The sequence below is a fragment of the Furipterus horrens genome, unplaced genomic scaffold, assembly GCF_987537825.1.
Source record: "Furipterus horrens unplaced genomic scaffold, mFurHor1.1.pri manual_scaffold_7, whole genome shotgun sequence".
Lineage (NCBI taxonomy): Eukaryota > Metazoa > Chordata > Mammalia > Chiroptera > Furipteridae > Furipterus > Furipterus horrens.
In genome coordinates, this window is record NW_028327177.1 from 32,992,335 (window position 1) to 33,136,513 (window position 144,179).

A 144,179-nucleotide genomic window follows, 5' to 3' on the forward strand; every position below is an offset into this window, starting at 1 on the left:
ATCTAAAAATCAATAATGAGTATCAGTGAAATATCCACCAAAATGCCAATAAGATTTTCATGGAACTTAAAAACATTGATTGAAAAATATATATGAAAGTCCAAAGTCCAACATTTAGTGTGAATAGTGAGTTTAAATATCCAAATTAATCTTTAAAATTCTTTATGTTAATTGCTTCATGCTGAAAACAACAAAAAATACTGGAGATATCTATATCTATCTCTCTATATCATCTTTATATATATCTTTCTATATCATCTATCTAATCTATATCTTTATCTAGACATTCAAAGAACTAGTAAGATGAAAGCATTTTTCAACCACTAATATAAGAGGTATGGCAAATTATATTTTCCAAAGATAGCTACAACAATTTGTTCCATCCCAAGATCTTCTGCAATGTGACCTTATGCTATGAGAATTCCAAGCCACACTGATAGGCTATGTATAGATTCTGCTGTCAACAGTCCCAGTTGAAGTGCAATCCAGCTATGGAAACCTCCTAACCCAGGTACCAGACATCTGTGCAGAGAAGCTTAGAGATGATTCCAATTGCCAGCCACTTAAGTCATTCCCTGGCAGTTCAGGCTTCCCAGCTGAGACCTCAGACATCATGCAACAGACAAGAACTTCCTGTTGAATACTGTCCAAATTCCTGACCCATAAGCTTTTTGACCGTAATAAAATTGTTGTTTTATACCACTAGATTTGTGGTGGTACATTATGCAATAAGTTAATCAAAACAGCTGTATTTCAGCAAGCAGTAGAAATACTGAAACTGCTTTTGCTCTAAGAGTTTATGTCAAAGCTAGAAACTTCAGTGGTTTTCACAGACTTTAGGAGTCAGGGCCCACCCAAGATGGAAAATCTAACAACAGACTCAAACACTGAATTGGAAACCTCAGTGTAAGGAGGAACCAAAATAAATACACTCATGCTTTTATTCTCAAAGGACTATGATTGCCCTAACTCTGAGCAAAGAAAGCAAAGAAAGGGGAAAAAAAAATCCCTGAGAAGCTGTACACACAAACTAGACTTTGCATATATTTGCAGTCAAAATTTGATGTTCTTACACTTCAATTAAGTTTTAAATTATTCTGCTTCTTACTGCCATAATGTGTTTATAGGGCAATACATATCAGCTCTTGAACATTGCAGCTTCCTCCTACACCCCTCAAAATGTGATAATTTTAAAATAAAATTGAGCAGTTCAAAACTTCTGTTCCCAGCAAGGCATGATTAAGTAACAGACATCAGAGTTAAACTTTCACCTGAAACAACTGAAACACTGGACATCTCAAACAATGATTTTTCAAACACTAGACATTAGGCAGCACAGGACAGTGATTCCTGAGAGAGAGAGAGAGAGAGAGAGAGAGAGAGTGAGAATGAAGTGAGGTCTATGCCTCAATCCCCAGTTAAGACAATGAAGTTGGGAACTGGCAAGGCCAAGGCTAGCTACAGTTCACAGGGATGAATACCAGCCAGGAGAGTACTGCAGAGTGAGAGCTCTGCATAGATACAGAAGTTACATTGAATTTCAATTGAATACTCATCAGCGAATGTGTGTGAGGAGACAACCTTAGTTTGAGAGCAGAGCTACCTAGTAGAAGCAGAGAAAACAATCCACACGGCTAACAGAGGATCAGGAATGGTTTGTGTTCTCACCAGCCAAATTGGAAATACATCATAATTCTAAGGGCATTGGTTAGAATAAACACTAGTGTATTCAGTCAGTGTGGGGAGAGATTAAAAGATGAAAGGTTAATTTGCTCCTGCCTCACAAAGCTTAAAACAAGCCTGAAAAGTGCTGGAAATAGCATAAGTGCCCATCAGTAGATGAGCAGATTAAAAAACTGCGGTACATTTACACAATGGAATACTATGTGTCAGAAAGAAAGAAGGAACTCCTGCCATTTGCAACAACATGGATGAAACTAGAGAATTATGCTTAGTGAACTAAGCCAGGCAGCGAAAGACAAATACCATATGTATCACCTAATACAGCACACTAATGAACAACACAAACAAACTAGCAAAATAGAACCAGAGGCAAGCAAACAAGGAGCATACTGATAGTGATCAGGGGAGAGGAGGGAGGGGAGATGGGGAGGAAGAAGGCAAAGGGTCTAGTCAAGGAACAAGCATGAATGACCCACGGACATGGACAATGGGGTAGGGAATGACTATGGCAGAAGGGGTGGGTGGGATAATGTGGGAGCAATAGGGGAAAAAGTGGAACAACTGTAATAGAAAAAACAATAAGTAAATTAAAAAAAAAGCCTGAAAAGGATTAAATTGTTTCTAAGTAACAACTGCATTCCAAGAACAAAGCTCAATTATATTTAGAAACAACAACAACAACAAAAGAAAACTAGTATCTAACAAGGTAAACTTCAAAACGTGACATTCAATTAAAAAAAAACTGCCAGGTATGCAAAGAAATCAGAAAATATGACCCATAAAATGAAAAAATTCAATCAATAGTTACAGACCCAGAAAGTGGCATAGATGACAGAATTAATAGACAAAGATAATAAAACAGCTATTATAATTATATTCCAAATGCCCAAGAAGATAAAGGAATGAAGATATTAAGAAAAGGCATGGATCATACAGAAAATGTGTCCAATTGAGCTTCTAGACATAGAAAAACTACCTGATGAAAACCTGGATGGGATTCACAGCAGAAAATAGAAATGAATTTGAAATAGAAAACAATGGAGCAATAAAAATTATCCAAAATTATCCAAAGAGAGAAAAAATATAGAAAAATATAAACATATCAAGTAGCCAAATGTATTTTTTTGATTCCTTTAAGGAGATGAAAGAATTGGGAGATAGGAAACATTTGAAGCAATAATGACTGAAACATTTACAAATTTGATGTAAATTACAAACTCAAGAAGCTCCTAGAAGCTTAATAAACTCAAAACACACACACACAAAAAGAAAAAAATTACATCAAGATACACAATAAAATCATTTAAAATGACTGCTAAAGGGAAAATCTTAGAAGCAGACAGAGAAGGAAAGAGTCATTACTTACAGAAGAACAAATATGAGATAATAGCAGATAGCAGATGTTTTGTTGGAAGAAAGTGAGTAGCATCTTTCAAATACTAAAATGAAAACTGCCAATTTGACATTCTATAGCCAGCAACAATATCTTTCAAAAATACAGAAAAAAATAAAGACTTATTCATGCATATAAAAGGTGAAGAATTCATCACTAGCAGGTATACACCATAAGAAATGTTCAAGAAAATTCTTCGAGCAGAAAAAAAAACCCAAAAACCAAATGAAAATATGTTTCTACGTGAAGAAATTTAGAACATTGCAAATGATACATATGTGGGTGAATATTTAAAAAACTTATCATTTTTAAAGTATTTCTAAATAAAAATTGAATTAAGAGAAAAATAATAATATGTATTGTCGAGTTCATTACATCGTCGTCGGCAGCCGTCCGTCTCGAGAGACGATGGTGTAGCTTCTTAAGAGTCTATCTGCACCGCCGAGAATGGTTGTGCAGTCCGACTCGGGAGTGACACGGTATCTGTCTCCTCCCGTGTTGAATCGACATCTTGCGACGACGCTGGAGTGTCCTCTCCAGTGAAGCTGAAGCTACAGAGCCTGGGCAGGGTGATATGGAGGGTCTGCTGTTGCCCATGCAGCAGACCCCCCCTCTCTTCACAGCTGAAGGGTCCAAGGGAAAGACGGAGTCAATACAGCTTGGCTTCAGGTGCGCCGCAGGAGTTGCCGGTGTTGACTACAACGTCAAACCGCCTTAGGGACTCCGGCTCCGGATTTTCTGTCGGGGTTTACTCCCTTAGCCTTTCCCCTGAAGAGGTATGCCACAAGGCAGCGGAGGTTTTTTGGAATCAGAGTTTTCCTTCTCTGATGTGCCCTGACTGGAAGATCGAACCAGCGACACTTAGCTCGCAGGCCGACGCTCAATCCACTGAGCCAAACCAGCCAGGGTTCATTACATATATAGAAATAAAATGCATGACAACAATAATAAAAGGCTTCAGAAATAGAAGTATACTGCTTTAAGCTTCTTCACTCTGTGAAATGATAAAATATCACTTATTTCCTACCAGCAGAAATTGAAAAGACCATAAGAACAGGCTACTTGGAATAATACCTCTTATACAACTAGTTTTCTTTGGTTGTGGGAGTTTCTTTCATGGTCACTGTTGCTGATTGGGGAAGGGGATGTGCAGGGAAGGTGGCCAGGTTTGCCAGAAATTGTACAGTAGAGGTAGGTTCAAAGGAAGATAGAGTCCACCTCCCCCCATACCCCTAAAAAATAAGCAGTCTTTCGGTTTCCATCCGTAGGAAGAACTAGTACCTTCAGTCTCTCTTAACCTCTTTTTTTTTTTTTTTTTTGTCAAAATCCAAGTCCTGGCACTAGAGACAAGGCACTGAAGAAGACACAGGCTTAAAATAGTAAGGTGCCCATGGGTGCTATCACACCTTCATAAGAGCTAGTTGATATCTTCAGCTTCATTATTATGTTTCAAGTGAATGAATGAGTCATATATAGTCTACAACCAGCATCAAAGGAAGGTCCAGGATTGACTGAGGGCAAGCCTGAATCTACTAAGAATGCCAGATGTGATGAAGCTCCTTCAAGTTTTCTATTTCATAATGCAATTTTTGAGATCTCTGTCTGGATACTCTCCATTAACTAAAAGCCCTATCGAAAATATCTCCCACAATAATCAATGTGGAGACTTCATACACCACCTAGAAAGTAATGAACTTTTTCTCCCAAGGTTTATAGTCAAGATATTTCTCCTTAAAGTAGAATATCACAGGTGGTGATTGTATGTTGGTCTGGTCCTTTTGGAACAGAAAGAACTCATTGTAAAAATGGCCCGAGGCTGAAGAGCTTGGTCTTTACCTTCTGTTGGATTTGCTTGGAGTAGGAATTGCATTCTGTGACACAAGGCCCACTCCAAATGATCTTGCACTAAAATAGTTAGATGGCATATAGATTCTTAGCCTTGCAGCTGGATATTAAACCCACAGTATGGGTGTCTAGCAGCTGGTGCATGTATATGTGCCGCCTGTCACTGGACATGTCCTTGGGGTCACTGAAGTGTCTTGTTTTTGGCTTTTCTGGTCTAAGAAGTCCAACTGCTCCTGTGTGGCCTCCAGCTAGCTGTGTAAGAGCTGACAACCACATGGCTTGCTGCTTCTGATGGCATCGGGATGTCAACTGGTACTGGAACTTGGTCTTCTGGCATCATGTAGAGCTCATGAGCAGATCAGGCAGGAGCTGATTGTCTGCAGAGGGCAATTTGGCAGCCAGCAGCCCATGCTACAAGTTTAGCTAGATAAAGGACTGCTGAACAAGATTAAGTAATTTGATGTTATATTTCTTATTTTAATATATTCAATGAATTTTATATATCTTTGATAGAATCATAATTATATGCAAATAATCCCAATTGGTTCCCCCAGATTTCAATGCATATTGACATTGTTTAGACCAAAGAAGTTAACACATATGAATGTTAGGTTCTAGTTTATATTTCAACTTACCATGAATTTAACTTAATGACATATCTGTCACAATATAGTAAAGAAAGAAGCTATTCATAACATACATCAAAAAGTTTTAATTTTAAATTGTTCAATGTCCTTAAGATATATTTTATTTTTTTATTTGGTTTGTTTGTTCTTTATAATTTCTTCTAATATACATTTGTGTCTATGGGGAAATTTCAAATTATACATTTCCATGTATTAAAACAAAAGCATAAGTTAAAAAATAAATAATTGAGGCATGTAGAACATGAGATTCTCCTACTCCAAAAGTGGAGAGTATTACAAATTAATTGAAACGTTATTTTTTGGAGTTTGATTATTTTGAAAAGCACTCAAAGACTACTTTGTAATAGTCATATTTATATGACTTGTTGGCCAGTGCCTATTTTTTAGATCAGTAAGCCATTTGCAGAACAACTTGCTGGGATAAACTATTTCATAAAAATCTTTTCAAGATAGAAAATTAAGTTATAGAGATTCATTATTCACTGTTCTCACCTTATTTCGTCACTCTGGATAGAATTTTAAAATGTATTCCTGTGCATATGTAGTACAGTATTTTCTACTGGTTGATTAACCAGATACCAAGGTGTAGAGTTCTGGAATTCTGAATGTATGCTTCAAACATCTGGAGCTATACATATGGGGAATATACAGCTGTGTTTATTTCAATGATTACACATGTACATGACTATAATACATTTATTTAAATGTATCATCTCATATATGTGAGAATATTCAAACATGCATTTGCTGTAGTTATTTAAATATGCAGTTGAAAAAAATTTGAATAAACAATTTATTCCTTTTATTTAATCTTATAGTATTTATTTAAATAATGTACTTATTAATATATGATTATAGCATTTTCTTTTTAGTCTAAAGCCAAATATTTTAGAAGATTAAAGAAATAATGGGAATCGGTAGACAGACATGCTGCGTCTCCCTCCACAACTAAGAAGGAATACAACTACCTCAAAACTAGAAACAACCAGAAGTCCCAGAAAATCAAAGTGCATGGAAGTCCAGCAAACAAAGATATAAAGAAGAAATACTCATCCAGACAGGTAGGAGGGGCGGAGTCCGGGCAGAGAGGACATGGTGTGGTGGTGGCAGCAGTGGCAACAGCAGCAGGCCAGCAGAAAGTGCAGTTACGTTTTAAGAAAGTCAGTAGAGACACATGGGGAGCGTTCCCAGCTCCTCATCAGACTGTGCAGCTCACTGTCCTAGCACTGGGAAAAATGAAGCCTCATACTTTTGACTGTGCAAACCAGTGGGGGTTGGGGCGGAGGCAGAAACTGCTAGTCTCTCAGCAGAGTCTGCTTGTTTAAAGGGTCCCCACAGTCCTAGAACATCCACCCACCCACTCTGGGAATGACAGCCAGGGCAGCAGCTAGAGAGGCACCAGTCCGGTGCAGAAGTGGTAGAGGTGCCTGGAAAAGGGGCGAATGCTGGGCAAGTGGCATTGTTTCCTCTTAGACCCCTTCCCCGCATACAGCGCCACAACGTGGTGAAATAGGTTGCCCGTTACTGATGAATCCCTAAGGCTCCGCCTCTTACAACATAGTAGGAGTGACAGCTCTACCTGGGACACGGAAGCAAACAAACACAGGAGACTTCCGGCCAAGATGGAGGCCTAGACTGACACGCTCCATCTCCCTCCACAACTAAGAAGGAATACAAGTACAACAAAACCAGAAATAACCAGGAGTTCCAGAAAATAAATGGAAGTCCAACGTATGAAGTTATAAAGAAGTGGTGCTTGTCTGGATAGGTAGGAGGGGCGAAGCTGGGATTGAGAGTTCAAGCTGTGCTGTCTGTGGCAGCAGCAGTGACAGAGGCAAGACAGCGGTAAGCACAGACACCCGTATTTAGGGGGAGAAATGCCTGGGGAGCACCTCTGGCTACAGACCAGACCCGTCAGCTTGTGATTCCAAAGCCGGGAAAGGCAGACCTCCATTGCCTTGGACTGTGAGGCCCGGAGTGGGTGGGGATGGAGGAGGAGGCTCCTGGTCTCTCAGCAGAGCAGAGAGGGAATGGCAGGAATCCATCTTGTACCCCCACCCCTGCAAAAAATATTACAGCGTGGTGAGAAGGGTCACCCGGTTGTGACGAGGGCACAGGGCTCCGGCCCCTATAGCATAGGAGGTGTGACAGCCCTGCTCAGGAAGCAAAGGTAAACACAAAACAGTTAGGATGGCACAGATTGTGATAGAGATCCTGGTGACACACCTGACCAGACAGCAAATATCTAATCTAACGGCTCAGCAGATAGGAAATCTTTCTGAGGCTCAGTTCAGAGCTTTGGTTATAATAATGCTTACAGACATAACAGCACATCTTAAACAAGACGGGGAAGGAATGAAGGCTAGTCCTGCTGAAATGAACAAAAACACATATGAAACTAGTGGTGAGGGAAAGAAAACCAGGAATCAAATCAACAAATCGGAACATAGGGAAGGAACAAACAGTCCACCAGTGTAGAAAGAGGAAACGAGAAGTGAGGAAAATGAGGAGAGGCTCAGAAATGTATGGACACTATAAACGGGCCAACATATGAATCATAGGGCTGCCAGAAGGTGAAGAAGAAGAACTAGAAATTGAAAATTTATGTGAAAAAATAATGAAGCAGAACTTCCCTAACTCGGGGGAGGAAATAGACTTACAGTTCCAGGAAGCACAGAGAATTCCTAAAAAACTGGACCCAGGAAAAATCACACAAAGACACATTATAATCAAAATGTCAAAAATCAAGGATAAAGAGAGAATCTTAAAAGCAGCAAGAGAGAAGAGAATTATGTACAAGGGGGTCCTAATAAGACTATCAGCTGATTTCTCAAAGGAGACCCTGCAGGCAAGAAGGGACTGGCAAGAAATATTCAAAGTAATGAAAAGCAAAAACCAACAACCATGATTACTCTATCCAGCAAAGCTGTCATTCAGAATAGAATGGCAGAGAAAGTGCTTCCAGGACAAAGTAAAACAGAAGGAATTAATCAGATTCAAACCACTGTTATATGAAATGTTAAAGGGACTTATTTAGGAGAAAGAGGATCAAAACTATGAACATTAAAATGAAAACTGTATCACAACAACCAACAACAGAAACTAGGGAACTGAAACAAAGGCAGACTAAGTAAGCAAAGAGAGTGGGAAAAGAATTATAGGTATGGGGAACATTTTGGGGTAGGTCAATGCGGAGGGGGAAGGGTGAAGGGAGGGAGATGGTACAGAAATTAAGAAGCATAGTAGGAGGGAGTGGAGTAGACAGGAAGATGTTGAGAAGAATTATATGCACAACCAATGGGCATGGATTAATGGGGGGCAACTGCAGGGAAGGGGGTCACTGGGTGGAGGGGAACAAAGGGAAAAGAAATTGGGACAACTGTAATAGTATAAACAATAAAGCATATTAAAAAAAGAAATAATGGGGATCATGAGTCATACAAATAAGAAGAATTTGTACAGAGGTATTCATAGTTAGCACACTTTCAGAAGTGGAAATTCAGCAGGAAAAAGAATAAAATTATTTGCATTTGGAATGTTCTTTTATTCCAACAATTTTATAGTATGGTGAACATTTTAATTAAATCTCAAAGCATTTCTCCAAAGGTATTTTATTTTAGTTTTTCTTTCTTCCTACTACTGTATCTGACAAGATAAACTCTTCTGGGTTGGTTTCATATAGTCAGGAAAGGGTTTCACTATTTTAACCTCTCACCCCTAATCTTGGTTAAGAGTATTAAAATAATCTCATTTAACTATATCTTTATTCTGGGAGAGGAACTGGAGACCAGCAAATAATTTGGGAGGAGAGAAAATAAAATTATATCTTGGATTCAATTCCTGGCTCTGATATTCTGGGAGATTTCAGAGAACCTTCTAGATAGTCTATTTAGTTTTTCTCAGTTCTTTTGTAAGGTATTTCCTTTCTAAAGGGCATTTTAAAGCTAGGCTGGACTGGCCTAGAGCACCAGTTTTCAACCTTTTAAATCTCATGGTACACATAAATTATTAAAATTCTGCAGTACATCAAAAAATGTTATATATTTTGCTGATCTGACAGAAATAATAGGTATAGTTTTGATTCATTCCCACCAGACAGCTATTGTTTTGTTGGCTGTTGTAATTTTTAAATTTGACAGTCTAAGGCAGCGGTTCTCAACCTGTGAGTCGTGAACCCTTTGGAGGTTGAACGACTCTTTCACAGGGGTTGCCTAAGACCATCGGAAAACATATATAATTACATATTGTTTTTGTGATTAATCACTATGCTTTAATTATGTTCAATTTGTAACAATGAAAATACATCTTGCATACCAGATATTTACATTACTATTCATAACAGTAGCAAAATTACAGTTATGAAGTAACAACGAAAATAATTTTATGGTTGGGGGTCATCACAACATGAGGAACTGTATTAAAGGGTTGCAGCGTTAGGAAGGTTGAGAACCACTGATCTAAGGGAAAAGAGGTCAGTAGCCCTGACTAGTCAGGTATTGCATGTTTTAAAAATTCTCGAGGCACACTGGTTGAAATTCACTGGCCTAGAGGAAAATTACGTACTTGAGCAAAAGAAAAATTAAATGGGAAATTGCATAATTTTTAAAAGACTTTTAATTTACGACAAGTATAAAAAGTGACTATGGGTATTTTTTTCATTAGATATTGTATAAATGTAACCTCTCTGAGCTTCACTTTCATCATTTGTAGGCTGTGGATAATATCTCTCATTGCGTATTGTGAGGATTACATAAGTATAAATTATTCAATTGTCAAATGTTTTTGAAGTTATAACTAATAATACTTCCCATTTTGTAGATGTGAAAACTTGATTTCTGGACATACCTCCAGGCCTTAGCCGGTGGTCATATTTCAGGAATCATCTTTCCTGTGTTCATTAATCTTTTTAAAACCTTGAATTGGCAAACAACTTTGTTTTCTGAGACAGTTAATTATATCCAGGATGATCACTGTGTTAGGTGGGAAGAGCTCAATAATCAAAAGAACGTATTTCGTGTTTTAAATTTATAAAACAAGTTTCAGTCCCGGTTTTGAATTTTTACAGTCTCATTTCTAGGCAGGTATTTGAGCCTAGGATTCGCGTCCAAAGGATGTAAAGGCCACAGGGAAACGCTTTTGTGTCCAGGACCAGAGTAGAGGCGGGAGAAAGACCGGCCAATCGAACCTCAGATTGAGGACTGGTCCTGCCCCCTGCGATCGAGTACTGCCTCTTTTCCGTTAAGCTCTCTGGGAGTGGAGGTGTGCGGCAGGCTCGTCCAGCCCCTGCCTCTAAGTGACAGGACCCTGTACAGCAACACTTCTAGCCGGGCACGAAGTTTGTTGGTGCTTGCCTTGGCTGAGCTGAGGTGTGAGTGTGTGTGTGTGTGTGTGTGCGTGTGTCCGGCGAGGGTTACTTCTGGGAGGCGGGGGAGGCCCTGCCCGGGAAGCTGGGGATCCGGGATTGAAGGCGGAGTCACTTCCTTGGCGTGTCCCCAAAGCGTTTTGGAAACGACCTTTCCGCTCCTGGGAACGGCACTTGGGTGGGCTGGGCTGACGGAGGCTCTGAAAGAGGAGGAGCCCGGGCCCTGGGAAACCCAGTAGGGATGGTAATGATTTAAATGACTCCCTTCCCGCGAACAGGGCGCTCACCGTGGGGGTGGGGAATAACCGGCTAGAAGATTCGGTCTGTGGGTGCGCGTCACCACCACGGTTGCTAAGGAACGCGTGGTTTCCGCTTTGCCAACGTGTCGGGCGGAGGCGGCTGGGCCCTGGCAACCTAGCCCCGCCCACCTCGGAGGCTTTAATCTAGGGATTGGCCCCTTTGTGCTGTCAATTAATTTGCGTCCGTTGATTTCATTCTTAAGTTCAATGGGTTCTCTAGTTCTCGTTCAGCCCTTCATTTACCATTACCTCTCCACATGTTCTACCTTACTTTCTTAATCAACAAGTATCTGCAGCGTGAGGTGATTTTATTAGGGGCGGATGGCTGGGGCCTCTTTTCCCAGTGCTTGATGAATCAGGGAACCCACAAGGTTTTTTTTTGTTTTTTGTTTTAAGTATATTTTATTGATTTTGTTGTTACAGTAGTTGCAATTTTTTTCCCCTTTGCTCTCCTCTGCCCAGTATCCCCCTTCCCTCTAGCAATCCCACACCCCTTAGTTCGTGTCTGTCGGTTGTGCGTGTAAGTTTTTTGGCTTCACCCTTTCCTATTATTATTCTTAACACCCCCCTGTCTATTTTGTACTAACTGATTATGCTTCTTAGTCGCTGCACCATTTCCCCATTTCTCCCCCTCCCCACTCCCAGTCGATAACCCTCCAAATGATCCCCATACCTATGATTCTGTTCCTATTCTGGTTTGCTAGTTGGGTTTTGTCTATATTTTTTAGATTTATTTGTTGATAGTTGTGAGTTTTTTGTCATTTTAGTGTTCATAGTTTTGATCTTCTTTTTCTTAAGTAAGTCCCTTTGACATTTCATATAATAATGTCCTGGTGATGAAGAACTCCTTTAGCTTCACTTTATCTGGGAAGCACTTCATCTGCCCTTCTATTCCAAATGATAGGTTTACTGGATAGAGTAATCTTGGTTGTAGGTTGCTTTTCATCACATTGAATACTGCTTGCCAGTCCCTTCCTGCCTGCAAAGTGTCCTCTGAGAAATCAGCTGATAGTCCTATAGGCACCCCCCTGTCGGCAACTCTCTGCCTCTCTCTTGCTGTCCTCAGGACTCTGTCTTTATCTTTCACCTTTCACATCTCAGTCATAATGTGTCCTGGTGTGGTCCCCTCTGGGTCGAGCTCACCTGGGACACTGTGCTTCCTGGACCTGTATGTCCATCTCCTTTGCAAAATTTGGAAAGTTTTCCTCATTTTTTTCAATTCTTGCTTAGTCATTCTGCACTGGTTGACTGTTTTTTTCTTCCTTATGTTCCAAATTATTGATTTGAACCCTGGTTTCCTTCCCTTCACCATTGGTTTTGTGTGGATTTTCCTTCGTTTCATTTAGCATAGCCTTCACTTCTCTTATGCATTTGCCATACTCAAGCATATCTGTCAAGCCTGTGAGCATCTTTATCACCAGTGTTTTGAATTCTGCATCTGTTAGGTTGGCTATCTCCTCTTCTGTGAGGTTGGCTATCTCCTCGTCACTTGGTTCTCCCACTGGAACCTTGATCCATTCCCTCTTTTGGGCCATACTTCTCTGTCTCCTCATGTTGACAGGCTCCTGTGTTTGTTTGCCTCTGTGTCTTAGGTAGAGCTGTTGCTCCTGTTACGTTATAAGGGGCAGAGCTTTCGGGATTCGTCAGTGCAGGGCGACCTGTCTCACGATGTTGTGGTGCTGTGTGGTGGGGAGGAGTTCGAGAGGAAACAATGCCGCCTGCCCAGCACTCGCCCCTTTTCCAGGCACCTCTCCCACTTTGGCACTGGACTGGTGCCTCTCTAGCTGCTGCCTGGGTTGTTGTTCCCAGAGCGGATGTTCTAGGACCATGGGGGCCCTTTAAACAAGTGGATTCTGCTGAGATTGGCAGTTTCTGCCTCCACCCAAACCCCGCTGGTCTGCACAGTCAGAAGCAATGAGTTGATTTTCCCCGGTGCTGGGACTGTGAGCTGCAAGGTCTGGTAAAGAGCTGGAAACACTCCCCAGGTGTACCTCCTGACTTTAAAATGTGTGTCTGCGCTTTCTGCCAGCCTGCTGCTGCTGCTGCCACCACCACACCATGTCCTCTCTGCCCTGGCTCCGCCCCGGCTCTGCCCCTTCTACCTGTCTGGATGAGTATTTCTTCTTTATATCTTTGTTTGCTGGACTTCCATGCACATTGATTTTCTGGAACTTCTCTGGTTGTTTCTAGTTTTGAGGTAGTTATATTCTTTCTTAGTTGTGGAGGGAGATGCAGCGTGTCTGTCTCCACAAGGTTTTGATGTCCATGTGGATGACTACGAATAGGGACATAGGATATCTGGTTTCTTCTATGTGGAAATCTTTTTCTTGCTGTTGCCCATTTTATCTCAAGGATTTTCTCAGGAAGTTGGGACAATTCAATTTTGGACAATATATGTATGATCTCCCTTTCAGACCCTATGTGAAGAGAGATGATACTAGCATATAAATCCCCCTTTTGCTTCATTGATCCTTGTTAAATACTTAAGTATGAGATGGTAACCACAAATAACCATTTTAAATTTCTTTGCTCATATAAGCAGTTCCCTAATGATTCAGCAGAATAAACATTCCAGACAGAAAACAAAGGAGCTTAAAGTCTGCTTTTACTTCCCTTCTTGCTAGGTGTACTGTATAAATCTCTTAAGAAGGAAGATTTTACAGCTTGTCAACACTGGGAAGAACCTTGGCCTAGAAATCAAGAAACTGGCAGGGTTAGGGAATATTTGTCCATAGGCAAACCTCATAACTGTTATCTATAAAGTGGGGATATTTTTGTGCCCTTTGTTCCTAAAAAGTAAGGAGGGTAAATGATTGTGAAAGTATTTTCAAAGTAATGATATACACAGATGTAAAGTGTTATTGATTACACTTTTCATCTCTCCTTTTGTCTATATGATCTGAATTTGTAAACACATCATTATGATCAATCAGCTTAAAATATTTTCAGACTTCCTTGTAATTTCTTTTTTTATCTTTGGGTTATGTAGAAATAGGGAAGAAACCCATTCTTTTCTGCATTATTGATTAGTTTTGGTTAGGTGCACCAGGAATGTCATGCATGGCACTGTTTCCCCCCTGACATCACTAGGTTTTTTCAAGATTATATATATCCTGATAGGATTGGGAAAGATCACCTTGTAATCCAATGATGAATATCTTTTTGGTAACATATACCACTCTGAGAAGCCACGGAAAGCTATTGACTCTCATCTCAGAAAAAGACAAATTTGAAGCATAAGTGGATGCTAGATTAAGAACATGTGGTTTTGATCAACTTCTTAAGGAGAAAGGAAATTACTCTTTCCCTTTGCCTCATCCCACAGAGACTGGGTAACTTACTTCCAAAGCTACATAGCTGGGAGCAGAATTGGATATTCTTTCTTCCACAGTGCATCTTACCATAGCTTACCTTAGTTCAGTGTCTTCAACCAGTCCTCAATCCTTTTTCTTTTTCTTTTTTTATCATTTAACAAACAGGCACGACCATTGCTCAATAAATTGTTGCTCTCTTTCAACACCATGTCAGCTGTATTTTATTCCAAGTGTATTTGAAGAAGTGAAGGGAGATTTTATCAAATATTTTGGGTAAATATTCAATTGTATTTTTGAAGTAAACATTAAATATGTAAATTTTCTCTTTGATTGGGATCCATTCTGGACAAAGAAAATATGCCACTGGAATATGATTACCTGACTCCTAAAACTCTTTCCTTAAACTTAAGGGAACAATCTTTTATAACACTTTAATTTCCTGTGGCTAAAAAATATTGTGGTTTGTTCTACTCTGGTTGTTTTCCTGATTTCTGTATTAAAATAGAAGACTATAGATAGAGGTTTGTTCCCCTCCAAGTTCTTTTATCTAGTTTTATCAATGAAAGTGGGCATCAGTAGTGGATTTGGTCATCAGATATGGAAGACAATGAACAGGAAAAAGTATATGACTTTTGTAATAAACACAAGAGTATATAGGAGCACATGTTATTTCTTTACTACTTACAATTTTATTCAAATTGTTTAGTATGTTAAAAGATAAACTGAGAAATATTAAAATGTTTGAGAGTTTATTTGAGCAAAAATTGATTTGAATTGGGCAGCATTCAGTTTAGCAGATAGAAAGGAGCTAAATTTTTAGGCAGAAGGGAGTGGGAACAAGCAATTTATACTGGCAAAAACAACAACAACAACAACAGCAAACAACAGGTTGATTATTGTGAGGTTACTTTCCTTTAGGGCAGTGGTTTTCAACCTTCCTAATGCTGCGACCCTTTAATATAGTTCCTCATGTTGTGGTGACCCCCAACCATAAAATTATTTTTGTTGCTACTTCATAACTGTAATTTTGCTACTGTTATAAATCATAATGTAAATATCTGGTATGCAGGATGTATTTTCATTGTTACAAACTGAACATAATTAAAGCATAGTGATTAATCACAAGAACAATATATGATTATATATGTGTTTTCCGATGGTCTTAGGGGGTTGTTCGACCCTTACAGGTTGAGAACCACTTCTTTAGAGGTTGGCAGGGGTCTATCAGGCAGATTACCTAACTGGATAGTGCTGATCAGGTAATTTCTGATAGACTGGTTTAAGATTTCATTTCTGAAACAGTTGAAATTGTAATTAAGTCTTGGTTTGGTGATGTGGGGCTTAGCATAAGGAACTCCATTTGGGGCTGTTTATCTTGTTTTTAACAAGTATTTATTCCTTTCTTTACTTCATTTCTGACAGAGAACTGGAATAAGGACAAATAGAGAATTACAGTTTTGAGGGGATTAGTATATAATAGTTCTTTACTTCTCTTGGGCTTGTAAACAGACAGGTGGAGTTTGCAATATCAGTTTTGTTACTAAAGAGCTGATTGGATGTAGTGTTTTAGATAGGAGACCAGAAATGAGTACTAATACCTCCTGCCCACTATTACTTCCACTCCTCTTCTCAGAATCTAAATTTTAGTTCAGGCGAGAGAAAATTTTGTGTGCAGAATAGACACACGTACCCAGAGTTACTGCTCTGCATGGTCTAGAACAGAGAGAGTAAAAGAAGACAAACCTTTACTGTTTACAGGTTTATAATAGGTTATCTGTACCCATTGGAATAATATGGACCAATCGATTTCTTCTACTGATCAGGTAATTTCTCTTTTGTGAAGCTGTGAACAAGGAGTAAGAAACTAAGACTGTTAATCTAGTACTCCAGTTTTCCATCCTGGATGATACCTCTGGGCCATTTGAAATATGTGGAGGTGATTTTAAGTTATTACAATGTCTTTAAAAAAACTCTGCTGGTTTGGGGATGCTAAATGTTGTATAATGTAGAGGTCTACTAGCTCAAAGATTTTCCTTTTCCTACTTTAAGACCAAAAACATCTCTATTTATGACCACAGTTCTGGTGGAAGTTCCTTCATGGAGAAACAGGAGGCTAGTCTTTCCCCCTGGTCTTTGTTCATATGTATCCATGTTTTTGATATCAATAGATATAGCTGTAAGTGTGACAGTCTTATTGAAAGTTATGCTTAGAATATAGTTATTTTTTGGTATTCTTTCAGAATGACTAAAATGATATTAATGGAAAATAGTATTACATATTTTATCATATGTGATATTCTCAGGATATTTCTTACTTGACAGATAAGGATCATAGAGTCTTAGAGCCAAATCTTTTTCTACAATACATATTATATACATTTAATCCTTTCTTATATGGTAGAAGTCTTAAGTCTCTTTGCAGCAGTAGAGTGAGATAAATGTATGTTTTTGGGGAAAAGAAAAGGTGATTTCTTAGCTTACCTCTTACTTTCAAAATGTTAAACAATAATAGAAGGGTAATACTCTACTAGGAGGTTTAACAAACACTGTTTTCTTGAATTAAAGTTGGAGACAATTCCATAAATGAGAAGATCTTGTCATTTTCATGGTTTTCATGCCACTGAACATGGAAATAAAAATGTTTAGTTCTTTATAGTAGTATTATGTAGTGACATAGTTGCAAAAATAACAGACCAATTAGATTGAACAACTTAAAATTTAGGCAAAGACAGAAGGAAGATGGTTTAATCCAAAGGACATTTTTTACATAATATTAAACATATTTATATACCACAGGATGTAGAATAATTAATTATATGGATACTTGTGGTGAAATCTGTATTGTGTATTACAGTTTATTACCTATACCAGGTAGAAGGTATACCAGACTGAAAGGTTTAGACTTGGCTCCAGCAAAGATACACCATTTGTTGGTTTTTATAATATTTCTAGGCATCAAGTTTTTTTCTTATCCATGAAGAGAGTTGATTTGTGACTCACTACCATTTTTCTTCTGAAGAGTGTGCTTACATATTAAAATACAGTCTCACTGTTCACAGTGATTCAATAAAGCTCTGAGTCTCTTTGGACAGCACATATATTTTTTTCAGACAGGAAGTTATTTTTTTGAAAAGAACTTCCCAATTTCTGATTCGATTTCATCTATTTCCTAGAGGTCCATTCTGTTTCTTCTCACCTCCCCATGCATACACACATTTGGTAAAAACTGGACTATGTAGAAATGATATATAGAGTCTCTTTCAATGCCAAAATTTTCTGGACAAAAAAGGAATCCCATAAAACCAAGGGAAATGAAATCAACAGAAGACTAAGAGACATACCTATGAAAATCTAAGAAGTTTAAGCTAAAAGAACATTTAAGAAAATGCTGCGACATCTAACACATACAGGCCTACATGGCTTCTGTGTATAGGAGAACTGCATATAAAAAGAAGAGACAATGATTAAGTGACTAGGAGGATAGTAAGGTAAAGCAAAAAGATGACAAAAAAACTAAAAATATGAGAACTGGATTAGTTTTATATTCCTGATGTAACAAATTACAACAAACTTAGTGACTTAAAACAACACAGATTCATTATCTTATAGTTCTGTACTTCAGAAACCTGACATAGGTCTCACGGGATTGAAAAAAAACCAAAAACATAGTATAGGCAGGACCGCATTCCTTTCTCGAGGTTCTATGTCCTTTTTCAACTCTGGAGGCTGCCCATATTCCTTGGTCTATGGTTCCTGCCTTCCATCTCAAAAGCCACCAGTGCTACATCTCTCTGACTCTTCTTCTGAAGACAAATCCTCTTCAGATAACAGCTAGAAAAAGTTATCTGCTTTTAAAGACCCACCTGGATAAGCCAGGATGATCTCTCCATTTTAAGGTTTTTCATTTAATTACTTTTGCAAAGCCGCTGTTGCCATGTAAGGTTACATATTCACAGGTTCTGGGGATTAGGACTTTGACATCTTTGGGGGAGTAGTGTTATTCTGCCTACTGCAATATCATATTATAAATCCACATTTGACGTGGTAAAGAGCAGAATTGATACCATTATAGAAAATTTAATCAGTGTGGAGAATAGACTCGAAAAGTTCTTCTAGCTAAACTACTGAATTCTTGATATATGGAGGAAAAAGAATGAAGTTCACAATATGAATATTTTGAATTTCTGTGGAAGAGACTAATATAAATAATTGTCCCTAAGAATAAAACAGCATTTGAAAAAAAAGAAGGAATAAACAAGGAGGTAACATGAAATAAAACTTTCTAGGCTGAAAAGACCTATGAGTGCAGAAAGGACTTATCTTATATAAGATGTGACAGCCCAAAGAGACCCAATATCAAAAAATTTTCAAATTATAAAAAAAATCCTTTAAAAACCTAGAAAGAGAAAACTGGCACATTACAGTCAGGAAACAAAAATTAGTCTGGTCTCAGATTTCTTTTCTGTAGAATTAAATACCAGAAGACAACAGAGCATAAAAAAAAAATTTTCATGCAGTTCGTATTTCTGGTGTGATGGCAATAGAAAACGACTCCTAAGACTGTACAGGAACAAATGACATCCTGTTTGCTTTTGGGGAAAAAACAAAGAAGGCATACAACAATTGATTAAAAGAAGATACAATATAAACACAAAGTCATGATTTATTGATATATAAAACTAATGGTATATCCTAGAATTCTAGAATACAGAAGTAACTAAGTATTTGTTAAATCTAGTTAAAAATTGACTGCAAATGTAATAAACTGCTTGCAAAAAATGTATAATATGAAAATTCAGTAACAGTACTCTAGATTTAAGTAAACTTTTGTGATCTTCTGATTTATTTATGCCAAAGATGAAACCTGGTAATTCAAGAGTAAGAACAGATTCAAAAATGTACCTAAAGCATTGATTGGCAAATTGTGATCCATGGCCCAGCTGAATCTAGCTCACTGCCTGTTTTTGTATGATTTGCATTTTAAATAGTTGGAAAAACTAAAATAATATTTTGTGATGTGAAAATTGTGTGAAATTCAAATTTTATTGTTTATAAGTAAAGTTTTATTGGAACACATATGCAATCATTTGTTTATATATTTGGCTACTTGTGAACTAAAACAGCTGTGTGAATACTTGCAACAAAAATGCAGTTTGGGTGCTCTGATGCTTTTCATTGCTTCTCAGAGCACGCAAATTGCAATGGCTCAGTTATATCTTGATTTTGCCTTTTAACTCAGAAAGCCTAAAATATTTATATTTTGTCCCTTTATAGAAAAATTTTACATCTCATGATCTGAACTATAAATTTTAGTGTGTAACACTGAACTTTTTAATTCAAAGGACCCAAATTTACTCGGTTATTGCCCTTCAGTGTTCAGCTTACTTCAGCATCTCTTTGGTCTTAATATGGACGGGAGTTAAAAACAAGAATCTATTATTTACATTTAAAATCCATTTTCCCTCTTTACCTTTAAATGAAACAATATATGTAAAGATTTTAGAATTTTATTTCCAAAGGCAAAAATCAGTCAGTACTGTAATATTGTAAGAAATAATGACTATTTTATCATTGTACACCAAAACTCCATGTGCTTGTAGAGATAAACATGTACAGTATGTAATAAATGAATTATATGTCAATCAGTTAATCAGTAAAGATTTGTTTGGCAGGTATAGATGATTTAAAAGAGGGAGTGGCGTTGAAATGAGGTCTTGAAGGATGCCTATGAATTCAAGCTCTTCGGACAAGGAGAACAAGATTTGTAAAGACACTAAATTGCATGTAGGATCATGTGACTGGGAAATGAAATTTCAGTGGCTAGAACATAATTTGGAGAAAAGTGGCTGGAGTTGAGGAAATAAAGACATGCTGAACTAGACTGAGAAGACTATTTATTATATGTCATAGAAAGGCATTTTCATCTTGTGAACAATGAGGATCCATTTTAGATTTTTTTAGTTGTAGAACAACATGATCAGATTTATATTTTACAATAATGGTTCTTTTCTTTTTAAATTGTTAGAATAATGGTTCTTATACTGCTTTTTAAATATAGCAAAGAATCAAATTCTTTAATGCTATGACTATACTTTAACAGAATAAAAGTTGCCTTGGGTTACACCCACTTAGGACCTATTTATAACAAATGTTAGGTGAGCAAGCTGTTAAGTAAACTGAAATCATTTAAAATTTTCAAAAGATTAAGAAGTTATTGAAACATAATTCAAACCATAAAATAAAATAAAGTGTACAAGTCAGTGGTTTTTAGCATATTCACAGAATTGTGCAGTTATCACCTGTACTTAATTTTAGAATATGTTTATCACCTCAGAAAGAAACTCCGCACCCCTTATTAGCCACTCCCTATCTCTTCTACCCCCACCCTTAGCCTTAAGCAACCATTAATCTATTTTCTGTCTCTATAGATCTTCCCATTTTGGACATTTCATATAAAGAGAACTGTAAAAATGATGCATTAATTGGGCTTTTGTGACTGGCTTCTTTCACTTAGCAAAATGTTTTCAGGGTTCATTCATGTTGTAATATGTACTGGTGTTTTATTTCTTTTCGTGGCTGAATGACATTTTATTATAAGGGTACACTGCATTTATCTATTCATCATGGATTTCCTCCCACCCCCACTTTTGGGCTATAAGAAAAATGCTGTTGTGAACATTTGTGTCCAAGTCTTTTTATGGACATATGTTTCCATTTTTCCTTAGCATATATCTGGGTCATATGGTCATTCTTCTGTTTGCATTTTTTGAGGAGCTGCCAAAGTGTTTTCTAAAATGGCTGTACCATTATACTTTCCCACCAGCCATGTATGAAGATTTCAGTTTCTCCATGTTCTAGCAACCACAGCTTTTTGTCTGTCTTTTGGTCCAGCTGCCCTGGTAGATGTGAATTGGTTTCTTCTGGTGGTTTTGATTTGAACTCCCTAATGACTGATGATATTGATCATCTTTTCATGTGCTTATTGGCAATTTGTATTTTTTTTTTGAAGAAATGTCTGTTTAGATCCTTTGCCCATTTTGTTCATTGGGTTCTTTGTATTTTTACTATTGAGTTGTAAGAGTTCTTTTTTAAATTTACTTATTTATTTTTTTATTTTATTTTTAGAGAGAGGGGAAAGGAGAAAGAGAGGGAGAGAAACATCACTGTGTGGTTGCCTCTCACTCGCGCCCCCCAACTGGGGACCTGACTTGCAACCTATTAATGTGCCCTGACTGGGAATCAAACCAGCGGCACTTGGCTCGCAGGCCGATGCTCAATCCACTGAGCCATAGCAGCCAGGGCCGTAAGAGTTCTTTATATATTCTGGGTATCCTTATCAGTCTGTGATTTGCAAATATTTTCTCCCATTCTGTGGTTTGTCTTTTCCTTCCTTTATCATGTATCTTAGAGCACACATGCTTTTTCTCTCATTTTGCGAAGTTCGTTTTTTTTAAGTTTGTTGCTTGTGCTTTTGATGTTGTATCTAATGATTGCTTAACCTAAGGTTGTGAAGTTTTACCCCTGTATTTACTTTTAAGCATTTTATTGTTTCAGCCTTTGCATCTAGGTCTTTGATTTTTTTGAGTTAATTTTTGTCGATGGTGTGAAGTAGTATTGCAACCTTATTCTTTTGCGGCAGCATTTTAAAAAGAAGACTATGCTTTCATATTATGATGCTTGACCTGGATTATTATCACTATTTAAAATTAGCCAACAAATTATATGCTCTTTTTTAATGGTATGATTAGAATTAGTAAAACTTGTGTTTTCAGGTATTTAGGGTTAAGTTTTGAGTTGGTATTATTATTATTAGATAGTGTTTGGAACCATTTAAATTTGATACTCTTATCTATCTGAGAGCAGTGGTAATGTAAAACAAGTTAAGTTCAGTGGCTGTCACATTATAGTTATTTAGTAAACATTCATTGCACAAAAATGAGTAAATCATACATTATTTATTTTCCTTGTTACTTTTTAAATGACATTTAGTTTAAAAATTAACATATACTGAAAAGTTGGATAAATATAGTTATCTTTATACATCAACTCTGTACAAGTTGCAATACAGAAAATAAATTTGTATTGTCTCTTTACATTCGTATTCAACTTTGAAATACAGTGGAAGCATCTTTTACTGCTTTTCAGATATTTGCTATACTTATACCATTCTTAACATGTAATCTGCAAAAATAACATTACTGTTCCTTGCAGTGGAAAGGGAGTCTTCATTTAAATAAATTTGGGACACAGTAGGTTGTGTAAATTTAAACAGGGTTTTCTATTATAGAGCTTCTCAAAGCCTTTTTACGAAAGTGTGTCTTGTGAAAATGGGCATAGTATGCAACATTTTCCAAGTATATTTGGTCACAGAACTTAAATCAATTGAACATAACAGAGAATTAGCAAAACTAAAAATACCTTTTGGAAAATGCTACCCGGTGATTTTATTTTGTGGACAATCAGGGAACTGCAGAGTATCAATTTAATATTTATATTAAATTTTGAATTCCAGTAAGAAAAAGCAACTAAGAATATTATTATTGGTATCTGGAATTGAATTTGCCAGGAATGCGAGCACAGCTTCCTCAGTAAAAATCCTGCCTTTGGAAACACCCCCTGGCAGCTGTCCACTTGGCAGCTTTCCACAGTTCAGACCTGGCAGCGTCAAGGATACAACGCAAGGTGTGTTTATTTGATTTAACATTTGGCAAAAGGTTTCTTGACTTGTGGTTTGTTTTCTTTCACTTTGTTTTTCTTGTTTTGGTTGGTTTGCTTCTGGCAATGAACTTGGGTTCAAAATGTTGTTCTTTCTTATGGAAAGAAGTATAACAATGTGAAAATGATTGTACTTGTATTATTTTTTGGTCTTTTGACAAATCCAAGTAAATGAAACAATATCCATAGAGCTATAAATCTTTATCTATTTGTTAAATTGTTTAGTATTACTAATTGTCTGCTAGGATTCATTGCTGCATTAATTACTTGATCTCTCTTGATGTTTGATACACCATTATCCTTTGGTACGTTTCTGTATTTTGATAAATATATATTGGTTATAATCAATATATATTGGTTATAATCAATGTCCCTGCATAGTAACTAATAAACAGATCAAGATCTTCATCTAACATCAGTTATTCAACATTATGTTTAATCTTTCTTGACTAATTAGTACATCTGTTTTTCACAAATATTGTGGGGAGAGGAAATATAATATGAAAGAATATGGGGCCCCATTTTATGTCTGACCTTATCTTCTACAGTCCCCTTCCATCCCTCACTCCACTCAGAATTCTTCAGTAGTTCCCTGTTTCACTCCAGATAAAAAGACAAAACTCTTCAACTGGCCCGTCTGTGAGACCTGACCTCTTCTTGTTACCTCTTCAACCTCATTTCTGAGCACTCACTTGCTCATCTGTACTGGCTCTCCTGTTGTTCTCTGAACATACCAAGCGTGTTCCCATCTCACAGTTTCCAGTGTTCTCTTTACAGAGTTGCTCTTGTTGGATACTTACATGGACAATTTACGTACAGTACTTCACTTTGAGGTTTTATTACAAAGGTCACCTTCTGAAAGAGGTCTCATCTTGTATCCTGATTCTGTATTTTCTACTTAGCATTTATCACTATCTTACAAACTACATTTGTTATACTTCTTTGTCTTGTTTATTGCCATTGTTCACCAGGATATTAGTTCCTATGAGTGCAAGCAGAGGTTTTTGTTTGCTCTGGTTTTACTTTATCGCTAGCAACTAGAGTAGTTCCTGGTCCTTGATGAGTGAATGGATGAATGAATGAATGAATGAATGAAGTTAATTAAGCACTTACTGTGAGCTAGGCACCATGCTAAGTGATGAGGATTCAGGGATGAAATACCAGGTCCTTCCCTCAGAAGTGAAATTTGAAGGAAGATGGGTAATTATAGCAGCTGTCTTACTGCAGTGTTGTGTTATGATAAGAGGATGAATAGAATGCTGTCATCACTCGGAGAAGCAGCATTTGAATCAGACTGTGTTGGGCTTCTACAAAGCTTCCTTAAAATGGTAACCCTTTGTATCAGTCAGAAGAGCCTAGGTTGTGCTCTAGGAACAAAGGAGTCCAAATCTCAGTGTCTCAACACAGCAAATGTTTATTTCTGACACAGACTACACGTCCAAAATGGGCTGGGTAGGGAAGCTCAGTGACCCAACCCATCAAAGGCTTCATCTGGATGTACTTCCATTACCACTGCAGCAGTGGGAAGAGAGAGTGGCTAATGGAGCACTGGCATTTCAAGTTTCATTGGTCAAAGCAAATTGTTTCACATGGGGGACTGGAAAGTACAATATTGCTTTCTACTCAGAGGAGAAGGAAAATTCAAAGATACATAAGTAGAATGAATGACTGACATGCCTTTCTGCTCTTTTAAAGGAGTATAAGATATCCAGGTAAAGAAATATTTGAAAGCGTCTTCAGAGAAAGGAAGAACATGGGCAGTCAATAAGTTGTTAAAAAGTATGATTTTAGGGAACTGTGTGTGATTCAAAGTCGTTGGAGCACAGTGTATGTGGGAGTTGAAGACAGGTGAAGAAATTGGAGGGAAAAGGGTTAGACTATACCAAACTATGAAATTGGGACTCTCTCCTAAAGGACATAGAGAAATATTAAAAGATATTCTTCTGGGGAATTTCTTGATTAAATTTTGTGAGAGATTATTCTGCAAGCAGGTGGGGGATGAATTTGAGGGGAAGAAGATTGAACACAGTAACCAATTATAATGCTAATACAGTAAGGCTGGTGAGACCCTCAGAGAAGGGCAAAGGCTAGGAAATAAAGGAGGGGAGCAAAAGGTAGGAAAAGTATATATAGATGGGGTGGGCTCCAGGGCAGAGTAGAAGGCTTAGCAGGAGATAGGACACTTCTTAACACTGAGATCAAATTAGAGGTACTGCCATGGACAGTATTTGCGGTTGAGCATGTGTGTGTCGATTTGTGTGTGCAAATGTATGTGTTGGTATGTGCGGTGAGTTAGAACAAGCTTGTAGTGTAAGCGATTCTTACATAATGATTTCTATTCTCTTTGTGACTTGGTAGACCAGCTGAGGTGCCCAAACTAAAATGAAGGTGGATTGGGGACTTCAGCAGAGCCCTGCAAGTTGAAATAACTACTGAGTCAAATGGGAGGTACAGCTGACTTGGAGGAGAGAGGTTGCTGGGCAGTGTTACGTATTTGTAAAAAATTAGGTTACACATTTTACTGTAAAAATTGCATTGGTAAGCTCATTATTTTTTCTTAAATTGTTTAGAGTTCAGCAATAATTCAAAAATATACACTTAGAAAAATTTTATGTATGTTGTTTGCATTAGAGAGACTCATCAGCTATAATCTAATCCCTGCCCCCAAATTTGGATTAACGTTATAATGAAGACCTATTTATTTCATAACAAAGGAAAATTTCTTAAAATTAGTAAAATAGTTACCCAGAGCTTTTATAAAGTCATTTTTTATGATAGACTCTTAGATAAAGTAGTATAATATTATAGTCACATTTAATTTTCAAAAAGAAAATAGAAAAGTCATTGGAATATTTATGATACTTTTCTTAAAGGTTTTGGAAGACGTTGTTAGGACTGTAGTATAATTTAAAGGATATTTTAAAATTGTGTTTCTTGTTTTCCATTGTATGTGTTAGGCCCAAGGTTATTTTAAACATTTGGGATTTTAAATTATTGCAAATTAAGAATTTGAAGCCTCAAAAGAACCAATTTTATTTAATGTCAGACTCCTGCTGCTCTAGTAGGAACTGTACTGACCTGCTCAATACATGTGGTGGATACGTAGGAGAAATGGTGACATATAGACTTAATTGAAATAATATCAAGAGCTTACAACTCCTGAGGAGATAATAACAAAAAATTGGTGGAAGTGTTGACCTAACGAGATTCTTTTCTTAGAGGATGATTTGGGACTTCTGGTAAAGATTAGACATTCAAATGTCAAATTTGAAAATGAGGACTAGTGCTTAAGCTTTTGTTTTGTTGTTGTTGTTCAGAAGCCTTCCATTTTAGATGGTAAATACTTTTGAGTACTCATTATGGATTTGTGTGTGCCAATACTTACTGACAATAAGACAGCATATGTAATTTGGCATCTGAAAAGTTACCCAAAACCACTTTTGTTCAGTTAGTTAGGTGATGATTGAAGATGGTTAGAAGACCAACTAATAACAGAAACTATACATTTTATATGTAATTAAGTGATTTAAGCTTTGTATAAGACCATTTACTAAGGGAGTTCATTAACTTTCTTAATGAGTATGAGGCCATCAAGTTCAGGTTATTTTTGTCTAAAAAACTATTTGGATTAAATATTGTATCAACAGTAACTGACTAAGCCAGCCTGATGTGACGATACTAAAAACATATAGTATTTACTATTTGGAAATACCATGTTAAGTAGTTTATATGAGTTAACTATTTAATTTAACCTTTAAATTCTTCTTACTGTACTCATTTAAAAAATGAAAAATAGCTTAGCTTGATCAACTAATAAGTGACATTACTGAAAGTTTGTTCTCTAACAAAAAAAAACATAGTACTAGAAGTCCTAGCCAGAGCAATCAGGCAAGAGAAAAAAACCAAAAGGCATCCAAATTGGGAATGAAGAAGTAAAAGTGTCACATTTTACAGATGACAAAATTCTCTATAGAGAAAACTCTAAAGAATTCTCACATATACCCCCCCCAAAAAACTATTCAATATTAGAAAAAATAAACAAGTAAAATGGCAGAATACAAATCAATGTGCAAAAATCCACTACAGTCCTATATATTAACAATGAAATTTCAGAAAAAGAAATGAGAAAATTTCTTTTCCAGTTGCAAAAAAAAAAAAAAAAAAAAAAAAAAATACCTGGGAATAAACTTAAAGCATGTGAAAGACCTATATTCTGAAAACTACAAAGCACTACTAAAAGAGATTGGAAGAGACACAATGAAATGGATAGATATTTCATGTTCATGGATTGGAAGAATCAACAGTTAAAATGTCCATGTTACTCAAAACAATATACAAATTTAATGCAATCCCCATCAAAATCCTACTGTCATTTTTTAAGTAACTAGAACAAAAAATCATCAGATTTGTTAGGAACCACAAAAGACCCCATTTAGCCAAAGCAATCTTGAGAAAAAGGAACAAAGCTGACAGTATCTCACTCCCTGACTTCAAATTATACTACAAAGTAACATTAATTGAAACAACGCAGTATTGGCAGTAAAACAGGCATACATACCAATGAAACAGAATTATGAGCCCAGAAATCCACACGTATGTGGGAAAATAACTGTTGAGGAGTCAAAAACACAATAGAGGGAAAAAAAGCCTCTTTAGTAAATGGTACTTGGTAGAATTGGAAAGCCACATGCAAAAGATTGAAACTAGTCTATAGTTTGTCCCCATATACAAAAATTAACTCAAAAAGGACCAAAGGCCTAAATATAAAACCTGAAAGAAGTAAATTACATAGAAGAAAACATAGGTACTAAACTTATGGACCTTGATCTTAGAGATCATTTTATGAATTTGAAAGGAAAGGGAAGTAAAGGCAAAAATAAATGAATGGGACTATATCAAACTAAAAAGCCTCTGCATGGCAAAAGAAAACATCCATAAAAACAAAAAGTAAATCAACTGAATGGGAGAAGATATTTCCAAACAACAGCTCCAACAAGAGGTTAATATCCAAAATATATAAAGAACTCATATAACTCAACACCAAATAAACGATCCAATTAAAAAATAGGCACAGGATCTGAACAGACACTTCTCCCAAGAAGACATACAAATGGCCAACAGATGTATGAAAAGATGTTCAACTTCACTAGCTATTAGGGAAATGCAAATTAAAACTACAGTGAAATACTGCCTCAGACCTCTTAGAATGGCTATTATCAACAAGACAAGTAATGACAATGTTGGGAGAGGTTGTTGAGGAAAGGGAACCCTCATTCACTGCTGGTGGGAATGCAGACTGGCACAGCCCCTATGGAAAACAGTATGGAGGTCCCTTAAGAAATCAAGAATAGAGTTACTATATTATGCAGCAAACCCTCTTCTTGGTCTCTACCCCCAAAATTTGGGAACATTTATTTGCAAATATATATGCATCCCTATATATTAATTACAGCATTATTCATGGTGACCAAGACATGAAATGACCGAAACATGTCCTTTGATAGATGATTGGATAAAGATGTGGTACATATATATAATGGAATGCTACTCAGTCATAAGAAAAGATGAAATACTGCCATTTGTGACAACGTGGATAGATATTGAAAGTATCATGCTAATAAGCAAAATAGGCCGGACAGAAGAAGTTAACAACCATATAATTTTACTCATATTGGATAGAAAACTGAAAGCAGGAAATGAATAAACAAGAAAAGCAAGCAAAAACTCAGAGACATAGAAAACAATATGGTGGTTATTAGAAGGAAGGGGCTGGGGTTAGTAAAGGGTAGTAGGCAGCCGTCCGTCTCGAGAGACGATGGTGTAGCTTCTTAAGAGTCTATCTGCACTGCCGAGAATGGCTGTGCAGTCCGACTCGGGAGTGACACGGTATCTGTCTCCTCCCGTGTTGAATCGACATCTTACGATGACGCTGGAGTGTCCTCTCCAGTGGAGCTGAAGCTACAGAGCCTGGGCAGGGTGATATGGAGGGTCTGCTGTTGCCCATGCAGCAGACCCCACCTCTTCGCAGCTGAAGGATCCAAGGGAAAGACGGAGTCAATACAGCTTGGCTTCAGGTGCGCTGCAGGAGTTGCCGGTGTTGACTACAACGTCAAACCGCCTTAGGGACTCCGGCTCCGGATTTTCTGTCGGGGTTTACTCCCTTAGCCTTTCCCCTGAAGAGGTATGCCGCAAGGCAGCGGAGGTTTTTTGGAATCAGAGTTTTCCTTCTCTGATGTGCCCTGACTGGAAGATCGAACCAGCGACAATTAGCTCGCAGGCCGACGCTCAATCCACTGAGCCAAACCAGCCAGGGTTTTAGTAAAGGGTAAAGGGAGATAAATATATGATAATGGAAGATGATTTGACTTTGGAGGGCACATAGTGCAATATACAAATTGTGTATTATAGAAATGTACACCTGAAATCTATATACTCGTATTAACCAATGTCACCCCAATAAATTAATAAAAAATAAAAAGTGACAAAACCAGAAAGGAAACAAGTTAAAGTAGGGAAGTTAACCCACCCTTTATCAGGCTCATATTCTTATAAAAGATAGCTTATGGTAATATTTTAAAACTCAAATTATTTTTATTTAAGTTTATATAATTAAGCAGAATGTGGATGTTTTAAGTTAAAACTGTTAACTTATGGAGAATGTTTACTTAAAAATGAGTATTGAGTATCTACTATATGCCACATTGTTTTGTTTGCATTCTTCAGTGAAGAGAAAAGATTCCCGCTCTTGTGTGTTACTACATTCTAGTCAGAAAATAAGCATTAGACTAAATTTAATATGAAGAAAGCTTTTTACTTTTAAAGTAACAGTTGACAGGTCTGAGATAAAAAAAGATTTCTACTATAACACTGGTAATCTAATTCAGTCATTTTGTAGTGCCTGCATCAGATCATGAAAAAATGAAATATTGATTGATGTAAAATGGTTATTTATTTTAAATAATTAATTTGAGATTAAATATTATTGACCATTACTTTGAAGAAGTCTCCTTTCCTCCCTCACACACTGAAGATCCAGCATTCCAAGAAAGCAATTTAATGTCATTTATTATTTGTAATAAAACTTAAAAAACAAATTACAGGCCTAGCTGGTCCATAGTTAAAACAGAATGAAAGTGAATCAAAAAATGTCTTAGGACATATTTTTCTTATGAAAGACATATTTAAATGCAGTCTTAGCCCTTTAAAATACCTGCAAATGTTCATTAGTAAAGATTTAATTTTGTTTGTTTTGTTTGCGGTATATAGGTGTGTGTGTGAGAGTGAGAGAGGAGGGGGAGAATAAAAATGAGAATGAGGATGAAATATACCAGGGCTCCTTAGGTACCATTATTTCAGTAGCTTTTCAGAGTCCTGCCTGTGTAATTGAGGGGATGGACTAAACATTTACATATATTGTTAAAATAGAGTATGTCATTTTTCTCTGTCTTAAATTTTTTCTACTTTCTCTAAGCTATCTAAGTGTTACCATATTGATATTCATTTTTGTAGGTGTCTCTCATATACTAGTCTGAGCACTATATGGTAAACCCTTTTGAATTAATCCTTTTTGTGTGTGAATGCTTTTAGGAGTTAAATAATGGATATGAATAATGGACATAATTATTGAAGTTATAATAATATAGTACAGTAAAAAATTAAAATGTTCAATCACAAGTCATAACAAAGAGCAAAAAATATTTAAGGGCAAACAGAGAAAGACGGTTTTAAGATAAAATCCAAAGCTGAGTATAAAAAACATCACCATGTTGAGTGAGGCATAGGAATGATTTTTGCAGAGGGTAAAATCTCTATTAACAGAAGAGTCCAGTTCTGTTAATAACTAGATTTTGGTACTTAAATAACATGAAAGTCTTTGAATGGCCTCTAAAAAAGTTTTGGATAAAGTAAGGTAACAAAAATGGCACATGTAAGCCCTGGCTGCTGTGACTCAGTGGATTGAGCGTTGGCCTGTGAGCCAAGTGTCGCTTGTTCAATTCCCAGTCAGGGCACATGACTAGGTTGCACGTCAGGTCCCCAGTTGTGGGTGCGAGTGAGAGGCAACCACACAGTGATGTTTCTCTCCTTCTCTTTCTCCTTTCCCCTCTCTCTAAAAATAAAACAAACAAACAAATAAATAATTTAAAATAATAAAAAGTCACATGTAGTTAAAAAATAAACAGTTGTGTGTATGACACTAAGGAAGAATTGTTGGATCAGGTTTTGTGACTATGGCCAGCAATGTGAAAAAGTTGGAAAACAACATTCTTTTTGTTCTTTTTAGATTACTTCAGACAGGTTTTTCATGGAATAAGAGATCTTTACTTTCATAAAATCCCATTTTTTTTTTTATCTGAGCTAAACAGGACAAGTTTAAAGGCAGAGACTAGGGTCATTCATAGCCTTTTTACTACATTCATTTTTAAAAGCCTTATTTGAAACAATGTTTTGGTTTATGATTTTCATATTTTTTTCCCTTTTAGAAAGAGACAGATGGTATGAAAACTGGACTCCCTTATTTAAAGGGAATGTTGATATTTATAACCAAGCTTATCTCCAGCAAGATTTGTTTTTTGCAGCTGTTTTAGGTTGGAAAAAATATTATATTAAAGCTATGGCTTATTATTGGGGGAGGTGGGGATTTTAGGAATGTGAAAAGTGATGATTGATTTTAAATGTGAATACAACGTAAACTGTGATTTTTTCTTTTGCTTCTATATGTGAATTTTTCTTTTTGTATGCTATGGTTTCACTGATCTATTTCCTGAATATATCACACTTGAGAAATAATTTATTCATCATTTTCATATTGTTAGGTATTCTAGGTATTGTAGTAGATTTCCATTACGAGTTATCCTGTTATTAAATAAACCACTTTCTAATTTTTCATTTTGATACTTCAGTCATTTTTATTCTGCCCAGAACATCCTTTTCACTGGGAAATTAACTTTTTCTGTTCTTTTTTATAATTACTTACTATAAGATGTGTTTTCTTTTTATTTTCTATTCTTTGCCTTTATTTTCAATTACAAATAATACTGTTTTTGTCTGAACATATTTTAGAAACTTTCTTTTATTATTTAATTGGAAATTAATTATATTTTATGCTCTACACTTAATGCGTGGTACTCTGTCTTTGGACACAAGATAACACTAGAATGAATGTTGCCTTAATATACATATAACCTTTGTGCATATGTATTCTATATATGCACCAACACATACAAATTTTTCATAGAGTATTTTTATAATAAATATATTGATTTATGTAGAATGAATGCGATAACTGTTTTATGTAGAGATAAACTTATATGAGGTTGGTCCAGAAAAAGTCCAGTCATTATCAATATAACAAAATCAGTTAGCACGACATCACTGTACCCTGGCACCCAAGGAGAGTGGACTAGAAGTGCATTTATGAACAATGACAACTTCACTGTACTGGTCAGTGGGGACAGTAGTTGCCTTTGAGTGAGCATGTGTACTGTGTAGCTATAGCACTCAAAATTATTGAGCAAGTAGAGCAACGAATTTACATCAAATTTTGTGTTAAGCTTATACATTCCTCCACAGAAATTATTCAGATGATTCAGAAGGCCACAGCTATGGGCAACCGGTGACTGGCAGCATCATCATGACTGTGTGCCCACTCATGCATCAGGTCTGGTGCAGAGTTTTTTTGTAAAACATCAAATCACCCAATTGATTCAGCCCCTCTGCAGCCCAGAGTTGGCACCTTGTGACTTCTGGCTTTTCCCTAAACTCAAATCACATTTGAAAGGGAAGAGATTTCAGACCATTGATGAGATTCAGGGAAATATGATGGGGCAGCTGATGGTGATTGGGAGAACTGTGTGAGGTGCCAAGGTGCCTCCTTTGAAGGGGACTGAGATGTCTTTGTCTTATGTACAATGTTTCTTATATCTTGTATCTTCAATAAATGTCTCTGTTTTTCATATTACATGACTGGATACTTTTGTACAGCTTGTCTGTCAAATTAAATAAAGCTTCACTATACAGGAATTACCTTCCTGAACATGAAATATACAAATATGATTATGTCAGACTTGTATATTTTTCCTCTTTAATAATTGAAACCAAAACTTTTATTTAAAAGTTTTTATTTCCTCTTAGCACTCATATTTAAATTATTTACTTTATTATCATGAAGACTAGAATATTGCTTAAAACTATGAAACCAACTATTGCTAGTAGCAAACAAATTAATTATCTTGAGACTTTATAGCTGATTTCTGAATAAATCTTTTAAACTTCAACCTTCATTACACAAAATAATGACTATCTCTTAAATCAGAGAATATGAGTGCCTTTGTAGGTTTATTCCCTGAAAACACAATAATGCAAAATCTATGGGACACATTGAAAGCATTCCTAAGAAGTTTATAGCTTTATAGGCCTATCTCAGGAAAGAACAAAAATCTCAAACAATCAAACTATATACTTAAAGGAACTTGAAAAATAACAAGCACAGCCCAAAGTGAGTGTAAGGAAGGAAATAATATCAGAGCAGAAATAAATGACACAGAATCAAAACAAAACAAACAAACAAACAAACAAAACCCAATACAAGAGATCAGTGAAACCAAGAGCTGGTTCTTTGAAAAGATAGACAAGACTGATAATCCTTTGACCAGGCAATGCATATAGTTAGTACAAAAATCCATATGGCAAGACGTAGCTTTGAGAGGGCATTTTAAATTGAGCAATTATGAGAGCTTACACAGAATGGGGATATATTAGAGCTTTAGCCAGTCATAATTGTGTGAACTCATGATCAACCAGGGCATTTAGTGGAGACTATAAAGTGGATAATTCTTATAAGCAGGGCTGACCTATCTCTGGCATGAAGATTGTGCCAGATCCAGTCTAGAAAAGCTGAAATAAACCCTGATCAAACTGATATTCAAGTAATTTAGTTGGCTCTCCATCCTTCCAACAAAATCCCAAAATGTTTCAAAGGAAGAAAATAATATCCAGACCCTCAACAATATAACATTTATAATATCCATCACCCAATTAAAAAATATATATGTTTCAGGGAGCAGGAACATTTGATACATAACCAGGAGGAAAACAGTCAATTGAAACAGACTCACAACTGACAGAATTGGTGTAACTACTAGCAAGAAAGCTAATCAGTTATTATAAATATATTTTAAAGAAAATATGTATGTAGTATAGAAATGGAAGGTATTGGAATCAAAAGAACTTCTAGTTATGAAAAATACAGTTTCTGAATTTAAAATGCCACTGGATATTAATAGTAGATTAGACACTGCAGAAGATAAAGGTCATGAGCCTGAAGATATTGTAATAAAATTAATCCAAAATGAAAGAGCCTCATTGACTTATAAGAAATATGAAGTGGTCTAATATATATGTAACTAAAGTTCTAGAAACGGAGGACAGAAAAATATTTGAAGAAATCATGGCAGAAAATTTTCTAAATTTGATGAAAACTTGAAATTTATAGATTTAAGAACTCAAGGACTCCGAACCAGGATAAAAATAAACAGACACCAAAACATGTCAAAATTAATTTGATGAAAGCAGGGATTTTTTAAAAAAGTATCTAGAGCATGGGAGGAATGTTAACTGAAAAAAAAATTAAACAGTGTTCATCAAATTATGCCAGCCAGAAGAGGAAGTTGTGACATCTCTCAAGTACTGAAAAAATAGTTGTGCCCCTAATTTCTATACCTAGCAAAAATTTTCTTCGAAATAAAAGACAAAATAAATACTTTTGTATCTAATAATAGGCTGAGAGAGTTTGTTGCCAAAAGACTGGCACTACAAGGATTGTTAAAGGTAGTGTTTTATGAAAAAAAAAAATGAGTCATTGATCTATACAAGAAGTAGAGAGTACTAGAAATAGTAAATATAAATGACATTTTTCTCATTCAAAAATTAAATAAAAATTATTTGCTTAAACCAAACATATTAGCTATGGCTTATTCTGTCTCCCTTAGTTCTTGTTCACTGCTAAGTACTGTCTAGAGGCTAATCTGAGCAAAGTTTTTTTTGTTGTTGTTTTCTTTTTGTTTTTGTTTAAATGGAAGGTAGGAGGATTCATTTGACTATGTAGAACACAGTTGTAAAATGTATGGCAACAATAACCTAAAGGATAGGTCAGGTGGATAGAAATTTACATGGTGAATAGTCACAAAATGAACACTCATGTAACCAGAACCCTGATAATTGCTAGATATTTTGCAGTTGAAGTGTTTTAATTTCTGTAGTCCATAACATTGATGAAATTTGAAGTTTTTTATTGCTTTTTCACTGTATCAAATCTACATTTTCTATTTATCATTTCTCTTTATGAAACAACGTTCTTTAAAAAGGCCAGTGACGAAGCAGTACTTTGGCATCTTTTTGACTGAAATGCCTTATAAAGGCGTTACACATTTGATGAAATAGGGATTAGGGAATAGAAGATGGGAGATAGAATTTGCTACAAACTAGGATTTTTTGGTTTTCTTATTTGTGGTTTGGTTTATATCTGTTACATTCTTTTCTCTACCAGCCTGTTGTTTTAGAAACAAATGCTTTTTAGGATTGTACTTTCTTCTGTATTTTTGTTTACTATGTTTCCATATTGTAAAATTATATTAGTTAATAACCCAGTGCTTTTTCCCATTAACCTTTTTCCATATTGTTTTCTCATATTATTAAATTCAGTACTCTTTATTGTTATACCATTGGTAGTATAATTTGGTGGTGTTATAATAATGTGATTTGCATCAATGTAAATGTAAGTTTTAATAACACAATCTGTTTGAAAACTACCAGCCTGAAATATTCTTTTATTAGTAAAGTGGTGATGATATCACATGAGATTTCAGTATAATGAATGCATTTTTGTATTTGTATGAATTGGATGTCTACTATTCATTTTTTATATCTATTTACTAATAAAGCTATTTTTAGTCAGTCATACAGAGTTTTGAAACTACCTTGAAACAAAATTACCATAAAGGGCATTCTGATGGTTGCCTTGAGTTGTTTATTTTGCCTTACATACTCAAATTAAGCTTACCTCATGAACATGTCTTTCATTGGTTTTAAAAGATGTTTAAAAAGTATGTGGCATTATTATTTGTCCTATCCGAATATACAAGGCTATGTTTTTAGGCATGAAATAATTACCCTTAACCTGAAACATATGCTCATGTATACTAGGTTTATACATCTGAAGGAAATTTAGGAATTGTGTAAAAAGGGAAACAGCTTGACTTTGTCAAGGTCATTCAATCTTTTATTGAAAAGACATGGTGAAACTAAGGTTTTATGTCTTCTGGTCTGTTTGTTTTCCTTCTATGCGCATATTAATACCAAAGGGCAAACGTTGACTGTTTCTTGAAAACCATCTATTTGGCAAACTAGAACTTTCTTTTTTAGTTCATTATTCCTGAAGTAATTAGCTAGAGAGAGAGAGATAAATCTAGGTTACTTTTTGCTCTCTTTAAATAGATTTAAGTGACTTTTCCCAGTATGTTTTTGTTAAATACGGAAACCTAAGTACTTGAAATAGGTACACATTGAAATGACTAATAATTAGCATAAGTAATGCTTGCCATTAAACTGGATCAAGGAAGTTCAGTGAATTATGAGCAAAATTTGAAAAGTTGGACAAGTAACACTGTAAATGTGCCATTTTCTAGTCTTCTCTTAGAAATTGGTAGGGTACATGTAGAGACTCCAAAAAGCTTTTCACTGGACTTCCCAAACTTACTACTGTATTGTCCTAAAACTAATATGTGTTGGAAACTTTGTTCATGTTTGCTTCCATGTAAAGTAAATGTAAATTAAGAAAAAATAAAAAAATTTTACTTCAAGCCAAACTTGATTATAAATAGTGATTTTAATAGATTTAGAGTATATCAGAGCATTTTATCTACACTGAACACAGATATATTTGCATTTAACATTTGGGCTAAACATTAAATATATACTTTTTTCTAGTAAACCTTTGTCTCAAGTAACTTATTGAAAGATCTAAATCATAAGAATTTTTTAATATTATTTTATCACTAAGAAGAGGGAATGCATATTGAGGAATTATGATAAAATAGGTATATATGTTTTTACTTAGGAATTACAGAGATAAAAGTGGATGCCAGCTGAGATATTTGCATCTAGAGCTTATTATTTTCCTCATCAGTTAGCCACCAGTTTTTGGTACCATGTAGATGGAGTTAAGTTTATTATTGTCTATATGATAATTGAAATAATCTTGGGTTTCACATAATTTCCTTAAAATAACTCCATTTAAAGAATTATAAGTATTGAAAAACTAATTTTATGACCTTTAGATCTATAATTCTGTTTTTGATAACTGTCTATTCATGAAAAACAGTCTGAAGGTGGATTGGTTAATGTTCAGAGTATATATGAAACTGCCCTTTCTTCACCTCAAAATCCCAGAAGTCAATGTACACTTGCTTCTCATTCCTCTTGGCTTGTTAAGCTTTTAGCATTCAGTGGTGCAATCAGCCTGCTCTTCTGGTTTTGTGCTAGAATTGTAGATGTTTTTGCTCTTTTAACTTGATTGGCTTTGTATCTTTTCTTGTTTCAGTACTTTGTAATAGTAAAAACAGCATCTGCAGTTTTATTTATTTGGTTCCGTATTGTTGTAACCTTTAGAAATCTTTTGAAAGTAGTATAGTTTATATAAAATATAACCTTTATTTGAAAGAAAGTGTAATTTATGTCATTAATAACTTTTTAAATCAACTATTAAACATTATATCATAGGCCAATTGTAGTTTAACCTATCTCCTTTTACAAATATAATACAAGAAATTACTGCAGTTCATTTCCCATTTTGCTGGATTTAAACCCTGGTAAATAGTAATGGTCATTTCTTTTGCTTAGGAAAATGGTCAGTTACTTGATAAAAATTTCCTCCCTCCCAGACTTGAAATGCCCATTCCTTTGTTATTCATGCAAAGTACAAAATTAAAATAATAATAATTTCATGTGTCCAAGATAAGGCAGAAAGCCTGCAGTGATGAGCATTATTGATGGTATGCAAGGCAGCTTTTTGTCTAGTCTGGGCAGCACAAATTTAATGTGTTTTCAGGTGTGTCATGTGTCCAGATGCCACAACAATCTGTGTATTAAAAAGGCATTAGAATAAAAGTAAATAAAATATTTGTGAGTGCTTCTTGGAAGCAACCAGGGAATTGTGATATAATTATGTTTGGATCAACTAATTTTATTAGGTTTTAAGACAGGTGTATTGCTTTCTTGTTGCAATTGTAAACATTTTTTATGATACAGATTTATAACACTCCTGTACCCTTACCACCTACCTCATATCTATTTCTCCTCTATGTTACCCATTTTTGTTAATGACATTAGTAACTGTCTCACTATTTTGCCCAACATGGTCCATGAAACAGCTGAACTTGAAAACCCTGGCAGGGAGTTGGTGCTTGTTAAAAATGCAGCTTCCTTGACCACTCCCCAGACTTACTGACTGGGTATCTTTGAAGAGTGAGGCCTGGGAAACTGTATTTAATTATTCAATTTTAAAAGCACTGTTATCTTCAGTTCTTCCTCTGCCTCATACCCCCATGTGGGCTGTTCCCAAATTCTAAAAAAGTCAAACACCAAATACCACTTTCTTTCTATTTGCTGCTTTGCTCCCTTAGTGGATTGCCTCATTGATTATTTTTCCTCATCAGTTTTCTTTCTAATCTATTAAAAGGTGTCTGATTTGGTTATCTCACCACGCAATACCCTTTTATGATTTTCTGTTGAGTTCAGAAAAAGTCTAAAGGTCAGACAATTACTGAAAGCTTCCACAATTTAGTCATACTACCTCATTCAGCCTCCACCAAAGGTTCTCACAGCCCCTGCTCAGGCCTTGGTTTTTCTCAAATGCTGGCACACAGAAGAATTTCCCATGAATGTTTTTTTAAAAACTATTGGTTCTCAAACATTAGTGCTCCCCCTCCCCCCACCAAAAGCCAGAAAAACATAAAGAAACGGAAGATTCCTAGACCTTAGCCCTTTATACTGAGTCAGTGGGACTGTGCTGGGGCCCAGGAATGTGCATTTTAAAGAACATCCGAGGGGATGGATGGATCATGTTTTGACAAGGGCTGATCTAGAGCCTCTAGTTGCTGCTTGAGAATGTGTGCCTAATTAAACTCTTGAGGCCTGAGTTTTTCCTCTGAGATGCTTGGTTCCAGCCAGCTGACCCTTTCCAGAGGGACTGAGATTTCCCCATTTTACCTGGGCCACAGATGACTGCTGAGAGGTCTCAGTACTCCGTGCAGTTTTCAGTACCTTTGAGATAAGATATTTCAGGACACTACACATTTCCGTTGCCTTCATTCATTGTCCAGGATGACCTGTTCGGCCATTCGTCTTCCACTGAACTCTTATGCCCATTTTATTCTGTGTTTTATTTAATGAATGAATTAATTAATTCCGTGAACCAATATCTTGATATTCCCATCCCTCTTTATATTTTTCATGCCCCTCTTGAATCCCATCCGTCCTCAAGCAATTTGGTGATTATTCCTTTTACCTCTTGAAATTAATTGAAATCTAATTCTCTCAGAGACACAATTTCCCTGAAGCCGTCTTACGTGGAAGCTGTTCTCCATATACCTGTGGATCAAGAGTCTGGCTGTTGCTTTTTTACTCCCTTATTGCCACCTTCAGATCAGTTACTTTCCCATGCATATAAAAACAAACAAGAGAAGTGAAACGAACAAAAAATCCCAGCTCCTTTGTGGTCCGTTCCATTTGACTATAGTGCCCTCTGCCTCTTTTTACTGTTATCTGTGGACATTCAGGTCACTCTTCAGTAGCTTACAGTCTTCTTTTACCCTCGTCCAAATCCTGCCGCCATTCTGTATGATGCAGTGTTGTTCTGGTCTCTCATTTCCTTAACTTACCTGCCATAATGTTTTCCTGTCACTTTGGTCACCCTGGATCATAACCTGCTCCATCTTAGTGACATTAATCACCTTACACTTTCTGTTAACCTTGGTTCTTCTCTGATACAGTTTCTTTTACTCCCAATACTTTTGTTATTGGGCCTCATCCAAATCTTTTAAGTCCAAAAATTGATTTACCTTTTGTCTAACTTGAAACCCCCTGCTCTCTTCACTTTCTTCCCTAGCTTTAGACTCCATGATACATCATTTCACCCACTTTTTATAGTACCCTAAACTTCTTTGCTCTGACACGCCTGTGTGGGAAAACCTAAACTTTGCTTGCTCCAGTGGTCTATCCCTTCCCTATGCTAGCAGTGAGCAGTTGAGCACTCAGAAAGAAATATATTATTTGCAGTTATGCAGTTTGCTGCTACCAAGATTCATGGTTACCAAATTAATTTGGTCTCTTAGTGCTTCTCATTAATCCTGTTTTCCATAGACAACTTTCTCTGTTCCTTCGCACTCTAAATTCTAGCCTCTGTGCTCTCAGATCTTCAAATTTTCCACCTTCCATTTCACTCTTAGGAGATAATCTTGTTTTCTACTTCATAGTGAAAGTAGTTAACAGACAGAGCTCCCTCTGTGGACTACCCAACCTCGAACCTTACACGTATTTTTAACCATCCATTTTCCTCTTTCCCGTTAAAGTGAAAGATGTAGTCTGATATGATTATTCTTTCAAGTGTGCACTGAATTCTATCCCTTTTTATCTACTTAGAAACCTCAATCGTGTTTTACTTTCCTTTTTGTATCTTCATCCCTCACTTTTTACTGCCTCCTTCCTCTTATTCTGATCAACTCAAATTTCTATCTGTATTCAAAAACAAAAGTCCTCAAGAGTAAAACAAAACAAAGCATAACAAATCACCCTCAACCTCAGTTTGAACTTCTTTACATACTGTCCTTTCTCCTTCCTTTTGTTTATTTTGTAATAGATTTGTTTAGACTTTTCATCTCTGCTTTCTCACCTCTTACTTATTCCTTAGCCCATAGAGGGTCAGTGTTTCAATATGTGTGTCAGGGAAGGAGCAGGGATGATCACCATTGTTAAATGATGTTACGAGGACCTGTAAAACTGATGAATGCCCATTTAATTTAGGTCCAGATGAGCCATTGCTTCTCTCAGCATAGTATTTTTCACATTAATCTCCATTGTTATGTGTTATCAGTTATTTTGCTGAGTAGTATATTACACTGTGTGAATAAACCACTGCTCTTATGTCAGTCAGTATTGGGCTATTTCAACTTCTGGCTTATTTATGAATCAAGATGCTATGAACATCCTGTATAAAGCTTTTTTTTTTGTGGGCATATATATTTATCTCTCTTAGATAAATACTTAGGGGTGTAATTGCTGGTAGCTAACTTTGTAATAAATTGCAAAACAATTTTCCAAAGTGGCTATATGATTTCACACTCCCTCCCATCAGCAATGTATGAGAGTTTCAGTTGCTTCACATCCTCCCAGTATTTTGTATGGTAAATCTTTACTTGAACTATTCTAGTGTGTGTGTAGTGATATCTAAATTTAATTTTAATTTTGCTGATTATGATGGTATTGAGAACTTTTTTATATGCTTATTTCTCATTTGAGTATCTTTGGTGGAATTTCTGTTCCAGGCTTTTAGTCATTTTTATTGGGTTGTATTTTATTTATTTTTTTACACATTCTGGATGCAAGTTCTTTTGTCAGATACAGGTATTCTGAATATTTATTTCCTGTCCATAACTCACCTATTTATTTTGTCATTGTATTTTCTGATGAGCAGAAGCTAATTTTGATGAGGTCCAGTCCATCCTTTTATTGCTTTTATGGTCTATACTATCTGTGTTTCCTCTAAGAAGTATTTGTGTACTCCAAGTTCATGAAAATAATCTCTTTTTCCTAGTAGCTTTATTGTTTTAACTCTTTTTTTAGGTCTGTGATCTATCCTGAATTGATTTTTGTGGATGGTGTGAGATAGGGGTGCAGGTCTTTGTTTTCTCCATAAGGATATAAAGTTGTTCCAGCACTGTTTGTTGATACTGTATTCATTTTAGTCCCATGATATGGCTGAAGGGTTAGTCCCAATGACTAAGATTCTTCTCCTGGAACATGAGTTTTGGGGGTTACACAGATAACCGTCCTGTAGTTTCTTATTAAAAAGGCATTAAAACAAAAGTGAATAAAATATTTGTGGGTGCTTCTTATAAAGGGCCAGGGAATTTTTATATCAGCATTGGCAAGTGATCAGATTTTAGAAAACATCTTTTCACATGTTTTAAGTTTTTACATACTCTTTCTGCAGCTGTAAAGGAAATTAATTTGGCAAGGAAAAGATGAGGTGGTCACTTTGATCCCTGAAAACATTAGGAAGACCACTGTTTAGGCTCATTGAGAGTAGGCTGACAGCTGTAAGAGTTGGGGTGGGTGGGTATGGGGGTGGAGGGATTAATCAGAAAAACAGAAGAAAAACTCATGGACATTGATGACTGGTGGTTTGGGAGTTAAGGGTGGAGGGTGGTGGAGGAAGGTATGGGGGTTGACAAAGACCTGACTTGGAGTGGTGAACATTGTACAGATGAAGTTTTGTAGAGGTTTGCACCTAAATTCTATATAATTTTGTTAACTAGTGTCACCTCAATAAATTCAATAAAAAGGAAAAACTAAAATGCTAACATACAAAGAGTGGTTTCACTTTTAATCATGTTCTGAGAAAGTTATTTTATTGATCATTTATACCTTTCTTATGAAATCTAGAAAGAACAAGTAAAGAAATAAGAAACCTGAAACATTCACACATGTCTCTGCTTCCAAAAAAATGTACTCAATTTGGACTATGACATTAAATACAGATCAAAACACAGGTTATTAAAAAACCCAGCTTAGGACTCCAGAAAATAATCATTTCAGTTTTTAAGGCTAAAAGTTGACAGACCCTTACTTAAGAAAACTCTTCCTTAGGTAAGAAATTATAAATAGGCATAAAATATGGTTGGTTATTACTGGATTACAGTTGAGAACCAACCATGAAAATACAATCTCATGCTAGATGCAGGGATGAAGAAAGTAGTAAATAAAGAAGACACAAGTACCTGATCTTTGTAAACATTACATTTTTTGCAAAATAATATTTAAAAAATTTTCACTGATCATGTAATTAATACGGTGGCCTATTTCCTAGATAAAGCAAGAATCCTTAGTATAAAGAACCATTAATGTCCAAGTTTGCCATTTGTTCTCTACTCATGTCCCAATGCACTGTCAAATCCAGTCTTTAGTTCCATGATCTTGGCAAGCTCACTCACATTTTCATGAATTTACTCATGCTCTTAAATGTACTTTAAATGTCACTTCCATATGCCCCCACTTGTGAAATCTATATTTTAATTTTCAAGCAAGTGTACATAATTCAGATCTCCAGAGATAATTGTACATACATATAGAAATGAAGAAAATAGTCAACTTAAAACAAAATAGTCAGTTTAAAAGACTATCAAAGTGTATATACCTTTGCATCCAAGTAGAAAATGTGTATCTTGTAAATATAGAGATGTCATATGGATGAACTATATATATATATATATATATATATATATATATATTGGTGTTGAGTTGTATAAGTTCTTTATGAATTTGGGGTATTAATTCCTCATCAAATGTATTAGTGAATATATTTTCCCTTTTAATGGCTTGTCTTTTTATTCTATGGATGGTGTCCTTTGCTGTGAAAGAATCTTTTTCATTTGTTGTAGTCCCATTTATTTAATTGTTCTTTTATTTCCCTTGCCTGAGGATATATATCAAAAATAATATTGCTAAGAGAATGTCAGAGATTTTATTGCCTATGCTTTCTTCTATGATTTTTATGGTTTTGAGCCTAACATTTAAGTGTTTAATCCATTTTGAGTTTATTCTTCTGTATGGTATAAGTTGGTCTAATATTACTTTTTTTTGCATGTAACTGTCCAGTTTTTCCAACATCATTTATTGAATAGACTGTCTTTTCCCTTTGTATTTTTTGCCTCCTTTGTCAAATATCACTTGACCATAAAGGTCTGGGTTTATTTCTGGGCTCTCTATTCTGTTACATTGATCTGTATGTCTGTTTTTATGCCATTATCATGCTGTTTTGATTACTGTGGCCTTGTAGCGTAGTGTTATATCAGGTAATGCGATTCCTCCAAATTCGTTCTTCTTTCTCAAGATTTTTGTCTGTCTCTATTTGGTGTCTTTTGTAGTTTTATATAAGTTTTTAGAATATTTGTTCTAGTTCTATGAAATACACCGTTGGTATCTTCATAGGAATTGCATTGACTCTATAGACTGCTTTGGGTAATATGGACAATTAAATAATATTAATTCTTCCTACCTGTGAACATGGTATATCCTTCCACTTGTTTGTATGCTCTTCAATTTCTTTCTTCAGTATCTTATAATTTTTTGAACTCAGGTCTTTCACATCCTTGGCTAAATTTATTCCTTTTTTTTTTTTGAAGCAATTGTGAATGGGATTATTTCTTAGTTTATCTATCTGTTAGTTCATTATTGGTGTATAAAATGCAATTGGTTTCTGGATATTTATTTTGTATCCTGCTACTTTACTGAATTCATTTATCAGTTTTAGGAGGTTTTTGGTGGAATCTTTAGGGTTCTTTATGTATAGTATTATGTCATTTGCAAATAATGACTGTATTAGTTCTTCCTTTTCAATTTAGATGCCTTTTATTTCTTCTTCTTCTCTGATTGCTATGGCTAGGACTTCCGATACGCTGTTGAATGAGAGTGGTTAAAGTGGATGTGCCTTTCTTGTTCCCAGTCTTTAGGGAAATGAATGTAGTTTTCCCCATTGAGTATGATGTTGGCTGTGAGTTTGTCATATATTGCCTTTACTACATTGAATTATGGTCCTTCACTTTGCTGAGAGTTTTTATCATAAATGGGTGCTGGATTTTATCAAATGCTTTTCCTGCATCTATTGATGTGATCATGTGGTTTTCATCTTTCATTTTGTTTATGTGCTGTATCACGTTTATTGATTTGCAGATATTTAACCAACCTTGCATCCCTAAATAAATCCCACTTAATCATGATATATGATCTTTTTAATGTATTGCTAGATTCAGTTTGTTAATTTTTGCTTGAGGATTTCAGCATATATGTTCATTAGGGATATTGGCCTATGATTCTATTTTATTTTGTAGTGTTTTTATTTGGCATTGGAATTAGGATAATGATAGCCTTTTAAAATGAGCTTAGGAGTCTTCCCTTCTCTTCAATTTTTGGAATAGTTTGAGAAGTATAAGTGTTAGTTTTTCTTTGACTGTTTGGTAAAATTCACCTGTGAAGCCATCCAATCTAAGACTTTCCTTTGGTGGTTTTTTTTTTTTTTTAATTGCTTCAGTTTCACTAGTTGTAATCTGTCTATTGCAGTTCTCTAATTCTTTATGATTCAGTGGTGGAAGATTGTGTTTTTTCTAGGAATTTCTTCATTTCAGCCAGATTGTCCAAATGTTGGCATATAGTTGCTCATAATATTTTCTTGCAATCCTTTGTATTTCTTTTGTGTTGTTACTTCTTTTTCATTTGTGATTTTATATATTTAGATTCTCTGCTTCATCCAACCTACTTTTTATTCCTTCTATTAAGTTCTTCATTTCAGGTGTTGTATTCTTTTCTGACTGGCCCCTTTTTATGGTGTCTATGTCCTGTATCATGCAGTTAGCATCCTAAAACCATTATTTTAAATTCTATTTGTGATAACTTGTTTGCTTCTATTTCATTTAGTTCTTTTTCTGGAGATTTCTTATGTTCTTTCATTTGGGGCCTTTTCTTTGTCTCCCCATTTGGCTGCCTCTTTATGTTTGTTTCTATGTATTAGATAGTCTTGTTATGACTCCCAATCTTGGTAGGGTGGCCTTATATAGTAGGTGTGCTGTAGGGCCCAGTGGTTGTCTCCTTGATTACTGGAGCTGAGTGTTCCAGGAGTGTCTCCTGTGTGGGTTATCTGGGCACTCCTGTTATAATTAAATCTTGATTGCTAGTGGCCTGTTTGTGTGTGGGATCGCCCCTATGGCTGGCTGACTGTGAGGTACAACATCAATCTCAGTGTGCAAATTGTTGTCCAGGTGGTGATCACATGAAGTAGAAGTCACCTCAGCAGTGTTTGGTCTCTCCCAAGATTTCTCTTTGGATATACTGCATGTGAAGCTTATTAGATCCAGCTCTGATGTTGTCTGAAGCCGGCCACTGGCTGCATTGGTTCTGCATTTTGAGAGAGACTGGTGCAGGCCAGTGTATGACACTACCTATAACTGACTTTTGGAAACCTGTTTGGAGCTACAAGTGACCCACAGTTTGAGGCTACCACTGCAGGGCCTGGATCTCACAGGAAGGATCAGGGATGCATCAAGGCCATATTTTACCAGCACTGAGCCATGGGGCATGTCAGCAAAAGTCTCAAGGCATGCTGAGGTCTGCTCAGCCTGCCTCTGCCAGCTGGCTGCCTGTTAGGCTTATTTCCTGAATGAGCTTCTGGCTGTACTCCTCAGCACGGCTTATGCTCCACAGTGGTGGGTGAGAAGGTGTCCAGGGTGTGGGGTTTTGATTTCCCCCAGTCTGATGCTGCATGGAGTGGAATGCTTCTCCCCAGAAAATTGGTGTCTCAGATATGGGAGAATGACTTCACATAGGTATCCTGGCAGCTGTTGCTTCAGTTTCCTAGAACTGCAAATGCCAGGCTTTCCTCATGCGACTCTAGTCCACTCCATCCTGGGTGAGTGCCATGAATGAGATTTTGTGTGTTGGCCCTTTAAGAGGGTGCCTGTGTCTCTATCAGACTCCCATCTGTCCCTGGTGTACAGCAGCCCTCCTACTTTCCACAGCCAGATATCATGTGGATGCCTCTTCCTGGCTCTGGTGTTCTAGACTGGGGATCCCCGCTGGGGTTTAGATTTCACACTTCTCAGGGGGGGCCCCTATGCAACTGAGATATTGCTCTAGAACCTCAGCTGCCACCCAAGGCAGCAGGTCCAGTCTTTTCTGTGTCTCTGCCCTTCCTATTATTCTCTATGTGGCTTCTTCTGTGAATCCTTGGTTCTAAGATTTCAGCTAGTCTTCAGTTGCTTATTCAGGATGATTGTTCTATAGTTTAGTTATATTTCCAGTTTGGTCTTTTGATGAAGTGATATAGCTTCCACCTACTCCACCTCTCTGTGGGATCTCCTACTTTTCTTTATTTTCAAAGGTCACATATTAAGCTTACAAATACATGTGGCAAATTGCTGTGCAAAACAAGTTTAAGAAATTATATTAAAAACTAGAACACCCTTTAATCTTAAAAGTTCTAAAGAGTATAAAGTTTTAATTAAATAACAAAGTAATTATAAACTATTTAAATATGCTATTTACATATTAAATAAGCTAATAATTTTTTCCTTTAATATGTGTTATCGAGTTTCAAGAATATTATAAACTGATAATTTAATCAAATTATTCCTACAGCAAGATTTATAAATAATAAATATTATCTTATTAATCCATAATTTAGTTTTTTTAGGTCTCAGAGCAAGTTAGTTTCTCAGAGAATATAGTGTGCCTATAAAAAAGGTGATGAGATGTTCTCTCCAAGGAATTAAACTGTGACAACAATTTTGATATTGTACATGCTAATATAAATCTATTTTTCCCTTTTCACATATATCAGAGCATATTTAAATAGTGAATGATCCTGTGTGGAAATAGCTGTCTGAGTAGACATTGTGGCTATATGTGCTAACTTCTCCCTGGATTTCTTGAGTTTGCTATCTAACCATTAATGCAATAGAAATGAATGATTACTGCAAGGCTTTGAAGAACAAAGGAAAGTCAGACTATTTTAGAGGTTCCTGATGTCTAAGGCATTGACAATTTGTACCATACACATGAATAGATATATCTTTAGATCATTTAAAATAGCCTCAGTTTTTTTATTAGGAAAGTAAAATATTTTCTAACTTCTTGTGTCTGTTATAGCTAATAAAATGTGAGTCACTTGTACATGTGTGCATTTTCTAAGCATGTTTGTTTCAACACTTGGCAGAAATGTCATTTTGCTTAAAGAATAAAAAATAAACACAAGAATAAAGTTTACATTTTTGATATTTTGATTAGGGATTACAAATCATTAAAAAAACATAGGAACCACCTATGAAGATGGAGGCATAGGTAAACATGCTTCACCTCTTTGCACAACTACAGAAAAAATTACAACTAGACCTTAAAACAAATATCATCCAGAACCGTCAGAAAATCGAGCTGTATGGAAGTCCGATAACCAAGGATTTAAGGAAGCCACATTTACCCAGATGGGTAGAGAAGGTGGAGATGTGGAAATGGGTGGAGAGATATGGTATGGTGTGAAGAGGCAGTGCAAGGGGTGATCCCACATTCATGTGTGGTGGGTAAAATCAGAAGGGATACCTTGGGAGTGAATGATCCCAGCCCCAGGCCCGGCCACACAGTCCAGGAAGATAAAGCCCCCTAAGTTCTGGTTGTAAAAACCAGTGGGGGTTGGGGAGGTGGAAGAAACTCCTCTTAAAGGGCTTGCAAGGACTCAGAACTTACACAGACCCACCCCCTTTGGAATTCAGCACCTGTGCAACAGCTGGAAGGGCAGCAGATGCATATGGGGAGAAAGTGAAGTGACTGGAAACAGCGTGAGTGCTGGGCAAATCTCTAGAAGCCAGGCAACAGCATTGTCCCCTCTCCAACCTCTTTCCCCACACAGAGCCACAAAGCAGTGAAGTGGTTGCCCTGCCCTGGTGATTACCTAAGGCTCCATCCCACACATTTTACAGGTGCCTTTTCTACAATAGGCCATGCTACTAAGACAGTTCTACTTAATACACAGAAACAAATACAGGGAGGCTCCCAAACTGAGACAAAGAAATATGGCCCAAATGAAAGAACAGAACAAACCCACAGAAAAAGAACTAAATGAAATGGAGATAACCAGCCTATCAGATACAGAGTTCAAAACACTGTTTATCAGGATGTTCAAAGAACTCATTGAGTACAGCAACACCATAAAAAAAGACCCAAGCAGAAATGAAGGTTACGTTAAGTGAAATAAAGAAAAATCTACAGGGAACTAACAGGGGAGGAGATGAAGCTGAGATTCAAGTAAAAAATTTGGAACATAAGGAAGAAATATACATTCAACCAGAACAGCAAGGAAAAAAAAATTGAAAAAAACAAGGATAGTATAAGGAGACTCTGGGACATATCCAAATGTACCCATATCCAAATCATAAGGAGGTCAGAAGATGAAGAGCAAGAAATTGAAAACTTATTTGAAAAAAAAGAAGGAAAACTTTCCTAATTTGGATAAGGAAATAGACATACAAGTCCAGGAAGCACAGAGAGTCCCAAACAAGTTGGACCCAAAGAGGACCACACCAAGACATCATAATTAAAATGCCAAAGGTTAAAGATAAATAGAGAATCTTAAAAACAGCAAGAGAAAAGCAGAGAGTTACCTCCAAAGGAGTTTCCGAAAGGCTATCAGCTGATTTCTCAAAAGAAACTTTGCAGGTAAGAAGGGACTGGCAAGAAGTATTCAAAGTGATGAAAAACAAGGACCTACAACCAAGAATACTCTATCCAGCAAAGCTATCATTTTGAATGGAAGGGCAGATGAAGTGCTTCCCAGTCAAGGTAAAGCTAAAGGGGTTCATCATTGCCAAGCCATTATTATATGAAATGTTAAAGGGACTTATTTAAGAAAAAGAAGATCAAAACTATAAACATTAAAATGGCAACAAAGTCATAACTATCAACAACTGAGTCTAGAAAACAAACTAAGCAAACAACTAGAACAGGAACAGAATTATAGAGATGGAGATCATTTGGAGAGTTATTGGCTGGGAGGGGAAGGAGAATAATGGGGGAAAAGGTGCAAGGATTAAGAAGCATAAGTTGGTAGGTACAAAATAGGGGGGTGTTAAGGATAGTATAGGAAATGGAGAAACCAAAGAACTTATATGCATGATCAATGGACATGAACTAAGGGTGGGGATTGCAGGAGGGAATGGGGGTACTGGGCAGAGGGGTGCAAAGGGGGGAAAATTGGGACAACTGTAATAGCATAATCAATAAAATGTACTTTAAAAAACACAGGAACAAAAATTTAAACTTGTTTTTTTAATTTCTTAGGTTGAAATTTTTAAAAAGTTTTTATATTCACAGGTTATTATCCATATAATATGTGTCTGTTCATAGAGTATAAAGTCCTTTTAAAAATTTAGGTTCTTTAGGTTTTTGGCTTAATTTTTTATTTAAAGTTTATTTGAAAATAAATAAATTTCACACTACTGTGGTGAAAAGACATTGTGTGTCTTTTTTTATTACTATTACAGGTAATGAGTGAATAAAATACTGTTCTTTAAAGTGTTATCTCTGTTGGGACGTTGGTTTAAATGACAAGGAAGGAATTGGAGGGATAAAAGTGAATGACAATTAAGTAGATATTATGAGTAATTTGCTTTTTAAAAATTTTAGGTGTTCCGTAAAGCAAAAGACAAAACTAAATTTAAGAGGAAATACTGTTTCTTGTATGTATTCATTTAAACTAACTTCTCTCCTAAACTTAAGTGATATATTTTTAGCTCCATACAGTCAAGAAATCAAGGTTAAAATAACTTGACTCTTTTTTACAATTAATAAATAGAAAAGACTATGCAAATGGTTCCTATATTATTAAAGTATATTTTGACACATATCACTTCCATTCATACGCTGTTGACAACAACTCAATTACATGTTTGAATTGAAGTTAGGAAATACAGTCTAACTCTCTATGAGGAAGAAAAGGAGATTATGGATTTTGGTGAGTAGGTTATCTCAACCACAATATTTAAACTCAAATACTCTAGGATTTGAAAGGTATGTAGTATAAATGTAGTAAGAATGAGAATGTAATAAATGGTAGAAGTTTAAGCTGTTTTACAGACAGAAGGGCAGAACTGGAGCTCAAATTCCTGCACTTTTATTACCTATGTCATGTTTTGTAAAACAAAACTCAAAGCACCTGAGATTCAAACTTTAACCATGTTGGGTAGCAAAGTAGATAATTGGAAAGAAACACTCTCAAGAACATGCCTACAGCCTCAAACCAACTGCATGAATACTACATTATTTTCACATTTACAGATAATCCTTTCTGTAGTAGTGTGTTAATGGAGCATTGATAGTACTTGATAAAATAAATGTTACCAAGAACATGTGATTAGAAAATTTATTTACCAGCAACTGTATCCTTGATAATTTAATGAAAGAATTTTGTGTTCTTTACTGATATCTAATGGGAATAAGTCAAAGGCACTTTTACCCATTGCTTTAAAAATGAACTTTATGGAATAAATTATTCCTGAATTGTATAGAGAGCGCTTTTGATTTTTTAGGACTTCATCATAATTTTTTTTCTTTGCAGCAGGCATTTTGGAGATCAAAGATGGGTAAAAAAGATGCCTCCACTATAAAACTTCCTATTGATCAGTACAGAAAGCAAATTGGTAAGCAGTGACTTTCCTTTGATACATTTCTGCAAATTAAGATAAAGAGAAAAAGTAATTATATGTGGTATTAAGAAAATAACTTTTCCCTAATACATTTAATATACAGAATATGAATAGTAAGAGACTATAGAGTTTTTAAAGAGCAAAGTGCAGACCTGTGTACTTGTGATTTTTCAAAGTTCTTATAATTTTTATTAATTTAGTAAAAGCAAAAAATAATTTTATTCTTAAGGCTAGATGGTTTTATATAGTTAGTATTTTTAATATTATTATGAATTAAATCTTTTTATTCATGTAAAACTTTTAATTCTGCTGTCTATTAATGGTGATTATTTGATAACCTCAAAATTCTTCATTGAAGTTTTACGTTGGTAAAATGTTGGACTGGAGGAAAGTCCACTTTTCATCATAGAAAGATGACAAGAAACTTATCTGTTTTACACTATGCTCTAGATGATGTAGGATTTTCTACCCATTCTTTTCAAGAATGGATGGCATATTTATAAAAAGTTACCCACATACTAGTCACAAACCAAGTCCCGCAATTTTAAAGAATCACTGTCCTACCACCACAAATCTGAACAAAGTGTAGCAAATTAGAGATCAGAAGCAAAAAAGGTGACTTACCCTTACCAACCCCCCACCCTCTTTTTTCACATGTTCCTCCCTATTTCACCCATTCTCATTTGTTTGGAAATTAAATATATTAAATAACTGAAAAATAAATGAAGTTAGAGATAGAAATCAGAAAATAAGTAGAAATAATGGATACCAAGTTAATATATACCTGTTTCATAAAAATGATACTTAAGTTGCTCTCCATAAAGGAAAGATATTTCTGCAAAATAAAAGAAATGCAAACAAAGTGAAAAAATATTTAGATTACATATAACCAATTAAAAGTTATATGTAGAAAAATAAAATCGTACTACAAGTAAATTAAATAGTCTAGAAACCCTTAGTAAAATGGGCAAAAAATAGAGACAGTTATAAAAAAGGAAATTTAAGTAGACAAATAAACAACTAAACAAACAACTATTACAATAAAAAATGAATTTAAAGAGTCTTATGTAAATATCTAACTCACCTAACTGGTAGTCAGATAAATGCAATTTACAAAACAATATTTCTAACAGAGTGATTTCTACAGGGGAGGTTTATGATGTTTGATTTATTTTGTATTATCCTTTCTTCACTTACAGGATGACTTATGGATAAATAGTGTGAGTTCTTATTTATATGTTTGTTTATTTTTTTAAGTATGTTTTATTGATTATGCTATTACAGGTATCCCAATTTTTTCCGCTTTGCCTCCCTGTCCCCTTCCCTCCAGCAATCTGCTCCCCCTACCCTTAGTTCATGTCCATGGGTCACCATATAAGTTCTTTGGCTTTTCTGTTTTCTATACTATTCTTAACGTCCCCCTGTTTATTTTGTACCTACCAGTTATGCTTCTTGAATCCTACACCTTTTCCCCCATTCTCTCTCTTCCCCCTCCCCACTGACAACTCTCCATATAATCTCCATATCTATAATTCTACTCCTGTTCTAGTTGTTTGCTTAGTTTATTTTTGTTTTTTTAGATTCATTTGTTGATAGGTATGAGTTCTCTGTCTCCTCTACGTGACAGCCTCCTGTGCTTGCTTCTCTGTCTTAGGTAGAACTGTTGCACTTTCTTTATATATTTGTTTGCTGGACTTCCATGTGGTTCGATTTTCTGGTTGTTTTAGTTTTGAGGTAGATATAATCCTTCTTATGGTTGTAGAAGGAGGCAAAACGTTCTACCTATGCTTCCATCTTGGCTGGAAGTCTGTATGTTTAATAGAAGGACTGACTTACCAGATTGAAGTCTTTGATCACATGGGATGTGCTAAAACTACATAAATGAAGAGTAACCATATTGTGAATCAATCCACGGTCCATCTCTTCAACATAAGGTCTTAGAATTTTGACAATATAGGACATTTCTATCTTCTCAGATAGTTCCTTATGTCTGCTTCTAGCCAGTCTATACTCAATCTCCAATATGCAACCATTCTTCTGACTTCTGTCACTGAAGAATGGTTTCTTTTTTTCTATACAAAAAGGCTGCTAAGGTTTTTATTGAAATTTAATTTTATTTAATAATGAATTTTGAGAATAGATGTATTAAAACTTCAAAGTATTCTGTTCCATACACATGGCAGAATTTTCCTTTTATTTAGATTTATTTATATTTATTAGAGCCAAGGAAGAGTAAGGCAGAGAAGGTAGTATAACTGAAAAGCCTTAGCCTTCTTTTTATACTAAGTTGTTCTAAGGATGTTGTGAAATGCATTATGTTCCCATAGGAAGTTCTATTTTCTGTTTTATGTACTCTCGAAAATACAGGGTGGGTCAAAAGTAGGTTTACAGTTGTGAGTACATGAAACATAGAGTTTATTCTTGTATTATTATTTATTAATTATTGTGTTATCTTCCATATGAACAACTGCAAACCTACTTTTGACTCACCCTGTCTCACAGGGTTCTTGTGAGGGTCATAAGAAGTATTACAGCAGTTTGTAAACAAGAGTGTTGCATTGCATGGATATATGAGTTATTCTTGTGTACTTTGCAAGTGTAGTACTGATAATCAGACAAAATATGTTAAAACTAGAATAATGAGGGCTTACTATTGTTCAGTCTTTTTAAGGATAATGCCCCGCAGTTTTAAGGTTCTCTTGCATATACTCCAAAATATCTCAGATATAAGATTTTTATAAATGTAGAGAGAGAAATGAAATAGAAAAGCTATTAGTTAACTAATAAATGATAATTAAGATAGTAACTTTAGTTCAAGGATTTTCTCAAGGAAAGATTTTCTGATTTTTTATGACAGAGTTAGAAAGTACCACAAGCCGGAGCTCATAGTAATGATGATAGATTTTGTATTACCAATACCATCTCTGTTAAATTGAGTCCTATGCAGATGTTACCAAGAGATGATCCAAAATGTGAGGAAGGAATAAAAGCTGCTAGAATGATTTTGGGGAGATATTTCAGCAAATGAACTGAGTATTATAGTGTTTTGTGATTGCTAATAAGCTTTCACATTACATACATATATCCCGTTTTCACTAAATCTCATTTATGTAAACTTAGTATGGTCAGTCAGTAATCATATTTGGCAAGACTCGTGCCATTTTTGGAATGATGTCTTTAACATCACTGTTTAATATTTATCATCTGCTAAAAGTTTTGCCTTTCAATTATGTGCTAAATGACAGTGATTAATGGCTTTCATAAAATCCTTTTTTTAAACAATATTCTTTCCTCAGGTAAGAATCAAATGAGCTGACACTGATTGGAAATACCTTGTAGTTATAGAGTCTTCAGAGTACATGGACACTGTTTTAATTATTGTAGTGTGATTTTGAAGTGTGTACTGATCTGGAATGAAAAACCTCGCTTTCAAGGCAATAAGCTAAGAAAAATGAAATATTTCTGACTACAGGGGAAATAAATTGGTTTGGACCTTATCATTTTTTCAGAAATAATTTTTTAAAACTAGATGGTGTGACATTGGCTGATATTTCATGTTTATTCTAGAGATAATAAAAAATGGAAGCAATATAATTTTAAAGACTGCTTTAACATAATTGAGATATTTTATAAATAGTTGTTATTAAACATTATCAGTCCAAATATTTATATGTGCTAGATGAATTATGTAAAAATACAACTAATTTTCTTATACAACTCAATTTTTCTTATATAATAGAAGTAGCCAACAAGTATCAGGCATCTTGTGCTAGGCACATCTTTTTTCTTATCCTCACAGCAGTCTTATGAAATAGGAACTATTATTATCTCAATTATTACAGACCAGGAAAACTTGGCACAGATGGGTTGAAGAACTTTCCTAAGGTTCTACAATTGGTAAGAGTTAGAACCAGGACTCGATTTCAAGAAAGTGACCACAGAAGCCCTTTACTATAGTACTTCCCTGACCATATATTAGGTATTGGCAGATGCAAAGATAATTAAGTCACAAAGTGGGGATTGACTGTGGAAAGACAGGGCAAGGGAGAGCAATGAGGGAAAAACTGGGACAACCGTAATTGAAAAACAAAATATATATATATATATATATATAGAAAAAAAGGTCTGAGTTCATGAACTTGACAGTGTAATAGCACTATAGTTATCATGAGAGTCTTGGGTACCTCTGCTCCTAATTTAGAAATACAAAGGCCAAAATATGTTTCTTCCACTTCTTAATTTTTTCTGTATTTATCAAATACCTAAGACAGTATTATAGTTTATTAAAATTCATGTACAGTTGTATACATATTTACCATTTCCTTTGCTCTTTTACATCCCAGACCTTCTATGATCCTTGAAATCATTTTCTTTGTACGTAATGGACATTTTTTTCAGAATTTCCTATAATATCTGCCTGCTGTGGCAAGTTCTCAGTTTTTTTCTTCTATGATATTGTTATACCATTATTTTTGAAACAAGTTTCTTGTGGTTATAGAATTCTCATTTGGCAGGTTTTATTTTTATTTCATCACATGTTCTTTCAGCACATGAAAATATCATTCCACTGCATTTAGACTATTATTTTTGCTTCTGAGAGTCAATCTAAATGTTGCTTCTTTGAAAATAATATTAATATTTTTAACACTCTAATCTCTATATTTAATTGATATTGTTTAATTTTACAGTATCTCTTTTTTCTTTATCAGTACTGACTGAGACTTACCTAGTTGTATAGGCATTATAAGGAGTTAGCTTCTGTTACTCTAAGATTCTATTTTTTTTCTATAATTCTACACTTTATCATTTCCTTCATTGTAATTCTTTAACTTTTCTGGTTTTTTGTGATATTTGAGCTAAATGCTTTGCTATTTATTATTCAAACATTTTTTACTAATATATTCATTTAATGGATCTGTTTTCTTCATTATATCATTGGCATCATTATATTATTTAGAGCTTTCTTAAATTGTTCAATTATATACATTATATATTACAATATAATATGTATTCAATATAATATTTATTGAATTATATATATTATTGATATATACACATATATATTATTTCAAATTGATTTTTAACCTGATGAATTTTTATTTTCAGAGAATATTTTCAATATATATAATGTCAGATTTTGGTATTAAGTTTTCCTCTATTGCTTAGTATGTGATCAGTTTTGTTAATTTATGTCTGTTCATGAAAGGAGTAGATGTTCTCTAACATTAAGATGCAGTACTGCTTATGTTAATTGTATTGTTCATATTGTATTATACTTCACATGGATGTTTGAACTCATTCTGTGAGAAAGAAGAATTATAAAATACTAAGACAGAAGACTATGGAGCTGTTAATTTTATTTTTCAGTTTTGGTTTATATATTATAGTTTGAAGCTAAGTTTCTGTTGTATAGCATTTCTAAACTGGTATATATTTCTGATAATTTCCCTTTTTCTATTAAATAATGAACTCCTTATTTATAAAATGCTATTAAGTTTTTTCTTAGAGTTATTTTTGTCTTACATTGATATTGGCAAATATCTCTCTTTTGTTTAGTATTCAGATACTTATTTTTCTATCCCTTTTCGTTCATCTAGACCTTAACACTGTTTTATGTTTTTGATATAGTCTAAGATTCTTTGATTTTGAGCAAGCAAATTTAGTCCCATATTATTTATTGTGAATGAGCAATATAGATTTTCTTTTCACAGTTTTATATATTTTTAATTTTTGGTCTTTTTTTTTTTCTTGCTAATCTCTACAACAACCTTCTTTTCTTAAAAAATTTTAAAGTTTTGTGTTCAATTTCTTCTCTTTTTCTCAATTTTCTCAAATTTTATTACTTATTGAAATCTAAAATGTATCAGTATCTTTATCATGAACAATATAAATATTTTTAACTCTTTATACCAGATTACTCCTGTTGTTCATGTTATTTGTATTCATTTCTCTCTTGTTTTTAAAAGCACAAACTCGGTGACTACAATTATTATTTTTAAGTTTTTAATCACCAGTGATTACTCAGAGCTAACTTTATGTTTGCTGTCTTTACCAACCACATCTTCCTTTTGGTGAAGTTTCCTTGTTCCTTTTGCCTTCATGCAAGTATCCATTAGTAACGAAATTTCTCAACTTCTATTTCTAGAACAGTATTGTTATATTGTACTCATACTTAAAGTATAATTTAGCTGGGTACATAATTCTAGTTGATATTTGAATCAGTCTCTGTCTCTCTCTCTGTCATGTATTTATTGCTATTTCTGGCTTACACCCATGGATATATAATTTCAGTGACCTTTTTGTCATGTGTAAAATAGCTATTTGATAATTTAAAAATTATTTTTATTCTTTTTCTCTGGTTTTTCTCCCTTAATCATTTTAAACTCCAATTATAGATTCTACCACTATTCCTTCTTATGGTACCAACTTTCCCATTGGTTGTTTTACTTATTCTACCTCATACTATTTTCTTCTTCCTTTATTATTATTTTTAAAACCCTTTGGGCTTTATGGTTCTGAGTATGTGTGTATGTGTGTATGAGTGTGTGAGTGTGTATTCAACTTCAACAGAGGTTTGTTTTTGTTTCTGTTTTTTCTCCCTTTGTGAGAGTCCCAGCAGTCTGAAATGTGAAATCTTTTTACAGAACAATGTGCTACTTAATTACTGACAGTAAGGGTTTTTTAGATTTTGGACCATTATTCTGGATTTATTTATTGGTCTAATACTCCTGAAATTTGGACCTCACACCCTGTTTTGGTTCTAAAGGCTTAAGATTTGTATTTCTCACAGAAGACACATCTTTCCTTCACACCCAGAGCTTAAAGGAAGCAGGAAGATTCATTACTATTTCTTCAAACAAGTGCGGATTATTTTTCCCTTCTCTTTATATGACATGGCCAGACCTTTGAGGACCTTAACTTTATTCATATATCTTAGTTTAATCTCTTTTCTCACAGTGGCACTGTACATGCCTGGGCCTTAAAAGCCAATGTGCTTGACATCTAAAACCAAGCACTAATACACCACCCACCACCTCCACACCAGGGCTACCAGAATATCAGCTGGAACTAGCTGTCTTGTTTTAAGGTTATTTTGTTGTTGTTTGTGTGTTTCTGGCATTTGGACATACCTTTATTTTCTTTTACCATAAATATTTGTATGTATATGTGTCTCTGTGAATATGATGTATACATTTATAGCATTATAGAATGATTATTTTCCTACTGTTTTTATGTAGTACTTAGAGAAAGATCCATCTCAGTTCAGCCTATCATACTTTCAGTACTGGAAGTCCTTTGAATACTTTATTAATTTTATTAATTTTATACTTATTGATTTGAAAGAGAGAAAGGGAGAGGGAGGGAAGAAGGGAGACAGAAAGAGGGAGAGAGAGAGAGAGACAGAGAGAATGAGAATCAATTCGTTGTTCCACTTATTAATACATTCATTGGTTGATTCTTGTATGGGCCCTGACTATGGATTGAACCCACAACCTGGTGTATTGGGACAACTTTCTAACTAACTGAGCTACCCAACCAAGTTGAGACCTTTGAACATTTTACTTCACTGATTGTAGGTACCACTTTTTTCTACCTGTTTTAAATATATATATATATATATATATATATACATATATATATATATATAAATATATTTATATTTTTACCTATTGGGATTGAAACATTCTTCTTGCAGGTAGAATCTCTACCTAATTTTATTTTTGCATCCCTAATGATTATGCCTAACAATAGGAGGTACTTAATGAGGTATTTAATGAATATTTGTTAAAATAATCAATAAAACTATCTCCCTATTTCTTAGGTAAAATTCCATATACCTTTTGTTTAAACTACTCTGTTTAAATTAATCTTAAATGTTTTGTCATTTCTCTTAAAATAATAAGCAGTATATGACTTGAAAATTTATTTAAATATGCTATTTAACTTTTCTGAAGTTTTTAATGCTTCCTTTGATACTTTTTGTTATTTTTTGTTGGTACTCCCCAAGGGTACATTTGCACATAGCAGGTTTTTAATAAAAATATTTGTTGAATTTTCTGGCTAAGAGCAAACTAAACATTGATAAACTTTAGGTATCTTCTTCTTAATTACATTTCCCTGCATACATAAGTAGTTGCTTGGTTAGCATTTTTAATATGATTTTTTGTAAATTATATCTTATGAACAACTTGTTGGTTTATCTTTATAGCAACCCAAAGCATAGTACTTGTTTATTAGTATTTAATGTGATGTTAAGGGATGGTATATCCTTTACAATGTTGATTAATGTCGAACTGTTATGTACAAGCATTGAAAAATTATCATTGGTTTAAGTTGTCTCTATTACAGAATATTTAAAAGTTTGCATGAAATTTTCATTTGTTAGGATTAATTTACCAGCTTCTTCTCATCTGCCCATATATTTTTAAATTTGAGAAAAATTCTTTTTGCAAATTTTACTTCCATACATAACACTGCTTTTTATTTTTAAGGGGATATGCGGCATCATTTTGTATGTCTGGGTAACTATAAAAGTGTACTATGCTGGTAATAATCCACTGGATCTGTATTTTATATTGTGTTTCTGATTTTATGATAATTTTCTTTTTATCAACTTGATTAACATTTTTATTATTTCTTGCCTGTGACTGTGGATTTGTCGTTATGAAAAAGTCTATCTTTTGTACTGACTGACATAGCTACTGAGTTTGCTATAGGGTTCCATAAGCAACACTATTGACCCTTGTTTTGCAATGAATTTTCTACAGTTTTTTGTGGTTTTTAATATAGTAACTAAAAAATTGTGTTCGTATGGCAGTTGAGAAATTACTTTATATTCCAAATTGTACTGCCCTTTTATGTATAATTTTGTTAATATTAGAAAAGTGAGATGCCAAATAGTATTTTGCTTATGGAGGAAACGAGGGATTTGAAGCAGTTGATGAGAAATTATTCTAAAAATGTTGAAGGAGTTATGAAAGTCTTTACTGTTGATTACCAAATTTTAATTTTGTCAGTATTTTTGGCATGCTGTAAATAACTCATTTTCCAGTAATTTCTTCTAGCAATTAAATTTAGACCGCAAATTTTTCTTTTCAAATATTTTGACTCTTATGTCTTTGCTTTTTCTATTGTATCTTAATTGGTGTGGTCTATATAAATGGACAATAAATTATAAATCTTTGTTATAGAGATCAGACAGTGAATAGAACTTAGTAATCATCCCAGACAGAATTATGATTGAATGTATTTGCAAGATTAAAGCACTGAATTTACTTTTTTCTAATTAAAGGCAATTAAAGATTTCCAGACACAAATAAAAGACAATGAATTGAGGAATAAGTGTAGGAGTAAGTCCATTTGCAGGTGAAAAGATGTGCCTTTGAAGCAGAACCAGCTGTATTTTCACTGAAAGAATAACAGTTTAGGAAGCTTTTCTGCATGGGCTTGCTTGATAGCATAATGTACTCATAAGCAGCTTATTCAGTATTCAGAAAATAACAGTGCATTAATTTTTAAAGCAGCGGAGGCAGAGGAAGAGCTGTACTGCCATATGATGATAATGATTGTGGTTAGTATATAGTCCACTGTTGAGAAAGAAAAAAAATATTGGGCTTCTGAAAGATGAACACTTATAAAACAATAACCAGATATTCACATGATAATGAACTTTGGGAGCAATATCAACAAAGGGCAAAGATGCAGTCTTATTTCTGGGCAAAGCTAAGGAATCAAAAAGCAAATACCAAAAGCAATTAAGTAATCTAATTTTTCACTAAACTCAGGTAACTCTTAAGTAAAACAGTGGCATATGTAAAAACTGAGTATTGCATTAAATATAAATAATTCATGACAGAAACATAGGTTTTTATGTTGTATTAAATAGAGCATATAAATTACTCTTTCTAAATTAATGTAAAATGATAATCACATATTTATGATTTTTATTAACTTATGTTTTTATAGCTACTTGTAGTTATTTATAGAAACAGTGCCCATGCTAAATTTAAATATATTATACTGAATAAGAAAAGAACATTTAACACAGATAATTCCTAATTATTAGAAATTATAACTGAACTTGGCTTTTGAAAATATTATTTACAAAGCAGATACTACATAGATTGTCTGCAAAGTATATATAAATTAAAATTATGAATATATGTGTTATCATCTTTGCTGTCAAAAACCTAAGCACAATTTGAAATTTTTTTTGCATCAGTGTTTTCTTTTTATTTATGATTTCAATTTTAGTTGATACCCATAATCCCTGTTTAAGACAGACTACTTTGATTTGTTAAAGTTGCTTGCAGTGGGAAGTAGATACATGTTATTAGGTGAATCTTAGTCTTCTATAATTAGAAGAAACTTGATAATCATTTTGGGCATAAGCTTGATTAAAGTGAATCCAAGGAAAAGTGTCCATGACACTTTGGTCTTAATCTTATAGGAATGTGAGCCAGAGCCAGAAATAGCCATGATTCCAGAGTAAAGCATAGAAACTGGTGGTGGAAAGAGAAAGTTCTGAATAGCCAGTTAAGACGAGTTCATGTCAGTCGAAACTAAACTCTTATTCTTATCTCCTGGAATCTATCAATAATGAGTTAATCTCCCCCTTTTTTCCCTCCTCTTGCCTGTCTCTCTCTCTCCCTCTCCCTCATTTTTATGCTATCTCATTTTGGATTTTCTGTCTTTTATCATAAAAATAAACCTGAAGAGGCTCTAAGAAGTTTCTCAACAATTATTCAGGTGTTTTCCAACCAAGCATGGGACTGCTGTTCTCTAAGTCCAGGATCTTGAGATATTGAATGATATCGAGTGATATTTTCTGTCTCTCTCTCTGTCTCTCTCTTACTTCTTTCTTCTAATGTGATCTAGCCTAAAGGAAGAGGAAGAAGTATTTTTATAAATTTCATAATGCTGATTTTATAGAGAAATTGATTGTATATGAAAATGAGTATTACACTCTGGGAACAAGCAAAGAAATACAGTTTCAGTTTATCATTATCAGTACTCTAGCTGGTCGTAGTAGTTGCCGTTTATGACCTGCCTCCTCCAATATTCATTCTAGATCTCACTGTCTTTATCAAGCATCTTGGTGAGACTTTTGCCTTTAGTGGGTAACCCAAATCTTCATTTCTGAAGGTTCTAGGTGATCCTTCTAGTTATAAAGTTATGAAGAAATTTCATTAAATGTTATCATTGGTAATCATAGTATGTGGGATTACCCTAGGGGTTCCCTCACATGTTTTCATGTTCCTTCTGGCCTTCACTATTAACAGACCATTTAATGCTATATAACCAGCATCAGTTCTCTCAGCCAGCATTATGATTCCCTATTTTGCCCATTTACTGATAGGCATGAAGAATCCAAACTGACTAGGTGACAGGCTCAGCTTCTAAGCCAGTAAAACAAATATTGTCTCTTTTTTAGGTTACTTTTCTTTCCAGATTAAGTGCGCAACAAAATGTACTATTCAAACTTTGGCTACTGGGAAGATTTCCATTATATTTAGATTTTTTGAGGTCATCTCCAAGGATGGCAGTTTACTTCCAACTATGGTCAGCATATTATAGTCATCTACCAACAATTTAACTGCTAAAATTTATTGTTGGTTTAGATAAATCCTGATTCATGTCTGGTAGCTCAGAACAGATGGTCCCAGAGCCTCAGGACCAGGTAGTGTCTGTGTCAGAGCTTGGTAGCAATCCATGAGTTGTTTCTTTCCTTTTTTTGTTAATTAAAAAAAATTTTATTGAATTTATGCAGGTGACATTGGTTAATAAAATTATATAAGTTTGAGGTGTACAGTTCTATAATACACCGTCTGTATGTTGTATTGTGTGTTCACCACCTCAAGTCACATCTCCCATCACCATTATCCCCCATTTATTCTCTTCTACCTCCACCACCCCCTCTTTCCCTCTGGTAATCATCATACTGTTTGTGTCTGAGTTTCTGTTTTGTTTTGTTTTTTGCTAATGCATTTTTCTTTTTCAGGTTCCTTTAAGTGCAAAGTTAGATTGTCTATTTCAGTAAAAAGGGAAAACATGTGAACATCCTAAACCTACAAAATAAAGAACAGAGGGTTTGAAAATTTCTAAAGGTTGAAATATTATAAAATGACTTAAATATAGGTTGTGTATAAGAAAATTATTTCAAATATGATATTTAAAAAAAGAGAAATGCTTCTTGACTAGAAAGTAAGGACTTCAAAATTGCGCTTCTCTATAAAAGCAATAAGAACAATGGCAAAAAAAAGTCAAAATCAACTTTTTTAGGTATTTGGAAATTAACAAAAGAGTCAAAACAGTCCAGAGAATGTTTATTCAAGAAAAATATCTGAATTTTATAAGAACATCAAGCTTTCTTTAAAACTTGCCTTAATTCCATATTTCTTTTCTTAGCTTTGCAATTATAGTAGTTGTGGAAAAACAATATCCTATAACCACTGGAGAAGGCATAATGGGTTTGGATCTACCCCAAAACTAATCCTCAAGGAGTTGTCACTATTTGAAGTGTCTGGCAGCTCACTAAAAAGCCCCATTCTCAGAACTTGTCTTGATTTGACTGATTTAGGGCTTAGTCTTCATGAAAAGCCCTTTCCCTGTGGCATTTGACATAAACAATGAGTAGCATGTACTTAACATCACAACAACCTTAGTCAGCATTACTAGTTGGAGGCTAGCATATGGATGACCTAAAACCTTAGATAAAACTGGGAAATGAGATGTCCCTAAGGTATTTAAAAATCTTTGTCATAGATCTTTGGGAATCAAAAGTCATGAGACTCTGCACAGCTATCCTATGTCAAAGAAGGATGTACAGGGATATAATCTCTCCTCTTGTTGATCTTGAGGAAGCTAGCAGAAAGTATAGGCTAAGATAGAGTTCTAAACTCCTGTCGGAGCAGGAAAAATGTATAAGGCCACTCCAGAAGTTATCCAGCCATGAAATATGAAAAATAGAGGCATTTATTAAAGAAGATACAAGATACAAGAAACATTATACATAGGACAATGACACTTCAGTCTCCTTCAAAGTAGGCAACCACAGTTCATCTCCAGTTATGACCTTCTTGAGGAAATCCGGTTCATTGGTAGCAGTTTGAATCAAGTAATTAGCAACTGCAGCACGGTATTTCTTCTGCTCTGAAATACATTTTGCCATGACATTTCATGCCAAGATCCTGCATCAAAATCTTGGATACAGTAGTTTTGGGAATCCCCAGATTAACTTCTAGGTCTCACAATGTCAGTTGCTGATCTTTGTTGATTACAGCCTGCACACGTTCAACATTCTTAGGCGCTCTGCTTGTTGCAGGTCTTCCGGAACGTGAATCACTTTCAACAGATTCTCAACTATCTTTGAAGCATTTGTGCCACACTTTTATTTGTGCTGCACTCATTGTATTGTCCCCAAAAGCCTTCTGAATCATCTGAATAGTTTCCATGGAGGAACGTTCAAGCTTAATGTAAAATTTGATGCAGCCTTGTTGCTCTACTCACCAGTCATTTTGAATGTGATGGCCACACAGTACACATGCTCACTCAGTGGCATCTGCTGCCCCCACTGACTAGTACAGTGAAGCTGTCATTGTTCATGCATGCACATTCCACTCCACTCTCTTTGGCTGCCAGGTTCATGGATGTGCAAACCGTTCTCATTGTATAATAATGGATGGACTTTTTATGGACAGACCTCATATACCAACCAACCCACACACATGTAGCCCCTCATTGAAGCCAAAGAATTAATGATTCAAGGCATTTATTAAAATTTCTATGTTGTCATTAGATAAAAGTAAAGCTAAGTGCCTGTATATGACAAAGAAGACAGACTTTACAGAATTAAACCATAAAAGTCATTAAACAAATAAATAAGCACTAATACAAAAAAAAAAAAAAAGAAAAGAAAAGAAAAAAGATTAACAGCAGCAACAACATATCCTGGGGGAGATGTAATTTGCAGAGTTTCCACATTATATTTTTTAATATGTCCAGGTTTATACAAATATTATTACATACCCAGTGAATCAGGAAAATGTAGTCTATCCACAAAACAAAACAAATATAAACTCTAAGGTGCCTCAGATGTTGGACTTACTGAACAAAGACTTTAAACCAGTCATTTAAAATATTTTTGAAAACTAAAAGAAAAACCATAACTAAAGAAGTGAAATATCAGAATGATTCCTCACCAAATAGAGAATTCTTTTACAACAATGTAAATTATGTATATAAGAAAACAAGTGTGTTTTTTTGAATGATAGAACTATTCTATGTCCTAATTATGGTAGTAGTTACATGAATCTATACATGAATATGACTACTCCTAGAACACTATACCAAAAGGGAAAAAATATCAATTTCACTATATAATAATTTAACATTAAAATATAATTCTATGTGGATTGAGTGTCGGCCTGCGAGCCAAGTGTCGCTGGTTTGATTCCCAGTCACAGCACATGACTAGGTTGCACGTCAGGTCCCCGATTGGGGGCGCGAGTGAGAGGCAACCACACAGTGATGTTTCTCTCCCTCTCTTTCTCCTTTCCCCTCTCTCTAAAAATAAAATAAAATAAAATAAAATAAAATAAAAACAAATAAATAAATTATTAAAAAAAATAAATAAAATAAAATATAATTCTATGCATGGTGTCTGATGGGGACTAGACTTATCGTGATTACTTCATAAGGTATATGAAGGTACATTTGTCTAATCAGTATTTTGTATACCTGAAACTAATATCATATTGCATATTAACTGTAATTGAAATTTTTTTAAAACAATAAAACAGTATTGTAGAATTATGTGAGTACGGAAGCACAAATCAGTCAATAGGAGAAATGGGGGTAAGAGTTATTGTTACCTAAATTATGTCATGGGAAGAAATTACATGAATAGTGTCATTGAGAAGAGAGAAACTAGATGATTAAGTCCCCAGATTGGTTTCTTCAGCTTGAATTATCCACATTTTCCCTCATATAAAATGTTATAAGCAATTGCTAAATAAACTCTTACTTTGGTTATTGTATTAGTTATATAATCAAAATCAGACCCAATTGTATTTAAGAAACCATCTATATATAAAATCCAGTTTTTATAAATGTATTTTTTCTAAGTATAAATATTCAGCAAGTGGGGGCTTCTGTATTTTATATATTTTTGCAATCAGATGAATATAGGTACCCTTCTTGAAGCTCGAAAAAAGAAAATGTTGAAAACCTCTTTGGATATAATGGAGAGATCTGGTTTTAGTTATAAAGAACTTAATAGATGCTGCTGTAAATGTTTTCAGAGAGGCTGAAACCGTGTTTTACAGTGTATACTTTTGAATATCATAGTTAACAAAATGCTAAATTAATGACAGATTCAATATTTGGAGCAGTACCAAATGTATCCATATTAGATTTAATATGTATTAGAATATTATTCTCTAAGAGATTATAGGATTTGAATCAAAATAGAACACATTTATTTAACCAATGGGTATATAGCATGTGAAGTAGAGTGATCAATTCTCACTTTAACATTGACTATTTGAAGTATATTTGAATTTGTTTTATGACAGACATGTCATCCAGAATATTGTATATGTGTATGAAAAGTGTGTGGGTTAAGTTAATTTATTTTTCATTTATTTTTTTCCTCATTGCACCCAGGGATTATTATAGGGTATATATGAAATAAAACAAGAATGACTTCTTGGCCTCAGATCTATCTTTCAATTTCATTGTAGATTCTCATTAGAAACTTGCTTTGTCATCTTGAGTGTCAGAGACATTTGACATGTCACCTTTTTCATTGTTGAACGGTTTTGTATCTCAGCAGAAATAAAGTCTGACCACTGAAATGTGAAATTAGAGTGAATACTTGTTAAGGGTTTGTCAATGAAATTAAATGTTGCTAATTTAAAATGGGTCAGAGTATTTTTCTTTATTTCATTCAATCCATAATTTAAATTTAGATAATTTGATATACAGTCGGCTTACTTCTGTATTATTAGACCTGCATCATCAAATAACATTTATTAAGCTTTTACATGTGCATAAATCCAGAATGACTGCTATACAATGGTGGTTAAAAACATAGCATATACTCCTTCTTTAAAAAAACAAACAAAAAAACACCTCATGTGTCTAATGAACACAACTATAGCATATCTTCATTACTCCCATCCAATTGACTCACTTGTCTGCCTTTTCTAATTAAAAAAAAGATTTTAGGAATTTTAAACATAAATTTGAATCATTAGCAGACACATTAAGAAATACATCGCTCATTGAATTTTCATGATTTATTTTAGTTTAGATCAACTGCTTTCAAATTTAATTCAGTGTGTGGAAAATGTGGAAATTAAAGAAAATAAAGACAATAAAGGAGTAAGCTTTGGAAAGAACTGATGACTGAAAGGGAAGAAAGTAAGATGGAAACAAGGCTGCATAACAGAATATAAAATTGCTGCTTAGATGTTAATTCTCACCCAGAGTGACATATTATACTGTTAAGTTTGTTTGACCCAGTTCCTACTTAAGAGTGTGGTTAACAAAAGGGTATATTCTAGTCAGTGCTTTTGTTGTTGTTGTGAAATGTATTTTCTTCACAGGCTGTAATAGCTCTTTTATTACTCAGTGGAGTCATGAGATGGTACACACACAAAGAAAGAAATTTGATGACACCAAGTCATTTTTGTTCATTTTTTGCTGTGAAATGTGGTAGAGAAGATTAAAACTAATATCTAATTGTAGCTATCCTGTATCTCTTATCTAGCCATATTTATTCTCTCTTCTATTAGAAGCAAACAAAAGTTAAATACATCTTTTCTCTAATGAATTCAATGAGTAAAGTTAATTATTTACAGATCCTCTTTTTTCTTTGTTGGAAAAATTTGAGGATTGTTCACAAGTTGATTATTTAAATAATATATCTATAATAAAATAAATTTATTTTTGTTATTTTTTCTATTTTTAAAAAAATTTTTGTATGTTTTATTGATTATGCTGTTACAGTTGTCCCAGTTTTTTCCCCTTTGCTCCCCTCTGCGCAGCAACCCCCCTTCCTCCAACAGTCCCACCCACCTTAGGCCATGTTCATGGGTCGTGCAAATAAGTTCTTTGACTTTACCCTTTCCTGTACTATTCTCAATATCTCCCGGTCTATTCTGTACTCTCCTACTATGCTTCTTAATTCTTGCACCATTTCCTTCCTTTTTCCCCCTTCCCTCTTCCAGCTGACACCCCTCCACATGCTTCCCATACCTATGATTCTGTTTCCACTCTGGTTGTCTGTCTTGTTCGTTTTTGTTTTTAAGTTTTTAGATTCTGTTGTTGATAGTTGTGACTTTGTTGTCATTTTAAAAAATAATTTATTTATAGAGAGAGGGGGAAGGAGGGAGAGAGGGGGGTGGAGAAAGAGAGGGAGAAAAACATCAATGTGTGGTTGCCTCTCGCGTGCCCCCATCTGGGGACCTGGCTGCAACCCAGGCATGTGCCCTGACTGGGAATCGAAGTGGTGGCCCTTTAGTTTGTAGGCCGGTGCTCAATCCATTGAGCCACACCAGCCAGGGCTGTTGTCATTTTAACGTTCATAGTTTTGATCTTTTTCTTAAATAAGTCCCTTTAACATTTCATAAAATAATGACTTGGCAATGATGAACTCCTTTAGCTTTACCTTGTATAGGAAGCACTTTATCTGCCCTTTTGATCTAAATGATAGCTTTGCTGGATAGAGTAACCTTGATAGGTCTTTGCCTCTCATAACTTTGAATATTTCCTGCCAGTCCCTTCTTGCCTGCAAAGTTTCTTTTGCGAAATCAGCTGATAGTCTTATAGGCATCCCTTTGTAGGTAATTCTTTTTTTTTCTCTTGCTCTTTTTAAGATTCTCCCTATTCTTAACCTTTAGTATTTTAATTATGGTGTGTCTTGGTGTGGTCCTCCCTGGGTCTAGTTTGTTTGGTACTGTCTGTGCTTCTTGGACCTGTATGTCCACTTCCTTCCCCAAATTAGGGAAGTTTTATTATTTTTTCACATAATTTTTCAATTTCTTGCTCTTCCTTTTCTCCTTCTGGCACCCTTATGATTTGGATGTTGGCACATTTAAAGCTATCCCAGAGGTTTCTAAGCCTCTTCTCATTTTTTAAAATTCTTGTTTTCTCCTTTTGCATTGGTTCCTTATGTTCCAATTCATCGATTTGAACACTGATTACTTTTCCTTCACCACTAGTTTTGTGTGGTTTTTCCTTCATTTCACGTATAGCCTTCATTTCTTCTCTGCCATGCTTAATCTTTTCTGTCAAGTCCTGTGAGCATCTTTATCATCAGTACTTTGAGCTATGCATCTGTTAAGTTGGCTGTCCTTTTATCTGTTAGGTTGGCCATGTCCTTGTCACTCAGTTCTCCCAGTGGAACCTTGATCTGTCCCCACTTTTGGGCCATGCTTCTCTCTCTACTCATCTTGACAACTTTCTGTGTTTGCCTCTGTGTCTTAGGTAGAGCTGTTGGACTTGTTACGTTGTAAGGGATAGAACCTTAGGTATTTGTCAGTGCTGGTGACCCATTTCAGCACATTGTGGTACTGTATGTGGGGGAGGGGTCTGAGAGGAAACAATGCTGCTTGCTCAGCACTTACCCCCTTTCCACACACTACTCCCCCTTCCTGTTCTTTATAAGCTGCCTTCATTGAGAGACCGGCAGTTTTTTCTTCTGCTCCAATCCTCTGCTGGTTTTCACAGTCAGAACAATGTGGCTCTATTTTCCCTGGTGCTGAAACTGTGAACTGCATGGTTTGATCTGGTTCTGGGATCACTTCCCAGGTTTAAAATGTATGGCTGTGCTTTTCGCCGTGGCTACAGTCCCTGTGCCACTTCCACTGCCACTGCTGCTGCCACCACCAAGCACCGCCCCTGTTGCAGAGCTGCACCCAGTTATCTCTGTCCTGCCTCCACTCCTCCTACCTGTCTGGCTGAATATTTCTTTTTTGTTTCTTTTTTGAACCTCCATGTAGTTATAATTTTCTGTTTTTCTTTTTACTTTTGAAGTGTTTGTAAATTCCTTCTTAGTCATGAGGGAGATGTAGTGTGTCTATCTATGCCTCCATCTTGGCTAGAAGTCTGCAAAAAAAATTTATGATGAGCTGTTATTCTTAAATTTGAAGACAAAGTTAACTTTACCTATTAATGGGATCTTATGTATACTCATTTATTTACATATTTGTTTCCAAATGCTTTGGAAACAGGTTTACTCTTTGTACTTTAAATACCTTATTCTCTAAAAGAAGTTTTTAATCCCTCCCCCGCTTTTTTTTATAATCACTGCACAGCAAATCAAAGATGCCTTTCAAATCTTTTTCCAAAAATGTAGCGGAGGAGGAAAAGTTGACCTTAAGGAGACAAGTTTATGGTTCCAAAGCTGGGAACGACTTTGCAACTTTGTGTCCCAGTTTTACTCTATTTAAACATTCTTTGACATTTCAGATGGCTGTTAAACATGAAGTATATATGAGCTGAACTCATTGTCTGAAATTATTTCTCTCTAGGTAAACAGGATTATAAAAAAACCAAACCTATTTTACGAGCAACCAAATTAAAAGCAGAAGCAAAGAAAACAGCAATAGGCATAAAGGTACATACACTTGATAATTTTAACATTCGATATGCATGCCATTTTATTTTCTAAAACTGAATTGCATAAATGTTGAATTCTAAATGTTTTATAAAGTTTCAAAATCTAAGCTGAATGCTAGAATTGTAGATTTTTATAGAGAGTTTACTTAATGGGAAGCATCCTTCCTATCCTGAGATTTTACCAGGTCTTTTAAAAACACAATGTTACTTATAAAAACCAGTTATACTTAAAGTTGTAGTTTGTTTTTTTTCTTTAGCTACTATATATGCATTTCACTGATATATGTGGCCTGAATTAAAAACTAATTTTCAATAAATTTCATTTGACATTTGTTTAAATTTTAGTTGTAATTATATATACTTACATTATTAATATATGTAAATTTACTCTTTGAATTATTATTGTGGTCAGTGCTCTCCATGATAAAATTCTAATGACATTCCCATACTTGTTCTCTTAGAAAAGCAGTGTTTTAACTACTTAAGAGGGATATATGCAGCTGAGAATGTTAGCAGATATTAATCCAGTGTGTTAGTACAATGAAATTCAACAAAATTACATTTTCATTATTATCATGTCAATTCTTTGCCAAGTATTTAGAGTCAAATTAAATTATAAATAGAAAAATTAATTTGGCGGCTCTACTCTCAAGTGTGTAAAATTATAATGACTAGTACTTATATTTTATTTAAATATTAAAATGTTAAAAGGAGATTTTGGGTTTTATCTGACAGATGAAAAAATCAATTTTTCTAAGTTATAGCTGATAGCAAATGCCAAGGTATTACTACCAAGTTGTAACAGCTGTTGAACTGCCAGATGATATATTTGGTTGTCTTCCAGAATTCGCTATCATGATTATGAAACACTGCTTTTTTTTTACTCCTGATTGCTGATTTTGATCAAGCATTGCCATGTGATACGGTATATTTTTACAGTACAGTCTCCTCAGTTAGTGCTGTCAGTTTTTAATGAATTAAAAAGTAATTGCCTTTTTCTTTAAAAGAGAGATAATTACTCTTTTGAAGTTTTCTTCTAATTTCATATGAAATTTCATTTATTTTAAAAATTATTTCCGTGACATGACCTTTCTAAAAGCAGTGCTTAGGATTTTTTTATTTTTTTATTCTACAATTAGTTACCTGATTATTGTCTCTTGTAATGAGAGCATCATTTGTCATTTTTCACCAAGGGAATATGACATGTACTTTTATTTTTCAGTGTGGTGTTTCTGGGGTTTTGTTTGTTTTTGTTATTCTTAATAAAAATATTGGGGTAACAAACTGTACTTGTGGCACAATATAATGAACAGCTATCAAGTACAATTTGAAAAAGTGCAGTTGTTTATCTATAAATATACACCACTTTCTTATACACATCCTCTTTTTTTTGATATGCTTTTACGATTTTTGTTTTTCTTTTAACTTAAGGAAATAACTGTTCCCTGTATGAGATAAGTCTACCTTATAGTGCAATTGTTTGTCTTTTTAAAATCAAAGTGGAGTTTATCTTTTTATGAACATTTTTTTCTTAGATTTCATTTATGATTTGAAGTATGTACAGAAGTTTCTGATATCAGAACATAACTTCTTATAAAATAAGCTAGCATATCATTTTCATTTCTGAACCTATGGGAAAAAAAGCCTTAACTTTATACATTGTTTACTTTTTTTGAAATTTATGTAAAGAGCTCATTAAAATAATATGAAACTTTAAAAAATCAGAGCCATGGAGATGTTTTACATTTCAAATCTGGCATACTAATTAGTTTGCCCTGTCAAATTTTGATTGCGTTGTCATTTTAGCATAGGATTTTAAAGAACAAAGTTTCTTTTAGCAGTTGCTATTTAATGCTATTTAATTTCCCCAGGGAGCGATTTTTATCCATATTGATAATGTCAGAGAAGCAGCTAGGGACTAATGAATATCAAACATGTTTGACTCTTATCTGGTTGATATGGGATGGCCATAATATAATATTTTATTACTTCCTACTTATTCTTTAAAATGAATCATAGTTATGCTCTTAAAATAATTTAAGTATACAGAAAATATGAGTAGCTGCATGGAATAGAAAAGTCACAGCAATGACAACACTGAACATAAAATAAAGAGGCCTAGGATCAAATCCCTCTTGTATCTTAACCATGATCTGGCTGGGTTCACGCTGGCACATTTGTAAAATGGCGATTTTGCCATTTACTTCGCAGGACTGCCAGGAGAGTTAAATAATAAAATGAAAACACTTAACATTGAACCTAGCACATAGAAGTCATTTATGAATTGTTAGCAGGTTGAGGAAGTATTTCTTTGAATTAGTTATTACTGGTGTGTATAAATAAGACATTCCTCAGATGTTTGTCATTGGCCTGAAGATACTCTACCTCAACTAAGTCTGTGCTGTGTAACTATGGAATGTTCTTGGTTTTGCTGTGGAGATGGTGTTTTGTAATAGAATTATTACTGTTGTAAAGTTCTCAAATCATTACATAATTTTAATATATTTTGTATATTAATCTTACTTGAGCCTTTGTTATTAATTTAGAAATTTCAAAAGTTGTTTGAAAAGACAAGGAGTTGAAAAGCACCAATTAGAGGTGATTAGCAATGAGATAAGAATGGGGGCCTCCAATCAAGAATAAAAACGTTATTCTTGCCTTAAACGTGTGTGAATGGTCATCACTGCTATTGAACAGTTTTGTTGTCACTATACAAGATAGATGGATTCTGCAGTTGTGTATCACTTGTTTATTACACCCTCTTAAAATTGGTTGCTATGTAACCAGATGGGTCTGGGAGCACAGCTGTGGATAAAAGAAAATAAATGAAACCTGTCTGATGCTTGCGTGCCCTTTTGAGATGCCAAAGTGTTACAAACTTCAGCAAAGAAAAATTTACTTTCATTTGTCATGATATTGATATATTAGATTTAAAAATTAAATCTTAGAAAAATAGTTGGCACTGAGTCAACTTCATAATTTTTTAAATTAATATTTTTATAGTTTGGAAATCTAAATAAATGTAATTATAAGCTAAAAATCTGTATAAGGTGTCCATTCATAATTTCAACATTCAGGTACAAATTTCATGTTTGTAATAAACATGTTTGTATTCATTTTAATGTTTTTAACATTTTTAACGTTTACTTGGCATATGCTGCATTATTGATATCGCATTCTTATGAAATGTAAAATGTATTCATGCAAATGCAGATAAATTAATTTCTCATAAAATAGTGCCAGGAATGGATGTGATAAATGAGTGAAAATTAGAAGGGAATGTTAAGCCCTTTAGGAGACTGACCTGGCACTATTTGCTCTTTTTTTCTATTTCACCAAATGATATGTTAATATTGAGGAAGTTCTTTGATAGTATTTATATATTTTAAATTTTATAAACTTTTTGAGACATTACATGAATTTTGCCATTGTATATGTAGTAAATTTTTTAGCTATTAATTCAACATAATCGATTAATATAATCCACATTAAATGACCACAGGAAATATCCAGTACTATCCTTCACAGCTGTGATAAATTACACTGTACCATGCTTCATGAGCTAGGTACTCAGTTTTATCCCAACTCATTATAAACTATAGAATTTAGAATATAAAAATTAGAGGCTCAATAAAAAATATTTAGTAAAGATGTTCAAAGACGCATAATCTAGAAACTGATTATAATAGTTTCTTCCAATTAGGAAAGAAATGATAATTAAAGAAAAAAAAATCTGTGTCCAAGTGCTATAACTAATAATGAATTTATTAAAGCAACAAATAAAGTTAAACATAACCAAATAGAGAGCAGATTAACTTTGTAGGTGCAAACTACATTGCTTGCCCCCAACATTTTTATATCCAAACTATGAAAATAATTTAAAAGTATAGATATTAATTTTATTAGTACTATAACACAAATTTTTAAAAAAGTAATAGAAATGACTTGCCCGCTGATGAACTCGCCATTGAAATGGCTATTTTCAAGTACAAGATAAGCTTCTTAATGGCAAAGAGTGTTAAAAATGAATGTGATTATTAGGTTCAAATTGTTCATTCTAGACTGTGGAATTACATGGTTATTTTAATGATGAAACTGATAACATTAGCCAGTCCCATTTCATCAAGTCTGTTTATTTTTTTTCAAGTCTCCTTTTTTTTTCTTTCTTCCTCAGGAAGTTGGCCTTGTACTTGCAGCTATATTGGCCCTCCTGCTGGCTTTCTACGCATTCTTTTATCTCAGACTTACTGAAGATGGTGACCCTGACCTGGAACTGGATGAAGATTAGCTGAGGAGTAATCAGTGCATTATAAGGAAATAATTTTATAAAAGCACCTTTTGGGACCAGTGCTTTCTGAAGTACTGAAACTATAACATCTTGAATTCTTTCTGCTGGTATTTTCAGTTTGCAGTTATGTCTTTTTAAATAGTTGCATAATATGTCAAGAAAAGAACCTTAACCAAACAATGTAATATAATGTGTGCTACCGAGTACTTTTATAAATCTTTCTACTTTGACAGGCAACCTATTCATGGTGCATTTAGATAAAATGGAAAACAGATCCCAAATTCTTCAGATGTGTTAGCCAATCTATACGTGTAACTCCATCACTTACAGATTACTAAATCTGTTTTTTGTTCCAAGTATATATGAGAAGTAAAAGTTCATATCCTTATTTACAGAAGCATACTCAAACTACATTCAAAGCTGAAGAAGGAAAGAGAAGTCATGGGAATTTTTTCACTTTGCGACGAAGTCCTGCTTTCTTTCCAGACATATTTTGTGTCATTAGAAAGACTCTCTGCACATACATCTATAGTAATCTTTTTTCCTTCTTTGCCAACTGTTCAGTGCACATGTGCTTCATCAGAAATGGCACCTGGATGACAGAAGCGCAAAGAGCCACATATGTCTCTAAAATAGAGCTCCTTTCCTTGTAGGCTGTCTACACTGATGTAAATAGAAAGTTCAGTTGATCTTGATTTTAATTAACTGATTACTCTATTAATATAAACTAGGAATTCTATTTTAATTATGTTGTTCTGGCTGCTTGCAGTATCAGTTTGCTCTTCTTGTTAGGTATGTATGTAGCAATCTGTCATTTAATTGTGCAGTCTTCTTCACATAACAGTAATAGAAATATTATCTATTCAGAGTAATTTTCATAGGTTATCTCTTAAAGATGAACAATAAAAAGTTGTTTTTAAAAAATTACATTTTGTCTCTTCACAGATAATCAGAACTCTTTCATGAAAAATAAATAGAAGAAAATATGTCTCATATTACTTGCATATGCAGTTTTCTGTTTATATAGTTTTTTCAGGGTATTTTGCATTTGTTGTAATATAATGATAAATATATTCAATATTTTTACTGGTAATGGAATTTTTCATAGTTTTAGAACACATGAATACATAAAGCTTAGAGAATGGAAAAATATGTGTTCACTGCAGAGTTGTTAGCTACTACCTTATATAAAGTTTTATAGAAAATGAATAGTTTGAAACATGCCCACGAAGTGTTTTATAGTATATATGTTGATTTATGAAGAGTAAATAAAATGTTAAGATTGTTTCCATACTTGCCAAGAGAAGAAAGCTTTCATAAATACCCTACAAAGTCTTTGAGACTTTTGCAAATAGTTGATATGACTGTAGCATTATGTTCTGCAGAATGTTTTCAAGTAGCATAATTATTCATCAGTGTGAAAACAGCCAGAATTTCCAATATCCTCATAAATCATTTATGCCAAATATCTGAGGGCACACTTTAGACAGTGTTGTTTACTGGATTCTTCCCCATGAAATCATAAACTCACCACAGCAGACCAATCCAAGTGGCATTTTTAGGAAAGGTTACAGCATTTAATGCCATGTGGCATGTCTGTTTGTAAAGTGGGTGGCAAGGGAATATCCAAGCTGGCATTTTGGAGATGATGGGCCTTTTACTTTCCCAAGTGACATGCCACATGTCAAGAAATAACCCCCCTACTTCTATCACATTTACGTGAACAATTTTCATTTTGTTATTTCCCCTCCCATATGGTGTTAAAAAACAGTTTTATTAAATAACGTTATTGCTAATTTCAGTGGTAATTTAAATGAGAGGATATGTAATAATTGTTTATTAGATACCAATTCAAGTTATATATAACAAAATTTGCAGTATATAAAATAAATGATTATACTCTTCGAAATATTTGTATATTCATTACCCTGAAAAAAATTTTTACTATCCTGTTCCTGAGATATTCTTTTGGGGAAAAAAAAGTTTCTTTTTAAAACTGTAATTAATATACAATATTATATTAATTTCAGGTGTACAACATAGTATTTGATTTAAATGTTCTTTCTGATAGCAAGAAATATTAGTGTAAGCATAGTATGATTATACTCGTTTCATTATTTGGTTTTCTGATACCCTGTACCTATGGCTAGTCCATTTGTATGACTGATTGATTTATAATGACCCCAGACAATCATAAGTCCCAAAAGCTAAACTCTGATTTTAATAAATAGCAGGTAAAGTGAGAAAATATATGTTGATATAACACTGTTTTTGTGAAGTGCAAGTGTTTCATACTCACAGTAACTGGGAAGCAGCCTGTCCTCTATAGAGAAATCGCAGATTGAAGTCTGGTTTCAATCTCTGAAGAGGTAATAGTCAGTTTGTAGTTTCAGGAGACCACACTTTTTGAATAGTTAGTGGCATTTGGCATAAATCAGAGACTGGCACCAGACACAAATTTTAAGCGTGTTTTTTTCTCCTCCAGTAATTGACTACTCAGAGTAATTCAGAAGACAAAAACAAAAAAAATTATAATGACTTTTCAGAATGTTAGAGTCTGTTAACATATTCTGCGAAATAAATTGCAACTAATGCAGCAGACTGAACATATAGCCTATGTGAATGAAGCTGGAAGGGTTGCTGGTTCCTACTTTGCATACAAAATCAAGAATGTAAAATGCATTTGAGAGGAAATGTAAAAATATAACCTCATTTAGAATTTCTTTTAAAACAAATGAACAAAAAGCCTATCTTAGTACCAGCGTAAGTTTTGTTATTGTTTTTAAGGTGGCAAAATACTTGAAGATTTTCTATCTTTTCAATATTTCATAAAGATGGAAGGAATACTCCCATCCCAACCAATGATGCAAGATTCTAATAAATGTTCTTATTCAGTTTTGTAATTCCAATAATAAAGTGATCTGCACATATTTAATAAATGCATGTTAAAATTTCAGTTAATATTTTTTAGTCACCTTGAGTCTGACACAGTTTTTTGTGTCTAGTAGATGATTAAAATTATTTGCACTTAATAAATGAAACTTAAAAGTCACAATTTAATCAACTCAACATTTAGCATTTATGGTCATAGATTGTATTGGGACATATATGTGTTTCATCCTGATTCTCTTTTTAAGATCAAGACAACTAGCATTACCTTCACTATGGAATAAAGGAATTGCTCTTCTCTAGGAAGTCAAATATGCTTTTTTTATCTTAGTATTGCTGAAGACCATACTCAGTGTTTTTGACATAACTTAGTATACATCTTCATCCCCAATGAAGATAATTTACATTATAATGTTTATATTTATGTGAATACTAAAGCAGTATATTCCCCATGCCCTGGCTGGTTTGGCTCAGTGGATTGAGCGTCAGCCTGCTAAGTGTCGCTGGTTCGATCTTCCAGTCAGGGCACATCAGAGAAGGAAAACTCTGATTCCAAAAAACCTCCGCTGCCTTGCGGCATACCTCTTCAGGGGAAAGGCTAAGGGAGTAAACCCCGACAGAAAATCCGGAGCCGGAGTCCCTAAGGCGGTTTGACGTTGTAGTCAACACCGGCAACTCCTGCGGCGCACCTGAAGCCCAGCTGCATTGACTCCGTCTTTCCCTTGGATCCTTCAGCTGCGAAGAGAGGGGGGGTCTGCTGCATGGGCAACAGCAGACCCTCCATATCACCCTGCCCAGGCTCTGTAGCTTCAGCTTCACTGGAGAGGACACTCCAGCGTCATCGCAAGATGTTGATTCAACACGGGAGGAGACAGATACAGTGTCACTCCCGAGTCGGACTGCACAGCCATTCTCGGCGGTGCAGATAGACTCTTAAGAAGCTACACCATCGTCTCTCGAGACGGATGGCTGCCGACGACGATGATATTCCCCATGATTCTAAAATTTATAGTCAGTGCAAATTATGTTTTAGGTAAACTTCAGAAGTAGATTTCTATGAATTAAACTTTAATTTTAAATTTTAACTTATTTTATTCATAATATAAGGTTGTCAGACCACAGGCTATCTAAAATGTTCTCTTTTTTCTTCTTACCAACAATTAGGTTTCTTTATACTTACCTGAGGCTTTGCTGGAGAGGTTTCTACCGCTTCTCATAGCAGCACTGCCTTCTTCTGTTAGAGTGGCTCCAGTGCAGACTAGATAGAATGATGCGCTAGATTTTGTTTCATTGACATCATATCTAGAATCAGGGCAACCCACAGTAAAAAACGGGAGCAGATGAATTCATTACCTACAGAAACATTCTTACTGCTTTGTACAGGGTTTAGCTACACAGGTAAGTACAGAGGGACATGGGAGAGTCACTTAAAGAACTATAGCAGTGTGAAATATCCATGGTGAGTCAGGAAATTCATTCAGAACAGGGAAATGCTGCTGTATTCTGCATTGTGCCTCCTTGTTAGTTTCTTTCTTTTTTTTTTTTTTATCACCAGCAACAGACTTGAAATCCTTATTTCAAGAAAAATAAGATACTTTAAATGCCAGAAGTTTTTTCTTTTCTTTTCTTTTCTTTTTTTTTATGACAACACCTCCCCCTATTCTTCATTTTTTAAAACAACAACCAATTTGGTGGGGAGGCAGCCAAAATTTGAGGTACCAGTGCCTCTTGAGCAGATGTCACACCATTATTTTTTAGCTCGTTTGGATGAATAAACATGTTAAACTGTGAAGTTTTACATTTTAGATTTTTTCATTAAAAAAAGAGACAATCTGTTTACTGTCCTAATTGAGACAACAATCCTGTGGTTGCCAGTTTTGGCAGTCATAACAATGAACTATAAATATTTGGACCAACCAAGTAAATGGTGGCTATAAAGGCTATAGCATGTGTAAAGTTCTGTTTTTAAGGACACACATCTTAGCATGGTGTTTTTTTCCCCTGACTTTAAATATAATCGTTTGTGTAAATCTGAAGTTCCATGGTAAGCCTAAAAGAAATGGATTTCAATATCTAATTTCATTCCAGTTTATCATCATTTTTAGTATTCAACTATCCATCTGATTGTGGAAAATTGCTTCTATAGTTGCTCTGTTGAAAGTGACAAGGCGGGTCTTCATTGGATTGCCTAACTTGTACATCCTAGGATAACACAATTCAGGGGACTCTTTCTGTTTTCTTATTTATCAAGTGAGATTAAAAACACTGAGTCTTAAGTTTTAGCAATTTATTTTTAAAAGAATGCTTTATAGATAAACGATGGTGAGATATAACTTCTGCAGAGGAGATCATAATCTTAGCCTTTATGAGGATGCTTTACATAGAATAACAGCATGGGAGAAGTAGGTAGACCAAAGAGATGTAATCCAGACATAAAAAATTACTTATTACTCTAGTTTCCAAACATGTGTGATCCAGATAGGAAGTGCCCTTCTAGGCATCTTATTTGAGTGCTCTTGCTCCCTTCTACTCCTCCCTTCTATCGGCCTCAATCCTAAATTCTAGGCAATTTTTAAGATTCCCTTTCTTAGGGTGTATGAAACTCACCTTCACTTTGTCATACTTATGTGCTTACTATATTAACTGCCTCTAGTTTTTTACTTAGAATCATCAATAATCATTACCTATTTTTTCCACTATCAAACTTTTTTATTTTTTACTAACTACATGCCTTCATTACACAAAAGTAGAAAGACTAGTATAATGAACCTCAAGTCTAGTTTTAACAATTACCAAAATTTTGCCATTCATATATTCCCCCCATTTTTGTAACCTGAGGCATTTTAAAGCAAATCTCAGATATGGTGACATTTTACCTGTAAAGATTACAACATAAATCTCTGACAAGAACTTTGGTGTTTTGTTTGTTATCCCCACCCCCCACCCCCGCCTTGCATTACTGAGAAGTATTACAGCTGATAGAAATAAATAGTTGTTCTTTAACTTCATGTAATAGCAAGGCCATATTCAAACATCCCTAGTTATCTCTAAGATGTCTGTTTATAATAAGTTTTGAATCAAGATCTGTACTGCATTAGGTTGTATGTCTCTTTTATTCTATAGCCTCTTTTTTTTCTTTCATGCTATTGGTTGGCTGAAGAAGCTAAGTTATATGTCCTTTTGAATGGCCGATGTTCTAGATTTGGTCTTTTTCATTATGTTGTTCATTTTAGTCCTCTACTTCCTCTATTTTCTGTGAACTTTCTTAGGTTAGATTAGATCCAGACAATTTTGTTGTTATTTAAGGCAATACTTAATAAGACACAATATCTGGTTTTCTCACTTATGATGCTGCTGAAATTTATCAGCAGGTTTATGTAATAACCTGATTCCCTCCAAAATAAGGTTTTATGTCAACATTTTACCTAAAACTTTTAGCATCCTTTAATAATTATTATACCTTACAATAGAAGACACCACTTTTTAAGGTATATGAGTTATGTAAAAAGACACTAATTATAGCCCTGGCTGGTGTGGCTCAGTGAATTGAGTGCTGGCTTGCAAATAAAAGATCACCGATTTGATTCCCAGGCAGGACATGGGTTGTGCACCAGGTCCCTAGTTGGGGGCGTGTGAGAGGAAACCACACATTGATGTTTCTCTCCCCCTTTCTCCCTCCCTTCCCCTCTTCCTAAAAATAAATAAATAAATAAACTCCTAAGAAAAAACAATTATATGTCATGTTAAATAGAAAACATCAGCAAGTTCCATAAAATAGAAATATTGTAAACACCGATTACAGTGCAGTAAACTTGAACTTAAAATTTAAATAACAGGCCGTTCTACCTGTACACATTTATACTTTTTATTTCTATTATAACACTTGAAGGGAAAACCCAAATAATGAGAATTAGAAAAAACTTAAATTATCTATTACAAATGACAAGATAGTATACTTTGAACCCTTCAGAGAATCAGTGGTAAAACTAAGTAAAGTGACAGAGATAATTAGGAATATGAAAAATTTTAAGTGAAATATCTTTATATATTCTTCAAAATGGCAAAAATAAAAATAGACAATATTGAATGTAATTTAGGCACTAGTTGTATGGATATTCATTTGATTCTTTTTCCTGCAATAACATACATGTACATATATAAAAAATAAGTGCTTTTAAATTTTTCATTCCAGGTTTAAAAACAGTAAATGGGAATCAGATGTGATCACTGCATTCATGAAAAATAATTTATACATTAACATTTTGAAAATCTAAGAATTATGTATCTGTCTCTATGTCTGTGTATTAGCTACTTATGCATAAAATTTCTCTTGATGCATTTGAATATGTATCATGTAAAAATATAATTTATTAAATGTATTGAAACAACTGAGTATTCATTTAGAAATTAAAAGATGCTTATACCATGACTTAAACAAGATTAATTTCTGATAATATTTGTAGTTTCTGTATGAAATAAGTGAAACTGTAAAAACTATTAGAAGAAATGGCAGACATTTTTAGAATATTTAAGAAGGAGAATTATTTCTAAGTATTGATTTGTAAATCAGAAATCATAAAAGAAATACTGTTGGATTATAACACATTAAATTAAAATATAACTTGCAGCCCATTACCCAGTGTTAATTTAGGATGTGAGGAGACAGTCTCTTTCATACGCTGCTTGTGGGGAATGGTAATCTTGAAACTGGAAAAGCCAGAGTTTGGGCTGCCTGTCACTACCAGAACCAATACGCAGAGACAGGGACTGAATCTTTATGGACACTTTATTAAGATGGCTGGCGATCTAAGAAGATAGAGGCTTATGTATCCTAACAGACCGTGTTATGTTTCATTTGAAGCCAGCCTTTGTTATAAGGAGGTAAGGGATTTGGAATTCAAGGGGGAAAAAAGTGTAGGTAAGGGATTTGGAATTCAGGAAAGAGGTTAATCAGATAAAAGCTGCAGTCTGGCAATTTCCTTAACATCCTTTCATCTGTTGACCAGTTATTTTCCATCTGGGTCCTGGGTCCTGGGTCTTGGTTCCTGTGTCCTGGGCAGTGGGATGTCTCTCCCTGGAGCACACACATCTAATTGCTTGCAATCTCCTGGAGTCAGGGTAGGCCGTACCTTCAGTTCTTGAAACTAGCTTTTTATATGCATTAACTACTAAGCTTATTGACTATTACCTAAAACTAATATTTTCCAACTATTGAGTTTCTCCATCAATCTCACTTTCTAGAAGGCACTTTTGCAGTATAAGTTAAAAGTCTTACTTATTTTGCATGCATTTGACTTGCCTTGTACTGAGATTAGTATGGTGTCTATTATTATGTTATTTCTCCACACATCTTCCCTATTTCTTGCTTTTTGAACATGGTTGCTCTGCTATTTGGTATGTTGATAATTTATAGCTTTTATAGTTTCACTGTGAATTTTGACTTTTAGCATTATAGAATATCTTTGCTACATTTTTTTTTTGGCCTGAATTCTACTTTTCTTATATTGATATCACAATTATTGCTGTCTTACAGTATCCTTTTCCTGATACATACTTTCCCATATCTATAATTTCAACAATTTGAATTACTGGTCCCTGGTATAAAACCATTGAGTTGAAATTTGCTTTATGAGCCAGTTTGAATTATTTTTCTCATAATAGATGAGATAAATTCATATTTTTTGAGATGGATGATATATTGGTATCAGTTCTGTATATAATTTTATGTTATAGTTACCCTATACATTTTGTTATATATACTGTGCATTTATTTGGTATGTCTTTGCTTTAAAATTTTTTTGGTAATATTTTTGAACATTGTGTATTTATTTAGAGGTTTCTCTTATATACCTTTGTAGTGCTCTTAGATGTAATTTTTATAAATAATGTTTTATTCTGTGGATTGTCAATCTTACATGATATCCTTGACTATGATCCAGTCCCTATAAAACAATCAATAATCTTATTCCATCTCTCTTGTCTTTCCTTTCCTCCATTTCTAGTTGTTTTCTTCCCACTTTGCCAGAACATATTATATGTAACAACATAACATGAACACATAGTTTTTCACCCATACCACTACCCTATTTTTAGGTATCTTATCTCTCAAATTTAACTCTTAAATTAAATCTATGAAATGATTTTCATCACTTCTTTTGCCAAAAATTTCCCAAGTATTTCCTAACTGAATGAAGCTCATCCAACCAAGGAATGGCTCATGTGTAAAGTACCACTGGATTTGTTGAGTATCTTTAAAGGTGTTTTTCTATTGCATTTGGATGATTTAAAACACTTGGTTTGCAATTTTTTAAAAATTTCTTTAAAATGTTGCTCCACTGTTGTTTTGTATGTTGCCCTTGAGAAGTTTGATGCCAGCCTATTTTATTTTTACCCTAGTAAGTAATTCGATCTTAATGCCTGAATACCTTGAATGTTTCTTTACTCTTTGAATATGAAAAAATAGTTTTTTTCTTGGATTATAATTTTACAAATCAGTTATAGCACACGTTCCTTCTTCAGACACTTCAGCTATATAGGTGTTGAACTCTGCATATCTTCCATTTCAACCATTTTCTCTGACCTTTTAACTTGTTACTTTATCTCGTTAGCCTGCTTTTCTTCAAAGTGTTAGTAAATTTCACTGTAATCTATTTTACTGTAGGTACCTTTAAATTTATTCTTTATTTCTAAGATGGACTTGTTTCTTCTTTTTAATTTCTTTAATGAGATCAACCAACTCATTGCATCACATTCTCTTTCCCCACTTATAGTCTTAACTTTTAAGATTTATTATCCTAGTTTATATCTGTATCTATGTATTTATGTATATCTGTATATCTACAACTGATTTCAAAGTACTGGTTTGAAGATTTTAACTCAGAAAAAAAAATGTGTTAGAGCATTATTTTATTTTATAATTTTTTTTCCTTTACTGGTAGAGAGTATTTCATCAGTATTTTGATTTGAATTTTCTGTTTCCTTCGTTACTTAGCTTTGTGTGAAGTTGGCTTGATTCTTTTTTTTTCTATTCCTAGTCATATTGGGGGTAGAGTCCTTAGTCCAGGAGTGCCCACTTCTGTCAGCCTAGTGAGATCATTTTGTTTTAATGAATACTCTTAATGGTAGGAGAGAGGCAAAGGATTGGCATGCCTTGTTTCGCTTTCATTCCTGAAAGATCCTCTGTTTTCCCCTTACCTTCTTTCTCATTTCTACTACATCCTCAAGGGAATAAGCTTTACTTACATGATTCTCTCCAGAATACAATACATTTTGAAGCTTCAATACCAATCATTTTCAATCCTTTTTCCTCTAGCTGGTACTGTGAACTACCAGACCCCCAATTCAGCCACTTAGTGTTGTACTTCCTTTCTCTGGATCTATGCTTTTCTATGTGCTCTACTTTTTAATGCCCTTTAAGCTTCTGCTTTCTTTCAGCACCCACAGGCTTATATAAGTCTTAGGAGGTCTGTTGGAACGTGATGTGTATACCCCTATTTATGGGTAACTTGATTGTGGTATTTTCTACTTCCACGTAAGTTTAAAGGCTTGAGTCATTTGTGATTTTATTCACACTATTTTTATTTTTTTTCGTACTGTTATTTTGAGGGAGGACTTGAGGAGAGATTCAGGTTCAGGAGGACACCATTATCTCCAGACCCATAATTTCCTTGGAAATAGAGTTTTGAAATTGACTATTTTCTAGGATAAACATATAAAGTCACCTTGGATTTGTTTTCTATAGATTTTATTATATTTTGAATTTAAAAATGTTTTGTGTCTTAAGTTGCACATCCATAATTGGGTTCCATATTTTAAGGGATGGATTTTGTAATTTTAACTGTCACCATAGTACCTAGTATAAAGCCTCCATATTATAGTTTCTCAATATTAACTATTTATTCACTAAAACTATCATTTATTGATATAAGAAAACCTTTTTATATAAAAATTTATAAACAAAACATTTGGGTTATTTATATGTTTCTTAGAAGAGATTTTTGATGTAGATTAATGTTGAGAAGTATCTTCTAAAACAATGAAAATGTATTTTTATTTTATTTCTTAAATACATTTCATAAATAGAAGCCACATTTTAAGGAAAAACAAACCCATCTGAGAACATATTCTCATGAAAAAACTGGAAATTATAGAGACTAAGTAATTTCTGTAACACATATTTTTAATAGCTTCTTTAAAAAAATAAAAACCCATATTTTTTATTTTAACATGTGCAAAAATTAAAACGATAAACAATAAGAAAATATAACATTATTGTAATCTTTATTAATTCACTTAATTTAAATGCAAATTATATGTTTTAATAATCATAAATTGCCTGGTGTCAGGTTGTTCCTAGTAATGAGCAGATTGAGAGATGGCACTTTTTTGAAATTCTAATAAACTACTCCATGAACCCTCTTCTTTTGTGAACATTGTTACCCCTGGAAGCATTCTGAAATGCAGAGCTGAAATGATTTAAAACCTCACAAGAAGGTTTTTAAGGTTGGCATAGAAAGCCACTCTTGGCTTCATAGCTAGATCTGAACACTAAAGTTAAGAAGTAATTTCAAATCAATCTGTAGAAAGACTTTACCTCTGATCATGAGCAAACAGAGGCCCTCTCCCTAGTAGGTGTCAGGAGTCATGTGATGGACACTAATGATGTCTGCTGCCTTTTATCATCTGTCAGGGACAAGTCACATTTCCACACACAGTGAGAACATTTAATGAAACAAAACAGCATTATTGAGCTCCATGTTTCCCAATCCTCTTTGGTCCTAGAAACGAGACCCCAGGTTCATTAAATTGTGGCTTGTGGAGGTATACCACAATTATATTTTATTGAACCAAAATTATAATAAGATCCCAACTCACAGCTTTAATATGCACTTACCTCCTCTGTTTCAAAAGTTCAAATCCAGAAAATATTACAGGTTTAGAATATATATATAGGTGTGTGTGTGTGTGTGTGTGTGTAGAGAGAGAGTTTTTAATCATTCTTTAACATATATGTTTATTATAAAAATACAAAAAATAATAAAAAATTCAACCCAAGTCATATTACCCAGAAATATTTCCTAGTAATGTTTATATATTTGTTATTTTTCTTTCAGCTTTCTAAATCTTATGATGTATTCATATTCTTATAAAAATATGTAATTTATTTGTTCTTAGGCCTCAATAGCCTGTGACTACAGTAATATTCAAATTTTTGCTGCCTTTAATCAAAGGATACCTAAATGTAGATACAAACCCACCATATTACTATATTCTTTCTTATTTATTCATTCGCTTAATAAATATTTATTACATTTCTACTACATGCAAGGTACTTTTTAGCAACTGGAAATACAGCAGTGAACTAAGACTAATAAAAAATCTCTGTTCACAAAGAGCCCACATTCTGGAGGAATAAGTAAACAGAGATGAAATAAACACATGAAAATAATACAAATATATAAACATAATAAGCCAGGTGGTGAGAAGTGCTATGGAGAAAAAACAGGTAGGGAGACAAAGGAGAGATGCACTCATTCCCCTTGATCCACCATAGCATACCTCAGACTGTTCTTGATTTCTTCAGAGATGCTTGAATTGAAGACTTATGCCCCGACTGTTCTTTCTACTGACTCACTCTTTCACCTCTTCCTAATCTTTGCTCAAATGTCCCCTTGTCAATGAGGCCTATCTTATCTAGCCTATTTAAAATTGTCACCTGATGCTACCTGTCCTGCCACAGCACTCCAGAGCCACATGCTATAGTCTTGTTTATTCACTACTTAACACTTTTTTTCTTTTGAACATTCTGCATATATATTTTACTCAGTTATGCATATTTTCCATTTTCAATCTCTCCACAGGAAGGTAAGGTTCAAAAGAGCAGACATTTCAGCTTAGTAATTAATATTCTCCAAGTGCTAAACCTAGTGCCTGACATGTGATAAATTAAAAAATATATATATTTGTGGAATGATTAAAGTGTAGATATTAGGTAGTTGGTTAAATAACTAAGACTTGAGTTTTTGGGAAAAGTCCAGGCTAAAAACACAGATTTGGGAGTCATATATGGTGATATTTTCAGTCATATAATTGATAAAGTTCTCCTAGGAAATAAGTAAAAATGAAGAAAAGGAGTTGTCTTCAGAAAAATCCTTAGACAAGTCAACATTAAGAAATCAGCATGATGAGGAAGCTCCAGGGAAAAAGGCTGAGAAAAGCAGATGCTAAAAAGTAGGAGGAAAATAAAATGAGCATGGTCTCCTATGAACCAAGTGAAGCAAGTGTTTCAATACAGAAAAGGCCTGCAAATTTGGAATGCTGGACTTTGTCACTTTTTTGGGGTACTACACTGTAAGATAACCTCTATATTTCTAAGCTGTAAAAACATTTTAATTTTTATTCCAATCTCATTACAAAGTATTATATTCTGTCATAAAATTAGCCACATGCAGTACATAAACTGTAGTGTGGCCCAGTAAATGATCAACAAGCATCTTTAAATCTTAAGATGCACAAACTCCACTTTGAAGATCATTAATCTATAAAATGGGACTCAAAGGGACCTGAGATTGATACTGTCTGAAAAGTTCCACATCTGCTTTCCTAGTTATCTTTGTTCCCCAATGTTTTCTACTGTCAATGGCACATTTCTGTAAAAGCCTAGATGTCCTACATTGTTCCTCTTCTGCCCTTTCTGGCCAAGGGACTAGCTGTGTTGGCTTCACATCCTGCTTACCTCACCTCTGTGCTCTCACTCGCATTCTGTCCTCCCCCTTCTTACTGTCGACATCTTTCAGGCCCTTAATATAACCCTTTCTGTCTTCTCTTCGTAACCAGGTGCATCCTTCTTAAGGCTCATATACATCCAGTAACTCTCCTTTTCACTTCCTTTTCATTACTCCCCTACTGCACTTTGACTTCTGTCCTCACGTCTCCACCACGTCTGGTCTAGCTGAGATTACTAATAATCTCCTGACTGTAGAATGACACTGTTGGGAGCTATGTTTTGCTTGACACCCTTTCTTCTTGTGGCTCAGTCACACCACATTGTCCCCTTCAACTTCTCCTGATTCTTTGCAGCCTCCTGCATGTTCCTCAGGGTTCAATCCATAGCCTTCTTAATGCTCTTTGGTCTTTAATCTATTTACATGAACCCCTTATTCCAATCTAACTAAACTCGTTTATTCCTCAATGCTCACCTACACCTTCCTTCTTGCTCTTATGCTGTTTCTACTCTACAGGTTCTTAACCTACTTTTACCACCAACTACCCCAAGAACTATAGACCTGGTGCTTCGAGACTCAACTGAAATGGCATTTTCTCTTCCTCCCCAGAGCACTTTAGCTGTACCTTTCCTAAGCAGTTACCACAGTTCACCGAGCAACAGAAAGATTTATGTAGTCTGTTATCCCCCTGTCGCCTGGCTCCATATCTAGTTCATCCTTTCCTATACATGGGCCAGGGATAGCTAAAACTCAGTAAGTGAACGGAATGAAGAATAAATGAATGAGGATGTCCTAATATTACAAAAGTACAATCACTATAAAAAGGTCACTTAGTTAGCAACTTCCAGAATTGCCTAGCATACTGCCAAATTAAGAACTGAGCAAACAAATTCCTATCCTGTTTTAGCTACTGTACTTAACAATGTGTCTCAGTGAATGATGGGTATGGCACAGTTTCACTGAGAGGTAGGTATCCTTTCATAGCTCTGAACAACTGGACACTAAAATATAGAGACACATTTGCAAATATGCAAATTATAATGGTTATCTTTTCAGTTATTTTCAAAGAGCCATTTATATGTATATATATCAATACTGTTATTTCACATGTTTTTATAATATTTTAGACATTTATTATGTATGAATTCACACTTCTCTGCATACCTTGGCAAACATCACTCTGAAATAAGATGAACATTAATGATTATTAATTACATTTTAATGGAGCATTATATTAACATGTGAGATTAGAGCTTATTAGACTTTCTACTAATATTCCTCATATGATAATTCCTTTAACAGTTTTAAAATTTATTAGGCCATTATATTGGCCCCTTTTCCTTGAGCATCGCTCGGGCTTACAACTACCCAAATCACCACATTTAATTCGCTAGAAATAATAAAAAACAACAAAAGCTACCATTTACTGAGCACTGTGCCAGCCTAGGCTCACTGGTGAACTGTTTATGTGTAGCTTTTTCTTTGATTTTCACAGAATCCTGGGAGGTAGATAATACTGGTATCCCCATTTTACATCAAAACTGAGGCTTAGAAAAGTAAACAATATTTTTCAAGGTCAAAATCTAGAACTAATTGATCTAGGTTTCCAAAAAATAAAAATGTCTCATTTCAGAGCCAGTCTTTTAAACGTGGTTATTTAGCTTTTAAATTGTTTTGCTTTCAGCAAGACATTATTTGAGTAGGTTATACTACTTTCATGTAATTTTCCAGATTTCATTTTTTAACATCTGTAAAGTTATGTTGTATTTTGCTCTAGAATGGTATGCAGTATGTTGACTGCATTTCTAATCTTTTATTTTAATAGATCTTTTCTTTTAGTTTAGAAGAAAATGAGCCTGATAGGTTGGCTTCATTTTAAGTTCCCAAGATATATTTTAAACAATCCATTTCAGATTCTTGACTGGAGTCAAGTTCTCTGACCTGATTTGGAACATCAGAACTAAATTTGTTCATGTCCAGTTTTCCAAAGTTTCAAGTCTTCACAATTCCCAAAAGATATCCAAGCTGGACTAATAAACTGATATTAAGTTTCCTTAAAGTTTTAAATAATATTTGCAAGTTAAGAGACAAATGCAATTGAGACAGATAGAAATTCTTACAGTCTTTTTACAGATTTCAGGCTTCTATTTCCTCTTCCCAGCATTTGTCCTACCTTTTCTATCTCAAGATCACTCTACTTGACAACCAGGGCAGAAAAATAAATCGGATCTTATCACATCTGTCCCCGGCTTGTCATCTGTCAGTATTATACAATCTGACCTGAACAGCAGGCAAAGCTGGATATTCCTGACTCCTATTTGTAATATAAGTGAAACTTTTTAATATTTATTTTTAACAATTTTTACTAACCTCAATTCGTTAGGAGCTAAGAATATCTGATGGTATTCTATAGAGACCTCTGCTACATTTTTCATATGTATTCTCCTTCAAAAAACCCTCTTAACACTGAAATCTATAAGGAAGTTCCCTTTGGGGATATATGTAACTTCTAAAGAGAAGATTCTAGACCATTTTGAATGAACAGACTTTGGGAATCTTATTAAAACTATGAATACCCCTACCCTACACATTCAAGTTTAAGTTCAATAAATTTATTTATTTTTATTTATATTTTTAATTGAATTTATTGGGGTGACATTGGTTAATAAAACTGTGTAGGTTTTGAGTGTCCAATTCTATGATACATCATCTGTATATCACATTGTCTAATCACCACATAAAATCAAATATTCTGTCACCATATATTTGATCTTTTTACCCTTTACTACCCATCCCTTCCCTCTGGTAACCACCATACTGTTTTCTGTGTCTATGAGCTTTTGTTTCTTTTTTCTTGTTTGTTCATTTGTTGCTTTCAGTTTTATAACCCACATTTGAGTGAAATCATATGGTTCTTTAACTTTTTCTGTCTGACTTATTTGCTTAGCATGGTATTCTCAAGATCCATCCACGTTGTCCCAAATAGCAGTATTTCATCCTTTCTTATGGCTAGTAGTAGTCCATTATATATGTGTACCACATCTTTATCCAATCATCTATCAAAGGACACTTTGGTTGTCTCCATGTCTTGGCCACCATGAATAATGCCGCAATGAACATAGAGGTGCATATGGCTCTGTGAATATGTTTTCAAAATTTTGGGGTAGATATCCAGAAGAGGGGTTGCTAGGTCATATGGTAACTCTATTCTTAATTTTTTGAGGAATCTTCATAATGTTTTCCATAGTGGCTGTTCATTCCCACCAGCAGTGAATGAGGATTCCTTTTTCTCTACAACCTCTCCAACACTTGTTAATAATAGTCATTCTCTCAGGTATGATGTGGTATCTCATTGTAGTTTTGATCTGCATTTCCCTGATAGATAGTGAAAATGAGCATAAGACCTGAAAAAATAAATTACATTAAAAAAAAAAGACATAGCTACTAAACTTATGGACCTTAGTCTTAGGATTTTATGACTTTTTATTTTTCAGCTTCAGTTTACATTCAATATTATTTTGTATTTGTTTCAGGTATGCAACATAGTGTTTAGATAAGCATATATTTTACAAAGTATTCTCCCTGGCACCATACATAGTTATTACAACATTATTGATTATATTTTCTATGCTATATTTTACATCCCCATGGATAGTTTGTAATCACCAGTCTGTACTTCTAAATGGCTTCATATTTTTTCATCCAGTCCCCTAAACCTGCTTCCCTCTGGCAACTATCTGCCTATTCTTTATATTTATGAGACTGTTTCTTCTTTGTTTGTTCATTTATATTTTTCTTTAGATTCCACATATAAGTGAGATCATATGGTGTTTGTCTTTCTTTGACTAAGTTTTTTAATTTAACATAATACCCTCTAGGTCCATCCATGCTGTCTTTTTTATGGTTGAGTAATATTTTATTGTATATATGTACCATTTTTCGTTATCCAACAATATATTGATGGGCACTTAGGCTGCTTCCACATCATGGCTATTATAAATAATACTGCAAAGAACATGGGGTGCATATATCTTTTCATATTAGTGTTTTGGATTTCTTCAGGTAAGTACCCAGACATAGAATCACTGAGAGTTTTATTTTTAATTTTTTGAGGAACTTCCATGTCATTTTAAGAGTAGCTGCACCAATCTGCATTTCTACCAATAGTACATAAGGTTCTCTTTTTTCCACATCCTCGCCAACACTTGTAGTTTGTTGATTTATTGATGATAGCCATTCTGACAGGTATGAGGTGATATCTCACTGTGACTTTAATCTGTATTTCTCTGGTGATTAGTGACATTGAGCATATTTTCATATGTCAGTTGGCTATCTGTATGTCCTCTTTGGAGAAAAGTTTATTCAGGTCTTTTGCCCATTTTTAATTGGATTCTTTGTGCTTTTTGATGTTGAATTGTATGAGTTCTTTATAAATTTTGGATGCTAAACCCTTATCAGATGTATCATTGTTGTCCCACTCAATGGATTGTCCTTTTATTTTGTTTGCTGTACAAAAACTTTTGTATGGTTTGATATAGTTCCATTTGCTTATTTTTTTCTTATGTTGCCCTTGCCCAAGGAGATATATCAGAGAAAATATGACTAAGAGAAATGTCTGAGATATTACTGCATATTTTTTTTTCTAGGAGCTGTATGTAAACCAATGACTTTCATCCATGCATACTTGTGAATAAAGTTCTAATTAAAAACAACAATACTAAAGACTTTCTCATTTTTCTTCATTATAATTATCACAATTGTATTAAGGTAATCAGGATTTTAATATAAATAATTTTAATGGTATTTATTTTAAAATCTCACTTCACAGGTGTATACCTGTCTTTATTCTATTTTGAAGATTGCTTTTATAAGATTTAATTACCACTTGCATTTTCTACTACAACTGTTTTTTGTATTATTATTTCATTTAAAGGTAGTGTGTATAATAGCAAAATTTAAGGGTTAGAAATATTATGTCAATCAAGGTATTTAATATATCTAAGCTACAATATTCCCATCTGCTAAATGTGATTAGGGTATACTCCCTTATTTTTATTTTTGTTTGTAATTGATGAGAAATAGATTAATGGGAATGTCAGCTCCCAGTAGCAGAAATGTTAATTGCTATTTCTTAGTACATGTCCAGAACAGTGCCTGGCATATAGTAGGTGCTTAATGAATAATTATTGAATGAATCAATAAAGTACACAAAATTCTTAGCAGAGGGTATGTCCTTAGTAATGATTTTTAAATCACAGTTGTTACAATAATATTTCAGAAATAAAATCATTACTAGGAAAGTCAAGGATTCTTTAAAACATGCCTTTTAGCTATATTGCACTTGCATCAGATATTTAGCCCATTGTTAATTCTTTTTATTACTTTATATTTGTAGTCATTTCTTCAGAGTGTCTTTCTTTAAAAAATTTTTATCCTCAACTGATGGTGTGTTTATTAATTTTAGAGATAGAGGAATGGGGAGGGAGAGAAAGGGGGGGAAAGAGAGAGATGTGAGAGAGAAACATCAATGGTAACATCTGTTGGTTTCCTCCAATATGTGCCCTGACTCGAAGACCAGGGATCGAACCTATGACCTAAGTATGTGCCCTGACTGGGAATCAAACCTGAAACCTGCAAACTTTTGGTGTACAGGACAATGCTCCAACTAACTGAGCTACTTGGCTAGGGCAGAGTACCTTTCTTGACAAAGCTAGCTAAGGCTCCCTGCTCCTTTTCTAAATCAGGAACATTTCAGTTTCTCTACAATCGGAAATTACTTTATGTGTTTAACTTGCTCATCCTCTGTTTCTCCTGTTAGAGAGTAAGTTTTATGAGATTAAGAGCTTTGTCTTGTTCACTTGTCATAACCACAAGTCTACTGAAGTGGCAGGCACATAGTAAGCATTCAACAAACATTTATTAAAGAACAAGAGAAAGGTATGTAATTCTTATTCCTCCTAGAAGCTAAGCTTTTCCTCACACCTGCTAACATGTGTAGGTCTTAGTGTCACAGAACATGGAACTCTACTTCCTCTCTAGAAGGTCCAGCTTTAGTCATCTTAGTCTTCTGGGAACAATTCTGTGAGCTATTATTCAGATCCTGTTCTACTCTCTCTGTCATACTCTAAATATTGCTAATGATCCTTGTAACAAATACTATTGGTTTCTCATCTAGCAACCATTTTCTCCTTTATCCTTTCTAGCAGAACTCAACTTCTGTTCAGGTATCTACACATTCACACAGCCATTGCTTCAGGGTAAGTTGGGACAGTCCCAATCCCAGGGAATGAGTCATGATAATCGAATCCAATCATATGGCCTCATTCCCTTTTCTGATGATTGGCCAGTGAGATGTGAGGGGCATTTCTTGAAGTTTCTGTGAACTGGTAACAACATAGACATAACACCATATTATAAACTTCAGAAAACTCTGGAGAGCACTGGCATATGAGAGTGCAAGAGAGCCTGTGAGAATGAACAAATACAAGAGACAGAATAAGAAGTGAATGGGAGAAGGAGAGAGAAGCTAAAAGAGATTATGAGATAGAGAAAATGAATTTGAGAATAAGAGAGAGAAAAGTGTCTGTAAAGACCACTTAATGGAAAAGTCCTAACGCTGTACTATTTTCCAAATGATGAATACATAATAAAAATTTACTCTCCTTCCCCGACTGGTGTGGCTTAATTGGGCATCATGCCACAAACAAAAAGGTCTCCAGTTCGATTCCTGGTCAGGGCACATGCCTGGGTTGTGGGCTCTCAGTCGCTGGTCAGGGCACATGCAGAAGACAACCAGTTAGTGTTTCTCTCTTGCATCAGGGTTTCTCTGCCTTTCTTTCTCCCTCCCTTCTCCTCTCTAAAGTCAAAAATTAAAATATATTTAAAAATTTACTCTTATTGAACTGATAAACTTTCTACAGGAGCATTCCATTCAAAGTGCATCTTTCTGCTTACTGCTTCTGTTAAATGACTATGTAATAAACTTCTATTCAATTTATTAGATTATCTTGGGGCCCTAAATATGCCTACAAGCTATGTCTTAAATATCCAGAATCCTGAAGTTTCTATGGAAATCTTTTATTTTATTTATTTATTTGATCATTGTCAGGACCTACTTGAATAGCATCACTCATTATAAACTCCCTGTGAAGAATGTGAAGGAATGGCCACAGGTGTCTGGCACATTTTGACTGTGGCCAGGAGACTAACCAACATCATTAGGATAATGACCATGAGTCATCTTACTTGGCTATGCATTTGAAACCAAAATAAGAGGCAAAACAAACATAACTGAAGTTAATTTAAGGCACTTTCTATCTATTAAAGCTAATTGCAATTCTGGCCTACAATTAATAATTGACCAAAGGATTAAAATGCCCATGTCACTTGACAGAGTGTCCATGGCCCTGTCCCCCCTGGATTTAATTATTCCAGGGATGGATTTCATTGCCTGTGATATTATAGCTGGAAAGGGTCCTGCAGCAAAATAAGTATCAAAAATATTCTGGCAACTCCAAAGCAATTTATGATTTGTTTGATAGTCTATAGTGGTATCTAATGTTAAGGCCATACAGCTGGAGGCTAATTAATAGATGCAGGTAGGATGTTCCATCCTCTAAGAGGAGGTTGCCTGTTCACTCACCGGCTGCTGGCTGCTGCTCTCATACTGATAGCAATGTTGTTGCCAGTGTTGCCACCTCATTAGAAAATTAGCTTTTAATTAACTTTGGAAGCTGTTGCATGGGTTTCAATAGGAGGCATACATTTGTACACATCTTGTTGCAGAATTAAACCACCCCTTCATGATTCTAATGGGCCTCTCCTGCCTTGCAGAAAAGCAGCAGTCTAGCTGCTTACAGGCAGCAGCTCCATGGGTAGGGGTGGCCACGCAGCTACAGCCTGCTCCCAATTACAAAGGGATGTCCTTTAGTGCCCTCCTGAGCAGCCACTTACTCCAAGGCCACTTGAGACATTAAACAGCAACAGAGAGGACCACAATCCCAGATGCTCCCCTTTCATTCTTCTGACCCCCAACCTGGCTTTAATGGCACATGGTCTGGCAAGAATGTGCCTTACCTCATTTTTATATTTAAACATCTCTGCCTGAGCACAGTGGTGATAAACCTACAGACAAGATAAATAGCTAGATTATTACTATTCTCCCCAGGGGAAAGGCACGCTGTCAATTAGGCTAATGGGGGTTCCGGGTTTAGCTCTGGCATGACCTAACACTAGGAAAGGCTTTTTTGCCCTGCATAGCTGCAAGCCCGAAGATGGATTTGAAAAGTGGCTATGACCCTAGTGTGGCCAGTCAGCAAAGTGGGAAGTCAAGAACCTGATGATTAATCATCTGCCACAACAATGGGAGGGCCAGGAAAATGAGGCCCATGAGACCAGATCTTTTGAGCTTTATTATAATTACGCATAACCTCTTTCAATTTTATTTGTTGGCTTAAAAAGAGATATGGGTGCTTTCTGTTCAAGAAGTAAGGCTCCAGCTTTTACTAAAAATAAGTGTTCTTTTGTCACACTTTTTCAAAGCACTTACTCTGACATCTCATTTGATCTCATTACCAGTCTCTAAGGAACTTAGGGCAGGTGGCATTTTTCTCATTCTGCAGCTGATGGAGCTATGTGACACAGCAGAGTTTAGTAATTTCCTTATGATCACACAGTCAGCTGGTGATGACACCAGGACAAGAATCTGAACAATTTAACTATCCTTATTTATGGTTCTCCATTGCATCAAACTTCACCCTACAACCACAGAAATTAAATTATGACGAGCTAGCAATCAATTTTTGTAATTTTATTCATTATATTATTTGTTATGCATAGATAACAAACCTACAAATTAACTTCACTTGGCAAATACAGTCTGTTAAACATTAAATTAATTTATTTAATGCAAAGTTAAGAATAATGTTACCCCCGACTTATTCTACAATAGAGGAAATACAGGGATTATTTTTTTAGATACCAGCAAAAGATGACAGACTATGCAATATTGGTATTTTCTATTCCAAAGACAGGCTCTTTGCACTATGGAGGTTGGACTATAAACAGGATAAGCACACAGTCTCCTGATTTTCCTGGCAATATCCCAATTTTCATCTGCTGTCTAGACATTCCATTCATTTTAGCCTTTGTCTTGGAAAAAAATGGCCAAGTTGGATAGCAGATTTCATGGCACCCCAATTTGAGGTCAAATATTTATTTTCTAGTTATAGTGTCCCACTGAGGAACCAACACTTCCACAGTTTAACTGTTGGATGTTTTCAAGAAATGCTTTATTGGTTGAATACTTCCAGTGCTTGCCTGAAACAGATGACAGTGGTGAATAATGAAGATGACAGCCATTTACTGGGCAATTCCTCTGTTCCTGGCATCATACTTTGGTTTTTACCTACATTATGATCTCCTTTAAGTGCCCCAAACCCTTTGAGGTAGTGATCATTAGTACCCACATTTTACACAGAAAGAAACTGAAGCTCAGAGTGATCATGCAACCTCAAGATTCAACAGCAAGTAAGTGGCAAAGCCAGGATTTAAGGTTCAAGTCTTTCTGACTTTTAAAGCCCAGACTCCAAATAGCTATGAGATCGCAGAGGAGTCAAAGTGTCAGTCCAGACCTGTTCAGCAGCGTGTTTGACTCCTGCAAATGGGGCAGGCCCAAGTGCTGACTCTGGCCTCCCAAGCTATTTTCACTGGGTTCAATGAAATTCCTTCTCATGTTCTAACAGGAACAAATCACATGAGGTACTTTATTGACATACATTTCTCTGGGCCTTTCCTCAAAGACTCCGATTTAGCAGACTCTAGGAATTTTCCTGTTTTTAAATTTTATTTTTTGGTTACAGTTAACTTTCATAAATATTATGTTTTAGTTTAGATTTACAGCATAGTGGATAGACAGTCATAAACTCTGTGAAATGTTCCCCCCAATATTTCAAGAACCTACCTGGCTATCATATTAAACAAAGCAGATATACAGGGTGGGGCAAAAGAAGGTTTACAGTTATTTGTATAGAAAATAGTACAATAATTAATAAAGAATAATAAAAGAATAAATTCTGTGTTTTACATACTCATAACTGTAAACCTATTTTTCCCTACTCTGTATAACATTTCCATCGTTGCAGATACTTCTATGGGATGGTAACCCTAATACTGACACTGTACTGAACTTACCCCAGTGAAAGCCAATACTTGTGGGACAGGTGCTGGTGAGAAGGAAAGAGGTTTATTTAGGTGCTAGTCACCTGAGAAGATGGGAGACTCTCATCACAAACCCCATCTTAACATCCCAGGGCAAGTAGAGGTTTTTTTTGTGTTTGTTTTTTTAATAAGGAGGGAGGGGAAAAACAGAACAAAGAGTCAAAGGCAGGGGGTTAAAAGTTCTCTACATACAGACCAGCCCAGTCTATTCGGATCAGGACCTTGAAACCAGTCAAGCGATGGTCTGGTGTGTGTCCTCCTGGTTACATGGTTGAAAGTCAGCAAAGCTCCTGGACCTGGAATGCCTGAAGATTTGAGCCTGTATCTTTTGAAGTTAGTTCCCAGGATTTTTATACAAACATACCATTTATCTATAAGCTACATATTAGAGTCAGCATTTACAGAAGCGATATGAAAAGAATGGTGGTGTGAGTTACAATACTGATTAACAATAATTTATACAAGAAAATATATTCTTTTTGCCTTCCATCCCTCTTCTACAACCTAGCAGAACTGTCAGTCACTACCTCAACTAGCAGACACTGCTCTAAAATGATTTATTTCAAAGACATTTTCAATCTATTAACTTAAGCCCTTTAAAAACATTTTAAAAATAACTTACTCATGTGTAAATATATTGATGAATATAAGCATCAAATTGTAGGGAAGAAGCTGAAACTGGCCTATCTGCCTAAAACAAGCTCACCTAACTAGAGACACATGAGCTTACATATATATTTTGTTTGGCTAGTAGTTTGTATGAGGTGTTTTTTTGTTTTTTGTTTTTTTTTTTTTCTTCTTTATTAATTGAGCTAGTGTTCAACATTTAATAATAAAAAGATTTCCTTGAAAAAAAGAAAAGCTGTCTGGCCTTCCTTTAAAAATAGAAAAATCTAGAAAACTAAGCCTACAACTTTTGGTGAGAAACTTTGCCAAGACTTAGTAATGGGGACTTCCATTTGGTAGGGCACAGGCTCCTTTCTAGACTCCTGTTCTTTACCACTTCACTCATCTATGTCATCTGCCTGGCCCCTGTAGGCTTTTGAGTTTGTGACTCCTGCTCCCAGCCTAGAAAAAATGATTTTATTTCTTTCTAGCATACCAAAACCTTCAAGGGATCCCAGCTATCTTATATTTGCATGTGGTTGACCACATCAACCTGCTTCAGAATAAATCTTTGACAGTCACTTGAACTTGAAAAGGCTAAAACATCAATTAATTAGTTGTGTTAAGATATTTTATTACGAGCATATGATTCTCTGCATATGTTTTTTTTTTTTTTTGGTTGTATTTATATAGACATATTTTTGCATCTGACAACTGTTATTTTCAGGAAATAAATTAGAGGTGAAGGTCCAGTCATCTTCAGCTGTTAGAAGCTAATATTCTCTTAACAGATGCACCAGAAATGGCTAACAGTATATCACTTTGTTTACACATGAATTGGGGAGATAGGGGGAGAAGCACATATAAATAAACATAATGTTTTAAAGGAACATAAATGTTAAAAATAAGTGGCTAATTACTTTTAGAGAAGAATACCTGACTATTCACATCTGACATGAATTTCTTCTCTTAATTAAACAACAAAAAACTTAACATAGCTATTCAGGGAGAGGTTCAATGGTTATTCTTCAAAAATATTGTAAAAAAGAATTGATGCTTTGTTCAGTTTGGACATTTTTTATTTTAATTATGTGGTTTCTTGACATCTTGGGGATAAGACAAAGTCAGCAAATCTAAATGTTTTCAGTGATTGGGGACAGGGCTAGAAAGAAGGGTTGACTTTAGTGACAAGACACCAATTATTAGGGCACACTCAAGACTTCTGAAAAAAAAAGAGAGAGAAGAGTATAAGGGCAGAGTTGGGGGAAATAAACACCTTACTCTTGCTTTTCTATTCTTTTTTTTATATCTAGTCTGGAATCTGGCATGTTATGGTTGAGAGCACTGCCAGGACTGGACCCTATGTCTGTCTCATTCCTTCTGTGTTTCTGTTAGCACCACTCTGTGTTTAAGAGAACTAGACTTCTGGCCTTCCCTGTGTTCTTTGGTAACTAACTTATTCTCTGAGTTTTTAATTCCTCATTCATAAAATGAACCTAATATATAACTCCCATAAACTCCTCTTATGAGTAAGAAAGCAAATTCTCACAGCAGACTTTTTATAATAAATGACAATTCCATTTCTTTGTTAAAAAAGCTTATATCAACAAGCAATACCTTATGTAACAGTGTCCTATTCTGAAGTAGAGTCAACTTGATAGATTGGGAAAAAAATGGAAGAACAGTTACTTTTTTAAATCACAGAGATACTTCTAATAATGAACTGATTCATGCCTTTGAATCAGCATAACTGAATTGAAATTAATGTAGTTCATCCCTATAGAAATAGTGCAGGTAAATGGCAGTGGACTAGAATCTAAATAACTTAGATTTTCTGTATAAATTAAACACAAATGATCAGGTTGATGAGTGTAGGTTTTTCTCACATGACAATAATGTAACCACAAAGAAACTTTATTTTTTAATATGACCTTTTATCTTTCCTTCCTTTTGATTCATACTGGTCTTATCCAGTACTTGGACTCACCCACTTCCCTGTCCCTTACATATCCATTTCCTCAGGATGATGAGGTCCTGGTCAGGATCAAATAAGCTTAGGAACAAAGCTTGGAGCCTGTTGACCACAGAGAGAGTCTCAGTCAAATTAGAGCTAACATTTAAGCCTCAGTTGTGTTTGGGATCCAGACCCAGAAAAGAGAAAAGACCCCACCCACCACACACTTGCAAAACCAGACAGAGCAACACTATGGCTGACATAAGGACCAGATGCAATGATCCATATCCCCTACCTTAGTGCCACCCAATCAAAAGATACTATGACCCTAACTCCCTTAGTCTGTATATAACCTATCCACTCTATAGAAGCCATCCAGAGAGCCAGGTCTTTGAGTACATACTCACCTGTGACTCTTGGTATGATACCATTTCCTTAATTAATAAATCTTTACTTTCTTGGCTGCAAACTCCTGTTTGTGTTTGATTGGGCTTTGGTGTGCAAAGGCAAACAAACCCCTTTAGTTCTATAATAACAGTTTATTTGAAAGAACACTAATCATCAGAGAAATGCAAATTAAAACCACAAGGAGATGTCATCTCATTCCTGTTAGAATGGCTATCCTCAATAAATCAAGAAACAAGTGCTGGTGAGGATGTGGAGAAAAAGGAAGCCTTTTGCACTGTAGACTGGTGCAGCTACTGTGGAAAGCAGTATAGAGATACCTTAAAAAATTAAAAACGGAGTTGCCTTTTCACCCAGTGATCTCACTTCTGGGAATATATCCAAAGGAACCCAAAACACTAATTCAAAAGAACATAAACACCCTATGTTCATTGCAGCACTATTTACAATCACCAAGGTATGGAAGCAGCCCAAATTTCCATCAGTAGATAAGTGAATAAAACTATGGGACATTTCCACAATGGAATACTCCTCGGTCATAAAACAGAAGAAAAATTTACCTTTTGCTACAGTATGGATGGACCTGGAGAACATTATGCTATATGAATTATTTCACTCATGTGTGGAATCTAATGAACAAACCGAACTTGAAAGGAAAATGGGGACAGACTCACAGATGCAGAACAGGATGACAGCTAGTTGGGGTTGGAGGTTAGGGCGTGAAGGGATCAAACAAAAAGGAAAAAGGACTCACGGACATGGACACAGTGTGGTGATTGCTGGGGGAGGGGAGTAAAAGGGGACTAAATGGTAATAGAAAAATACAGTAAAGATTAAATTAGAAAAGAAACAAACAAAAATAAATAAGGTGTTAAAAAAAGAAAGAACCTAGGTTTTAAATTGGTTTGACTCTCTGCTGCATGATCTATGAACCATGATCTTGCCCTATATGCTTAACCTCTCTGAGCTCTTTTTTTTTATAATGTGTAAAATCATTTGGGTGGATCTGTAAAACACCTGGTATATAATAGGTACTCGACAAATTATAGCCATTTTTATTGTTGTTGTTTTTAATAGTGTAACAGAGTGAAATGCTTGCTTTCTCTGATGGCCTTTAGGCTAATAACTCTGCTATAGATATGCTAATTAACTAGAGGAATTCTGCTTGAGGCTTGAGCAGCCTGCCTTTGTCCAAGGAGAGGTGGAGAAATAGGCATAAAGTAATGACTCCAGAACCAGACTCAGATCAGCCAGGGTCAACCGGGAACAAAGATTTAGAAATTTTTGCATCTTCCTTGGATCCTTTTTGATGCCCACCTGTCTGTGTCACGCACTCACCCCTTGCCTCCCCTCTTTTCTCTTCCCTTTGTAGGCAGTACTACTCCCTTTCCCTTGAGCATTTCCAGGCCTTTCCCCAACCCCATCTTTCCCCAGCGCTCTCTCTCTCTCTCTCTCTCTCTCTCTCTCTCTCTCTCTCTCAGCACACCTGAGCCTTTCCTTTCTTCTTGCCCCAGGTGCCTTGTCTTTGCCTTTCCTTCTCCTGGCTCCAAGGGCCTTTCTTTGGCTCTGTAACTTGTTTCCTGAGCCCAGCTGGCTCACTTCTTATACCTCTGTGACTTTCTAAATAAACTTTTTCTTGTATTTGAGGCTTGGCTCTGAATTCTTAGCCAAAAGTCAAGAACCAAGTTCTAACATTCTGGTGCTGTTCCCCATTAACACCTTGACAATAAAAAATACCTGAATTCCAGATTCTCTTAGGATAGATTTGAGAATTAGTTCTCCCATGTTCTGGAGCTAGGCCGTCTTGATCAATAAACCTCTCCTTACTCAAACTCTGAAGTATTGAATATAGTCCTTTCTTCTTAAGCACTGGTTATACAAACCTTGTACTTGTAAAGATAGTATCTTTATTTTAATTTAATTCCTACTAGTTGTATCCCAATTAAGTTTCTAGGAAAACAAATGCTAGAACAGTCTGGTGGAGAAAGTACAGCTCTGTCATCTATATTCCTCCTTTCAGAAAGTCTTGAACTTCATATAGTCACCGTCTTGCTTCTTTGCTCAGACTTGGAGCCTTATCAGTAGATCCTGGACTGCTGCAGTCTCTTCCGTGCTATAGTTGCTCTTTACCAACTCTAACTAATAAACATCATTGGATCTTTACAAACAAAAGCAAGATAAAATGCTTGCTTTTTTGCCATCTCTGAGAGAAATATTAGCATGTTACATAGTTCTAAGAAATAAGAATATTCCTGAGTTGGCCTTCAGTATTGGTATTTAAAGAGCTGAATCATTAGAATTCTTAAAAGAAAAACAATATTTAAATAGTCCATAGGCAAAACATTAATTGAAATGATAAAGTCAGAATCTAATAGGTGTAGGAAAACTGGATTATTTGCTCTTGATTATTTTGATAGTAAATTTAATAATGGGCTAAGAGCAGGGGGAAAAAAGTATTTTTAAGTCAGCCATTTGTTGGAAATGAAGCAGATCCTGGCAAGCCATTTTACTGTGCAAAACAGATTATGTTATGTTATATTCACTGATGATAGATCTTCTAGGTACTTCACACATACTAAATAATATCTAAGTCTATAACAATTACAAAATTAAACTTGGCTTACTTTTGAATGGTAAAATTTCTTTTCAGAATATACATATTGTGACAAAATCTGTGGGTGTAGTAAACCCTTGAGTATCAGTGAGACTGAACTATCAAGCAAATAAAAGGCACACAGCCTATATTTTCCCCACGGAGTGAATAGTGCCAAACATAAATATTGCAGCATTGAACATAAAACACCCTATGCAAAAATATAGACTTTGTTTGATTCCCCTAATGCTTTAAAATAGCTTACATCAAGGGTGCTATAAGTACTATATTTAAGAATCTAATTCAATTTAAGGGGTTCTACACTGCCTATATGTTTTTCTATTGAGTTACTGCCTATTTGGAATTCAAGGCAATGCGTTGTTCTATGCCAACAAATCTCGTTAGATACTTAATAATAGCAATAATACACAAGGAGCGATTAACGTGCTTATTGAAAAATTAGTCAATATTAGTAATTATTGGCAACTTCTTCCCATTGGAGTTCAAGCACTATAGTTCAAGGCCTATCATTGCTTTTAACTAATTTTATGTAATACCTACCATGCGGATGATTATATCTAGGAGCTTTCCAGGTATACTCCATTTAATCCTTTTACCAGTTCTGCCAGGTTGGTTTTTAAGGGAGGAATTCTTTATCTTTATATTCCCATACAAGGGGCCAGTTTGGGGAATTTTCAGGGGAACATATCTGGCTTTATTCCCTCTGCTCCATACTTCTTCCCACAGGAGGAAGAATAGATAATATGACTGTTGAGAACCTAGCAGCCATCAGATCACATCCTACACACCCCAGACTCAGTTGCCCCATAGTAGTGGGAAAAACATTCCTTTTTGACTCTATTGAGCTGCTTGTTTAAATGAGTGAGAGATATATGGCCCTTCCTCAGCTCCTTCTGCCCTTGAAATAACAGAAACAAGAAAAATTCCACAACTCATTATACTCTCTTGTGCTGCCTGGTGCCTTCCCCTTTTAATGACAACAAGTGAGCATTTCTGCCCATCAGTGAGATAGAGACAGGTTCTCTAAGCAGCGAACACAGAACAAATACTCTGAGGCTGCTTTTCAGACCTTACTCTTCCTCATGGTTGGTTGCTGAAATCTAGACTCAGGAAAGATGAGGAGGGTAGGAGAAAGCCACATTGACCTCAATTATCAGTCACTTTCTCCAGTCTTATACTTGGGAGTAACAGACATCCCTAAATAAGCTGAGATTTCAATTTACACTTTACTGCCTATTCTGTTTCTTACCATTAGGCCTTGAAAGAGATGAGGAATATGTAACTGGGACTCCAAACTGCAACAGGAATGGCTATCTTTATTTTGACTCAGAAATCATAGAGATGCAGAGAGGTGAGCAAGTTGCCCTAAATGACCTTATAAATAGAGTGTGATTTAGAGTAGTGGTCATTAAAGTGGATTGTGCAAGGTGATTATTGGCTGGATAAAGAAAATAATATGTTATATTTATACTTACTTTCTATTAAACTTAATTAACATGATGCTCAAATATTGTACCTGTGTTAGGTTTCTGTATCAGGCAGTCCTTTGTCACATACGATATACAGGGTTCTTCCACAATGCTGAAAGAAAGCTTGGCAGCTAAATTCCCCCTTTTTTATCCCTCTGTAAACAGTTTCATTTTGTGTGACATAATATTGAGCATTTTGCTCTGTCTGATTCATAGGTAAGAAGTGGTTGCCAGCACATCTTCCCTACATCTGCTTCATTTCCTCTTTAACTTATTCAGTCCTGGGCTTGTACTACACAAATACAATGCTTCTGGAAGACCTATGCAAAGACAACAAGTTCCTAAAATGTTAACCATGATGCAATAATAATAAAAATGAAATATTTTGTGGTCAAGTATATTTAGAAAACTTTGTATTAAATAAAAATAAATAAGCCCTGGCTGCTGTGGCTCAGTGGATTGAGCGTTGGCCTTCGAGCCAAGTGTCGCTGGTTCAATTCCCAGTCAGGGCACATGACTAGGTTGCACATCAGGTCCCCAGTTGGGAGCGTGAATGAGAGGCAACCACACAGTGATGTTTCTCTCCCTCTCTTTCTCCTTTCCCCTCTCTCTAAAAATAAAATAAACAAACAAACAAACAAATACATTTTTTAAAAATAAATAAATAAATAGATTTACTTACTGTAGAACTTCTGAAATGAGGTATATTCTATGCAGTGCCTTTCATATTTCTTAGAAATCTTTTTTTCCAGGGAGCATGTGTGACTTACATCAGTGAATTTTTGGAATAGTCTTCTAATTGGCAAAATGAGCAGCTATTTTTAAGCTCAACTTGAAGAACAATTTCCTTTTTGCCAAAATTCTTCAAAGGTAGACTAAAGAAATGTCAGGAAATTCTTAATTCCCCATTTCTAGGTTTAACTATATATCCTAGGAGGTAAAGAAGGGTCAATTCATCAGATGATGTTTTATGCCCATTCTGGTATTTGAAGTCTACTGCTTTACTTTAAAGACTGGAATGTCCTTGTCATTATTTATTTATATGGACACTCCATTTATAATATCATATTTAGGTTGTTTTTTAAAGAGTTGTTCACATCCTTCACCTTGAGCTTGCCCACCTCAGCTCACCACATAGTATTTGCACCCTGAAGAGAGCTAGTAATAGTTTATGATGCATAATTGGTGACAAATAAGTGATGGTTTTGTTATTATTTTTCAACATCTGGTAAATAATTCAAAACATGGGTTTAGAGAGGATTACCTAAATGTCAATATTAATAATCATTGGCATCACTCAGAACTGTCAGAAATTGAGTTGAATGGAAGTCCAACAACTATGGAGTTAAGGAAACCACATCCATCCAGACTGGTAGGAAATGCAGAGACGCAGAACAGGCTGGTCCCACATCCATGTGTGTTGGATAAAAATTAAGGAAGTAAATTTATGGATCAAGGAGTCCCAGCCCCCTATCAGGCACACTAGCCCGGAGTTCCAGTACCAAGAAAATAAGTCCCCATAACTCTGCCTGCAAAATCCAGTGGGGATTGAGTTGGTGGAAGAAGCTTCTGGAATCCCAAGCAGTTCCTCTTAAAGAACCCATACACAGACTTACTCAGACTCATTCCCTCTGAGCTCCAGCACCAGAGTAGTAGCTTTAAAGGTACCAGTAACATACAGGGAGGAATTTAAATGCCTGGTAGCAAGGTGAGAACTAGGTACAGCTTTCTCCTACATAGAAAGGAGGACAGAATCCATGTTCCTTTTTTGACCTCCTCTACAGAACCATAGAACCAGCAGGTGGATGCCTTTTCTAAGATTCCATCAATTTGGCTAATACTGTTTGCTTCACCCTGGACATCCCCTGAGGCTTCACCCTACCCAATTTAGGGGCCACTCAAGCTGTTAACTGTGACTTTCCATATGAATGACTGATGTTGGCTCATTCTTCACAACTTCCTAAATTCTCTCAAACAAGCAACAGCCAGCCTCAGCAAGCCTTCAGCCACCTCCTCATCTCCCTTCCCCCATGCCTCTTGCTAAGTGGCCCCAGGCCTGGAACTAGGAGCAGCCAGCTTAAATTAACTGTTTGGCTTCTTCACCTGGGAACCTCCCAGCCCAGCCATCTGCAGATTGCTTTATAGCTCAGGCAGTGTGGCCCTGGCATAACACAGGTGGGAGCTGACCTTGGCCTGCACCACCCAGGAAACACCAGAGCCTACACACCCAGTGGACAGCTACAGACCATATTGGAGCATCATCAACCTGCCCATACACAGCTGACATTCAGAGGGCAGGGGTTGGAGGTCTGTGGTCACAGCCAGTTTGTGTAGCTTGCTGACCTTAGTAAATCCTTCCCATTGATCTGCCAACAGCAATCAAGGTTCAACATGGAGTGTGCACCTCAAGTACACAGCTTGGGTGGTAGGGGAAACTGTGCCACTGGAACCTATAGGACACCTACTACATTGGACAGGGAATCATAGCAACTCTAGCTAAGACATAGAAACAAACACAGGGAGGCTACCAAAATGAGGAGACAAAGAAACATGGCCCAAATGAAAGAACAGATAAAAACTTCAGAAAGAGAACTAAACAAAATGGAGATAAGCAAACTAACATAAGCAGAGTTAAAAAAAAAAAACAAAACTGGTTATAAGGATGCTCAAGGAACTCTCAACAGAAAAAAAAAGAAATCTAGTCAGAAATGAGGATACAGTAATTGAAATAAAGAACAATTTACAGGAAAGCGACGTAGAGTGGATGAAGCCAAGAATCAAATGATTTGGAACATAGGGAAGCAAAAAACAACTAATTAGAACAAGAAGAAGAAAAAAAGGAAAAAAAAAGAGGATAATGTAAGCAGCCTTTGGGACAACTTCAAGCATTCCAACATTCACATTCTAGGGGTCCCAGAAGGAGGAAAGAAAGAGAAAGAATTTGGAAATCTATTTGAAAAAGTAATGAAAGAAAACTTCTCTAATTTGGTGAAGAAAATAGACATGCAAGAACAAGAATCACAGAGTTCCAAATAAGATGGATGCAAAGAGGCCCACTCTAAGACACATCATAATTAAAATGCCAAAAGCTAAAGATAAAGAGAGAATCTTAAAAGCAGGAAGAGAAAAGCAGTTAGTTACCTACAGTGGAGTTCCCATAAGACTCTCAGCTGATTTCTCAAAAGAAACTTTGCAGGCCAGAAAGGAGTGGCAAGAAATATTCAAAGTCATGAAAAGTGGGGACTTAAAGCCAAAATTGCTCTACCCAGCAAAGCTATCACTTAGAATAGAAGGGTAGATGAACGGCTTCCCAGACAAGAAAGAACTAAAGAAGTTCATCATCAGCAAACCATTATTAAATAGAATGTTGAAGGGAGTTACCTAAGAAAAAGAAAATCAAAACTTTGAACAATAAAATAGCAATAAATACATATCTATTGACAATTGAATCTAAAAAAGCAAACTAAGCAAACAAGAAGAACAGAGACAGAATAATGGATACAGAGAGAGTTTTGATGGTTGCCAGATGGAAGGGAGGTATGGGGGAATGGGTGAAGAGGTGAGGGTCCTAGGAAATGCAAATAGGTAGTTACAGAATAGCCATGGGGATGTAAAATACAGTGTAGGAAATGGGGTAGCCAAAGAACCTATATGCATGATCCATGGACATGAACAAAGTTCTGGGGATTGCCTGAGGGAGGGGGCAGTGCTGGGTGGATGGGGCCAAACAGAAAAACTTGGACAACTGTAATAACATAGTCGATAAAATATAATTTTAAAAGTAAAATAAAATGAATGTATAGTAAATGATGATAGTCTTTTTACTACCTCACATGAATACAAAAGAATTTATATGCCCTATAACAACTTTTTCACAAGGGAAATATGTCGTTCTTATGTCCTAGTCTGAAAAAAGTAGACAGCTCAGAGAATGAAACAGTAAATATTTTCTTTATCCAGGAGTCCTTTACCACTTCTTGCCACAATGCACATGAAGGATGACTTCAACAAGCATGACACATTTTCACTGCATTAGAAATGCACATTTAGGCATGTGTCCTGCCCCATGCAGTACTCAGATGGGGAGTGGGAGGACACACTGCCTGAGTGCCCGGCAGCAGGTGGATGTGCTACTCAACAAGACTACGTGCATTCGCATGACAGATGGAGGGACGATGGTCGGCTGTTTCCTCTGCACAGACCTTCACTATGATGTTATCCTAGGTTTGCGCAGGAGTTCCTCAAGCCTTTGGATTCTTTCTCTTCTGGGGAACCCCATGTATAACATAATTCATGTTAGGAAAAGCTGCCTTACACACTCTTTTTCAAATATGAAGTTTATAACAGTTTTTGATAGAAAATGGATGGCAGCCAACACAAGAGGGAGTTCACTAAAGAGACTAAAGTAGAGGCACTTAGTGTTCTTGATTGAAAAAGTTATGCATTTCAGGTTCTTGATGGTCTGGTGCCAAAAACGGACCAACTTTCAATGAAGGGGCCTAAGTATGTGTTGGGTGACTAGTTGTGCCAGACATTGAGCTGGACACTGGTAAAATTATGGTGAGCTAGACAAATGGCAAACGGAGGTGAAATCCCAGTGGGGGAAGACAGCAGTGAGTTAGAAATCTATGTTAAGTAGTCACATCATAGGTATCCCTGGAAGTAGTTGAGAGAAGTTATTTCAATGTTCTACTTTATGCACTCTAACATTCGAAACTTAGGGCCATGAATTACTAGTGTGATAACAGTTGTGTATTTTAAAATTGTTCCTATTGTTTCATCTTGTCTTTATTTTCTGACTGTTATTCCAATATTTTGTGATTATTGTTTTATTTCTAATTTCAGGTAGTTTATATTTGAAAGATTATTTCTGAGAGGGTAGATTTTTTTTTTACCCCAAATAAGAAAGACTCTGGGTATGCATGCCTGCATGCACACATGTTCGTGTGTGTGTGTGGATATACCTCATGTGTGTGTTTATCCATGTCAGTAGCAGAAGAGATTCAATTTCCATAGTGCTTACAGGCTACAGTTTTAGTAGAATTTAGATGATGCTTACACTTATTGAGCAATGATGAGGCAGGCTGTGGTTTTTAACATCACAACTTACTGTTTTTGAAAGATGTTCTTTTTCGATTTGATGCTGAGGGTAGACCACTGATTTTATGCAGCTCAGTATTTCACATTTAGAACCAGGTCTCTAACCTAAAAAAGACTGGACAGGAACCTAGCTGACAGCTGGAGACCTCATGTTACCACAACGGCCATACCCCCGTCTCGTCCTGTCACTTGGAATCAGCTGATGAATTTGGGATCTTTTAAGCAACAAATCCCACTTGTTTCAGTCAGGCAGTTAGTCTTACAACCTTCAAGTGTGACTCTAAAGTGGCATGAAAGAAGCCATTTCTAAAGGTACCCATTGAAAGCAAACCATTTCTAAGAAACACCACACACAGTCTAATGAACAGCCATCACTTCATTTGTACTTTATAACTCCGGGCTGTTAGTCTCTGAAATGAGATATCACCTTTCCTGGAGTGGAGCAGGGTAAATAGAGTGACTATGACAGCTGACAGGTGAGGTGGGTCCTTTTGCAAAGCAAGCAAGCTTTCTGATCTTGGGCCAGTGGGTCTCACCTGTCAGGAATTGCTGACACTGCAGGACTCACTGCCAAGAGCAGGAGCCCTGTGACTCTGACATGGCAGACGGGAGTCAAGTATAATAGCTGACAGGTGATATGGGCAACCCAGGCAACATTCTCCTGCCTTTTCCAGGGTCAGAGTGTAAATAGAAGGTCTGTGGCTCTACCCAACCATTCCAGTGGCTAGACCATTTCATATAGTCCTAACAAAAAGGTGGAGTCTGAAAGTCCCAGGTAGTCATCAGGATTTAGTGCCTATTATGTAGCAGATATTTACAAATATTTTCTCTATCCCCAGAATGACTCTCCAAAGTGATGGTCACTGTTTTGCACATGAAGTGCTGAGGGTCAGTTGGATGAGCATCTCAGGGCTACAGAGCTAGGACTGAGAAGAGCTTGAATCAAATGCAGGTTTGCCCTGCTCCTAAGCTGAGCTGTTTCCCATATTCTGTTGCTGACTTTCCAGGAATTTCCTGTTTCTACAACTCAGGCAATTATTTCTATTTCACTTTTGTAGTGGTAGTGGTGGGGCTACTAATAACAGGAAGAAACTGTAAAGTAAAACATAGGCAGTTACAAAGATTAGCATGTGCTCATTTCAGCTGTGTACAATAATTGGTTTATTGCATATTTAAATAGTACTTTTTTTTCTAAATTTGACTTATTCCATGTAGCTGGCAAAACTTTTTCAAGTAGCAGACCAAACATGAATAAGAATAAGTTTAGGAGTCTCCTTAAAAGTGTGTATGAAATTCATATGTAATATAACTATAATTAGAAAAAACAAAGATGAAAGATGTCACTTAAAAAAATTGCAGTACTTTTCACATTGTAGGAACTAGCAGAATTTATTATGGGGATAAAATCACTTTTTTGGGGAAAACATTTTACTAGAACTTTTAAATGTACCATGATAGAGTCAAGAGTCTATATGGGATAGGGAAGTTAAGAAAAAACAAAGCTAAATTATGATTTTAAAAAGGAAAGGTAGCTTTGTTGTGGGTAAGACAGGCACAATTTGGGGGAGTAGGGTTAGGAGAAGAAAAGTTTCCTTTTCTGTAATGCAATTTCCTATGATGGATAATGGTTTTTGTCAGTCTTCTTAACATACCAACACCATGTTACCAGTGCCTTTGGCTGAGAAAACAAAGGAGGAGGTGCTCCTGTCCATGCTCAGAAAAGGCCTGTGAAGGGTGAGTAGCACAGCTCTCTGAGACTATTATGATGCTAGCAGCATCCATGCAAGAAAAAAATGGAATCCTTTGTGAGTTTCAGGAAGTGACCAGAGTCCAGGGTGAAGCTGAGAGTGTTGGGTGTGAGCTAAGTTACTCTGCGGAAGTGAGATATCTTGCCACTATATCTTCTCTTCTCCATGTAACTTACTTGTTTGGTGAGCTTATCCTGCCTCATGGCTTTCAATCTTGTTGATGTAGTAATGATATTTGAGGCTAATGTTCAGTTTCAACCTCTCTTCTGCCTACCTAGTATCTCCACCAGGATATCTAATAGACATCTCAAACTTCATGTGTTCCATAAGAACCTCTTGATTTATTAATTTCCCCCCAACATTTCTCTTTATTAATGTTCCCCATCTCAGTAAATAACATCACCATTCATTTAAAACAAAAAACAAAAAACATAAAACAAATTACCATACTTGACCCCTTCCTAGCATGGATCCCACCTCTAAGATATTCCTTAAATCTGACTAGTTCTCACAATGTTCACTAAGAACGCTCTAACCAAAGCCACTGTCCTAACTCTGGTTTGCTACAATAGCCACCAACAGGATTCTCTGTCCTCTCTCTTGCTCCCTCCCCTGTCTCACCCACCCTGTGTGGCACAGTCCCATAGCACTGAGGTTAACTCTTTTACAACCTAAGTCAGAGAAATCCTGTGTTCAATACTCTTCGATGACCTTCTTGAGGAGGTGTGGTTGGCTGTTGTCTCAAGAATCCTTATATCTAGCACAGTGCCTAGAATAAACAGTGTTTAATAATGCCTGCTTGTTCACTGCCTAGAAAGATATAATATTTTTTCTTCCCAAATGGGAAGGCAGTAGGAATTGGGGAGGTGTGTACTACTAAAAAAGGTGCTATGTACTTTTCAGCAGCTTTCTTTTCAAGGGTAATTTCATAGAAAACATGGGATTATGTTTTAACAGTTTCTGAGAAATGATAGCAAATGGCAGGAAATCTGTACATTAGCAACATAGACAATTTCATGGCTCAGGAAATGAGAAAATGCAAAATTGTGATAGCATAAATAGGGGTTTTTCTGTATATATAGCTTCCTCTTTTAGTCCAATCTTGCATTTATTGAATATTCATTGAGGTATGTTAAAACACTGAACAACATTTTATGAGTTTGGCAAAGAGATAAATTGCTGAATGGCCTACATTTTTTTCTATCAAGAAAGTACCATAAAATAGGCCCAAAGCGGGTCTTCAGCACACACCAGGCAAAGGTGATGGAAAAGTAAATTTATTTCCCTGCGCCTGTCATTTCAGTCTCCTTCTCTATTTGTTGACTCTTCCTCTTTTGTACTCCTCAACTACTATCAACATATTTTTAATAAAGTTCTGTCCCTTTTATATGTCCTTTAACCTCCTCCTTTATATATAACCTCCCGATCTCTTCCCTCTTCAACAACCTTATTTTTTTCAATTATTTCCTCGGGAAAGAATTGCACTGATAGTCCTAGTTATTTCAGACTATTGTAGGGTAAGGACCACATCTCTTACATTACTAACCAAGACTTTAAGGACTTTTCTGGAATTTATTTGCTATACAAAAAAAAAAAAAATCATAGTAATAGCAACTGTTTATAAACATCAGCTATTTAAAAGGTACTATGCTTATGGTAACAGCACTCAGTGAAACAGTCGTCGGCAGCCGTCCGTCTCGAGAGACGATGGTGTAGCTTCTTAAGAGTCTATCTGCACCGCCGAGAATGGCTGTGCAGTCCGACTCGGGAGTGACACGGTATCTGTCTCCTCCCGTGTTGAATCGACATCTTGTGATGACGCTGGAGTGTCCTCTCCAGTGAAGCTGAAGCTACAGAGCCTGGGCAGGGTGATATGGAGGGTCTGCTGTTGCCCATGCAGCAGACCACCCCTCTCTTCGCAGCTGAAGGGTCCAAGGGAAAGATGGAGTCAATACAGCTTGGCTTCAGGTGCGCCGCAGGAGTTGCCGGTGTTGACTAGAACGTCAAACCGCCTTAGGGATTCCGGCTCCGGATTTTCTGTCGGGGTTTACTCCCTTAGCCTTTCCCCTGAAGAGGTATGCCGCAAGGCAGCGGAGGTTTTTTGGAATCAGAGTTTTCCTTCTCTGATGTGCCCTGACTGGAAGATCGAACCAGCGACACTTAGCTTGCAGGCCGACGCTCAATCCACTGAGCCAAACCAGCCAGGGTAGTAAAACAGTAGTGAAACAGTAAAACAAAGTATTTAACACATTGTAGACATATAAACTTCCTTAGAATTAACAAAATGACTGAGAGTGAATGAGTGATTGAATATGTGATTTACTAGCATTTAGCCTTAACACACTAGTTTGTAGACAGATGTAAAATTTTAATTCAATTTAAATATGATATTTTAAATAACCAAAAATTTTAATATTATAAAACATTTCAGAGTGGTTAATGATCACCACCAAATACAATGTTGGAAATTTTGCCAACCTAAAAATCTACCAATAAGAAGTAAATTTTATCTCAAATAAAAGCTAACTTTGTTTCATAACTAGCTTATCATAATTGCCTTTAAAGTTTTGTTGATAGATTTAATTATTTATCTAAAAATATTATTTTCTATTTTTTAGATGAGTAAAATTTAAGAGAAATATATTTGAAATTTTCCAAAAGAGTATTTTTTTTCTTTACTTAGTTTGCCTAGCATTTTTTTATTTTCTCTTTTCCTTTTGTCAGTCTTCACCTCTGGCTTTTAAAACTGTATTCCAAAAGACTTCAACTTTTGTTTTCTCACATTTTTCAAAATGGTTAAGAATTTCAAGACAGCATTAGCAGAACATTAAACCAATCATGGGATCCTCTTAAGCACAGAACCCTATGTAATTGTAAAGTAACACAGCCATGATCAGCCCTGTCCAAAGCATTTGCCACAGGACTTTGCGTTTTCTTCCTCTAGATCAGCGGTTCTCAACCTGTGGGTCGCAACCCCTTTGGGGGTCGAACAACCCTTTCACAGGGGTCGCCTAAGACCATCAGAAAACACATGTGTAATTACATATTGTTTTTGTGATTAATCACTATGTTTTAATTATGTTCAATTTGTAACAATGAAAATACATCCTGCATATCAGATATTTACATTACAATTTATAACAGTAGCAAAATGACGATTATGAAGTAGCAACAAAAATAATTTTATGGTTGGGGGTCACCACAACATGAGGAACTGTATGAAAGAGTCATGGCATTAGGAAGATTGAGAACCACTGCTCTAGATGTAAACATATGCCCCCTCCTACTGATACCTTGTGAGTCTGAATGTACCTCTCCCCCCATTTCATATAGTGAAATCCTAATGCCCAAGATGATGGTATCAGGAAGTGTGTCCTTTGGGAGGTGTTTAGGTCATGGGGGTAGAGTACTCAAGAATGGGATTAGTGTTCTTATAAGAGGGGACCAGAAAAGTTCCCTTGCCCCTTGTATCATGTGATTTTACAGTGAGATGATGTTTGTCAGTGAAGAAGCAGGCTCTCATTAGATACCAAATCATGGACTTCCCAGTTTTCAGAGCTGTGTGAAATAAATGTTTGTTTTTATAAGCCACCCAGTTTATGTTAGTTTTGTTATAGCAGCCTCAATGGTTTAAGACGTTGGTCTTGACCATATTACTTGCTTTGGCCAATGTAATGCAGGCAGAAGTGTCATGTGCCAGGTGTCTCTAGGCCCTAAAAAGGCATTAGATGTCTTTGCTTGTCCCTCTGTTTTTCTGTCATAGCCATATGAAAAGTATGTCTCAACTAATCCATGAGGCCCTGGGAGACTCAACCTGTAGCATAAAGTTAAGCCCGGCTGATCTCTGCCTGCATCAATGAGCTCAACCAAACTTCACACACATAAATGAAATGCATAATTGATATTTTGATCTATTGAGTTTTGGAATGATTTGTTATATAACAAAAGCTAATTCATGCACTAATTGAAAACGGTTTATCTAAGAGGTCCTAGACAAAATCGTTTTTAGTTTTACATCCAGTTTTTCCTTTCTAACATTTCCTTGACCCAACTCACAGAGATTGTGGCGCAGTGAGTTGCTGTATCAAGGTGCTGGCTGTGGATAAAAGGGACTGGAATTTGGTCAAGATGGTGACACAGGTAAATGTGGTACTTGAACCCTCCCATTACCACATCAAAATTACAACTAAACTAACAAACAAGTATCATTAGAACCACCTGAATTCTAGCTGAATGGAAGTCATAAAACAAGGAATTTAAAGGAGCCACGTTGAGGCTGGTGGGAGGGACAGAGAAGCAGAACAGGCTGGCCCTGCACCATGTATGCTGGATAAAAATTGAGAGGGATATCTTGGCTGCAGAGGTTTCCTCTGAGGAGCAAGGAATCCCAGACCCACATCAGGTCACCCAGCCCTGGGTTCCAGTGCTAGGAAGAGAAATCCTCATAACTCTGGCTGTGAAAACCAGTGGGAATTGAGGCTTCTGGAGTCCCAGGCAGTTCCTCTTAAAGAAATCATGCACTGATATACTAAACTTAGTCTGAGCTCTAGCACTGGGGCAGCAGCTCTAATGGCACCAGGTACATACAGGGAGGAACTGAATTGTCTGGCATCAAGGTGAGAGCTGGAGGGGTAGCTTTCTGCCAGAAAAAAAGTACTGGCAGAGGCCATTGTTCATTTTCTGAGGCTCCCCCAACCACACACACACAGAGCCAGCAGGTGCATGCATGCTATATCTGAATCTCCATCAACTGGATCACTGTTTGCCCCACCCTGGTGATTCCCTGGGACCCCATGTCGCCCAACTTACAGGCTCACCCAAGCTTTTTCCAGTGTTTTTTCCATACAAACTGCCTTTCTTGGCTCCTGGTGTGGACTTTCCTAAAATCTCTTAAAGGTTCACAAATTGCAAACAAGAAGCATCTGACCTTGACATGCCCTGTAATTCTCATTAAGTTGGCCCCAGGCCTGGCACTAGAAGAAGCTGGCTTTGGTTTATGGCTTGGCCTCTCCTAGGCACCTCCAAGCCCAGCATAAGTAGCAGCCATCTGCCAATTGCTAAGTAGTTTGTGCTGGTTGGCCCCAAGCAGGGCGCAGGTGGTGGCTGACTTTCCACCTTCTGGGAGGCCCCAGAGTCAGTGCACCCAGTGGACAGCTTCAGACCATGCCAGATTACATTGCCATAAACAACACATTGAAGAGGCAGATTCAGTGAGCATCACTGCCCAACTGAAGCAAGTGCTGCGTCGTAGGGTCAGCTCTTGCATAGTAGTTCTTCTGCTGTAGGCACAGGTGGTCCTCACAGCCCATTGACTTGGGGATTAATCTCTCCCAGTGATGCCAATGGCAATCAGGGCTCAACTACTACAGGACGGTGCACACAGTCCATATAGAAGCACAGTGCGCACAGAGCACCCAGCTCGGGTAACTGGTGAGGTTGCACCACTGAGCCATATGGGACACCTATTGCATGAGGATACTATACTAAATCTGGAAGATACAGCAGCTCTACCTAATACAGAGAAACAAACCCAGGGAAGCAGCCAAAATGTGGAGACAAAGAAACAGTTCCCAAATGGAAAAAAAAAAAAAAGAAATCTCCAGATGAAGGCAAGCAAACTAGCAGATACAGGGTTTAAAACCATGGTTATAAGGATGCTCAAGAAACTTAGTGAGGACTTCAAAGGTTATAGAAACCGTAAAAAAGAACCTATTAAAAATGAAGGATACACAAACTGAAATGAAAAATAATTTACAGGGAATTAATAGTAGAGTAGATGAAGTAGAGAATCAAATCAGTGATTTGAAAAATAAGGAAGCAAACAAACAAACAAACAAACAAACAAACCCAGTCAGAACAACAAAAATAAAAAAGAATTTAAAAAAATGAAGGTAGTGTAAGGAGCCTCTGGGACAACTGCAAGTGTACCAACATTTGCATCATGGGCGTGCTGGGAGGAAGAGAAAGCAAGCAAGAAATTGAGAACTTATTTGAAAAAATAATGACAGAAAACTTCCCTAATGTGGTAAAGGAAATACACATAAAAATCCAGAAAGCACAGAGTCCCAAAAAAGATGAACCCAAACACAGCTCACACCAAGACATATAATAGTTAAAATGCCAAAGGTTAAAGACAAAGAGAGAATTTTAAAAGCAGCAAGGGAAAAGTAGTTAATTATTTACAAGGAAGCTCCCATAGGACTGTCAGCTGATTTCCCAACAGAACATTTGCAGGTCAGAAAGAAGGGGTAAGAAATATTCAAAGTGATGAAAAACAAGGACCTACAACTAAAATTACTCTACCCAGCAAAGCTACCATTTAAAATTGAAGGACAGATGAAGCGCTTTGCAGAGAAGAAAAAGCTAAAGGAGTCATCACCACTAAACCAGTATTATACAAAAACTTAAAGGGTCTTTTTTAAGAAGAAGAAAAAAGATAAAAAATATGAACAATAAAATGCAATAAATACATATCTATCGACAAGTGAATCTAAAAAACAAAATAAACAAACAAGCAGAACAGAAACAGACTCATAGACACAGAGAACATTTTGATGATTGCCAGATGTGAAAGAAGTTGGGGGGATGAATGAAAAAGGTGAAGGGATTAACAAGCACAAATTGGTTGTTACAGAATAGTCATGAGGATGTAAAGTACAGCACAGGGAATATAAAACAATAATAATCTAATAATTATGTATGGTATCAGATGGGTACAAGATTTATCATGATAATTTCTTAGTAAGTTAAATAATATCTAATCACTGAGGTGTACACCTGAAATTAATATAATATTGTATGACAAATCTAATTTAAAAATAAAAAATGAAAAATGGCAAAAGAAAAAAAAGAAGTGATCGGGAGTGTATATAATGTGTATGAAACAAGATAGGCCATAGCATGGTAATTGACGAAGCTTGAAAAAAGAGGATTCATTATACTATTCTGTACTTTTATCCCTGTTTGGCAATATTCACAATAAAAAGTAAACAAAAATAAGAAAAAAGATACTGGCTGTGCTTTTCCTCCCAAATCAACCCTTTTAGCTACACTCTAAACTCTACACACACTGCTTATTTCTCCAGTTTTACTCTTGGTTCTGACAGAGCTCTGCTCCTTCTCTTGCTAGGGATGCCATAATACACACAAGTAGAGCACCATTAACTCAGGGTATTTGCTGTGCTTGTGCCTTCCATCTGGTCTCCCTAACTTCACTTTCAGTGCTCTGGACTATCATCCATCCTGCAATAAGACCGACTTTTCAGAAGCATAAACCAGTTCAAATAATTTCCATACTTAAACCTTATTCTAGCAACATTCAGTGATGGAGTAAAATGTAAATTTATTACACTTCCTACGTCTTTGACCTCACCCCTCCATTTCTCTGTGTTCTAGCCAGATTAACCTTCCTAAATAATGCCATGCCTATTTCTACCTCAGAGTCTCTGATCATTTTGATGAAAATATTATCCCTACGCTAGCTTCAAGTCATCATGAATGCAAGGTGCTCCTACAAGTACACTTCCACTACTGTCCTGTTACAGTCTGGAAATGTCATGTCTGAAAGGATATTGAAAATGAAGTAAAAAAGGAATAACATAATGTGTGACTTGCAAAAAAAATAGCAAGAATGAAGAAAAAGGACTAGAGCCATATTTGGAGCTGTTACATGTTTTCAACTTTGAACTGGGGAAGCATGCAGTCAGAAATCATGACAATTCCTTCTGACACTCTCTCAAATAGGAGAATACTAAGAGGGCCTTTCATTGTTTTCCACCTGTTTTTTATGAGGTAAAACATGAGATGTCTATTAATAGATTTTCCATATTCTCACTGCCTCATATTTATATCAGATAAAATAGTATCTTGATTTTGGCCTAAGGATGTCAACATGTCTTAATTTCACATAATAGTGCTAATTATCAAAAATAAGTATTTTAAAGGGAATTTTAGGGTGAATATATCAGAAATTACTAAGAAGAATCTATTTTAAACTGGAATTTGATTATACTCTTTGATTATTTTCATTATTTTATCTTTCTGTATTTGACCATATGCACCCAGTTTTTATTCACAAAACAACCTATATATAAATTCTTATAAAATTTTCTATAAAAATTTCTTTATTCTTCACCAAGAAAAACAATAATGTTTAATTGTTTTAAAAAGAACCGACACTAATATTACTGCTGACTGTGATTACAAAAAAGTAGGAATATAATGGATAAAGAAATGTTATACTAAACAATGATCATACAGGACTGTGTACAAAGGACATGAACCACAACCAAGATCAACAAGAATAATGATTAGGGCTATGAATTTGACCATAGCAAGGGACTACTACATGAAATTAATTAAAGCTTTGTCAAGCTTGGGGAAGAATCATAACAAAAAGTAAAGGAAAGATGGATCCCATTCATTGATGGCCAGGGATGAGATTGAAATATTCTGAGACTGTGTAATTATAAACAGTTGGGCAAGAGTTGAGCTGTTCATTCATCATATGATGTATGGAGAAAGAATGATGTCTCCCAATGAAGGTGGGAGGTTGGAGCATGGCAGAAACTGGTCAGTTTTATGTCTCGATAAGACTAGGCTCTGGGAAATATTTCCACTAAAAATGGAAAACAAACCAGAATATATGGGAGAGGAAAAGAATGTTGTAATTTGAAAGTATCTGGTTGGTCAGATGAATCTGGGATATAGCTGGGAAGCAATGTTTCTTTCAGAATAAATCTGAAATATATCTTTTGCTGTGGCTTGCATTGTATTCATTCAAATAGTACATTAAGCTTATTCTCCTAATTGAAAATATTAATATTTAATATAAAAATATGTAGGAAAAGTTGATAAATTTATTCATGTATTTTATATAAATTTTGTTTCAATAGGTAAACTATTTCATTTTCAGGAAATTTAGTAAAGGAAAGGTTGACACTTAAGACTTCCCTCACCCTGAATTCTTATGTACAATTCTTGTTTATGTAATCTGGAATTTTGCTTTTATCATTGGTGAACTTTATGATAAATTCTATACTCTCTAGCAAGAGTATTTACTAATGACTTTGCCTTATGTTTTATAACCATTTAATTAATTAATTAATTATTATAAAATGTAAAAAAGTATTTAATTTTTTTAAAGCTAAATTATACTCATTTTTGCATTTTGTATTTTAGTGTATCTTTTGGTTAGTGAATAATATGTGAGTAATTTTTTTTGGAAAATACTTTTAGTAGGAAAATTTATGAATAATTAATTATTTGACAACTTGGCTGGGTATAAAATTCCTCAGTTATATCCTTTTGTCCTTAAATACTCTAAAAAATTTTGTTTCATTATTTTCTGACATATGTCTCATAAAAATATATGAAAAAATTGAAAATTTGTATGATATTTTCTTTTACATTTGAGCTATTCTTTTTCCTTCCTGGATGTTCACAGTGGTCTTCATTCCTAGAAGTTATTTTTCAGCAGGCTGTTATCTTGATGTTTGTTTATTCACATTAAGCACCTTTATTAAAGCTAACTTTGTTATTTGAAGCCTTTTAAAAATATTTTGCTTATAGGACTCAGAATATTGTAATTGTATGGATTATTTATTTCTCTGGAAAATTAAAGTATTTGAAATTTTATATCATTTCACTTTCATATCAAATTAATATCAGTGTTTTCTGCTATTTAAGCTTTTAAGTCAATAAAACTTTGTTTAGCACTAATTTGGTGGCAGATACTGTGATAAGTGAAGGAAATAGAGAAAGAATAAAATATGTTTCATGTTCTTGGTAAATGTATAAATATTCTGTGTTGCGACTCTTGGTAATCACAGATGCCAGTCCACGAATGTAGAAAAGGACTTGAATTTGTCTTTGAAAAAAAGAAATCCAGTTCAATTGACTTTTACTTGCTGCCTAGTAAAAATCCCATAAAAAATTATGTTGTATGCTTAACAATAACAAATATATACATAAATCTAAGTGCAGCCCTTTATAAATATACCCATAGAAACAGATGCTTTACAATAATAGCTTATCTGTTTATTGTGTGGACATGCTGTGCTAAACCCTTTTTTAGATCATCTAACTTATCTTCATAGTAACTCCATGAGTTATATTTTATCTCTCTTTTATGAATGAGGAAATGAAACTGAGTCGAATTCCAAGGACAGACAATGCTTAGCACAAATAAGACAATCAAAATTTACTGAATGAGGAAAGAAACTCGGAATTAAAGCCAGGACAATGTGAATACTGAACATTTGTCTTAACCACTATACTAACCAACTCAATAAGAAACAAAACAAAACAAAACAAAACAATGACAATAACAACACAAATAAGTAACAAAACAATTCTTCTGGCTAATGTTACAAAGATAAGAATACTAGAATGAAGTCAATCTTGAATTATGATTCTACTATCAAAATCAATTTCCTGATCTTTTTCCTCTTAAGTTGAACTTAATTAGACATTTTTAACACATAAAAGTTGATAAAACTTGACTCAGACATGGAAATCCCAAATATGAACTACTCTAAGATTTGTATCCAATAACCAATCATAGAATTAAGAAAGACTAGATGAGACTTTTAAATCACAATTAAATGTAAATTTACATTTAAATAGAAGAAGAATTTATGTTTTTTAAGAAACTTATTGTGAAAGATTATTCACTATTTAGGTTCATACATTTTCTCTTAACTTATGAACCAAAAAAATGATAGCAAAACAAAAATACATCTAAGTCATAGCCACTGGACTTAAAGAGACAGAAACTGTGATAGGTGACAGCTTTTCTTACAAAAGAAAAGGCTTCTTATGCATCCAGTTTATGTAAAATAATCTCTTTCATTTTGAAATAGTAATCAAGTGTATTTATCTTTAAATATATATAAATAACAAATACAATTTATATAGTAAATATACAAAATATAAATGGCATTTGTATGCTACTAAATGTAATAAAAACTTATTGTGAAGTTTCAAAATAGAAAATATAAGAACTTCAGTGTCGCTCATTATCCCATTACCTTCAGATAACAGCTCTTGACATTTTAATAACATCTTCATTTGTTAAACATCTAGAACATAATGGTGATTTCTAGCAAGAGGTCATTAGTAATGTAGCTGGCCAATCTGATTACTACACTGACTACTTTTCACGAAGAAAAAATATTTGAGGTCAAATATATATGATTTGTTTTTAATCAGTTTTTTTCTGTATATTCTCTGTAGCATGATATAACCAGTAGTATTATGAAATATGACTTACAGTGATTTCTCAAAGTATAGGGAGTGAACAAAAATATTGTCAGAAGGAAAAAAAAGAAACTGACATAACCATTGTAATATAAAGAACCGGTGTTATTTTTAACTAATAAATAACAGTAAATTAAAAAATATTCTACACATTTAAACCAATATAGAAATTCTCACACTTCACAAATTCCTTATATGGGCATCTAAAGAGCTTCAGTGTAGAAACAAAGATCTAATGGTTTACTTTAAAAACTGGTTACACAATTTACCCAGCTTATCCTGAACAACAAAGGAGGGATTTGGGGGAGGGGGTGGAGGTTGGGGTTGCCGGATAATCCATGTCTTGAGGCATGGGAAAGAAGAGTCCTTTAGGAAAGTATTTCATTTATGGCAGGAGTAGATTACTAAGTGGATAATTAATGGTGGCAAAAATAGGAGATTTTTTCCTTGTCCTTGGGCTTATTCTCACACTGAGGTTATAGCCCTGAGGAAGGTTTTCTGCTTTAAAGACCATTCTATCTAAAACTTTTGGTCTTTCTGTGGTTTATTGAGCTAGTCTCTAAGGTTCAAGGCGGGTCAAAACAGAAGATATCTTCTCCAAGGCATTATACAGACATTAAAGGAACAAAGCCAGTCTGAAGAGTTTTCACAAGGTCTTCTTCAAAGATTTAATCTACAAAGGAGTTTTTTTCCCTCCACATAAGAAGTTTACTTAATGACTTTAGGAGACTTAATTTATATCTTTTCCCTTTTAGTAACAGTTTAAAACTGATCATATTTGAACAGTATAGATAACCCTAAAGACTAAATTAAGAGTTTGAAGGTAAGAGACAGTTTGTGATAGATTTGTATTTTGATTCCTTCCACATACTGGAATTTTTTAGATGCATTAATGAACAGTATATAAATATATAATAAAGAGTGTGTATAATGTTTTTCACCTTCAAATAAACTATGAATTATATATGCATGCAAACAAGTAAAATTTACTCAAATTATTTTAAATAACATCACGTTATTTTAGAAAATCTTTTTAGTGTAGAGACAGCAAAAAAAACAACAGATACATGATTTATCAAAGTATTTTCTCCATTGATGTCATTGCCGTAAATGTATAGGGCCAAGAATAAGTAACATTAACAGTAAAATGTATATAGAGGAATATTTATCAATTTATTCAATAAAATAATATTATAATGATTATCTTTGTATGTTCCTATAGTCATACTTATCATGAGTAAAAACAACCTTCATAACATTGGAGCAATAATGTCTTGTATTTTGAATTATAATATCAATAATTATGGAAAATAACTTTTTAAATGTCTCACTTTTACTGCACGTGTGTGTATGTTCACACATGCATATAGATCATGTGTCTTCATTTAAAAGCTGTGGCTTCTATAAAATTTAATTACATCTCCTGCAGCTTTAAATTGCGAGTGGCTTTAAATCATGTGTGTCTTCAAAACAGGGGCAGCTTTCATTAAATTTAATGTATCTTTGCATATTGAATAGTGGAGGTGTAGCTGCTAAATTAGGGCACCTTCTACAGAAGTGGCATAGAAAAGATGTAGAACAAGCAGGATGGCCCTTCTTGTCTCTTTGATATGGATAAAACACTGTTGTCTTGCCATAGTCAAAACTCTTTTGAACCAGCCTTAGTAAAACAAGACAATGCCAAGATTGAATTTTTTATGCTTTTTTTTTTCACATGTGATATGTACATTTTGAAAATATTCCATTTATGTTGATTTTCAATACATGAAATATGAATTCAAATGATTGAAATGTAGAAAGTCTTTTGCATTATATTTGAATTTCAGAACCATATGTGTCACTAATTTCAAGCCATACAAAAGGGATTAAAGAGGCAAAACAGCTTGAAATTATAATTTCTATGGTTAAAAAACACCCCCCCAAAGAAGAATACAAAGGGTTTTCTTATCTCCAATGATAACGTTTTTTAAATAAATATTCTAATTTGATTATCTCTTAGTAGTTTCTTGATAATATAAGACTAACTTTTATAAGGGTACGTATTTGATCATTTATGTGTTAAATATTAAAAGCTGGCTTTTGAAAAACTGGTGAAAACAGAGAACTAATGAATGAATCACCTGTAAAATGAAATTGACTCACTGCCTGTGTTTTAAGCACATATTGGTTAATATTATAAATCAGGGTAATATATATTGTTTAAATTAGGTCTATACAGGTGCAAGCTAAGTAAAATGGATGAATATTTCTATATGTTTCACATTATTTAATACTATAGTATCATATACTTTATTATTAATATCGTTATTATCAAATTGCTTCTGGGAGGGTGGCAGGAAGTTGATTATCTCAATATCCCTGTCCTTGTAAGGTATGGGTTTTTAAAATATGATACAATGTAGAGGGTGTAATACTTAGAGAAGAAGGCCTAATTAAATTAAACATTACAGAAGGTCATGTTTCCTTACTCACTTGATGTAATGATATTTTCATTTTTCTGCTTTTCCTTCTTATAACCTGGGGTTCTTATTTAGAATGGGAGCAAAACTAGCTTTTTATAGCTTTTTCTTCAATAGACTTGAGCAAAATAAAATCTTGCTCAAACATTTTTCTAACTTGTCTAGAAATAAGATTAACTCACTGAATTGGCATTTTCGTTTTTGATATGCAGATCTTTATAGTGTTATGTTCTGGTCGGTAGAGTAACCATACACTGGAGCTGACATGTTTACATGTGAAGCACAACTTGAGATAGTAGAGGCAGTATTCTCACAACTTTCCTATTTTCTAAGCTGTAGAGAGATGTATTAAAGAAAACACTGCAGGAGAAAACAGTGATTTCAGTAATCTTGTCAGGTGTTGGAAGTGCGCCTATGTAACCGCACAGAAGTGAAAATTTGAAATGATCATCTTCTAATTTATTTGGAAACTTCTAAAAGTAAGTTAGTCTTTAAGGATCAAATTTTTATTATTGCCTGTCTTCACTAGCTGAAATAAGATAAAACGGGATTTTCAACTCTAGAGATTCTGTTTTGTACATTAGTTCAGGTTGAGAATTCTCAGAGAATTTATATTTAATCAGTTGATTTTGTATTATTCAGAATGCGTATGTAATAAGGGCCCCTCACATGCCATTATATTTTCTATTAAATTTATAAACACATTACAAATTAATAAACATAGCTTGTAAAAATGACTTTTAGATTATTTGTTTAAAGTATGGTAATTGGGCTGGTGGCTGGTTGTTCTAGAGTAAATATACTCAAATAAATTGCAAACTAAGATTTTTGTTAGTAAATTGAAGGCATGAGGGTGGAAGAAGTAAAAAACAGCTGGGTGCACAGCGCTTGGCTGAGTATAGATGTACTTAGGTACCAGCATAAGTTACCTACTCATCAGTCTTTAATGAGTATCTTGTTTCACTAAATAGAAGTAGAAAAGGTTCCATTTTCATGGTGTGTAAGACTGTATTATACACATAGTGCTGCATATATGCATTAAATTCCAAAGCTTTCCTCATTCAGTTCCCACTATTTCTAAATACTATATAAAATAAAATGATTAAAATGTCAGTGAATCTGCATGTATTCCATTTTTGTAATAAGCATTTCTTCCTGCAAAAAAGAAATGCTGTTTAATTTCAATGTGATTGTGAATTCTGTAAAATGAGGATGTAATACATTTTACTTAAACTTATATCATCTTCTGTTCATATTGTGTTTCAGAACAGTTCCTTCATAATTAGAGTGTCAAAGAAAACATTTGTAACAAGAATGATGAAATTCATTCTGAATAATCCGTCAGCAAATAATAACCTGCATTTCCAACTCTCAAGTAGAATCATTTAATATCTTTCAATCACTTGGTTCTTCCCTCTTTTCTTTTTTTTGTTACTCTTAGAAAATAACTTCCTTTAAAAGCTTAAAAACTGTTGTTTGCACTTAATGGAGGTTTTTCTTTAGCTGGAATGTTATATGGTTACAAATGTTTCCATAAATATGCAAGCTCTTCCCTCTGTCCTCACTCTATGCTTCCCAAGTAGAGCATTTTCAAAACAATAAACAAGGCAAGCAAAGAATGCTTCAGAATAATCACTATTTCCCGTTTCCCTCCAAACATTGTTTATCTGTCTTTCTATCTTACCAATGAAAACAAATCATACTGAGTGGAGTCCTCCCTCTCACGTAAAGATGAAGTCAGGTTGTTGCTTAGGTGCCACAACATGTTATGTTTCTGAAATATTGAAGGAGCAGGTCAGATTATTCAAGTGGATTTTCTTCATGTAAGACCTTGTTTTTATTGTTGCCCTTTAAAAATGATATTCATTTTGTGTTTATGACATTTTAAAATTTAAATTAAAATACATAATATTTATGGTATGTATGTGCATATATTCTTGACAGAGATTGTAATAAAATGCAAATATGAATAAGCAAGTAATGTCCAAGTAAATAATTCAGCTTATATTATGAGGATCAGTGTTCTGGTTGGTTTAATATTTTTCATACTACATATGCTGGAAACTTAACTTTAGGAGAATTATTGACTTAGGCACTCTATGTCAGGATGACAAACATATTTTATATAGTCCATACATCCTATGTGTTCACAACTCTCTCTTTGCATGAAGTTTAGTACAATATTCAGACTCTGAGAGGCACAGAGCCATAAATTACTTGATAGTGTATCAAGATTTTATCCAACACAGGTCAAGCATAATTGTAAGAGGGAAAACAAAAATCTTTTAAAATAATTTATTCTTTGAAAAACCTTGTACCATTCACTGCAGCTGCAGAACCATAATGCTTTCATTAAGGATCACATCTGGACTGAATTAAAACAGGAGCCTTTCCCAGCCCTGAAGTGCTTGTCAGGTTGAAAGTTTTTCTCACAGCTCCTGAAGCTTTTCCAAAAATCGATGGCTAAGACAGAGAACAGACCTTGTCACAAGCTGGTACCGGGCTTTAAGTACATTCCTGCTATGTTATTCACCGTCTGGCTCTAATTTGAGTACATCTCCCTTGTGTTCATTTTATTAACTTACATATGACTAGCTCTTTTGTTTCATATGGAAATAAAGAAAATAGGGTTTGTTGAAGAATAGTGCCACAGACTGAGGCATATTTTTTTTCACACATTTGCTTTTTTGCTATATCTTTGCTCTTTAAAGCAATTTTTCATATTCGAACCACTTGCATAGTAAAAAGGTAGATAATATAAGGAATTCATAATAGACCTTGTTTTCTCCTCCATTTTATAGAGTGATAAGCTACACAGATATTAATGTATTGTATTTTTTATGCTTACTACTAATTTTAAAACTACAAAGAAGTGAGTATATTAGTGAATTGGTAAACATGGTGATATAAAAGTAAAATTATCTAAATTTTAGAGAAATTATTTCAACAATACATGTATTGAATAGAACATCAGCTAAGTGTCCACATGTCAGAACATTAAATAAAGAATAGAGGGATATTCAAAACTTCCAAAAAATCCTAAGATATACCAAGATGAAATAAATCACCAACCAAAGAGAAAAAGAGTTTTAAAACATTTGTTAGGAATGTTCTTCTGATGGCTAGAAAACTTTAATGCTCCAGATAATTAATATACAGTAATTTATCTATTTGTATAGCACACACCTTTATTAAAGCCCCAAATTTGGGGGGAAAATAAAAATACAAACTCTGTAAACCTCAAGATATCCAAAGGGAAACAGACAGAGGAACACACAATTGTAACGCAATGTGAAATGTACTGAAATACTTGTAAGTGCACAGTAGTAGTAGTGATTATCTCTGCCTGAGGAGGTCACCTTTGAGCTGGTCTTTGAAGGATGAATAGAAGTTTACCAGACAGAACACTCACAAATTTTAGCTAATTTTTAACATTTATTGATTACCTAAAATTACCAATTGATATCCTTATGGAATAAAGGATGCACATCACAATTGCATTGATTTATTTTCCACTCTTATTATTGATTCTAAAACTAATGTTATTCTGACAGATTATTGTCCTAAGTTCCTTAATACATTATAAATTATAAATGTGTTTTTTCTCCTCATATGAAATGGAAGAAGAGCTTACTTTCAGCACATATAACAGGAAAAAAAACTAGAGTCAAGGGATCTAGATGATATGTGAGGATGAAAATTTAATTAATTTCTCTGAACTTAAATTTCTCAAAAAAGGTGGGAATAGCACCTATCTCATGGAATGATGAGGATAAAATGAGATGTAAATCAATATTCAGTAAATGATAATTCTCTTCCCAGTTTTTATCTCCAAGTAGGATAAATAACCATTTGCTCTAACTAGTTTTCTTTTCCAGCATATTAATACTATATTTCAGGGTACAATTAAATGTATAAATAGTGAACATTAATAACCACATCCTTGAATAAATGAGTGTAAATTGTATGACAGTTACCTTAGAATAAAGTAGATTAATGGAAAAACATAATAAATGATAAAGCCTAGGCATTCAATAGGCGTCTGTTGCTTTAGGATTTCCCAGAGAGTGTTAGCATAGTTCTGTCTAGAAGAAAAGATGCAGACCGGAACATCTAAGTCAAGTCAAGTCCCTTGTATATGTATGTAGAAGCATCATGGTTTATAAAATGTTACACCAACAAAGAAAAATTCTCAAGTGTAAAGCAAATTAAATGCTACAACATCATTGAGTGTATCTATGAAATGAAGTGATCAGCATCCCGGGTACATAAAATATAAACATTTGAGAGGCTATAGGTTGGAAAACAGGTTCCTTCTTTCTCATCACTGCTCTTTAGTTGTACTTCTTTATTAGACTGTAAAGATAAAAGGACCTGTTTTACTTAACAAAGCCAGCTAGCTCTTTTTACGGAAATTCTTTCTCAGTTTATAACTCATGGGAACGTCAATGTCAAAGTAACAACTGCACCACTGGGATGAAATGGATAAAAGACTCCTGGTCAGATAAAGTTCTCTTTCCATTAAAATTTACTCTTTATGTTTTCCATTAAGTATTGTCAACTCAGCTTTCTTCATTGAAAGTGGCCAGCTGATGAATGCTTGTGTGTAACGTGGTGCAAGAGTAAAAACAAAACAACTTTTAAGTGCTTTTAAAAGCCTTTCATTAAGAACAAAATTTGACAGTATTTCTAGATGACATTGTTTTGCATTAAATTATGAAATGTCTCATGTATTTATCATAATTTTGATGTTACATGTGTGTATACCCACAATAACATTTTAATGTTTCTAATCTTTCAGTTTATTTGTATATTATATTTTATTTAACTTTATCTTGTGTGAAGTGTTGTTTTATAAGACTAGATAAATTTCATAGATTAATAAACGTAGGCTTAGAAAACATTTTATGGTTGCTCAAATTGTATTTAATGCACTGATTAATGAATCAGTGAATTCATAATCAATTATAAGAAAATTTAAGTCAGATACATTATGTTTATACTTTTGATTTTCTTCCCGGGGCCTGACTACTGAGTACATGTGTTCATTATTCAGTATTATGAACAAAAAGTGTATTTTGGATACACAAGTTAGCTCTACATGGCATTTTGAGTTTAAAACTTTGAATTAGACATATAAAAAAAGAGATCTCCATTTGTGCTGTAACTAGCCTTTTCATGCATTATGTTGTTGTGAGAAGGCCACTTAATTGTTTAGGGCTTGATAATTTCCTTTTTGGGAAAATGTATTAATAATTCCAAACCTATGTTTTGTTAAGATAGTGATTAACAAATTATGTAGCCTGGTTTTCTGGAAAAATAGATAGAAACACCATGTAGCTATGTATTTTATATAAAATATTTACATAGAACTAAATAGCAAAGTAATCATTTTTATTTTGTGTCATGCATCTAATATTTGAGAATGTCAGTCAATCTTGTCTCCCAGTGTTTCCCATCTCAATAAAGAACACTACGAAACACCAAATTGCCCCCCCTAAAATATGATTTTTCTTCTTCTCCTTCATCATGTGTTATATTTATTCACCAAATGTTCTCTGTCTCATATCGTAAGCCATGGCCATTACCAGCTCCCTAGGCCAGGCCATTTGTTCCCAGCTGGACTGTTGCAATAGGCGGATTCATGCTCTTTTCTAAAATATTTTTGAAACTAGTGAGAATGACAGTCCAATGCTCACATCTTGACCACGTTACTCTGCTACTTAAAATCATTCAGTGGGGTCAATGGCTTCTGATTTCTAATTACGTGAATGTCCAGCCTTCCAAGTCTAAGCCTTATTCTGACATCTCATCTTGTGCACATTTTTCCTATACAAAACTTTTTGTCTCTTGAACTTTCCATTCTGTCTGGAGGATGACTTTCAACAGATACTGTTTCTTTATTCTGAGGTCCTCTTCCCCTGTTTTTTTCATTGAGCTAACTTCTACTTACCTTTTAGTTAGCAATTTAAACTACTTCTTCCATGAGGTCTTTCTGTTTCCTGGAATTTAGCCACTTGATATCAGTAAATATCATACTCTCATTTTTAACATGGGCCCACTTCATTGTAATTGCTTATTGATTTATCTCTCTTTCCAGATAAATAATAAGGTACATAAGGACAGTGCTCTTTGCAAAAGTCCTCACACCTGGTGTATACTCAGTAAAAGTCCGTGAGATATAGTGAACGGTTTCTCTCTGCATTTAGTAGTCAGTCTAAGCAGTTTTTCCTCAGATAATATTATTTACTTGAAAAGTAAAAAAATAAAATAAAATTTTATGTAATCAAATATCTCTAGAAAATCCTTGATTTCTTGGTAGGAATAAAATAGAAAACTATGAAATGATTAACAATTATTGAGTTTCTGTTGCTTAAGATTTTAAATGAAAAATTGTACTTTTGGCAATCTTAAAAAGGCACAAATATTATATTACTTTAATTTTAAAACTGACCCAGCCCTCATATGATTTAAGAGATATATATATATCTCATCTATCTTATATATATCTCATATATATATATATATATAATATATATAAGCATTCAACCCTCCAACTTTAACAGTAGATTGCACCTTCTTACTAACTCTTTCATCTCAATTCAGTGTACTTGTTACTTTTTCTGAGTTCTGCTTATGGTAATTTTAAATGTCAGATTATGGTACTGTGCTTGAATACTTTTTAGTAGTCTACTTAAAATTCTTTCTTACCATGTTTCAATCTTGTTGCAAGCCATTTGACTACAGTGACTGAAAATTACAGTTTGCAAACGACTGACCTCTTCCTCTCTGCTAATATTGTTAGAGTGAAGCTATAATGACACCTCTCAGAATAACCAAATTAGAGCAGTTCACATACAGCAGGCACACATATAAATGTACTTATGTACCAGATATATCCTTCAATAGAAAAATGACAGCCACTCAGATAAAATGCTTTTCTTATTTACTTTCAACAAGTATCTATAGCAGTGGCATGACTATTGTTGAATCATTTCAATAATCTTGTTATGGGGCTGGTAATAAAAGCAAAAGCACTTCAGCAGAGAGAAATGACCTGCCTCCTGACATCTTCAGAGGTGCTAGATGACAGTGATATGTAGATTACTTTTCTGTTCAAACAAACAGGAGTATGGCCAGACCTTTTTTAGCCTAGTTTATTTCCTCAAAGCACTGATGTAGGCTCGACAAGAAAGACAGGAGTCTACCCTTGTGATATCACCACCGCCAGAAAGTATAGCAGTTGGTGCTGTTTGACATGTTAAGAAGATGAAAGCATCCTTAGAAAAGCTTTATAGTACCCAAAAATTAAATGACTTCTCCAAAGATGGTGTCTTCTACATATAAGCAAGCACTGATGAATAATGATGCTTGGAAATAGAAAAGATTTTTGAATTTATTAAATTAAGCAGAGACAGAAATCTCACAATTTATATGTATGCTTTGCCTTTCAAGGCTCAACATATACATAATACATACATATTTTATCTTGTGGTAATATCTATGAGAGATATTTCTTTGAAATTAATATTAAATCCTACACAACTGAGAAGTTTCAAGAATATTGGTAAATTTTAACATTTACAGATTGCATTGTATTGCTCTGCTCTCTATTGGGTCTGTTCTCAGATAATCTTGATATTAGAAGAAGGAAAGAAACATTTCTTTTCCTTTTGTTCTCACCTTTATTTTTCAGTAATAAACAAACTGGTCTATTTGCCACTTGAAATTTAGTCACACCAAAAAATTTTGAGTTAAGAATCAGCACAGATGAAATGACTATATCAGATTTTTAAAAATGAGCAAAATAAACAGAAAGAATAAGTGATTTTAAGATTGCATAAAATTTTTTTTTTTCATCTTTAAAACATATTAGTAACCAACTCAGCATCAACATCCTGGATCTGAAATTTCTGGTTGAATCGACCCTTTGAGTATTTGATAAGCAAGAGGCTCTATTCCCCCTTTTGTATACAAGAAGAAGGAAGTTAATAGTTGACAAATTGACTTATTCTCCCAAGGCCCTTCTTCACTGAATCTATGCCTGGCTAGAAGGTTAATTAACTGAATGAAAATGTTCTTTTTCAATACTAAATTTACTAGTAGATGAGCACGGTTTATCCCTAAAGGGAAGACACTTAGCAACAAAGGTGCTAGGAAGCAAAATCAATTCAACTACGAAGTCAGGGGTCAGCCCTAGAGTTCCTTACCATCTCCCAGGTATTTCTCATTTTCTATATAATTATAATGCATTAGTATTTCATAATAAATATTTTATTTCAATCTGGTAGAGTAATGATTCATAAGACAACCCATTTATCCACATAAAAGTTTTGAGGCATTTTATTAAGCTAAGCCTCACATCATCATATTTTAGACAAGTTCAATTTCAACTTGTGTTGCTAACTGACTATATAATCATAGGCACGTCACCACAGACTCTCTGAGCCTCAATAATTTTTCAATGGTAAGATAAAGATAACAATATTTGTATGAGTATTTAATACTATTATTAAGTAAATTATATAGGGATATGTAGATGGTTCTTTTTATTATTATTCTTACTGAAGTTATTGTGGGAACTTTAATTCTAATTGCATTGACATTGCTCACTTCAAATCAATTCTTATTAATGGAACTTGTGACTCCAAGAACAAGGAAGAGATTAAGGTTTACTGGGTATACCTATATTCTATAGAACTGTAGTAGTTGCTTTAGTTCCTATGTATTTTTCACAAGACCCTTCTCAAGTAGGTTTTTTCCCCTTTATCAATAGGGGAAGAAACCAAACTCTGGAATATTCAGTTGCTTTTCTAGTCATTGGTATAGTAATTGGCAGAGTAATGTTTAGGCCTATCTCAGGCTATTTTCATGGTCCTATTCTGGTTAATAGCCATTCAAATTGTTGGTGTAAAGTATCATGAACTAAGCAGGGGTGGGGGGCATCTGTAAAACAGGCACACAGATAGATTTTATTGTGATTGTATACATAGGTATCTATTTGACAATATATATATACAATAGATGATAATATTGTATGTATATTATATATTACACATACATAAAACTAAAATACTCATAATACCTAATATAGTTAGAAAAAGCTTATTATTTATACATGCTACTGAGGGTTGTTAACAGAGTTTATTACAATTCAATTATACTAAAAAAGAAGGCAAGAGATATTTAAGATTTCCCTTACTAATCTCTTAAATCTTTAAGTGACCTCATGATGAAGCTGGATAATGTATATGAGGAACAAATTGTCTTACTTGATTTGAAATATACCGGGTGAATAATTTGTGGAGGAACTGGCGCTTTGAGGATATTGTTAGGCCCATGACAATTTTCTTACAAGGTGCTATGGCATTTCAATTGAATAGCAAGAAAATTTATCAGATTCATATCCTGATCTCAACTATCTTTCTCCAGAGAGATGGCATCTTACAGGAATTGTGACAGAAAGAGTGCTCTCATCCCAATGGAATAAACACAATTAGGAAGAAAAACTATCACCATGAGCTGATGATAAAAAGGCAAAAGTAATTCCCCAAATAGTCAATGCTTTATGACTTGTGCACAATGTGATGACTAAAACCCCTCTAGTCCTGTGACTGTAGCTTTATCAGAGACACTAGCAATTAGAGGCTGTCCATTTCACCCTATACTTGAGGCTGTGGAGTTTCTCCTAACTCATTGTCCTCTGTATGACCCATAACTACAACTTGGCTTTTTAGTGACACTTGGCTGTGTTATTTGAATTTTCCAACCTTGGCTTCAATAACCAGATTTTGGAAAGAAATAATGGCTCTCAGACTCAACCCTTGGCATCTTTACTCATTGGTTTTGTTTCTAGACCATCCTGTCTTGAATTAGATACCTCAGCCATATAGACAGGTGTCCTTGCCTCAGTTTGGATTACTGCTTAGTAATTTTTTACCTGATTCCATCAGTAAAAAGTAAGATAGTATAGAAGCAGCATTTGAAATGGAAATTACATCTCTCTTCAAATTAACCCAGCCTTCAAAATAGTAAAACTTATATTTTAGATATCATTAATACTTACTATGCATGTATGTAGTAAGTGTCAGTCATTGTGTTAAGTGCTTTATTTACATTTAGTCTTTTTCACAGCCCTATGGTATGATTATTATTAGGTTGAATCAGACAAAATTGCTGATACTTGACCATTTTGATTAACAAAATTGGCAAATTTCATATGTTTGATGCAAGTGTTAGCTCCATTTGACAGAAGAGAAATCTGAGACATGAATAAATTAACTTTCTGAAGGTAACAGCTGTAACTATCAGAACCACAAAATGAAATGTATAATGGCTCTTCCCCTTTCTTTCCAAACTGCTTCATTCTTTTGAATCACATCAGCTTCTCAATTTTGCAAAGGACTTCCTCCAGTTTGAACCCTTTTTGATCAGCTGCTTGGAGTGAACAACAACCTGTCAAGCAACTTTTACATTGATTGGGATAACCTGTGTTAGAAAAAAACCACGTAAAATATGGAGGGGGGCAATTTAATCAATTCAACTATAAACAAGTCATAACGCCACATATATCAGTTCAAACTACTTTAAATATTCAGTATGTGAGCCATAAATATAGCAGTTATCCAAAACTTAGGAGACACAGTTATGTAATTTAAGCACAAGGTAGATTATCCAAGTAGACCATCCCTAATGATGAAATGAAATAACTTTCAGCTATGCTCATATATTTGTAGAAGACCGTAAAGTAATTTTCTTTTGTTAAGAACTTTTAGCATACATTTTCCTGGCAGACTTTCTGACTGTACAAGTTGGAAGTGGAGTCTGACTGAGAATTCTGCAGGTGATGCAATTAGTGTGGGGCACTGTGGAATCTTTGCAGAACTGCCAATTAGCACTTTAAAAAATTATTTGCTATTGGTACAGAAACAAAGGGACAGAAAATAAATTTGGCATAAAAGCTGTTATTACTTTTGAGAATCCCATGTTTTCAGAACAAATAGATGTTTTTGGGCTCTCAGTACTGGTCATACTAAGTAATATTAATTTAATAAAATCTATGATGTATATTTAGATGGCACTCATTTGATATCCAGGTGTGATTCTGACTATAGATCATTTTCAATACTCTTTATGTGAACTAACTATGATTTTCACTATTTATATGATATGAGCTGTGCTCATTTAAAGTAGTCACAAATATATCGCTAGTCCCTTTTATTACATTCTCTCTCCTGGATACATACATTTTTTCCTCTTCCCAAGAAAACATTACAAAATTGAACCATTCATGCTCCTAAAAATCTGATATCCATGATACATCCAAACATAAAATTGAAGTTATCACCCTCCTTCACTAACCTGAATCAATAAGTGACTGAATTGTAGATCTAAAAGTCAGATATAAGGACTGGATTATTATTTGTTCTCATTTTGTTCTTTAGAGAGGTTTTTGAGACCTTCATGTAAGAGTTAGCTTTGACAACTCCTCCCAGAGGAAGGAGTTCACTGTAGCTTTATCCATTGGTTGGAAAATGTGCTAATGAGGTTAGGGTCATTGATTTGATCTCACATGAGTGCAAGTATGCTTTGGTGTAGCTCTGGGCTTCTGATGGCCTCAGTGACTGAAGTCAGCCATTTATATGTGTGTGCTGCTGGTTGTAAAAGAAACATGACAGTGATTTCACATTTATCAGAAAACACTGTCAATACTAAAACAAAACCAACTCAAAGAACATGTCTTACTAGTGGTGAGTTGACTGAATTGTCTTCTTTCTGAAGCATGAATAGCTCATAAACTTCCAAAGACTGATGTGACTACCTTTAAGGCCTAAGGAATAATCCAGGACAAGCTCCTCCTTACAAGATCTTTAATTTAATCATAATTTCCACCATATAAAGTGATATTTACTCTTGCCAGATATAGAAATATTCAAAGGTTCTGGGGATTAGGATGTTGATAAATCTTTTAAGGGGGACATCATTCAACCCACTGTAGTCAGCCTCAAAAAGTTTTGAAAAAAATCGAAGCACCCACATTTCAGTTCAGTAAACAGTTATAAAATCTCACACACCCAAATAAGAGAATTCAAAACATACATATACATGCACACACATTAGTGTTCAATTCTTATAAGTACTTGTTAGAACAGAAGCAGAGCATGTCAGAGAGAGAGAGAGAGAGAGAGAGAGAGAGAGAGAGAGAGAGAGAGAGAGAGAGAGAGAGAAGGAGAAACGAGGAAGGAGAGACAGAGAGAGAGAGAGAGACAGAGAGAGAAGAAAAGATCTTTCTTGTCCCTTAGGCTGACATTTATTATAAGCACTGGGTATGCATTATCTTGGTTATTAGAGTGATACACATTTTAGAACTATTTTGATTTAAAAAATGGACACAATATTAATCCATGTGGACAACATATGTACATGTGGGAACTGCATGGATTTGTGAGTAGAATCTCCTTAACATATTAAATATCATAGCCCTGATTATTCATTAAACTATTTTTGACAATTGGTTGTAAATGAAAGCAAGGAGCATGAATCATCAATGCGGAAGCTGATATATCAGAAGACTCTGGCAAGTGACAAAAAGGTTTATTCATTCATTCTGTCTATAAGACCTATGTGAAGAAAACCAAAGCATTTCCCCTCCTCAGAAAAGGACAGGGAAAACTGGCAAAGAAACAGCATGATGAAGATGATCTGTAAGCCATCCAGCTGCCTTCTTACTGGCAGCATCTCTGAAGTTTCACTGCATGCCTCTTAGGACACCACCCTTTGGAAAGTAATAATTCTGCATTGTAACAGAAACAAACAAACAAACAAAAATATATATACCATCACAAAAGGCAAAAGATTGTATGCAATGAAAGACAAAGCAAAAGAATGAGTAGTTACTTTGCAATTTCCCCATCCAGTGTAGTATTTTGAAAAGCCTATTTTATGTGCTACGTTGAAACACCACTTTAAAATGTTAAACTTATTACAATTTAATTCAGCAAAATGAAAGCTTTGAACATTTAGTTTTTTTCAACACTTTATTTAGAAGGACAGCAGTGGTGATATTCACATTGTTTCACTCAAAACAAAACACAAACCAAATTAAAAAGTAGTGGTCTTATGCAACCTAACACTTAAGATGTGTAAGCAGAACTACTGTGAAATTATTTAGTAATTACCCTAAGTGTTCTCAACAATTTCTTATAAAAGATTCCTTAACAATATTATTAAAAGTTGAGGGGAGGTAAATTGTTATAGCTGTGTCCCTATGGAAGAGTCTCTGAAAGGACAAAGCAACAGTATGTGTAGCTCAGGGACACTTGCCATTTATTGAAGAGCAACACTCTCCAATGGTGCTTACACACTTCTGTGGTAAATGAAACAGATGTCTTAGATTAAAAAAGCATCTTTTAAAAAGGAGTTTTTTTTTTTCTGAGAGCTGCTAAATATTACCTTATCTATTTTTCTAGGGGGTGGGTAATAATCTTGGAACCCATGACTGGAGGAAACTTTGATTCATGCATTCTTTTCAAACATTTATCAAATATTTGTGGGCCTTCCATGGATAGAAGTTTCTGGAGACATGAGGGTAACTGTGACAGGCTTTCTGTCCCTGAGGAGCCCACAGCCCAGAGTAAAAGGCAGATATAAGAACCAGTTATGGCCAACCAGTGCAATCAGTGCTGTATTAGCAGTAGGAACAGGGTGCTGAGGAAGCTTTGAAGAGGGAATGATCAATTTGCCAAAGAAGGAGAAAGTCTGAAACAGAGTTTGAAAAAAATCTCAAAGTAAGTTTGTCTTAGTTCAGGCTGCCACCACAAGTACCACAGACTAGGAGGCTTAAATAGCAAGCATTTATTTCTCACCGCTCTGGAGACTGGGCAGTCCAAGATCACAGTGCCAAGAGATTTGTTTTCTAGTGAGAAATCGCTTCCTGGTTCCTAGTACTGGTCATATCGTCTTCATCTTTGAATCCAGTGCACCCAAAATGCAAGAATAGAATAAATGTAATGACTAAATACATGGAAAAAGAAGGACTGTAATCTTTATCATTTTCTATAACTTCTTAAAAATATAAAAATGAAAAACACTGTGTAGGTTTGATATGAACCAAAAGTGATCCTCATTTAATTCTGATGGAGTATAAATTGGTATGAGCATTTCTTGCATAATCTAGTAAATTTAAGATACACATACCATATGAATCAGGAATTCTACTCCTAAATATGTACCCTGAAGGGATTTGTGTCCATGTGCACCAAGAAACATATGCAGAAATGTTTATTGCACCATATTTTATAATAGCCAAAACCTGGAAAAAATCCAAATGTTCATATACAATAAAAATAGTACACAAATTGTGTTATATCTTCAACTATTTGCAAAACACAGCCTTTGTTTTTATAATTGCTTTACTTATTTACTGTATAAATCTATAGAATTTTATCACTACAGTGATGAACATCAGTGGCTGAGTATAACTGGGCTCAGGAGCTTGGCTCTATATGGTAACTACAGACATTCTCTTCTCTCTGGATAGATTCAGTTTTCAGATAACCTGGCAAGATCTAGCTTCCCTGAAAATCAGAGAGCAGAATTTTATGATTCACTATTTCCACACCTGTGGTAAATACAAAATTCAGGACAATCTTAGCTCTGAGTGATATTCATCTCTCCAGATAAAACAACATATAAATGTTGTTACACTTGAATTGAACAAGCACAAATTCTAATCACCATAGCTAAGACACTTTATATGATATCAGTATTCTTTAGTTATTTCAGTTGAACCATCTCTCTAGGATCACATATGGTTTTCATATTTTGAAGAGTTAATGTTATTAGACTTTTGAAATGTAAATTTAAATGACCACTTTGAAACAAGGCAGAGTAAGGAAGGGGCTGGGATTACCCTCTTGCTTGAAACAAAGAAACAAACAAAACTAAGGCTATTGAATGTTGACAGACAGGAAGCAAACAAGGTGGCCCTATGATCATCCAGTTTATGATTTTAAGAGAGTTTCTTAGCTGTGGCACTGGGACAGGGAGTCCAGACTAAACCTGGTACACATCCTCAGTTGAGATGCAACAGCCTTTAGTGACAGCAAATCGACTATAGTGTTTAATCTAAGTGAGGAGAGAGCTACACAGAGAAAGCACTTGAAATATGCAAATGGTTCCTGTTGAGTGTTCAGCAGAGTACTGATCAGTACATGTATGTGAAGAAACTAACCAGGACTGAAAGAATAACCAAATAAAATGGTTAAAGAGAAATGTACAGGAAGCTCAAACAGGGCTGGGAATAATGCCTGTTTCCACTAGCCAGAATGGAAAAACCAATAATTCACATGATGTTGTGTAGAGTACTCAGATGGGTCATGCATCTGCAGTAGGAAATAATTAGCCTCAGACTAAACACTGCTCTTATTCCACCTATAAATCTTAAAAGCAAAAATGAAAGGTTTCCAAGTAACTTAACTGCATACTAAAACCAAAACTCAAGATATTTACAGAAATACGAAATACTCAGCTTTCAAAAAGGCAAAATTCACCATGGATGGCATCCCATCAAATATTACAAACATGCAAAGAAGCAGGAAAACAAAATCCTTAATGAAGAGAAAAATCAGTATATTCAAACCAACCCCAAACTATCACAGATGTTCGAATTAGCAAGTAAGAACCTTAAAACAGTTATTAAATTGTATTTCAAATATTCAGAAAGCTAAAGGAAAAATTACAGCTTTGATAAAAGTATAAATTACACTACAATATCTGAGATTAAAAAGTTAACCTGCCTTGACCTGGTAACTCAGTTGGTTAGAGCATCATCCCATACACCAAAAGGCTGTGGGTTTGATTCCTGGTCCAGGCATATTCCTAGGTTACAGGTCCCATCCATAGTCAGGACACATGCAGGAGGCAAACAATCAATGTTTCCTTCTCATATCAATGTTTATCTCTCTCTAAAAATCAATAAACATATTCTTGGGCAAGGATTAAAAAATTAACTTGAAATTAATGACAGATTAGACATCATAGCAAAAAAGGTCAGTAACCTGAAGACATAAAAATTGAAACTGCCCAAATTAAACACATAGAAGGGAAAAGAAGTGAGAGCTTGGATGCTTTGCTGTCTAAAACACATGTGATTAGAGTCCTTGAAAGGGTGTGTATGTGTAGTGGGGAAATACAAAATTTTTCCAAATTTGATGAAAACTATAAACACAATTTTAAGGAGCTCAATGAAACTCAGACACAAGAAACATGAAGAAAACTATAAAAAATGCATTTTAATCAAATTTCTCAAAATCAACGATAAAGAGAAAAATCTAAAAAGTAGCCAGATTAAAAAGCACATTGCTTACTAAAAGAAAAAAAAGATAAGCATGCTAACAGATTTTTTTTCATCTGTTAAAAACAACACAAACAAAAGATAGTGGAGCACTACCTTTAAAGTACTGAGTGAGGAAAAACTAAAATGCTATGCCCACTCAAAATAATTGCAAAAATTAAAGTGATATAGGGATTTTTGAGACCTATAAATTCTCTAAGAATTCATTACCAGCAGAGTCACACTATAAGAAATGTTGACAGTAATTCCTCAGATAGAAGGGTAATTACACCAATGAAAATATGGATGTACACAACAGAACAAAAGGTCCTAGGAATGTCAACTATGTGGGTAAATATCTAAGTTATTTTATTATTATCTAAAACTCACCAAAATATAATTAACTATTGAGACAAGAATAGTAAGAATATAGTGTGAGTTTACATCATATGTAGAAGTAAAATGTATGGCAACAATGGCACATAGATGGAGGAGAAAAAAAATGAAAGTTTAACAGACATTTTATTTTAAAAAATATTGATGGCAAATAAATACATGAAAATGCACTCAATGTCATTAGTTACTGGGGAAGCACAAATAAAAACAAAAATGATATATCAGTACATTCCTATTAGAATGGCTAAAATTAACAAAGACTAATCATACTAAGTGTTGGTAAGAATGGCAATTGGAATTCTTTTACATTACGAGTGGA

The 144,179-nt window shown here is 34.9% G+C and overlaps 1 protein-coding gene across 2 annotated transcripts; it reads left to right on the top strand.

Moving 5' to 3' along the window:
- Positions 1-10,817: 10,817 nt before the first annotated feature.
- TRIQK (triple QxxK/R motif containing) lies at positions 10,818-78,607 on the top strand. 2 transcript variants are annotated; one of them, XM_090282808.1, is made up of 4 exons: positions 10,818-10,934; positions 51,685-51,766; positions 71,311-71,396; positions 75,573-78,607. In XM_090282808.1, the coding sequence occupies exons 2-4, from the start codon at positions 51,706-51,708 to the stop codon at positions 75,684-75,686; spliced, it is 261 nt and encodes an 86-aa protein (XP_090138934.1). In that variant the 5' UTR covers positions 10,818-10,934; positions 51,685-51,705; the 3' UTR covers positions 75,687-78,607. The 2 variants fall into 2 exon arrangements, with proteins under 2 accessions (XP_090138934.1, XP_090138935.1); XM_090282809.1 differs by lacking the exon at positions 10,818-10,934 and adding an exon at positions 23,067-23,225.
- Positions 78,608-144,179: the final 65,572 nt, after the last annotated feature.

Excerpts from the sequence above, each read along its gene's own strand:
- TRIQK (XM_090282808.1), top strand. The coding sequence starts at position 51,706 with ATGGGTAAAAAAGATGCCTCCACTATAAAACTTCCTATTGATCAGTAC. Across the intron at positions 51,767-71,310 it reads TCAGTACAGAAAGCAAATTG|GTAAACAGGATTATAAAAAA; the intron begins GTAAGCAGTGAC and ends ATTTCTCTCTAG. Across the intron at positions 71,397-75,572 it reads AAACAGCAATAGGCATAAAG|GAAGTTGGCCTTGTACTTGC; the intron begins GTACATACACTT and ends TTTCTTCCTCAG.